Source organism: Equus caballus, chromosome 5 (assembly GCF_041296265.1).
Source record: "Equus caballus isolate H_3958 breed thoroughbred chromosome 5, TB-T2T, whole genome shotgun sequence".
Taxonomy (NCBI): domain Eukaryota; kingdom Metazoa; phylum Chordata; class Mammalia; order Perissodactyla; family Equidae; genus Equus; species Equus caballus.
Window position 1 is genome coordinate 35,333,213 of NC_091688.1, and position 142,699 is coordinate 35,475,911.

The 142,699-nt window shown below is 44.0% G+C and overlaps 3 protein-coding genes and 2 long non-coding RNA genes across 18 annotated transcripts; 1 reads left to right on the top strand and 4 right to left on the bottom strand.

The window, feature by feature from the left end:
- Positions 1–11: 11 nt before the first annotated feature.
- Positions 12–6,562, bottom strand: LOC138924266 (uncharacterized). 5 transcript variants are annotated; one of them, XR_011439095.1, is made up of 7 exons: positions 6,422–6,562; positions 4,498–4,845; positions 4,271–4,419; positions 3,200–3,390; positions 3,053–3,111; positions 1,309–2,296; positions 12–193 (listed from the first exon to the last, which is right to left on the bottom strand). It is a non-coding gene; the product is annotated as an uncharacterized lncRNA (long non-coding RNA). The 5 variants fall into 5 exon arrangements; XR_011439094.1 differs by having other exon boundaries at positions 1,141–2,296; XR_011439097.1 differs by having other exon boundaries at positions 3,200–3,246; positions 6,422–6,558.
- Positions 6,563–25,756: 19,194 nt separating this feature from the next.
- CD244 (CD244 molecule) lies at positions 25,757–58,828 on the top strand. 4 transcript variants are annotated; one of them, XR_011439100.1, is made up of 10 exons: positions 25,988–26,248; positions 47,900–48,238; positions 48,328–48,609; positions 50,331–50,438; positions 50,894–50,961; positions 51,112–53,288; positions 54,768–54,860; positions 55,018–55,083; positions 56,510–56,563; positions 57,644–58,828. XR_011439100.1 is itself a non-coding variant. In XM_005609949.4 (9 exons), the coding sequence occupies exons 1-9, from the start codon at positions 26,188–26,190 to the stop codon at positions 57,722–57,724; spliced, it is 1,125 nt and encodes a 374-aa protein (XP_005610006.1). In that variant the 5' UTR covers positions 25,757–26,187; the 3' UTR covers positions 57,725–58,828. The 4 variants fall into 4 exon arrangements, 1 of the variants encoding a protein (XP_005610006.1); XM_005609949.4 differs by lacking the exon at positions 54,768–54,860 and having other exon boundaries at positions 25,757–26,248; positions 53,223–53,288; XR_011439099.1 differs by lacking the exon at positions 54,768–54,860 and having other exon boundaries at positions 25,971–26,248.
- Positions 58,829–59,549: 721 nt separating this feature from the next.
- Positions 59,550–86,686, bottom strand: LY9 (lymphocyte antigen 9). 5 transcript variants are annotated; one of them, XM_001491654.6, is made up of 10 exons: positions 86,464–86,686; positions 82,628–82,951; positions 74,488–74,769; positions 73,655–73,972; positions 72,194–72,463; positions 70,403–70,507; positions 69,346–69,399; positions 65,636–65,970; positions 65,176–65,247; positions 59,550–62,898 (listed from the first exon to the last, which is right to left on the bottom strand). In XM_001491654.6, exons 1-10 carry the CDS (start codon positions 86,582–86,584, stop codon positions 62,830–62,832), a joined length of 1,950 nt encoding a protein of 649 aa, XP_001491704.2. In that variant the 5' UTR covers positions 86,585–86,686; the 3' UTR covers positions 59,550–62,829. The 5 variants fall into 5 exon arrangements, with proteins under 5 accessions (XP_001491704.2, XP_005610010.3, XP_023496629.1 ...); XM_005609953.4 differs by having other exon boundaries at positions 82,628–82,819; positions 86,464–86,632; XM_023640861.2 differs by lacking the exon at positions 86,464–86,686 and adding an exon at positions 83,584–84,487.
- A 9,393-nt stretch (positions 86,687–96,079) lies between these two features.
- LOC138924267 (uncharacterized) lies at positions 96,080–113,285 on the bottom strand. The gene is made up of 3 exons (XR_011439102.1): positions 113,128–113,285; positions 106,099–106,381; positions 96,080–96,527 (listed from the first exon to the last, which is right to left on the bottom strand). It is a non-coding gene; the product is annotated as an uncharacterized lncRNA (long non-coding RNA).
- Positions 113,286–114,230: 945 nt separating this feature from the next.
- SLAMF7 (SLAM family member 7) lies at positions 114,231–131,683 on the bottom strand. 3 transcript variants are annotated; one of them, XM_070267970.1, is made up of 8 exons: positions 131,472–131,557; positions 130,394–130,547; positions 123,548–123,880; positions 121,989–122,261; positions 121,651–121,767; positions 120,606–120,715; positions 118,734–118,796; positions 114,231–117,891 (listed from the first exon to the last, which is right to left on the bottom strand). In XM_070267970.1, exons 3-8 carry the CDS (start codon positions 123,654–123,656, stop codon positions 117,820–117,822), a joined length of 744 nt encoding a protein of 247 aa, XP_070124071.1. In that variant the 5' UTR covers positions 123,657–123,880; positions 130,394–130,547; positions 131,472–131,557; the 3' UTR covers positions 114,231–117,819. The 3 variants fall into 3 exon arrangements, with proteins under 3 accessions (XP_070124071.1, XP_005610012.1, XP_023496648.1); XM_005609955.4 differs by lacking the exon at positions 130,394–130,547 and having other exon boundaries at positions 131,472–131,683; XM_023640880.2 differs by lacking the exons at positions 123,548–123,880; positions 130,394–130,547 and having other exon boundaries at positions 131,472–131,567.
- Positions 131,684–142,699: the final 11,016 nt, after the last annotated feature.

Genomic DNA, 142,699 nt, shown 5'->3' on the forward strand with positions numbered 1-142,699 from the left:
AAAAAGACAGATTAAATTGCCTCTTTATTTCTCCAGCTGGCCAGGACACAGTCACTAGCTGTGACATCAGCAGTTTCCTCTGGAGACTTTGGCAGTGTTGAGGGCTTGGAGCCAACATGGAGTCCAGGCATTGGTTCTGAGAAGCTGCAATCTGGCTGAGGTTCAGGGTCGTGGGTCAGGACAGGTCATCCAGCTGTCAGAAAAAGCAGAAGGGGTTCCAGGAAAACCACTGAGGTCAGCTCTGGGTAGCACTGGCCACTTCCTCCAAGGAATCCACCACCACTACACTTCTCAAGACTTCCTGGTACTAGACCGAGAGCTCCGGGAAGTTGGGATAATTTTGATTCATCTCTGCGTTCATGACCCCTAGCACCGACTCAAGCACTCGAGGAGGCTCTCAGCAACATTTGTGCAACGGATTGAACAAAAGCGGCTGCAAATCATCAATCATCTCAACAACACTCCTGTCCCCGATGTCCTGTCAGGGATGCTCTGCTTTCTCCCAAGATGGAGCAAATCACCTTGCTTAGGATGGGGTCTGCCCTACACTCTCCATGTCTGAGGACACTCACCTGTGGTGAGCTCTGATGAAGAACGGATTGTCCTGAGGGATTCCTGACAATGGTTCACTCTGTCATTAGGAAGAGATGGCCTTGGCCTACCCTCCCATCATCTGGGCTGCCGCAACTCCCCAGTTGAGGAGACCTAGCATTTTGTTGAAACCATCTGTTCGTGTTCTTCCTCTCACTGCTTTGATTTCCTTAGGGAAATATTACCAATAGGCGAACTCCCAGTCCTTATCACAGCATAAGGAAAATGAGGCACTCAACAAATATTTAAGAGATATTGTGGCTAAAGCTTTATTCAACCATAAATGAAAACAATATTACTACCACTGCTTCAGATGCAAGGGTCCCATTACCCTGGCCCCTCCTGACTTGAGGGCACAACTGCTTAAGGTAAGAATGGACATCTCCAACCCTTCTCCAAACACCATTTATCCCTCTAGGCCCACATTTGCTTGGAGGGCGTCCACTGTGAGGGCAGCTCTGAAGTGCAGGCTGGGGGTCTGGCGAAGAGCCTCGGGGGTCCCACCCTCCTCCTCTTGGAATTGGTGCTCCCCAGCAGGAGAAACCAAACCTGATCCATCCTTGGGTCTCCCTGGCTGTTGCACAGGTTCCCTGTGGAGTAAGTTACTCTCCCAGTCCTCACTGCTCAGCTTAGGTTGCTCCTTGAGGAGTGGAGGATGCTGTACTCATTCTTCAGTGTCCCTTGATTTCTCTGAACTCAACTTGTCCTTATTCTCACCTCCTTTGCCAACCACCTTCTCCACCAGCACCTTAATCTTCTTTGGGTTATCATCATCCTCCAAGCCTGCTGACTTTCTTTCTTCCACCTGCTCCCTCAATTCTGTGTTTTCAAGATGTGGTCTCAGCTCAGGCTCCTACAGGAGACACACAGAGAAGGGACAAAGGCCAGGTCTCACCCGCAGTTCCCAGGGCACATTCCACACACATCTCAGTCTCCCACGCACTCAGAGAAAACTGAACAGGAAGGGACATTGGAGAATTTGACTAACAACCTTATCTTACCGATGGGGAAAGTGAGGCCCGGAGGGAAGAGGGGATTTTCCCACACTCCCTCAACGCTTGACAACAGCAGAGCCCCCACATAAGCCTTGGTCACAAGCTTCCCGTCCAGAGTGCCTGCCACACCCTCCAGGAACCCACGGCTGAATTTCAGGAGCCAATGGATCAAACATGAGGATTTCCACTATTCAAACAAAAACGGCTGAAGAACCTTTCCGGGGACAAATCTTTTACCACAGTTCTTTAGTCCTATTATTAATATTCAGTCAGTTTTCACACCTGGCTGACACCATGGGACCAAGGAACACAGAAATATTAAATAAAATTTATCACAGCCAAAATTAAAATCTATTTATATGATTATCTGTAAAATGTCTGGCTCTCGTGCCGGAAGCTCATCTTCCAGAGAGCGGGCACTCTGTCTACCCATTCGCCCCATCTCCCCCGTGCCTCCACAAGGGCCTGACAGAGAAGCCATTCAGTAAATATTTATCAAATGGGTAAATAACAGTTTCCAAGAATAAGTAACCCTCCCTGATGCCTTCTACTCCAATCACATTTCCACTCAAATCCTATTCCAGGTGTGAGCGGAAGCAATAAAGACACAGCCTGAGGAAAGGCAGTGGAAGATTCAAACACCAGCTCCACCGTGGACCACACATGCTTCAGTGGATGATTTCATTGCCTGCTTTGAGCACGTCTATCCCCTGTACAAGAGAGAAGAATGTATAATGTAAAGTCCAGAAGCTGCATTGACCACTACAGTTTTGGATGATTGAACGTGATATCAAGCAGCAGACAGGGCTCTAACCCCTGGGCACCAGCTGCAGAGCTAAAGAACCCCTACGTCAGAGTCAACGCGGTGCTTGTTCAAAACTTATGGGGACAAGGCCCAAGAAACTACATTTCAGACAAAAATTCCAAGGAGATTCTCATACAAGGAAAAAGCCTCATCATTTAAAAATTTTAAAAAGCCTAGGATGGAGACTCTGAGACTCCCATTGGTAAGAAGAATGACTCAGCTTTGAGCACAGCACGTCCCTTGTCCAAGGTCACCTTTCAATGGGAAACGTCCCCGTGTCCAGGAAGAGTTCCTAAGTGATGTGGGACGCAAAGAGGACTCTGCTTCCCAGTCTGGACTTTTAGCGTCTCCCTTGTCCTTTGATTTTCTCCTCTGCTCTGATCACTGGGGGATGTCAGCCCTCATAGGGGTCATTCTTGATGAAGACCTCTGTTATTTTAGCCTCCTCTTGGAGAAACATATGGCAGAGGTCAGTTCTGGGGCTCCACAGAGCTAGGCTTTCTCCTAAGCCACCTTGGTGAGCTGAAAGATGCCGTGACTGCCAGAAATCATATTAATAAAGAGGGACAGGGATAAACAGGGGATCATGAGGGCAGCCTCTCAGGTGACATAGAACCACAACATGATCAATATCAGACCTACTCAGGTGGGGAGGACATACCGACCAATTCTGTCAGCAGAGAGCGCAGCCACATCATTCTAGAATTCTGATCCACAGAACTGTGAGACAACAAATGTGTGATGTTTCACACCACTCTTTCTGTAATCTGTTAATATGCATCAATAAGGAACTAATTCAGATACTTACCTCTACTCTCCTGACTTTTCAATTTTCAGAAACATGTATGCTAATCCCTACAAAGCAAAAAAATCAAAGACCACAGTAGAAATGGTGTGCTCACTTCAGGTGACTATTCCCAAGCCCTTGTAATGGGAACACACTATGAAGGGGATTTCAGGTACTGGACGAACGTCTCTTTCACATTAGCAAGCAGACCTCTAAAAGAATAAAGAGGGTACAACACTTAACTCCACATAACATTGTCTACAAATCCATCAGCTGTCTCTGTTTCCTACTGCAGATTATGTTTAGCTCCTTGTTCTCCTGAACTCACCAGACAAGGTGTTATAGCAAGTGCCAGTTACCAGCATGGGCGGACCAATTCAAGGAGAGCAAGAGAGCCGCCGCTAGAGTAAGTTCCCCAGACAAAGTCCTTTGAATGCAGTCTCCCCACTTATTTGGACTGGGAATACAGAAAAGATCTATTTTTTAAAGTCTCATTCTAATGAAAATTCAAATGTCTCTGTTTACCAATTTGTATTTTTCTCAAGCCCCATCGTGGAAACCTCACTTTTCAGAATGACTGAGTTCCCAATTGCTCGAGCCTGGCCTGTCTGTCAAGGGAAGTTAGGTAAGCCCAACCTCAAACCTCTCCTGTGAACCACCCCTCACCCTCAAAATCCAGAACAGCGTGTGAACCCACAGGCAGTAGCATCCAACAAGTAAGAGGGATATGTTTTCACTGCTCTTGGCCCAGATCATCTGAGAGAATACAGCAGTCAGAAAACAGAAGAGCATAGAGAAAAATCATATTGATTTCAGCTTTTCCAGGATGTCAGATAAGTTATGCCAATGAGTGTACTTACTGGGTAAATCTCTCAATAAGGGGTTAATTGTTGGCAAAAATAAGTGATAGGTGTTGGCAAAAATAAATGCTATCCAGTGTTGGCAAGAGGGTGGAGACAAGAATATTCTCCTAAATAATTCGGAATATGAATTGGTAAAGCTTCGCTGCAAGGCCACAGGGGAGGAATAAACAAACATATTTCTAAACTGAGCAATTCTCTTTCCAGGAGTATATACTAGAGAAACACTTACACAGGCGGTGATGGAGATGTATAAATACAGATATACACACGTCCACTGCAGCACTGTTTGTAAAAATAAACACTGGAACCAATTTCATGTTCCTCAGTTGGAGAACCTTGACTCGTCATGCTCCATCTGCACCCTGAAAGGGCCCGCAGCTGTTCAAAAGAACAAGGCAGATCAAAGAAATGCTGATAGGGATGGAAGGCAAGAGCTACTATGTGCTGAGTACTCACTATGTGCCAGGCTCTGGGCTCCATGCTTCACCTGCACGTCTCATGTAAACCTGGGACAAACCATGCAGGAAGAACTCCTATCCGACACATGTTAAAAGGAGAAATCGAGCCACAGACAAGTCAAGAAACTTCGTCAAAGTCACACTGTTACCCAGCCAGGTTTGCCCCTACAGCTTGTGAGACTGGAGTGTTCTGCCTTCTTCTCTATTTTAGGGATTTCCAGTGAGATAGAAGATAGCTTCTGCTGCCCAGCTGCACTGCTCTGACACACAGCCTGACTGTTTAGTTCTCCTGTCGGAAATCACCTCAGACGTAGAACATCAGCCTCACACAAGATTACTCCGAAATCTAGATAAAAACGAGACAAAACAATGCTACCTTATAATTCTGTCCAGGCACAGACAAAGGCAAGGTCACTGTGCAATCTACAAAATCCCAAATATCCTCCTCTTTCCATAGGAAATGACTGTTACCTCTTTACTCCAATCATAGAACTGCCCGTGCGGACCACACTATTCACTAGGGGGCACACTCTGCTTCCTCCCATCCTCCCCAAATCACCCAACCGAAGCCCAAGTCCTTTCATAGGTTAGACCACGAGGTGTGTTTTTTCTGGCTGCAAGGAATAAAAAATGCAACTTGTTCAATAAGACGTGTCTTCCTGATGGTTTAACTTAAGGGTATTGACATCAGGTTTCCAGAAACGAGCAACTGTAAAAACCCAGCCTCAGGAAGAAAGATTATTCACACAGTCTGTAAGAAACGTAGGCTCTGGAACTCCAAAACTTGCTGTTACCCCTAAAACAAAATTCTTTCTACCAAGCCCCTTCAGTAACTAACATGAACCTTGCAAGTTCAAGCAGGATTTTTCCACGTCTGATTTAAAGTACGGAGATTGAGGATAAGGTTAAGAGACAAGCTAGTTAAGAGACAATGTGCAGCCCAAGCAGATCTGAAAAGAACCTGGAATCGGTCAAAACCCAGTATGACCAACTGGGCTTGAACCACCAACTCTTCAGTTAACAGATGAAGGAGCTCATGGATTACCCAGCTGAAGGCAGGCACTGATCCTCTAGACAACGTCTCTCTAGCCCCAAGCTTCCTCAGCCAGGGCTCTTCTGCCTTGGCACACTTGGCCAGCTCCAGAGAAAGAGCCCAAGAATCCTGTGGACATATCTATAGCTACTGTAATGTGATATCATAAGAATTGGAATTTTTTGTTGGTGACAAAGTTACAGTACTCTCATGTACCCACATTCAAAAGGAAGTGATTTCACTCATATGTGGAAGATACAACTAACAAACTCATGGATACAGAGAACAGACTGTTGGTTACCAGAGGGGAAGAGGATGGAGAGAGGGCGAAAAGGGTAAAGGGGCACGTGTGTATGGTAACAGATGGCGACTAGACTTTCGGTGGTGAACACGATGTAGTCTATACAGAAGTCAAAATATGATGATGTATACCTGGAATTTACATGATGTTATAAACTAATGTTACCACAATAAAACAATTAATTGAATTAAGTGTTAATTTCTTAAAGAGATTAATCAAAATAAAGATGTCATTATCCCACTCAATTTAAATAGTGTTCTAGAATGTTTTTCTCTGGATCCTGTAGCAAAGGCCTTTACCTGGTTTTGGTGCCCAGCAGCCGAGGCCAAAGGCATGGAGGACTTGGCATGCTCTGTGGGGTCTCCTGCCACAAAGGTGTGTGGCCCTTCCCTCCCTGCCTCTTCCCACTAAACCGTGGGATGCTGCTCCCAATTCCTTCTCCGTGGTGAGCTTGTGACTGTGGTAACAGCTCTTTGTTCCTGGAAATCCTGTTCCTCAAACCTGGACTTACCAGACCCGCCTTTTGCGAGTAGCTTTCTTCCCCTTTTAGTCCCTTAAAATTTTTGCTCTGATCTCTAGCATACGTACTCGGCATGATCCTGCAAATCTTTGTTGTTGTTGTTCTTACGCTCCTATTGTGCTTTTCATTTTCAAGAGCTCTTTTTCAAAGTTTATCTCTGGATGAAGAGAAAACAACAGACAGGAGGCCTTACCTTCCACAGGAAGCCTAAACCTGGAGGGTGAGGACGTCACTTCCTGTTATGTCTGCTGACCGCCATTGGCTGGGAAGGTGGAGTGGGCGGGGAAGTTGTGGGCAGGGGGCGGGGCATGGGCCGGAAGGAAAGTAATGCCAGCGCTGTCCTGCGTGGGGCGTGTCTCATGCGGATGACGCGGCTCCGGGGGCAGCTGTTTAGACATCCGTTACTCCTGCTCTAGGAGACTTCCTGAGCCACTGGGACCGAGTCAAGGACTGTTGCATGAATTTGAGTGCAAGTTCTGTGTAGAGGAGCTCTGGGGGGCTACAGGGGGCAGGGCGGTGGGGGTGGTTCTAGAGAAGGTGAGTGGACGGCGTAAGGAATGTAAGGGTATGCCAGGGCAGTGGAAAGCAATTTTTCAAATTCCCCAGATATCCCCCAAATGGCTGTGCTTCCTCAGGGTAAGGTGGTTCGATTATCCCTCATATTTTCTTCTCTCTGCCATTTTCCTGACTCTACCAAATTGGCTTTGTAATATGTGGTGGGGAGTTAAGGTGTATGGGTTTTATTCTATTTGGGAGTCCAGGAGAGCTGCCTTGATCCCGAGCTTCTAGCTCCGTTTTCTACTTTTTGGGTCTTCCCCATCTGTTCTTCCTTCCTTTCAAATTTACCACTCTAGCTCTTCCGCTGACTCCCTGCTGTGGACAGTGAGGTTCTCTCCCATATATTGCGTAAAGCCTGCCACAGACTCTAAAGAACAGCCTTGGCCAGGTCCATTGTCTCCACTGTCTGCTGCTTTGCTACTGTTGGCATCAGCTATTGTTTTTTCCTTTGTTGTTGCTCTGAGAGCGAGTGTGTGTGTGTTTCTCCCATGTGCTTCCACGGAGGGTGAGCTTTTGGGGACACCTGAGAAAGTGGCTGCTGGGAACCTCAGGCCATGTTCTGTAGGTTCTGCCTCTTCTCTGGCTGTATGTTCTTTCCGAGGTTGTTGACTTCTGTTGGAGACCACCATCCCCTCACCTCTGCATTTGGGCATTGCTTGTCTAATGGCTCTGAGATATTTGGAATGCTCTGGCAATCCTGTCCTTGAGGAGCTCTGCCCAACGGGCCCTCATAATACCTGGGGGTAACTGGGAAGTTCCCTTCTCTGCCATGGTTATCACACACACTTCCTGCTTTGAAAGGCTCCTCGAGGTAGGAAAATTCTCTATTCCTACCTCTACCCCAAAAAGCTTGACACTTCATTCCATGGCTCTAGAATGGACTGGGTTCCAAGCTCCTCAGAGATACCATTGTTGGTCCAGGGACGATAGGTCAGGGCTGTGGTTGCCAGCATTGTCTCTGTCAGACATGGCCTCCTCCAGTCCTGGTGCCACCACTGGTCTGGTTGGGACAAGGGGCTACATCCTATGATTTCCTCGTGGGTCACATGGCTGTAATGGTGTCCCACACCTCACAGTGTTGTGCAGATGAAGATAACCCAACTGCTCACTTAGCATAGTTTGCGCTTCCTGGCATGATGTACAGTGACAGAATGATAGTTTTTCTTTAATTGTGTAACACAATATACAGAAGGCTGCATAAAACGTAAATGTATGGCTATAAATTAACATAACCCCCACCTAGATCAATACCTAGAACATACGAGGCTTCCAGAAGCTTCCCACATGCCTCTTCCTGATAACATCTCCCTCCCTGGCCTTAGCAGTAACCTCAACCTTATTTTCATGATGGTTCATTCTTTGTTCACATATTTGATAATTTTGTTTATTACACACTCCTCACAGGTCTGGATTTTAATCTGTAATCATATAGCATATATTCTCTCCTGCCTGGCTTTGTTCACTAAGACTTATGGATTTAACAATCATCAGTGATTCTTCCATTGTGGTTGCTAATGAAATAGACCACAACTTAGTTATCCATTCTATTGATGGTGGACATTTTGGTTGTTTATAGTCTGTGGATCTTTCACACAACAAGGCTATGGTCCTTCTTGTGCAGGTGTCCTGGGCATGGTAGATTACACAACAAAAATTCTGGGGTCCTGTGTTATGCCTATCCAAGACTTCTGAGGAAAAAAAGAAAAAAGAAAAGAAAATGTATAAAGCAAAGCATGCAGATTATCCAATTCATATGAATGGAATAAAACAAAACTGAATGCAGGTGATGTATTGGATATACAGATGGAAGGTTACATGTTAAAGTACTCATCAGTGTGTTTTCTGTGTCCCTTCTCCCCGCTCATTCAATGTTGACGTCTTCACAAATCCAACTGGAAAGAGCCGGGATGGCTGGATTCAGTTCAGCAGGGGGACCCATGACTCCACGAGGAGACCTGGCCCACACTTCCTTTTCTCCTGGGAGGTGTTTATGCTTTGGACTCTGCAGAACCACAAGACAAAGATTGGCACGTAAAGGCCTGGAGAGCCAGTGGTTGGGAGGGGACAGTCCTGCTCTGGGTGAAGGACTTGGGCCTAAGCTTGGGGAGATTGAGTGGAAAAGGAAAGAATCCTCAGGATCAGGGCGTCGGAGGAGAAATGAGAGGCTGCTCCTGTGGGTAGAAGGGAGGCTGGAGGAGGAGAGACCAGAGTCGGGGGGGGGGGGGTGTGTGCAGAATCTGGTAAGGGGGAGTTCCAGAGAGACAGGGGCTGCCATTCTGGGGCCAGGGAATTGCATCTCCTTGGCATTGAGCTCTCCATGCTCTTCTGCTTCCTCTTCCTTTCGCCCCTCTTCCTCCTCCTCTGCCCCCCTACTCTTCCCACATCCTCCCTCTCCAACCACTCCCCTTCCTCCTCCATCTCATGATGGCACACAGGGGGCCATAGGGATCCACACCAGAGGCACAGGAAAATGTTTGAATTTATTTTAAAATCAGATGAAAAGCAGTGTTCTTTTAGGTCAAAGACAATGTTTTAACATATAATAGTAATAATACATTTTTTTATACCAGCAGTGGTAGAATATACTTTTTAATGGTTTATGCATGAAGGGACCCATGAAGACAAAATGCCCAGGGCCCTCAAAAGTTATAATGTGAATTATGTACTTGGTGTGCATGTATAGTGAATTTTACCTGAAAGTAAAGACCTATACAGCAAACCAAACAAGGGAGAAGGACTCAGCAGTTGTAGTGCAAGTCCTTTGTCCCTGGTGGCTTCTGGCAGGAAGCTTCACTCCTTCAGAGAAGGGATCCTACCGGGAGGGCCCAGAGTAGATTCCTCCATCTGAACCTTTAGCTCTTTCTGTCCAGCTCTGGTTTATTTCTTCTCATCTTACTGCTGGAGGTTCTCAGCACTCAGGGGAGGATTTTTGTTGTTGTTGTTGAGGAAGATTGGCCCTGAGGTTACCTCCATTGCCAATCTTGCTTAAGGAAGATTCACCCTGAGCTTAACATCTGTGCCAGTCTTCCTCTGTTTTGTCTGTGGGATGCTTCCATAGCATGGCCTGATGAGTGATGTGTATGTCTGCACCCAGGATCTGAACCTGTGAACCCCGGGCAGATGAAACGGAGCATGCGAACTTAACCACTACGCCACCAGGCTGGCCCCCAGAATATTTTCTTGGAAGAGCATAGTTACTGCCTCTTCTATGGAAAGAGATGAGGAAGAGATGCATGAGGCATCTTATCAATGACCCAGTTTTCTCCAAATCCATGTGGATGAGCTGAATGGAAAGAATGGTTTAAAGATGTCAGGTCGCTAAAGAGGCCCCATCTGAACATGGCCCCACAAAGGCAGCTCCCAAGAGAAGAGCCAGCCCTACTGCGTGGCGTCTGGATAACTGCTTCCTTAGTCATTTGGGCTCTGGAGATGACTGTGGGTGGGAGGCAAGGAGAGATACAGCCTTGAGGAGGAAGTGGAGGGTCCCAAAGTGGGTGAGAGGAGAAATAAATGAACAACAAACCGATCTATTGAAAACAAAGTTGTTCTTAATAACGCTGGAGGTGAGAGGCTGCGATTCTTCTCTTCTGGTGGAAACAAGGTCCCCTAAAATGAGGTCATCTGTAAGTCAGGAAGCTTTATCAGACCCCATATCACCATAGAGTTGCCGACCACAAAGCACAAGGCTCTCTATGCTGGAGCTCCAAGGCTGCCCTGATCCTCTGTGAAGGTCTCTAAGGAAGGACACCATCCTTCTCAGCGCCTTTCAGCTTTTGGCTTCCCTGTGCTGATCCTTCCAAACACTTTCTCAAATCTGAGAACTTCTCCTTGTTCAGGCTCGGAGGTGCAGAGAAAAACATTGAGGCAGCCACATTTCTCAGCATCTTTCTTTTACTGAGGCATCTATTGAGGTCATGCATCAATCTGTTTCAATTTGAATTGTCCTCGATGCTTTTCCTCAAAGAATTATGTAAAACTTTACTCGTTTTTCTTTTACTCTCTACCAATTTTTCATTCCCTTTGAAGAGTGTGGAGTCAATTTGAGAATATACTTTACTTAGCTTGTGATAAGTTAATTCAACCAAAGATATCTATCCCAACCACCTGTTAGTATTATTCTTAACATATCCCATTATAATGTTGACTCCATTTCCCCCCACAGCAACATTTTGGGTTTCATATAACTTGAAGTGAATTTTGGCATCTCCATCTACTTACTTCAACTTCCGTTGATATGTGTAGTTTGTTTTGATTTTTACTTTCTATAAAAATTGAACTCTGTGTATGTAACTTACGAGTTTAGTTACAATTCCATAGGATCTCTTCTACTTGTCAAAGGCATATAAAAATTTCACATATATCTGCTTGAATACATGTAGTAAATCAGATGATGTAATTGTATCTGCCTTTGGACAAGCAATATATTCAACAGGAGTGGATGGAAGGGCAGTTTCTATGCAACAGTGTTGCCGGATCTGCCTGTGTAGGTACACACCAGTGACCTATGTTTGTGTTTGTCTGAAGTATGTGGGAAAATACAGGCCCTGACCAGGCGCAGAAAGAATATATGCCACACATGTACAGTGGTGTTTAGTGGCACAGCAGCTGGGGTCAGCAAGAGAGGTGTGGCACGAGACAGAGTCATCTCCTAACCTACATCCTACCCACGGTTGGTGAGGCTGAAATGTGGGACGTCCTCCTGATGTGTGTGTCTGTGTAACTCTGCTGGGATTGTCTAGGCTGGTGGTTTCACAAGGGTGACGATGGCCACAACCTCCACGTGTTCCATTAAGCTTTCATGACTGAGTGAAGGAAGGACCGGGCAGATGACTTTTCAAAGTTGGGCTCCCACCTCCATCACACCCCCATACAAACTGCAGGATGATGTTGCTGTGTGAGGGAGCTCAAAAGCATATTCTGTCGCAGGAAAAAAAGTTATCCAGATGCTTCTTAAACTGAGGTCATTGAAACCTAATAAAAGTTAAGTGACTTGCCTAAAGTCATATTGCAATGATTTATTTCAAGTGCTATTAAAAATATCCTTAATACCAATGTCATACATTGAGTAATTATGTATCAAGCTTATTAAACATCTCTGAGGTCCTAGCCAGAACTTCCTCAGTGGCGAAAAGCTAGTTTGCAGACTGATGATTTATTTTTGAGTTGCTTGTACAATGGGAACCATTTTCTCAATACAAATCAATTAAGATAGTCTATATTCTGTATAAAAACATTACAATGAATCGAGAAATCACATGTTCTCTAGAAAAAAAAAGGTAGAGAAAGAAATATAGTAAATACAATCTACTGTGCATGGTTAATATAGGCCAAAAGATATGGGTGAGTTTGGGATATAAATATGAAGAAGAGAAAGAATATTTTTATTAATTTATATTTGTATTCACCCAATGATTCATGATGATAATGATTTATAACACTGAATTTAAAAAATACATGAGTCCACAGTGATAGTCAAAACAAAATTTAATGCTATGGAAGGGGGTGGTAATGTTCTTTTTCAGGGTACAATGCCAGCAAATACATGTTTATGGGAAAGACTGAATTAGAAAATTTCCAATATACAAATACGAATATGATAATTGACACACAGGAGGGGTCATTAATGGATGGTAAAATTTTTAGAGAAAGATCTTTAGAAAAGAGGATATTCACACACTCTCAAAGTACCACTCACTAAATTACTTATTAATTGTAGAAAGGAAAAAATGTGCCCTTACGATGAACAGATCTCGTAGGCCCCTCCATGACAACGTGACCCATGCTAGTACGGCAGTCACAGAGGTGGACACACCGGACATTCTTGGTCTCCAGGTGGGCTCCACTAGGAAGCACCCAGCACTAACTACGTAGGGCTCTTGGCAAGAGGGTCGGCCTGAGCTTAGTCATGAGGAAGTGGTCAGACAAGTACACAATGTAGACTGTTTGTCTTTCTTCAAACAGTCAATGTCACCCAAATAAGATGACAAAAAGGGCAAGAGACTTTTTGGGTTCTAAACAACCAAAAAGCTTTCTTTAGTCCTTTTGAACCAAAAAACTTTTGCTATTTTAGGTGGCAGTGACATTACCTTGTTTGTAGAGGTGAGGCCAGTTGTCTTGTTCAGTGGTGTAAATTCTGCACTTGTCTCAGAACTACCTCATGACTGAATTCAGGCTGAACATTGTCAGCAAGAGCACTGCATAGATAGTGCTGTCTGCTCTTTGCACAGCCCAGCTGGTGGCACAGAACGCCCGCTTTGTCATGTTGTCTTCTGCCAGTTGCTCCTGGTTCCTTAAGTACATGTTATTAAGTGACAGAAGCCAATCTGAAAAGGCTACAAACTGTGTAATTTCAACTATAGGACATTCTGGAAAAGGCAAAACTATGGAGACAGTAAAAGGGTCAGTGGTTGTCACAGTTTGAGGGGAGGGAGGGGTGAATAGGCAGCGTGCGGAGGATTCTTAGAACAGTGAAACTATTCTGTATGAAACTATAACGGTGGATCCATGTCATATATTTTTCAAAGCCCACAGACTATGCAACACCAAGAGTAGACCCTAATGTAAACTATGGCCTTTGGGTGATTAAAAAAACAAAAAAAAAAGTGTATTTTGTGGTTGTGATGTTGATTCTCAGCAAAGGATCCCTTCACGGTTCTGTTTGGGCTTGATTTGCTGTTTTAGATTTTTCATCAAGCAGAAAAGCTACTTTTTATGATGCAGGTTCTTTCAAATCAGCAATATCTTTTCTCAGTTCCACAAGTACTTGATATGTGACAGAGACAGAGGGAAAAAAATCCAATGTGAGTCTTTGTCAGGTCCTGCTGATAGCTGAGCCTGGAGGGATGGCTATGTGGTGACAGAGGCCAGCAGGACGCTGAGCTCCTGTTGAGGGGAGGAGCTGAAGGAGGAGCACAGGCCGCTGAAGGGGAAAGTGAGAGCCACAAGGTAGAAGAAACACCTCCCTGCACTTCCATCCAGGCTGTGGTGCAGCATCGAGGGACACCCTGTCCTCACCCCACCAGGAGCCTGGTGACATCCCAGCTCAGAGCAGCTGCAGAGCCTTAGCCAGACCCCTACCAGCCTTTCTTCAGCAGCCACTTCACTCCTGAAGCCCCTTAGTCTGCAGCAAAGTGATGGCTTTCCCACACCTCCCAGGGAGGGATGTGCTTAGCATCCATCCCCCACATTCAGAAACAGACTGCTGTCGGAATGAGAGGACCCTGGGCAGAGAAGCACACCCTCTTTAACTCCACGTCCCAGTGCTCTGAGGAGGAGGGGCAGGCATGGGAGAGTCCTAGAATGTGAGGGCCAACTGGGACCTCAGAATATATCCAAGTCCACATTTTACAGTTGAGGAGTTGTGCTGCCAAGGGGCTAAGGACTAAGGGAAGCCACTTGACCTGTTATTGACCACCCTGGCCCTGGAACCCAGGCCTCAGGCCCTTTCCATCCATTTGGGGAAGGTGAGAGGAAAGGTTCTGATCTGGAGGAGTCAACAGGAGTAGATGCTGTTGGGTCACCTTAGCTAGGAAGGAGTAAGCCTTTACAGAGAAATTATTCTCCAAAGGGACTGAGGAAAGAACCTCAAAAGGAGAAACTCAAAATGGAATTAGCAAGAAGAGAGCAAGGAGTGTAACTAGGGCCCCACTCATTTTCGTCCCAGGGACACCAGCATTCTTTGAAGGTGATTTCATGCCAGGATGCACCTGACACTATATCTAGGAATATTCTCAATAGATGACCCACAAAACTCTGAAGTGAAAGTGAAAAAGCATTAGTTTTAGTTATACTACAGTCTCCTCACTTTTTTTTCCAACTTCTCCTGAGAGAAGAGTCTCTCTTCACACTGTGTGCCAGGCTAAAGAAGAGCGTGAAAAAGGATCAGCGTAGGAGAATGAGACCTAAGATTCTTTACTGGGATTTTGCAAAAGGCCAAATTTGATAAAAAATAGTTCTTTCAATCTGCAGTCTGAACCAATTAGTCAGCTGTGAAATCAGTTTAGTGAGTACTGGACCGCAGGTTTCATTTTAAAAGTAGAAAAGAAAGCGCTCAATTCTGTTGCTTGTAATAGGGGAGGTATTCATTTTTGTGCACTGAGTTTCTATGTAATATTTCTTTCTTTCTGTATCTTCTAGTATAAAAACTGTGAGAAACTTTCTTCCCAACACAGAGAACATGTTTCTAACCCATCCGTCTATCTTTTTCTTCTTCTGTTTTCTCCAGGCTGCACAAAGAGTTCTGTTGAGAGAGGAGTGCTACTTTCATCCCTGGCCGATGCTCAGCTCTCCTATGAAGCAGTCACATGCATGGGACACTTCCATAGTGGCGAATGAGACCTTACGTAGTCCTTCCAATTCCTGGCTGCATCTTAGTGGAGCTTTTGAAAATACAGATACCCAATCCCCACACCGGAACATTTAAATCAGAATTTCAAGGTACTGGGTCAAGGCACTCATGTGAGTTCAGAGCTCACTCAGTGTTTGTTTTATGATAACATGATTTACAACTACTCACTAGACCTCCTATTTTATGCCTTTCTTTTTTCTTCTCCTCATCTCTTCCACCAGGAGCTTCTTTCCACCAGTCCCAAAGATTTTGGTCTTCCTTCTGCCCACCTCAGATGAATCAAATAACTCAATAGGTCCAGATGAATTAACACGAGAAAAGAGTATTCAGATGTCTAGGAGTAAGAACTAAAAAACAACACAACAATGGCAGGAATAGACCAGAACCAAGCCTAAAATCTGGGCCTGCCACCGGAATGTTGTGATTACAAAACACGCTTTCAGTATTCCAGTACACCATGATATTTTTCAAGATTGAAATTCCGGTGTATTTCCTGGGGTAAAACCATGATAGGCTTTTAAGCAAGGGATGGATATAGTGAAATATTTTTAAGGAATGCAGTTTTATTCAGTTTGAAATTTTGCAGAATGTACCTCTCTGGATATATATTAAGATGTACTGATTCAGATTTCATACTTTTCAAAAACACTAACATATGTTATTATACCCCAAATATTATTTTGGAACTTATGACAGTGCTGTATTTCAGAGCATCAGGACATGGCAAACCTGTGTTGCAATCACAACAACTCCCTGCCAGGCCCAGGTTTCAGGACTGCCAGAGGTCTGACCCAGCAGTTACACACCTTTTCGGTAGAAGTCACTGAGTGTACGTTTTGGCCATGTAGCCTCGATAGTATCGAATCAGTATTCGGCAGAGGATAAAGCCCTGTGTTAACCCCCAAGGAACGAACATCTGGAATATTATTAAATGTAAATATAATTTTAAAATTTACTGTTTTGTTCCCCTAAATTTTGCTAGTCAAATGTAAGAAGTTTGATATGTAGTGTAGGAACAATCTTTCTCAGCTCCCTCAGCTGCTAGGTTGTATCTGTGTCACTATGTCACTATGTTGCATGTCTGAGACACCAAATAGTAAATACTCGTTGTTGACTGACATGGATGGAGAGAAGGATTTGGGGAGTTGTATTTATACATATATACATATAGTGCTTATGTGAATATGTGTGTGTGTGTGGCCTGATCGAAGATGTTTTATCAAGGAAATTTTTCCATATCGTTTACCTGCTGAAGTCACAGAGTCAGTATTCCTTTCATTCCTGCCTGCAAAACAGATCATCTTTTTTCTCAAGGTCGTCTCTGTTGTAACATATTAGCAAAGGCAGCCAAGGCAGCTGGCTCACAGGGCTGACATTGTTTCGCTAATGTCTTCTCTTAGAGCTCAAGTGCAGTAGGTTTATAACATACTTCCTGAGACCACAGGCAACGGATTTCACATTTTTCACGCCACCATAACACAGAAGCGCCATATTTCTAACCTCTAATGTTAGTTTCTTCATCACCTATAAACATACCAACAAGCCAGTGCTGCCTATTTTAGATATTTCCTGAAGCTGGAAAAGGAGTACCTTGACTCCTGCCCTGCCTTGTCAAGATTTCAGCCTGAAAGTGACACTTCCTGCTTACGTTTCTTGGCTAGACCAAGTCACATGGCTCTGCTTAACTTCAGACAGAAGAAGCACAGTGTTCTATGTGCCTCCAAAAGGAGGACAATTGAATCACAGTGAACAATGCTAATGTTTACCTGAGAAGTTTCATGATGAAATGCTATGAGCGGTCATTTGTCTATGGTTGCAACAAACAGCAGGAATGCATAGAAGCGAGGTCAGTCATCTCTCACTTCCTTCTTTCCTGTCTCCCTCCCCCACCTCTTTCTCTCCTTCCTTTTGAAATGCAGTGGACACTTATAAACCACTATACAACCCTACAGCTAGGATGTTATTAATAACCTACACCTACCCATGAACTCCCTGACATCACTCCACCCTTGCTTTCTTCCTCAGAAGCAGCCATTGTCTGAATCTGTGTTTATCGTCTGTTGTTTGTTTAAATTACTTTTTAACAATCACACACACATGCTCGCACGTCACACTTATGCCTAAATGGTACATTAATTTCTCTGTTTTCAGACTATATAAAGATACTATCATATTAAATGTTGTCTTTTGGGACATGCTTTTTCCTATGATATTATGTAACTGCAATTCTTCTATGCTGTTGCACATCCATTCATCCATTTTCATTGCTATGGATATTCCATTATGTGACTACACCACCGTTTATGTTTCTTACTATCTCATTTGTTATTGAGCATTTGTTTTGTTTCCAGGATTTTTTTTTTTCCCAATTAAGGACCATGCTGCTAGGAATATTGTTATAAGTGTCTCCAGGTACGCATGTGCTGAAGTTTTCTTGAGTATATGACTAGAATTCAAACTGATGGATCATTAGAGTTTATGAATATTCAACTTTAAAAGATATCATTTTTTCCAAAAATAAATTGTACCAATTTACATCCCCAAAGCAATATATAACCATTCCAATCACTACATATCCACTTTAAAACTTAGTGTTATCAGACTTTATTTTTCCAAATTAAATGCTCTTAATTCGCATTTCTCCATTCTTAGTGAGACTGAATATCTCTTCATGTGTTTACTGGCTATATGTGGAGGGTTTTGTGTGAAATGCTTGATCATATATTTTGTGAAATTTTTTATTAGATGTTTATCTTTTTCTTCTTATCCATTGATTCATCAGTAAAATTTCTTTATATATTATCATCAATTAATATGTTCTCTCAGTGTGCATCTTTTATTTTTGCTGTATTGATGGTATCTTTTGAGGAACAAAAGTTCTCAATGTTAAAGAATTTTCAACCTTTTCTTTTAAGATTAGCATAGTCTCAGGAAATAAGAAAGGTGTTATAATGTGCATTAGGTACTGATATTTCCTGTGCTCAGGACCTTTTGCTGGAAATAGCTGAGCTTTACTCTGAAAAACTCTGATTTTTAGATCAGTCCAGTCCACATTCCTCAGGATTTTCATGACTCGGAGAGACAAAATTGGGTAAAACTGTTGGTAATGGACATGCCAAATACATGGAACAAAGCTTGAAATCTTCTTGGGACCATAAGAAAGTTGAGAAAAAAAGTGAAAGGATGACAATCTCTCTTGCTCACATTATCGTGAAATTTCAAGGAAGTGAATAACTGTGGGATCCTACAGCAAATTCCCTAAAGAATGGGAAAAATGACTCATCTACCAAGCCTATGCTTCCATGATCTCTTGCATGATTTCTCTGCACTGCTTCTTCTGGGAGGAACTGAGCAGGCTTCACTTTTCATGAGGCAAATACACAACTAAGGCTTGGAAAGCCACTAATGGTTGCAATAATAGAAAAACAGGAAACTCCACAGTCTTTCATTAAGCACCACATATTGCTCATATTATTTCTAAAAGTTCTAAAGTATCTAAAAGTTCAGCCTGATGGAATTCCAACTTTTTTTTTCTTCCCTCAAGTGGGGTGAAAGGTTTTATGGAATTAAGTGCTCAAGAGACTACTTTTGAAAGATACATGTACTTTGTGTCACTATATACATGTACACAAAAAAGTATGTAAGATATATGACAGGTGCTACCATGCTCAAAAGAAATGTGTTTGCAGAATTGGCAACTGGACTGCAGCCAGGAAAAAAAAGCAGATTTTTAAAGATGTGACAAACTAAGAGCAGAAAGAAGAACAAGGCAGGAAGAACCAACGCATTGAGAAAAGATAGGGGAGCTGGATGTGAAAGATAAAATGGTACCTTTGAGACTTGAGGAAGGGAATGGGAGTAAAATTTCCAGAAGCTAAGACCCAAAAGTTGGCTTTTGATGTAAGCTGAGAATTATTAATAGAATTAAAACACAAGGCAAGCAAAGTCTTTGCTAAGGACTTATAAATCTGAAATGATGCTTTGAAAGCATCAGTTAGAATGAGGCTGATGCACTTTTAGACATTTAACGGTGCATCTGACTGCTGTTGCCTGTGCTGGATTGTGCTGGCTGGGATGGAAGACAGGAAAGAAGTATAGGGCAGAGAGCGGAGCAAGCGGAGGTCAAAGCGTGAGATCCCCAAGGCTCTATGCTCACAAGAAGAGAGTACACAGATGTGCTAAGGAATCACCAGAGGCAACTAGAACAGGATCCACCAGAAAGACTCATAGAACGTTATATGGAAGTCGTGAAGGGAGGTGGGACAGGGCAAGAAAAAGGGGAACTCTTTGGGGCACGGGAAATCCAATCTAGGCTCTTCATCTCTTGTGGTCCAGTGAGAGGGTGTGTGGACGTGTGCAACCTGTGTGGTAGATGTTACCACACACAGAATCAGGGAAACTGTCAGCACTGATATGGATTACACATGACAGACACCCAACAATAGGAAATAGAAAAAAATCCTGCAGAATGAAGTTTTGCCTTGTCAAAACAATTTCCTTTGTGGTTAGTTGAGAATGTTCATGTCATTAAAATGACAAGTTGATTTTAAGTTTCTGATCACAATACTAAACTTTCATCGCTTGCACTTGTTCTTAGAAGTGCCAATGTAGCACAACTTAAAAAATTAAAGGGAACATTGGCTTGCACAAATTACCTTATCATTAAAGCCTAAAATTTGATCTTCTATATTTATAAGATCTATAAATTCTATATTTCTATATTTATAATTCACAAAATAGATGTAATTCACAAACTAGGTGGCAGGGCACCTAGAAGTCATTATGTTTCCTTTTTTCTTTTTCCCAAAGCACTTTGATATATTGTTAAATCAGATATAAAAATCTCAGTATATAATTTGACACTAAATCAGATTCTGACTTACACTATGTATAAGATACTGCTGTATAAGACAAATTTATATTTATTTCACTTGTATAAGGCAATTAATTGATGCATTTCTCCTGCAATTTGGAAAACTCCTTCATTGGTTTCTCACGCAGAAGCAGCTTGTTCCGGCACAGGGAAGCAGAGATTGATCCCTGTTTCCTACCCCACATCACTGGTGTCAGAGAGATGGCTCTGCTTCTCTGCACCGATGGAGCTGTTTCTCCACGCTGAGACTGGAGGAGCAGAATCCTTGTTACGCGGAAATTCTGAGAGGAGCCCTGATGTGGATTGTACTCTTTGGTTCCTGATTCTTGACTCAGATGTGGGTCCATGAGGTTATTTGGTGTCCCGTGTATTGTTTTAAGAGGCTCCAGCTTCCTTATGGGAATATCACATTCCTCCTATTTAACCTGAACCTGAAAGTCATCACAGCCAATAAATAAACAATAACTGGCTGATTCTCTTCTGGCAAGTGAAAGTTCAAGGGGGAGAAATATACATAGAAGGGGAAGCAGTTTTTTTGCCTTTCAGAGAAAGAGAGACAGGAAAAGACCTAGAATAATGGCTTTGCTTGTTAAAAGCCCAGTCACGGATTCATTCCAACAGGAACACAGGCCATATTCAGATGGGTGGGAAATAAAGGCAATGTATTCTCTTTGGTGTCTGCTGATTTCTTTTTCCCATACAGTTTCAAATGAGAATCTTTTCTTTTTTCCTGAAATCCCAAAGCAGAATTTCCCATCTCATTGGTTGCTTATCAGCCATCCTTGAAAACCCTTTCCAATCCCCCTTTTATAGCCAATCTCCTTGCCATTCTCCAGGATGAGCCTGCACCCAGGAAAGGATGCTCACAGATTGCTCAGACATTTGCTGATAAAAGATAGAAGTTTTGCATCACTCATTGGTTATGGAACTTCAGGAGATGATGCATATCCACCACCTCCTAGACCTGGAGTCCCTAAGTTTTCACTGGGAGTTACACTGCTGTGTCTCCTTGATGCCAATTGCATAGTTTCATTTTGCATCTTGGCCTGGCATCTCTTCTAATTTGTGGAGCTGGGTCCTCAGGAAGCAAGTCTGGAACTCCATCCAGCTTGGCTGTCATCACCGGCTCTGGGATTCACACTTGCATTTCATCAACAGGCCCCAAGGAGTTTTCTATACTTCTGGTGGACATTCTCAGCAAGGCTGAGAGACATGGCTTCTAGCAGTGGGCATCATTACTCCTGTTTATCAATACTGTAGGTCCATTGCATTTAGGAAGCCCTTCCAGAAGCCTGCAAGATGGCAAACTTCTCTAGGCTTCCCACTCCTATATTTTTCTTCCCTTCACCGGCCTCTCTCAGTAGGAATGTATAAAAGTCATTCTTATTTTCAAGTAGTTTTCTTGATGTGGTTACTTGTTTGCATTCTTAATAGTTCAGGCTTTGAACTCAGTCCAGGGTTCACATCCCAGCTCTACCTGAAACTTGGTTTTCTCATCTGAAAAATGGGGACACCAATGGTACTTATCTTTCAAGGTGGTTGTGAGCAATGAGATAATTCATGGGCGTGTCTGGTACATAATGAGGACTCAATTTTTTGTCACCCATTATTCTTACCCTTTCTTCTTGAGGTCCTTGTAAACACTGGATCTTTCTCTAAGCTTTAGAGGTCCCTTGTTCCATGGCCCCATATCCAGTACCAACTCAGGCTCCATACTCCCTAGAGTCGTGAACCTTTCTCCTGCCTCCTTTCCTTCCCCACCACCTTTTAGCGTGACTCGTTCTCCCTGGTTTCCCCTCCAGCAGGCTCTTGTTCTGCAACCCTCAAACTTTCATCCTCTTCCTCGGCCTCATTATCACCAACCACTCAGCCCCACAACTAGTGACTACAATGCTAACTTTGGAGATTGAGACCACACCATGACTTACATCCTTCAGAGTTCTAAGATTAACAGCTGTGAGGACAACCACGTGGGGAATGTGGGGCTCCAAAATCTGATAGGCTGAAGCAAAAATCAATGTTCTGAGCTGGATTTGCGTATTTCACTTTTTCTAAAGAAGCAGAAAGGGCAGACTGCTTAGTGAGATGATACTTGAACTCAGAACACTGGGCAATGCTGTGTCAAAGGATAAGGATTTTTTTAAATTTAATCGAATTTTAAAATTAAAACTTATTAAAAAAACAAAAATGGATTATTATTTCTAAAAACTGTTGCAGCAATTCACTTGAATAACATATTTGGATTACAAAGTTTTGTTTTCTTAAAACCAGTCCATAAATAGATTAATCACAATGATTGTTTGGTCATTGAGTGTGATGGTTAATTTTATATGTCAACTTGACTGGGCTGCAGGACACCTGGATATTTGGTTCAACATTATTCTGAGTGTTTCTGTGAGAGTATTTTTGGATGAGATTAACATTTAAGTCAGTAGACTGAGTAAAGCAGATTGTCCTTCCCAAGGTGGAAGGGGCTTATCCAACCAGTTCAAGGCCTGAACAGAATAAAAAGGTTTACCCTCCCTGGAGTAATAGAGAATTCTCCTGCCTGATGGCTGAGACATTGACTCTGCAGATTTTGGATTTGCCAGCCTCCATAATTTCTTGAGCCAATTGTTTATAATAAGTTTCTTTATCTCTATCTCCGTCTTCATCTGTCTTTCTATGTTTATGTATCTCTTATTGATTTTGTTTCTCTGGAAAGCTCTGACTGATGGATTGATCTTAAGTTACGTAGTTGAAAACCCGGGAACTTCAAGATCTGATATTTTAAATCATCACACACATAATACAGTCATTGTAAAAAGTTCTGAATAGAAGTGTATGTGGAATAAAAAGTAAAAGTCACTCTCTCACTCACCCCTCCTCAAAATTCCTTATCTAAAGGTTACCATCGTGAACAATTTTTTCCCAGGCATGTTTCTCTGCATTTATAACCATTCCGAGAACATAAATACACACACACTTAGCTCTGTCCACCTAAATACAACTATATTATGTACATTGTTTTGTAAATGTCTTAGAACTATTTTCATATAATATGTATACATTTATCTTACTGTTTTTAAAGACGTCTTGATACACTGTAATGTAAAAAGAATACACCATATTTTTAAAATTGTCTTCTACTGATTAACATTTAGGTTATTTCTGATTTTTTACTTGACCGTGCTGTAAGGAAGAAACTTGCTTCTCTTTGGGCATTTTTGAAAGTATTTTTGGTGCATTAGTGAGAGTATTTCTGTTGGATTATTTCAAAGAGGAGGTATTAGTAGGTCAAAGGGCATATGTATTTAACATGTTAATGATTACTGTTAAAAAGCCTTCCAGTGAATTATCAAAGCTAAAGGTAGTCTTAGGAACCCCAAACTTACAATAAATCTCAAAAGTGGGTGGTTTGGGGGATTTGTGAACTTTGCAGCTGAGATAACTAGAATGACCTTGACTCAGTGAAACATGGTGAAAATATGATTTGGGGAAAGGAAGGATGAGAGAGTGGGGGTTGATGAATCTTTAATTCCTAGATGGCCACTGATCTTTAAGAGTACCAGACTTAGAAAGCCCTGGGGAATGTGCATTGGGAAATAGGGCCACAGGAGTCTCTGAGTTTATGTGGACTTTGTAGGGTCTTGGGTCTTTATGTTAAAGTGGCTGAATTGCACGAAGGGCTTTTTGTACAAGGATCCTGCAGGACAAGATATAAACTCTAGGAAGGCAGGGACCATGGTGACTTAGCTTATGAGTATATCTCAGGGAGAATGGAAATGCTTTCTCTCAGGAATTCATTGATTCCTTCAGAGCTCAATAATCTATAACTAACTACGAAGAACCAGGCACTGGGCCAGACTCTGGAAACACTAAGCTAAGGAGATCACAGATCTCATGTTGAAGAGCTCAAGGTCAGCAAGGCAGGGTGTAGAACAAACAGCAGTTATTCTGCAGTAGATTATGTTAAGGACCACAAGACACAAAGTGGTATCTTGGCTCCCAGTTCAGTTTCTAGGGGATGGTGGGTCATCCATATGACTAGCAGGAAGAAGATAGAGCTGGTTTTGGGGTCAAGATCAGATTCCTAATTCATATGGTTCATTAGTTGCTTTGAACGGTTGGACCTTGTCCTCCATCTTTCACAGAAGGAAATTTATGCTACCTTGTTGCATCACATCTTGAGTACCATTTCTCAAGGTCACGGGCATGGCCAGAGCAACTCTAAGGAAACTCCCCAGAATTGAGGGCTGCCTCTTGGGAGGAGACAAAGAAGAGAAGAGTTGATAACCATTAGGTCAACTGGAAGAAGCTATGTAGGGCTACGTTTGAAAAACCAAATAGAAACCTTTCCTATGTCTAGAGTCTTTTCCATGCATAATCTCAGGTACAGTTTTTAATTTGATCCTGAAAACTACCTTGTGAAGAAGGGGAGTATTGTTGACCCCACAGGCTTGGAAAGTAACTTGGCCAGGATCCCACAGGTCGTGAATCACTGAACTGGGACTCAAGTCTATATCTTTGACTCCTAATCCAGTGCTGTGTCTGGAACATCACTGCTGCTGATACCGAACCTGAAGTGAGTTCGCTCACCCATTGTGCAGCAAGCCAATCGCAGACACTGGGTGTGGTGGAAGAAAGTAGGAAGTTTATTTTTGCACAGCGCTGAGCAAGGAGAGAGGGCAGCTAACGCTGAAATCCCAAACTCCCCAAAAAGCTAAAAAGAAGGGTTTTTATTTGGGGTTTTAGATAGGGGAGGGGGGCATACGGCCTTGCTGGTCAGCAGCTTTCCCACCAGCCCGTATCTCTTTGCGGGGAGGAGACAATCCAGGTGCTTGTCCTTGACGGTGTCTGTCTCCATGGAGGATAGTGGATTCTGGAGCCAGGAAACCAGAGGGCAAGCAGGGAATGAGTGTCTTGGTTTTAACCCCATATATGCTGGGTTTAATGTGGGGAAACTGACATCAGGGTCGGTATCACTGCCTTCATTGGCTGCCGAGGCTCTCTGTCTGCCTCCCCTCAGCCCATCTTCAGACAAGGTGACTGGAAATGGATCAAAAGATGGATAAAGAGAAGAAGGGCTGACCTGAAGGGAACTGAAATTATTTGCTAAGGGGAAAGGAGAAGAAAGAAGAAGGCACAGAGCCCTGGGATATGGCCTCAAAGCAAGTGCATTCCGTAGAAGGCGGGATGCCACTGCCTCCACCCCTCCATGGGGGTGTGAGGAGAGTCTAAAGCCACCTGGCCTTTCTGGAGGGTGGAGCTGAAGTGTAGATGTGAGAAGACAGCAAAAATGGGTCTACATTCTGTCTAGGTGAGAGAAGGCAAGAAAAGGAATAGAGAACTACCAAGGGAAAGTAGAAAAACAGGAAGGGAGGGAATATAGAAGTACGATTAGGAAACTAGAGCAAAAACCAATTCTTAAGAAACAATCTTAATTTGCATGTGCTCAAACTTTAATACTGACTTGCAGAGAATCCCCAGGTCTGTTAGGCTTGTCTAGCGTCCCCCATCCTTGGGCCTCCTCCTATGTCTCCCAGCCACTCCTCTCCTTCAACATTTCACCCAGTTATCGAGGGTTCCACTTCTCACACCACACCCTTCTCACCCTCTCTCCCCTCCAGCTTCACACTGTCGGTTGGACTGAGACAATCTAAGATAATGGCTGTTTGGTCCTCACGTAGTTTTCTTCATATTCCCAGTAGGATGGAGAAAATAGGAACATTTCTTAGGCATCTGTCTTTTGAATGAAGCAACGGGCTGGGGCTGAGTGAAGGACAAGATTTTGAAGCTGGTTTTGTGAGTCACTGTGAACTCGGAGCACCCGCCCACTTGAGGCAAACCCTGCAAATTCAGTTTGTGGGAACTGTCAGACCAAGTCCAGGGACTGGGGCTTCCTCAGCAGCCTTGTTAGCTCTCAGCCGATGAGAACAGACTCAAGTTGAGGAAATTGTGGCCAGACAGACAGTTCTGCTCCCTGTCACCCTCCTGCTGACTGGCAACTGCTGAGCCTGTGCACGGCAGAGCATCTGGTGGGATACGAGCCAGCCTGGCCCCTCTGTCCTTTGGGGATGTTGGGACAAGCTCTTGCCCTCATACTTCTCCTGCTCCCCAAGAGGTACCAGGGCCAAGGTAAGGAGGCCCAGCCTGTCATGGGGTGGGGACTGGCATGGACTAGTGGCGGTGGCCCTCAGGGAGATCAGAGCCCAGATCCTCTAGATTGTACTGCTTATGTGGTCATCCGGGACTGGGACTCTGAGCAGCTCCTGACAGGCTAAGTCAGACAGGACAGGCTGGTGGTGGGTTGGGAGGTCCTTGAGCAGAGCACCGGGCCACAACCACCAGTAATCCAGGAAGCCTTGGGCAAGGAGATGCCTTTCCACTGGCTTCAGTTTAACTTTCTGTATAGTGGGCAGAAACTGTCTTCCCCTTGACTATGAGAAGGACAAAGGAAACACCCTCTAATTTGGTGCGATTACCAGCAGAGAGGAGAAGTGGCCTCTGGGCTTGTGTTTCACAAGGAAGTTGGGTGGTTCTGGAGCTCAGAGACGGACAGATTGCTCCCTGTCAGGGAGAAAAGTGGAGCACAGAGGAAGGGAGGGCAGGCCAACAATCAGGACAGAGGCTTTGCCTTCGTGGCCTGGTCCCTTGTCGCTCAGCTCCTCCAGCAGCCCAGAGGCCATGGGTACCTGAGAATTATTAGGGTAATATTGGCTAGGGGCAGGGCGTGGGGAAGCAGGGAGAAGGAGACAATATTAGGAAGCTCCACAGCAAACTGGAAGCTGTCAGCTGGGTGCCGAGCCATCTCATGTTTACTTGGGGGGAACTCAGTGGAGGGCTGCTCCCCCTCTTTCTCCAACCTTGGAGTCTAAGGTGCTTTGAGATTTAGAGCCTGCATTTTAGGTCAGCGGTTCTTCAAGGGGCATCGTGGGTGGGGGTTGAGTAAGAGGAGGGTGCACAGGTATGACGGGAGGAAACTGAGGCACAAGGTGTTTGTCCAGTGGCTGTGAGAAGCCCAATATGGAATAAACTCCCCTCCCTGGGTACTCAGTTCAATTCCTGAGCCCCCAAGCACTCTTGTGTCCTTGAAGAAGACAGTCTAGGCTAGGGGGTCTTGACATTTGCGATGAATACAGGCAGGGGAGGGAGGAGCATGACTGGGAACAGGGAGCAGACAGGTCTGGAGCCATGTGCGTGGGCTGGTGGGACCCAATGACCCAGGATCCTAGGCAAGAGAGCTAGGTCGGAACCTGATCTAAGTAGCCTCGAAAGCACATCAGAAAGCTGAGGTAGGACTGACAGGATTTTGTGCCTGGCTTTGGGGATGAGAGTGACAGAAGGTTGAGGCTAACTCTGAGTTTGTGAGCCTGTGTAACAGGGGGACGATGCTGCCTCTGTCCCCATGCCCCGGGCTTCAGCACTCTCTCTGGGCATGGCTATGCCAGACCACTGCAGGGCGAAGCGGCTGAGTGATCCTGTGGGCATAGGGAGGGTGGACTTCGCTCTTAGGGAGCTTTTCTGTCTTCTTGCTGTGTCCTGTGTCTGTGGGCCTGGCCTGGTGTAAGCTGATGGAAACAGCTCTGTTTATCAGTCTTAATGTTCAAGCTTTTTAGTTTGAAATAATTTCAGAGTTCCAGAGGAGTTGCAAGAATAATAAAAAGATCCTTATATTTCCTTCAACTAGATTTGCTAGTTGTTAACATTTCCTCACAGAGAATTTATTTCCCTTTCTCTCCATATACATGTGTGTGTATGTAAATATATAATAATGATTATTTTTGCTGAATGATTTGAGAGTAATTTGCAGACATCATGCCCTTTACTCTCAAATATTTTAGCACATATCTTCTAAGAAAGGAAATTCCCATATCATAACACATATCAGTGCAATTATCAAATTGAGTAAATTTAACATTGATACAATCAAATACACTGTCCGTACTCAGATATTACCAATTCTCCCAATAATACGCTTCATGGCACTTTTTTCTCGATCCAGAATCCAACCAGGATCGTGTACCTTCAGTCATTATGCCTGAGCTTCGCAAAAGTCTTCCAAATGCTTCTCCCTTCGTGCGGAGTAAAAGCCTCCATTTGACAGTGGCCCTCATGATCCAGCTGCCCTGGCCACCTCCTCTTCCTCTGGCTACTGCCTTTCAGCCACACTGACCGCTGGTCCTCGAGCACCTCCACTCCAGGGCTCGCACTCAGTTTTCTCCACCTGGAATGCTGCTCCTGCCCCACCCTCACCTCACCGCTCGCCGCAGAGCTTCTGCCCTCAACCCCTCCACATTCTGCTCGCGTACCACCTGCTCAGCGATGACTTCCCCACTAAGAATGTCAACCCCGCCGTCCTGCAACTCCACTCCTTTTTCTTTGCAGCGCTGGTGTCCGTGTCACATATTGTACTGTTGACTTGTTTTATGTTCTGTCTCCCAGGCTTCTCTTTACGTCACAAGAATGTAAGGTCCTGGAGGCCAGGGCTTGTGTCTGTTGTTTGTGCTGTATCTCCAGCATCTAGAACAGCATCTGGCACAAGTAGACCCTCAAAAAGTATTTATTGAATGAGTGAATACTTTAAATCATCCTGGAATAAAGTGAGAGTTTATCCGGCTACTAGAGAGTTTCACTGGGAACAGCTGTTCTAGATTTTAAACCAGGAACTACTTTGGGGGCCTTGAGGAAGTTAACTAACCTCTTGTTTCTCAGTTTTTCACCCATGAAATGAAGTCAACAGTGGTGCCTGCTTCATAGGGATGTGTGAGGATTAGATGAGATATAGGATATAAAGTGCCTAGAAAGATGTTGAGTGACAACAAGTATCCCAAAATGGACACTCATATTATTCAGCTCTTTGGAGCTGGGGCATATATTTCACTTAATTTTATAATCAGAGTCAAAAAGAGCCTATTTGGTAACATTATTGACTTTAATTAATCAAAGAGAATGCAAGTTAGAGAATCCTGAGATAAGGTGGTAAAGTTTTTTTGTTTTGTTTTGTTTATAAATTTGTGTTTTGGGGGTTTTTTTTGACTGGGAAAGTTTCGCTCTGAGCTAACATCTGTCACCGGTCTTCCTGTTTTTGTTGTTTTGTTTCGTTGTGTTGTCTCCCCAAAGCCCCAGTACATGGTTGGATATTCTCATTGTAAATCCTTCTAGTTCTTCTTTGAGAGCTGCGGCCACAGCATGGCACCTGACAGATGAGTAGTGTGGTTCCGCACCCTGGAACTGAGCCCAGGCCACCATAGCGGAGCATGCCAAACTTAACCACTGGGCCATCAGGCCTGCCCCAAGATGATAAAGTTTCAATGTGTGACCTTTTCTGAGGGTTTCTCATTGTCATAACCAGGATCTTAGGGAGACTTCAACATTTTTAACTTAAAGGAACATGTATTCAAGACATTTAATCATATTATTACCTCCTGTTGTAAAATATTCTAATTGTTTTCACAATAACATCTCCCTCTTTCTTCCCCTTCCTCCCTTGAACATGTTTTGAGCAGCTCTGTATGAGGCACCAGGCCAGGTATCGAGGATTCAGGAGTGAGTAGGTACACGGCCCCTTGGCTCATGGAGTCAAATCTGTCACATGAGTCAATATTAATTACAGCTGTGATTGGCACATGACGAAGTGCCCAACACATTAGGTGCTCAAAATATGATAGCTGAGTGAATAAATGGATTATTTTCAGGCATCTTAGAGGCAGATTAGAATGATTTTGGGGTCAGATGTGTTGGGGAGCAGGGACCTTCAAATCACTGTCCACAGGAGTGGGCCTGGGCCCGAAAGTTCATATTGGACCCTAAATTCAGGTTTTGGCTGTGCATTCTGAGGAAACTCCAAAGGACACATTGGAGGCTGTGAACGCCCAGGGGCTGCAGGGCCCGGGGTGAGATGTGCTAGGCAAAAGAAAGAACAGGAGCAGCATCTCACAGATTAGCCCTAAGCATCGCCACCGTTCATGTAGATTGGGCTGAAATTTTCACTTCTCAGGGAGGAGTCTCTGATTGCAGCTGCTCTGGCTGGGGTCCAGGCGAATTCTAAGAAGGCTCGAGTTATTTTTGCTCATTTCTTCCTCATTGCACCTCCCCTCAAAGTGTGACTGGTGAAGTAGCTGGGCACAGGAAGAGACTGGGACTCAGAGAACTCAGGGCTACTGCACCATCCAGGAGGGACCCAGTTCTATAAAAATCATTCTAGGGATAGCCGGCCCACAAACAAACCTTTTTTATTAAAGTGTGGGGTGTGTACAGAAAGGTGCACAAAATTAGAAATGTACATCTTGCTGTCCCAATGAGTTATTGTTAAATGAACACATCCTTGTATCTACCCCCATGTTCTCTCCCATCCATGACCTCGTCTCTTCTCTACAAATACAACCACTATTCTGATTTCTAATAGTTTTGCCTGTATATAAATTGAATCATACGGTATGTATTCTTGTGTTTTGCTCCTTTTGCTCAACATCTGATGAGATTTATCTATGTTATTACTTGTAGCTGATCATTTTCATGGCTGTATAGTATTTCATTGTATGACTTTATAATAGTTTATTCATCCAGTCTACTATTGATGAACCTTTGGGTCATTTCTAGGGTTTTTTTCCTTTCTGTTCTAATAATGCTTCTCTGAGCATTTTGTACATGCTTTTGTTCATATGTGACTCTTGCATACATCCCTAGGGGGAAGATCATCCCCATGCTGCCAAGCTTTTTTCCCAAGTGATTGAACCAACAGTGCATGAGCATTCCCTGTTGCTTCCAGGCCATGGCTTTTTGTTCTGAGGGCCTGCGAATGGGAGATGAAAGCATAGGAGTGTGGAGCCTGTAAGGTGAAGGTCAAAACCAAAGGAACCACAACGCTGTGGCTTTCCTGGTATTCCACACGAAAGTCCCACATCAGAGTCACTTCTGGAAGTTAACTGAGATGCATTCTGGAATTTAACTAATTAATTAATTAGCTAAGTAGCTTCATTAAGCCCTTACTATGCCCCCAAGAACTATACAAGATTTTGTGGGGAAACAAAGATGAAAGAGACCTTGATTCTATCCTTAAGACTCTTTCAGATAGTTCGAGGAAAATAGGCACGTACAATGACAATAACTACAAGGGAAGACAGAAAATGCCAAGCACCGCTGATAGGCAGGCTACACTTAGGGTACAAAGGGCACTGAGAAGATGGAGGTGCCTTTTAGGTGGGGAAACTGGGGAAGCGGCCTTGAAGGATAAATAAAAGTGCAAGAGATAGGGATAAAGTTGAGGAGAATCTAAGCAGAGGAATAGCCTAAACAGAAGTAGAGAAAACACAGGGTTTGAAGGGACTCATAAAAGGCAAATGCACTTGCTGTCTTGGAGGAAGACAGTATTATGATGAGATGATTCAGGTCAGTGGTACAAGGGGTGGGACAGGGGCCAAGTATGTCTGATGGAGGTGAGGGGGTTGCATAAGGTCAATAGGAAGTCGCCAAGGATGAGGCTAGGTTGAGAGGACGAGAGAAGGTGAGGCGCGACGTGAGCCCTGGAGGCCACTTTGTCTACTTTAGGATTCCGCCTTGACTCGGGCTGGCCTTGCTCCAGCACTTGAGAGATCTCACCAACCAGGCTCTATTCACTCAGGCACCAGGAGGAACCACTTCTGTTACCTTCCCCCCAAGCCTGATGGCATAACCCTGAGCTGAGAAAACCTCAACATCCTTTTGTTGGCTGGTGGGAGTTATACCGCTCTGAGACTCTCCCCTGCCCCCTCCCCCAGCTCAGGCCTCACCCCTCCTCCCAGCAGCAGGTTCAGGTCAGAGGAGGCTGAGTTCATCACCTGTCCTCTGCTCTCCCTCTGCAGAGCTACTGTTTCACCTCTTTGTTCTTAACCACCGGAAGAGGGGCCCTGAAGCTGCTAAGCAGTAGCAACAGCCCTGGGCCCACCTCTGACCACCGGAATCTGCTGTGGGCTCTCCCCTCTGAATAATCCAGCACTCATTGTTGGGGCCTCCTCTATCTCTCACTAAGTATGTGAGAACTTGTGTTGAAGTTAGCTGTTCATACTGGCATTTCTTGTCTCTCCATTGGGCATGTACCCCGCTCTGGACAGGGACTGCAGTCTTTTTGTATCAGTTACAATACCCAGTCCATAGTAACTTGAGCCCTTGCCTTTCCACCATATCCACCTCACAACCTCACCCCAGCCCCCAGCCCCATCCAGCCCTGCCTCACTCTGACAATCTTCCTCATTCCACACTGGGCTGTCGAAGGTGCAGAAAAAGATTCAACAACAAAGAGCAATGACAGGTTCAGAGCCTGCAGTCTCAGCTGGGCCTCAGTGTCTTGGGAATCCTTGTTTCTGATCCACAGCTTCCCCCATTCCCAAAGAGGTGATTCCAAAACTTCATCATCTCTTCAAGGGTCTGTTCCACTGTCACAGCCTCTCTCAGCCTACACCGTCCTTCTCCAAGAAAAGGGAGACACCAGTTAGGGATTCTGCCAGTCCCACTAACAATTCCCCGATGCTGGAGACACCAGTGAGGGATTCCCTAACGTCAACCTGCTCCACTTACTCCCAGGGGCAACACGTTCCCCTCTGCTTTGTGCTAAGATGCTCTCCTCCTTTACTTAGCCAGTCCTTCCCCGTGTGCTCTGGACATTACTGCTTCATCCAGGAGGTCATCCAGGACCCACTCGGTCCATGTTAACGTCTCTGATCTTTCTTCAACTGCTCCTTTTCTGCTGGCTTTCTGCTCTTAGTTCAATTTCCTCCTGTGTAAAAGACTTTAGTGGAAAACCATCTGGTTTTTCCCTCCTGTCTTTCTTTCCTGCATGTCTCCTTTGTTAGTCATACAGAGCACTTCACTTCTGTCATCTCTGGTCCCCCATTGTGAGGGTTTTTCTCACATCAAGCAATTCTCTGCAACACCAGCTGGGTGTCCTACAATTCAACTCAATTCTGATACTATCTACCTGGAGAGAGCATCAGATCCCACAGGTTAAGTGTTCAGTCCCACAAGACTGCTCCCTTTTCCACGTTAGATGCGAGTTGCAAGTCCAGGTTATCACCTGTGCCTCCAACTGACTGGCTATAGATCAGAGGTTCCAATGACCTTCTCCTCAGGTTTGATTAGTTTGCTAGAGCAGCTCACAGAACTCAGGGGAACACTTACTGATGTTTATCAGTTTATTAAAGGATATGATAAAGGATACAGAAGCACAGCAAGATGAAGAGATACATAGGGTGAGGTTTGGGAGGGTCCTGAGTGCAGGCGCTTCTGATCCTGTGGAGTTGGGGTGTGTCACTCTCCTGCTTTGGATGTGTTCATCCACCTGGAAGCTCCCCGAAACCTGTGCTATTGGGATTTTTATCAAGCTTTCTCAAAGAGGCATGATCAATTATTAACTCCATTTCCAGCCCTGTCTCCCCTTTCTGGAGAGTGGGACGCGGTGCTGAAAATTCTAAGCTTCTAGCCATCGCTTAGTTTTTCTGGTGACCAACCCCCAATCCAGGAGCCATCCAGCAACCCGCTCAGAGTCGCCTCATTAGAACAAAAGATGCTCCTAGTGCTCTTAACACTTAGGAATTTACAAGGGTTTTAGGAGCCTTGTGTCAGGGACGGAGTCAAAGACCAAATAATTGAACAAGAGGTACTCTTATCACTTAGGAAATTCGAAGTGTTTTAGAAGCTCTGCTCCAGGAACCAGGGGCAGAGACCAATATACGTATTTTCTATTATCTCACAAAAACCAAAACAACAAACCAAAGTAACACCTGGTGTTCTTCTTGTAGCTTCTTTCCTAGCTCCTTTTTTTTTAGAGACTAACCTTTCTTAAGTGTATAAACTAATACAATATTACATAAAAATAAAAGAAAATATAATGGTATAATTTTGAAAATGACCAAAAAGGCAGTATAGCCTCAGGACTATACTTGATTCCTTAAGTATTTAACAGTCTAGTCAATAACTTAATCATTTTCCTGTATAATTCATATTCAACTTTGTGATAGCAAAGGGGAACGAGAAAGAGTTCTGTGTTTTGATCTGGTGGTGGTTATATAGGAATTTACTTTATAATCATTCATTAATCTATAATGCATTTATATTTTGGGCACCTTTTAATATTTGTGCTACTTCTCACAATTTTATAAAAGATAAAAATAAAATAAAACTACCAAAAACTCCTAAAAATTAAATTTATGTTCTATCATCTCGCTCTCCAAACCTGCTGGAGAGAGCTTTATTACCATCCTTACCTGACTCTAAGCCAGAAATGTGGCTATCCTTACCTGGGCTGCCGCTCTGCCTGTAATGCCCTCCTTGATACTCCTTTCTCCATCCACCAGGCAGGCCAGGGGACCACCTGGCAGCTCCTAGGTCACTTCCTCTGGGAAAAACTCCGAGTGCCCCAGGGCAGAGTGGGGCACGCTTTCCTGGTGCTTACATCACACCTTGGGCATACCACCATAGCACGTTTCACATTGCATCTGAGTTAGCTGTTTTTGGTCCATCTTTCTCTAAGCACAGTAAGACAGGGATTGTAACTTTTCTTTTATGTCTTTGTCCAGTTCCCTTAAAAACCTCGTTCTTTAAAATAAGAGTGAGGTTGATGCGGGGTGGGTGAGCCGAGGAGTCGAAAGAAAGATTTCTTGGACTCTCGAGGTCTGGCAATAGTGCTCTTTTATTTAGAGAATAGTGTGGAATAGCATGGAGACGGGACCCATGGGCAGTCAGAGCTGCTGCGTGGGGACAGGACCCACGGGCAGGAGGAGCTGCTGCTGTCGCCACTGCTGCTGCTGCTGCTGCTGGCATGGGGACAGGACCCATGGGCAGTCACAGCTACTGCTGCCACCGCTGCTGCTGCAAACATAGGTGGAGAGTAAGGCTAAATTTAAGGCATAGGTATGTGAGTTACCTCTTTACAAGACAAAGGAAAGAATATATAAAAAGAGTTGTTAAAATGGTACCAGTGCCTGTAGGGTCTGGTTATTGGGTGGCCTTATAACTTTTAGATAAGAATCAAACCAGAATAAGTACATGGCAGAAGCCACCGCTTAAATATTATCTTCAGCTAAAGACAAAGGAAGATGTTGGGGGGGGGGGGTCAGTTACAGGAGGTTGCCAGACAGTAAACAACTTAAGTCCTTGTCTTCCCCATTAAGAGTTTCCAGAGATAAGGCCATCCTGCCTTCCTCCTGGTACAGAGAGGGAGACACCCCACACAGATGGAGACTTCCTTCACAAATGCAAATATCTCTCATCAAAGGGCAAGCACATTCCACTCCTCACAGCCCCCTTCTCATCTGCAGTTTTAAAAGTAACCAGCCTAAAATCCTCATCAGGGACAGCATGAGCAACAACCACTCCTAACAGAGGCCCACTTTGAGAAACCAGGACAGCTTTCTGGTGTGTACTGGCAGAACTTCAGCCCCGCCTTTGAGCCAGTAAGGTGCACCCATGTGTGCACCAACTATCTTGGCTCTTCACAGCTCCCAACTATTATCCTCACATGCTTCTATTTTGGTCTTGTTCTTCTCTTGTTATGATTTGGCTTCCAAATTTTATTTTAAATCTGCCCTGCCCTATACACTTTGGTTTTGTGGCAAGCATCTCTTACTGGATCCCTTAGACTTGGCTTGTCTTATTGCTCTTGGTGTTGTCTCCTGTGAAATCCTCAAGATTCACCTGTAGTCTCGGCCCACTGGTGCCTTAGGGGTGGAGATTTGGATTCTCATCACTTGGCCTAGTGCCTGGCTAGTAAAACATACATGCTTTGATGCAGCTCTCTATCGGGCCTCAGCCTTGACCCTTCACATGACTGACCCTGCTATTGCCCGTTAACCAATCCAGGAGTTCCATATCTTCACCCGTTAGCACTTGCTTGTTATGTATGAGGGGCACTTCCATCTTTCTGTGTACCATTCTATTCAAAACTCTCCCCCACTGCACTTGCCTGGGCTAATCTCTTTAAAGTAATCTAGTTGCTGTATCTTCTCCCTTTTCCATAGTCTATGGAGGTGATGTCCTGTTTCTAGGAAATGAAGACTTATGACTTGTATCTATTTCTTTGCAAATGCTACCATGAAAACCATCCTTCTTAGTCCTTCCATCTCTAATATTCTGCATAAGCATGCACCTTCTGCTTGATTCCCTGTCCCCAGAGGGCCTTTGAAATTGCTGTTCCCTCTACCTGGAATGTTTTGTCTGTAGCTCTTCCCCTGGCTGGACCCTTTATATTTTTCATTTCTCAGCTCAAGCGTCGTCTCCTCCAAGAGATCTTCCCTGGCCGTGAATCTGTAGAAGTCCCCACACTCCATCACATCACCTTCTTAAATGTTTTTCATGGCACTTATGCCTGCCTGAAAGAATTTTGTTTAATTTTTCACTTATTTATGATGTGTACCCCAGCTGGAATGCAAGTTTCATGAGAGTAGGGACCCTGTCTTTCTTCCTCACCCCCATATCCCAAAGTCTAGAGCAGTGGTTCTCAACTGGGGGCAATTTTGCACCCCACGCTTCCATCCCTAGGCCCATTTGGCAGTGTCTGAAAATGACTTTGCTTGTCATGAGTGGGGACAAGGGTGCTGGCATCTAATGGATAGAGGCCAGGAATGCTGCTAAACATCCTTACCATGCGCAGGACAGCTCCCACTTTCCCCTCAACAAGGAATTAATAGGCTCCAAATTTCAAGTGTCAAGGTTAAGAAATTCTGCCTTAATGCAATGAGTATTCATTAAACACAGAGAATATTCAGTAAATATTTGTTGAATAAGGAGTCAATGGTCTTCTCATTGCCTCAGAGGGTCTCATTCATTCTTAAAGATGTACCTGGAATCTAGGTTTAGGATATTTTCTTTCTCAGTCTGTAAATTTGCCTAATCTACTTTCTAGTCTATTTTACCTTTCTAAGTTTTCAGATCCAATGATTTCTGGTTGTCATTTGAGCAATTTAGAATCAGGAAGACTTTTCTGATATTTAGCCAAGAGATGGGGTGATATTGTGATTTATTTTAAGAAACATATATTTAGTTTTCAACCCTGCTTCTGGCACAGAACTTCTAAAACCCCGGGCATTTCCTAAGTGGTGAGAGCAATAAAGGGGTCTTTTGTTATGTTAACGAGGCGACAGAAGGAAACCACCTAGGTAACCTAAGGCTGGGGATTGGTTGCCAGGGACTCAATCTGGTGATTAAAGAGTTAGAATTTCAGTCTCACCCCACCCCATACTCTCCTGTCCCCCACTTCCGGGGAGAAGAGAGGGGCTGGATGTTGAATCAGTCACCGATGGCCAATGATTTAATCATTCATGCCTATGTAATGAAGCCTCCATAAAAACCCAAAAGACTGGATTGGGAGAGCTTCCAGGTTGGTGAACACGTGGAGATTTGGGGAGAGTGGAGAGCTTGGAGAGGACATGGAAGCTCCATGCTCTTTCCTCATACCTTGCCCCATGCATCTCTTCCGTCTTGTCGCACCTGAGTTATATTCTTTTATAATAAATCAGTAATCTAGTAAGTAGAACGTTTCTCTAAATTCTGTGAGCTGCTCCAGCTAATTAATTGAACCCAAGGAGGGGATCATTGGAACCTCTAATCTATAGCCAGTGGGTCAGAAGTCCAGGTTATCACCTGGAGTCTGTAGTGGGGGGCAGAGGGCACTCTTGTAGGACTGAGTCCTTAACCTGTGGGATCTGATGCTATCTCCAGGTAGATAGTGTCAGAATTGAGTTGAATTATAGGACACCCAGCTGGTCTTGGAGAATTGCTTCGTGGGGTGGGACATCCCTTCCCAAGTGTTAGATTTGGGTGACAGAACCATTTTAGTTGCGTTTAGCTAAGAGATAAGTGAGGAAATCTATATGTCCACTCTGGCTGTGGTAACGCTTCCGCGGTGACAACATTACATTTTGCTCTTATCAAAGTACATCTTACTTAGTTCAGTGGTCAGAAGAACTCTATGAAGTAATTATTTCTCCTCTTTTATTTTTGATACTTTTTATTATGTGCCCAAAATTTAAGTAAAAAGCTTGTTGAACTTTTATATATGTAGGTACATGTAACCACCACCCACATCGAGATGTAAAACATTTCTAGACCCCAATAGGCTCCTCTGTGCCCCCTCCAAGTTGATAATCCCCTCAAAGGTAGCCAATATTCTAACCTTTCTCACCATAGATTAGTTTTCCTTGATTTGGAAATTCATGTTAATAGAATGATTCACTGTATGCTTTTTTATGTCTGGCTTCTTTGCTAATCACCTTGCTGGTGAGGTTCATCCACATTTTTGCCTGTAGAAGTAGTTTATTATTTTTCATTGCTGTGTAATTCTCCATTATATGAATATAAAATAATTTATGTCTTTATCTAATGATGATAGATATTTGGGATGTTTTCCATTTTGAATTATTATGAATAAAAGAATGATAAACATTCTTGTATGTTTTTGTGGACATAAGCACTGGATTTTCTTGAGTATGTACAAATTCCCTTGGGTCATAGGGCATATGTAAGTTTAGTTTTAAAAGATATTGTCAAATAATTTTCCAAAGTGGTTGTGCCAGTTTACCCTCCCACTAGCAATGAATGAGGGTCTTAGTTGCTTCCCATCCCTGCCAACACTGAAATTTTTCAATCCTTTAAATGTTAGCTATTTTGATGGGGATATAGTGGAATCTCTTTGTTTCCTGATAACTAATGACATTGGGCACTTGTTGCATGCTCATTGGCTGTTTGGGTATTCTTTTTTGTAAACTGTCTGCTCAAGTCTGTTGTCATTTTGTCATGCTATTGTTATTGGGTTGCCAGTCTATTTCTTATTGATTTGTAGGAATTCTTTATATATTCTGGATATGAGTCCTTTGTCAAATATATATATTGTAAACATTTTCTCCCAGTCTGTGGCTGCTTTTTCATTCTCTTAATGTTATCTTTGCCAAACAGAAGTTCTAAGTTTTAATGAAGTCCAATTTATCAGTCTTCTTTTGTGGTTAGTGATTTTTTTTGTCATGTTAAAGAAATGTTTATCTACCTCAAGATGTAGAAGATAATCTCCTATGCTTTATAGTTTTAGATTTTGTATTTAAACTTATGATCTATTTTGAATTAATTTTTATATATGATATGAGAGAGATGTTAAGGTTTATTTTTTTCTTATGAATATCCAATTGACCCAACACCATTTGTTGAAAAGACTATATAAATGTGGGTATATTTCTAGACTCTTATATCCTGTTGACTATTTTTTCTATCCTTGAGATAATAGCATACTATCTTAATTTCTCAAGTTTTATAATAAGTCTTCATGGTGGATAGTGAAAATCTTTTAGCTTTGTTCTTCTTCAAGATTGCCTTGGCTGGGGCCAGCCCTGTGGCCCAGTGGTTAAGTTTGGGCACTCCACTTCAGTGGCCCATGGTTCACCAGTTCAGATCCTGGATGCAGACCTAGCACTGCTCATCAGGCTGTGCTGTGGTGGCATCCCACATAGAAGAATTAGAATGACCTGCAACTAGCATATACGACTATGTACTGGGACTTTGGGGTGAAAAACAAAGAGGAAGATTGGCAATAGATGTTTTCTCAGGGCCAATCTTCCTCACCAAGATTGCCTTGGCTATTGTAGGTCCTTTATATTTCCATATAAATTTTAGAATGTTTTTATAGAAAATCAATTTCTGTAAAAATAACCTGGTAGGATTTTTATTGGAATTCTATTGAGTCTATAGGCTAACTTAAGAAGAATTGAGGGGCCTGCCCTGTGGCCGAGTGGTTAAGTTCACGCACTCTGCTGTGGCTGCCCAGGGTTTCACCTGTTGGGATCCTGGGCATGGACATGGCACTGCTTGTCAGGGCACGTTGAGGTGGAGTCCCACATGCCACAACTAGAAGGACCTGTGACTAGGATATACAACTATGTACGGGGAGGATTTGGGGAGATAAAGCAGGAAAAAAAAAGATTGGCAAATGTTGTTAGCTCAGGTGCCAATCTAGAAAAAAAAAACAGCTAATCATTTAAAAAACAAAAAAAGAATTGACATCTTAACAATATTAGCTTCCAATAAAAAACGTGGTATACTCCTTCATTTATTTAGCTCTTTAAATATTTCTCAGAAATATTTAGTCCATTAAGTGTATAGGTCTTAAACATTTCTTGTTGAGTTTACTTCTAGACATTAGACTTTGTTGTGCTGCTGTAGATAGTATTGTTTTCAAAATTTCATTTTCTATTTGTTTGTACTAAGATGTAGAAATAGAAATGATTTTTGTGTATTGACCTTATATTCAGCAACCATGCCAAACCGACTTATATATTTAAATAGTTTTTTACATTTTCCTCTGGGTTTCCTACACACACAATTATATCATCTGTTAATAGTGAGAGTTTTACTTATTCATTTCCAATATTTATTCCTTTCATTATTTTTCTTGCTTTGTTAAACCAGTCATGATGTCCAGTACAATGTTGACTAAAAGAGGTGATTATGAGTCCTTGTCTTGTTCCTGAACTCAGAGGGAAAGTTTTCTATATTTTGTCACTGAACATTTTAGCTGTAGGTTTTTGGTAGAAATATTTATCATATTAAGAAAACTCCCTTCTTTTCTTAGTTGGCTGAAAGTTTTTTTAAAAATCATGAATGTGTGTTGAATTTTAACAACTCTCTTCTGCACCTATTAAGACGTTTATTTTTCTCTTTTGTTCTGTTTGGTGAATTACACTCTATTTTTTAAATGTTAATAAACTGAATACCTAGAATAAATCTCAATTGTTCAGATAAATCTCATATTATTCTTTTCGTATAGTGCTAGGTTCAATTTGCTAATATTCAATTTGCATTTATGTTCATGAGAGACATTGGCCTATAATTTTCCTTTCTTATGAAGTTCTTGTTGGGTTTTGCTATCAGGGTTTTACTGGCCTCAAAAATGAGTTTCTGTTCTATGAAAGAGTTCAGTACTAATCCTTCAATGCTTGGAAAATTCACTAGTGAAGTCATCTGAGCCTGAGGTTTTGTAGGAAGATTTGTATGGATTCAATTTGTTTAATACATATAGGACTCTAGAATTTCTATTTCTTCTTGTGTTGGGATTGGTATCTGCATTTTGGAAAAAAGTTTTAGCTATTTAGTCAGAATTTTCAAATTTATTGGCATAAAGTTGTTCATAATACTTTCTTACTATCTTTTTTAATGTCTGTAGGATCTCTAGTGATGTCTTTTTTTCATGTCTGATATTGTCCTTTTACTTTAACTCTTTTTCTTATTGATTTTGCTAGAGATACATAAAGTTTTACATTTTTTATTTGAAGAACTTACTTTTGGATTTGCTGATTTTCTACACTATATATTTGCTTTCTATTCCATGGTTGTCTACTTTTGCCTTTATTTCCTTCCTTTTTTACTTTCTTTGGGTTATTATTATCATCTTCATAATTATAATTACTATTCCCTTTTTTATTTTCTTGAGAAAGCTTGGATTACTGACTTACAAACTTTCTTCTTTGCTAATATATGAATTTAAAACTGTAAATTTCCCTTTAAGCACTACTGTAGTTGTACACTACATTTTGATATTCATTATCACTTAGTTCTAAATATTTACCAAATTCTATTGTGATTTGTTCTTTGACTCATGAGTTTTTAGAAATATGTTGCTTATGTTCCAAACATTTGTGGATTTTCTGGTTATTTTCCTGTTATTGAGTTCTAGTTTAATTCCACTGTGATTGGAGGACATAATCTGTATGAGTTCAATACTTTGAACTTTGTTGAGGTGTCCTTTAATGCACAACACGTGATCTATTTTAGTAAATGCTCCATGTGCACTTGAAATTAATGTATATTCTGCTGTTGTTGTGACTAGTGTTCTATATATGTTAATTAGATCAAATTAGTTAATCATGTTCTGGAGTTTACTTTGTGAGAAGGTTTTTCAGTATAGATTGAATTTACTTAATAGTAGAAATTTTCTATTTCATCTAAATTTTAAAATTTATTGACAGAAAACAGTTCATAACTTAATTTTATTAATGTCTGTAGGATCTGTAATGATATCTTTTTTAAATTTTTGGTATTTCTTATTTGTACCTTTTCACATTTCATTTGATCAGCCTATCCATTTACCATATTTGATCTTTTTATAAAATAAAAAATGGTTTGTTGATCCTCTCTATTGTGTAATTGTTTTTCCATTTCTTCTTTCTCTGAGTCCTTTCTCTTTTTATGAGCTTAATTTGTTGTTCTTTTTGTGGATTCTTGAGATTGATGCTTAGATAATTGATTTTCAGCCTTGTTATTTTGTAACATATGTAATTATGAGAGTAATTGCCCCTCTAATCATGGCTTTAGCTGCATCCCATGTGTATTGATATATAGAATGTTCATTGCTAATTAGTTTAAAATATTTTCTAATTTCCATTGTGATTTCTTATTTTACCCTTGGGTTCACTCAAACAAATAGAGATTTTTTAGGAAAGGTATCTTTCCTTATATTGATTTGTAGCCCAGCATATGTTGAAATTTTATAAATGTTCATGTATTTTTGAAAAGAATGTGAATTTTGACATTACTGGTGCAGTATCCTAAACAGGTTATTTAGGTCATTTGTTTATCAGTTGTGTTTTTCAAATCTTCTATATTCTTATTGATTTTTTTTGCCTGCTTTTTTTTTTATCTGTTACTAGGGGTATGTATTAAAAGTTCCTACTGTGACCATGGATTTTTAAAATATTTCTCCTTTTACTTCTGTAAATTTTTTATTTATATTTTTAAGGCTGAAGCAAATTTTGAATTGTCCAGACAAATTTATTATATATCTTCCTAGTGAATTGGACCTTGTATTTTTATGAAGTATCTCTCTTTATATTTAGTAATGCATTTTACCTTAAAGTTCTAACTAGACTTTAAGTGTCAGAATGTCAGAGTAGACTGGTACTAATATTAATATAGCTACGCCAGCTTTCTCATGGTTAGTATTTTTATGGAATATATTTTCCATTAAAAAAACGTTTAAATGGTGTTTGTAGGTAGTATACAGTTAGGTTATTTTTAAAATCTTGCCTGATAAACTTTGCCTTTTATTTGAGTACTAAGTCTGTTTATATTTAATGTAATTGTGTGTTTTAACTCTATCATATTACTATTTACTCTCTCTGGTCCCACCTATTCTATGTTTCTTTTTATGTCCTTTATTTCCTTTTTTTTGGATTGAGTATATTCATTCCTTCTTCACACTATGTATTAGCTTTTCCATTATGTATTATTTTAGTGTTCATTTAGCAATTAATCTAGGGATCAGAGCATACTGTTTTGGGTTTTTTTTAAAGATTTTATTTTTTCCTTTTTCTCCCTAAAGCCCCCCAGTACATAGTTGTATATTCTTCGTTGTGGGTCCTTCCAGTTGTAGCATGTGGGAAGCTGCCCCAGCGTGGTTCGATGAGCAGTGCCATGTCTGCGCCCAGGATTTGAACCAACGAAACACTGGGCTGCCTGCACAGACCTAACCACTCGGCCACGGGGCCAGCCCCTCAGAGCATACGTTCTTGGCTTATCAAAAGCTTATATAAGGATAGTACTTTTTGTCAATTTCTGGACAAGGCACTTTAACTTCTTTTGTCCCGTTCCTGAATTAAATGCTAATATTGTTTGTATTTTAATTCTGTCACATTTTAACTCTGAAAAACATTATTATTATGTCTTTACACAGTGAACATTCATTTAGATTTAACTACATATTTACTGTTTCTTTTGCTCTTCATTTTTTCTTATCTTAGAGTTTCCATCTTGGATCGTTTTCCTTCTGTCTGAAGAGTATCCTTTGATATTTCCTTTAGTGCAAGTCTATCTGTGACAAATTCTTTCAGCCTTGATTTTCTTAAAATGCCTTTATTTCATCTTCATTTTTGAAGTTTTTTTTTTTTTTTTTTTTGGTGAGGAAGATTGGCTCTGAGCTGACATCTGTGCCAATCTTCCTCTATTTTGTATGTGGGATGCCTCCACAGCATCACTTGATGAGCAGTGTGTAGGTCTGCACCAGAGATCTGAACCAGTGAACCCTGGGCCACTGAAGCAGAGTGTGCAAACTTAATCACTATGCCAGCAGGGCAGCCCCTGAAGTATCTTTTTACTAGTATAAAGCTTCAGCTGGGAAGTTATTTTCTTTCAGCATTTTGAAGATATCATTTCATTGTCTTCTGGTTTTTAGCATCTATATTGGAATGTCAGCTGTTAATTGTTTCCTTTGTGAAGGGAATTTTTCGCCCTTTGGTTATTTTAGGATTTTTCTCCTTGTCTTTTGGTCTCCATAATTTTTTTGATGTGCCTAAGGTTTTCTGTTCTGTTTTGTTTTGTTTTAATCTTGCTTGGGGTGTGTAGTACCTTTTACAAATCTGTCTTCTTGATTATTGTCAGCTTTGGAAAATTCCCATCCATCATCTCTTCTGCACCATCTCTGTCTCCTGTCCTGGGTCTCCAACTACATTTTAGTTAGACTTTTTTTTCACCATATCTCAGATATCTCTTTCACTCTTTCTTATGCATTTCCATCCCTTTGTCTTTCTGTACTCCAATCTGGATATTTTATTCTGCCTTATCTTCTAGTTTTCTAATTCCCTTTTCAGTGGCATCTAAATGGCTTTTATACCTCTCAATTGAGTTTGTTTTCTGTTATTTTGTATTTCATTTCTACAATTTTCATTTGGTTCTTTTAAAGAATCCAGTTTATCAGATAACTGTTGCTGCATAATAAACCACCCCAGAACTTAGTAGTTTAAAACAACAAGCAACTATCTAGTCGATGAATCTGCTGGTTGGCAATTTGAACTGGGCTCAGCTGGGCCATCTTTTGGTTTCAGCCTGTATCACTCGTGCATGTATGGTCAGCCTCCAGGTTGGCTGGGGATGGCTGATCTAGGTTGGCCTCAGCTGGGTTGATTCACCTTTGCTCCATGTGATCTTTCAGTCTCCAGGAGGCTGTCTCAGGCTTGTTTACATGTCAGATAGATACGATTCCAAGAGAACAAGTATAAGTGTGCAATGCCTCTTCAGACCTAGGCTTAGAACTGGCACAACATCATTTTTGCTGCATTCTATTCAGAAGACCAGCCCAGTTACAAGAGATGGGGAAGTGAACCCTATCTATTTGTGATAGGAGGAACTGCAAAGTCACATTGCAAGGGTCATGGCCGTTTTTGCCTTCTATCACTCTAGTGCTCTGCTGAAATTCTCCAACTTATATTTTATTTCCTTGAACATACTAAACATAATTACTTTCAAGTTTATGCCTGATAACTCTGTTATCTAGATGCCCCTTGAGTCTATTTCTATTGCCTGGTTTTTCTTTTGGTTTTCAGACATGTTTCCTCTTCTTATGCATATTCATTTTTTATTTCATTTTGGACATTATGTATGAAAAATTTTAGAAATAATTTAATGCTCTGGTTGATGTTTTATTTTCCTCCAGGAATAATTTATACTTGCCTCTAGTAGGCTGCCAGCTTAGAAATACTAGAAATTCTAGATCACTTTAATCCAATTCAGGGTTGAGATGATTCAAAACTAGGCTTCAGTGCCTGTGAGAGCCGGTCTATTTCTTCTTCAGTCTTATTCTTAGTGTGTAGTGTTTTTATGGTACCAGGCTTAAATCTGATGGATTTTAGGTATAGCCACTTCTTAAGAGGAGCTCTCTGAACTCCATGCTCTCTTAGTTCCTTGAGTTTATTGTAAGCTCTGCTGGGCTTCTCAGCTTTTCTCCTGCTTTTTATGGAATTAGAAAATTCCCTCCAGGGAATATCAGTCAAAAATGCTGGTCTCACCTCTCTAAGTTTCCTTCTTCCAGATCTTGGCCCCATAATATTTCACTGTTTTATTAGCTCACTGATGTGTTTACAACATGGTTTTATATTTTGCCCATTTTTTTTTTCTAGTTATTTTCAGTGGAGGGTTGGTTAGCATGTCTTAATCCGGTCTTCCATTATCAGAATTAGAATTTCTTAGATGATTATTTATCTCAACCATTAAGTGTATGCTGCAGAATAAAGGTATATTCTGTTCCCAGATCATAAATTATCTGGAGTCTTATACACAAAGAGGTCCTGACTCTTTAGGGCCCCAGTTATAGTGGGGTCTCAGTAAAGACTGAGTAATTGATGATGACAGTGTATGTCCTTTTTGTAGGTTTAGTAATTACTTTTCTATTCATCTTTATTCTCAGGATCTTTGGGCAATGCTAGGGAGGTTGGCCTGTTCTCAAATATGCTGCTAGGACTACGGGAGACAAAGACACAGAGATGCACAGCACAGTCTCTGCTTTTGGTTTGGTAACAGGCAGAGCCAGTACAAGTAATAGGAATAAGAATAGGAACATCATATGTTTTACGCTTAGTAGATCAAGATCAAAGAAACATTCTATCAACTTAGTAGTAATTACAAGTCCTCCAATTATTTACTCAGTCTCTTGAGGTAATGCCAGGGTGAAGATGTGGTTAGGAATGAGTGCATTTATAATGCGTATGGACATCTAAAAATCCCTCTCTCTCCATTGTTCTCTTCTCAATGTCCTCCATTTTAACAGATCTGTTTGTATAACTATCTCCATCTATATTCTCCTTCCAAATCCTCCCTGACCCTCCGCATCCCACCCAGACAGACTTTTTTGTTTCCTGCATCTACTGGGCCATGCCGCATAGCTTCTCTGCCACAAATGACCACAGAAACTGCCACTTTTCTTTATTTATGCACTGGGTCGTTCTAAGGTGGGCAATGACGAGTAGCTCTATGTCCCACTCCTGTGTTCATTAGCTCCCATCTTGATCCCTAGAGAGGGAAGTACTGAGATATGTCTGGGCAGTGTAGTTTTAGTTTTCTCTTTTTAGTTGTTTTCTATGGAGCAATCCTGTGGAGACTTTCCTAAAGATTTTATTTTTCCTTTTTCTCCCCAAACCCCCTGGTACATAGTTGCATATTTTTAGTTGTGGGTCCTTCTAGATGTGGCATGTGGGATGCCACCTCAGCATGGCTTGATGAGCGGTGCCGTGTCTGTGCCCAGGATCCGAACTGGCGAAACCCCGAGACGCTGAACAGAGTGCACGAGCTTAACCACTCTGCCATGGGGCCAGCCCACTGTGGAGACTTTCTAGTGACAAAAAACATGGCAAACATTAATGAGTAATGACCACAGTAGGATGTGCCAAGTGCTACAAGAGAGGATTATGAATCTAGCTCTATGGGAGGATAGAGGAGGGAGCCATGAATTCAGCTCAGAGGGCTAGTGTTACTGGGTCTGGCCATTCGGAATTTCCAGCAGTTGCTGCTGGCCACTAGTGGTTGCCTCAGTGCTGCACGGGGGAGTCACATCAGATATGGTGTTTATAACATTGTGGTTAAGCATTTATCTTGTAAAACCAAGTTGACTGGATTTCAAGCTCATCTTTCTTACTGTGTGACTTGGGCTAGTTACTTTTAAGTTCTTTCTAACTCAGTTTGCTCTCCTGTACAATGGGGATAAACCTCTTGCAGGGTCATTGTGAAGTGAAATAGTTAAGACACGTAAAGTGTTTAAAGCTCGCCTGTCCCATAGCAAGTACTCAGGAGATTTTAGTTATTTTTACTGGTCTGTCAGATCCCTCAGAGTAGAGACCCAGAGCTTGATGAGAAGGGGAGGCAGACAAGGGAAGTCCACTTTCAGGTTCTCTTAGGCTCTGGGCTCCTCATACACACCCCTATCCTATGGGCTTAAGGGAAGTCACATTCAACTGCCCACAGCGTTCAGGTCTAACCCTTCCTGCCACCTCCAACCTGGGTTCTTTTTCCTAGAATTCCTAGATTCTGCTGTCCATGTGGTTGGACTCTCAGGAAACTCACTCCAGTTACTGCCCCTGAGAATGCAGACAGAGGCAAATTCTGTTGAATGGAAGGTGCAGCTGCCGTCAAAGCCAGGATTTTATCGGATACTGTCTTGGAAAAATGGTTCTACGAAAATCTACTATGAAAATTGGATTTTGAAAGATTTCAAGAATAGATTCACTTTTACGATTGAGAACTTGACTCTTCTCATCAAGGCAGCTCAGCAGCAGAACAGCGGCCTCTACATCCTGGAGGTCACCGATAGCTCTGGGAAAGTTTGGATAAAGCAGTTTCAAGTTTCTGTATTTGGTGAGTCCCCAGGACAGCTCGCCCTGCCCCTCTGACTCCTGCAGGGCTTGCATTTCCTGCACCTTTCTGATCAGAATCTCTGCTTCCAGATCACGTTGAGAAGCCCCGCCTGCAGCATAAGGTGAAGGCTGTAGACAGAGGGATGTGCCAGGCAGTTCTGAACTGCTCGGTCTCCGGGGGTGGCAACGTGACCTATGCTTGGTATAGAGGGAGTGAGCTGATCTGCTCGTCGACGAACCTCACCTACCTGGAGCAGCAGATTGATGTCAATGGCTCGCACACATTTACCTGCAATGTCAGCAATCCTGTCAGCTGGGCATCCGACACCCTCACCCTCACCCTCACTCAGGACTGTCAGAGTGCCTATCAGAGTAAGTGGAGCACTTTGGGCTATAACAGGGGCTGAAGGTGTTGGACCCCACAGCCAGGCTTAGGTGCAAGACAGGCTTGGGTATGAGATCTCCTGGCTCCTCCCCCAGTGCCTCGCAGCCCTTCCCCAGGGGGTCCTGGCTTCTAGCACACAGTCCCTTTACAGCCAGGCCTCTCTTAGTCTGGGAAGAATTTTATCCCCATCAAGAATCTCCTAGGAGATGCGAGTTTTTCCTTCACCTTGGGAATGCTGAGTTCAGTGAGTCACAGCCCTGCCATGGCTGCTGATCATTATTTCCTTCCCTTCAGAGACGGATGGAGATCTGCTTCCTCTTCCCAAGAGAAAACGTCCCCAAACTACATAGTTGCCCAAGAGGTGACCACGCTGTACAGCAGTACCCTGGGTCACGCATCAGGGTGATCACAGGGGTGCCTAGAAGAGTTCTTGGTTTGCTGCTTACGCCCATCCTGAGGGTTACCCTGAGTTAAGTCTGCACCACTTTGTATTAGATAAACGAAGTCTCAGTGTGTCATCAGCATGGGCATTACAGGGAAAAGACAACTTGGCAGTTCTTGTCCTGAAGGAACTTATAGCCAAGTAGGGTCAAAAAACTGAGTGCTCATGGGCAAAAAGGAAATGAACAAGCCGAAGCAATGTATAGTGACAAGGACACTAGCTTTTGGATCATGTCAGCCCATGGCTTCATCATTCACTAGTTGGGTGATCTCAGGCCCATTCATTCACCTCTCTGAGCCTCAATTTTTCTCTTGGGTAAAATGGGGATGCTAATAATAAGTCCTTCAGACGATTGCTGTTAAGATTAAATGAGATAATGTTTGTAAAGAGCCTAGTCAGCTGGCACCTGGAGCACTTTATTCCTTTCCCTTCTCCCCTCGTCATATATCAGGCTATATGTGCGACATGGACATTCAATGTAGAAGTTCAGATGAGGAGGAGCAGCGAAGGCAGGGTTAGCAGGAAGGTGAAATGGAAGGCTTGCCGGGCACATACGAGGCGTACAATAAATGTTTGTTGAGTTAAACCAAAAGAATGGATTGATGTGGCATTTGCTGTGCCAGACGCTTTACATATATTAGATCATGTCATTAACCCCCATGTAAATAACATTATTTCCTTTTTTTTTTAAGATTGTCACCTCAGCTAACATCTGTTGCCAATCTTCTTCTTCTTTTTTCTTCTTTTTCTCCACAAAGCCCCCCCAGTATATAGTTGTATATTCTAGTTGTAGGCCCTTGTGGTTGTGCTATGTGGGATGCCACCTCAATGTGGCTTGATGAGCACTGCTAGGTCTGTGCCCAGGGTCCAAACCAGCGAAACCCTGGGCCGCCAAAGTGCAGCGTGCAAACTTAATCATTTGGCCATGGGGCAACCCCCATTATTTCCTTTTTATAAGTGAGAAAAACAGGCTCAGAGAGGCTAAGGAAGTTGCGCAAGGGCACAAAGCTTATAGAATTAGAGTTTGAGGTAGGCCTGTCAGATATAAATAGCCATGCTCTTAGCATCCCTCCTTAATTGGGAGAGGCCACCCAATTAAGCAGAGGGACAATCTTGATGGCAAATTCACAGGTGAATTAAGGTGGGGAGACCAGCCACGCCAGAGAGGAGTATGGGTTTTGAGATAGCCCCTGCAGCAGACAGGTGGGGGGCGGGGGAAGAGCCAGCTCAGTGAGCACTCAGGCCTCGTGCCTTCCTATCCCTCAGAATCCATCCCTCTGCTCTATTTGGTGATCACCATGATTCTGCTACTCGCTCTGTTCCTCGGCACCCTCAGCTGCTTCTGTGTGTGGAGGAGGAAGAGGAAACAGTCACGTAAGTGGAGGGTCCTTAGGAGGTGCTGTCGGCCGACTTGACCTCCCCAGCAGCCTGTGCCTGGGAGCACAGCACGTGCTTTTCCTCAGGGAGCATTGGATAGCTGTGTACATGGTTGGGGGAGGGGAAGCAGAGGCTACCGGGCCCTTTCTCCAGTTCCTGCCTTCTGGGGTGGCAGCCCAATATTTACAGTCTGATCCCCGCTGTGCAGATTTATTGCAAGTGGCTGGTTTGGTGGGGATCTGCCTGACCTGATAGAGTAGTGATGACAGGGGTGGCTGCTAGCCTGAGCTCTTTGTGTATCCTGGAAAGAGCGCTAACTTGCCTCCTTTCCAGAACCTTTCTCGAGGTCTTGGCCATCTAGGATGGAGGTGGGACTCCCAGAATCAGAAGCCTGGACAGGATGCCCTCTGGAGGTCTCTGAAACTCTGCTCTTTGCTTCCTTCCTCTCACAGAGGCCAGCCCAGCGGAATTCTTGACAATTTATGAAGATGTCAACAACCTGCAAATCAAGAGAAATCAGGTACAGGAACCCAGGGGTTGTGCTTTCTCTCAACTGGTCTGGATGACGCTCTTGGGAGAATGGCCGTTTGGAGCAGGGGGACAAAGAGAACTGGACACTTGTCCTCTCAAAGTGATCCTCTGCCCTCTCCATCTATCTTTTCTCCATCAGCCTCCTAGCTCTGGCCTTGGAGGAAAAGAGGACAACAAGGGAGCAGAGAAGATGAAAGGAGGCAGAAGGGGCATCTTGGTGCAGATTCGCACCTGCTGAGAAGGGATGGAGCACAAGAGAAATCCATAGCAGAGGGCAGAACGCTGCTTCTGCTTCCCTGCATGGAGCCCTGGTGTCCTCATTTCTTCCCAGTCTCACCGCTGGGCTGGGCCCCAGGAAGAGTCCAACCTTCTGATGTATTGTGTCTGACCACAAATTCTCCCATCCCTGCAAGTCCCAGTTTATTTTTGTGGGTCCCTTGATGGTTGCCCAGGCTGGGGTGGATGCCGGCCTGATGAGCCAAAGTATAAGTTTTGTAGCCGGTTCGGTGGCCTGCATTCACAACATTTTGGGGAAAAAAGGCCTGAGTCTGGCTGAGGTGCTGGAGAGAGTAACCAGCTTAGCACAAAGATGATGGATGATTCATAGCGGGTTCCTCTGGGAATCACTCCAGTCTCTGTGGGCAGTGGCCAGCTCTGCCTGTCACCCAAGGGTGCAGAAGAGGAGGAAACTGCAGATGGGCTACAGGGTGCACCACGCTGCTCTGCCCCTGAGCAGGACCGGATGTGGTGACAGGGCTGGGGAAAGGCAGTGAGCAACTGAATTGCCCCGTGGGAAGGTGGTGAGGGTGCAGGGGGAAGGCCCTCTTCCCGCCCCTATTCCTGGCACTTGGCCTCCGGAGGCAAGGAGGAAGTCACTGGGGTGGGATTCTTCCACTCTATCACATGTGTGAGGCCCTGTGAGGCCGCCTCCAACAGTGAAGTAGCTTCCTCAGGTTTGGGCTCAGTGACATTAGGAATCAGGACAGCTCCCCCAGCCCGTTTCATTTCCTTGCCGCAGCAGTGGAATACTAGGTTATGAAAATTAAAGAGAGACTCTGTTTCTCCCATCACTGCCAGACTCTGGTACAAATTCCCAAGAGCAAGGGCATCTATCTACAATCACTGATGACCAAATGCTGGCTAAAAATAGCCGTGTCTCCCTACAAAATGAAGATTACTTTAGATTAGATAAATGAAGGAGAATATAGGGGTATATAACTATTCAGAGTAAAAAAAAAATCCACTGGGGAATTCAGGCCTGTTACTCTGCTTCTGACTCAGGGGTTCCTCCCTCCCGTGGCCTCCTCCCTCTGTGCCCTCCTCCCTCCGTGGCCTCTCCCTGCTGTCTCCAGGGTTCTGCTTGAAGGCCTAAATCTCCAGCTTCATGTGGTCTCACTTTGAGGCCAGCTCCGACCTTTCTGGAGACACCTCACTCGGGTCTGGGCAGAAGGCAAAAGCAACAAACTCCCGTTTCTCTCCAAATGTGCACAGCTCTCCATCCTCCAAGGATGGCTGATATTTCTCTGCTCCACTTAGCTTCTTCCTACTTCTGGGGAGCTCAGCTTCAACCTTATTGAATGAACTCTGCTGGTGTCTACTGGCTCCTCACCAGAGTCCAGCCTGGCACTTAAGCACTCAGGGGCAAGAAGCATGAAACACCTCCAACCCCAATCTCCTGTGGGGCAGGACAAGAGGAGGGAAGCAGGAAAAGCCGGTGATCCTTGCCTTCGGCCTTGGGTCCAGGGTTCCACCCAGCACTGCTGCTGCCCAGGAGGCTGGCTTGAAGCCAAAGGAAGTTGGCCACCAAGGCTACATCTAGAGAGGGGGCTCTAATGTGCTCAGTCTTTAAAAGGTTTAAAGCCTCTGAATTTCAGTGCTCTGAGTTAAGGCTCAGATCACAGCTCAACTCAGAGCACAGCCCGTTATCAGTGGTGATGTGATAAATTTAGTCAAAACGTCAGCAAAAGTAAGTTCCTAAATTGCCAAAGTAAAGCAAGTGACAGGAGCCCCCTTGGGCAGGGTCACTGGATGCCATCCCTCTAACCTGGGTGGTTGCTCACTCCTGACACTAATGTTGCACTGTGAGCCACTCTTTCTACTGCCTCCCTCCATCCCTGGAGGGCCAATGACCACCTCCCTGCCCCACTTCCAAGAGCCCCTTTTCTTTCTGCTCTTCTCATTCCATCCAAATCTGGGCAGACGCAGCTGTGCGCTCACATTACCACACGTCTTTTCCTGTTTCCTGAGCAGGAACAGCAGCAGAATTCCTCCAGAGAAGGGAACACCATCTACTCCATGATCCAGTCCCGGTCTCAGGTACGATTCTTGTTTCTCTGATCCATTCCATACCTGTCTACAGGGCTTCCTAATGCCCCCAAGACACTCATACCCTTGAACAGCAGAATAAGTCCCTGGTCCTCTGGAGTCTAGAAGGTGGCTTGGTCTCAGCTGTGTTAAGATGTTTGAGAAGATCAGTGTGGTGCTAGAGTATCTTGGCAGAGCTGGACAGAGCTGGAAAGTCTAATGCAGGCATTCTTTTTTCTCCCATGCCTGGTGGCAGGAGTGGCCCAGATAAAGTCAGTAGGAGATGGATATCTTTCAGGCAACCCAACTTCTGTCTTCCCTCCCTGCTGCTTCGAATAATTGGGGCCCTTGTACTTTTTATCCCCACTCCTTATTGTACCTGTTCTCAGGAAAGAATGGATCTGTGTTGTTCTTTTTTGTTTTATTACAACTTAATGATAACATTCATTAAGTGCTTACTATGTCCATTTTCTTAATGAATCTCACGTTGCCTCATGACCACACATACTAGATCTCATGAAGTAGGTCTCATACCAACCCCATTTCACAGATGAGGAAACAGACTCAGAGATTAACTAATGTGCTCAAGGCCACATAGCTGGGTAGTGGCAAGGCTGAGCCACACGGTTTCTGAATCTCCACTCCACTTCCCCCACAACCCCATCTCTAACATTCTAGGATTATAGAAATTCACCCATGAACGGGAGAAGTTTCCTCTAATACTGACAGCTAAGATGACATTATTGATAACCCAGACTGGGGCATCTCTCTCAATGGAAACACTGCCTCCTGGTGGCCTGTGATTAGAATCTCCTGATAGAAATGACTTTTTAGAGAATTAAGACCTGAAGGAGCAACATCTTCAGTCTGGTTGCTAAGAAGTAGAGCAAAGAAAATCCTCAGGGAATGCTGATAGGCTTCAGAGAAAGATTAGAAAAAGGAGGAAGAGGAGACAGGGAAGGGGAGGAGGTGCAGGGAAGGCAATGAAGGGGAGAGGAAGAGAACTGGAGGAAAAGCGAGGACAGGAGGAAGGAGGCATCCACCACTCAGCCACTGTGCCATTCTCAAGGTGGGTGTTGCCTCCTCCTGCTTTCCTTAAGGTAGTGTGATTCACTGATAGTGGATCAAGTCAAAGAGCCTGAAAGAGATGTGTAACAGAGATTGATATCTGCCAGTTGTCTGACTTGAGCCACATTGAATTCCAACAAGAGGAATTTGAATAAATGGAATAAAGAGCTCTTCCCAGACTGAGATGTTGACTGAGAATGAGATTCCTCCTCTGGAGCATCTTACAAAGATGATGGTTACCTGCCTTTGAGGACATCTGGCTCAGGTCTAGACAAGGAAGGCATTGAGGTGTTTAAGAAAAGAATCCTCGAGAGTCTTGGGTTTAAATCCTGCTTCCCTTGTGAACACCCTGCCTTGGGCTATGTACCCTTTTGGAGCCTCATCGGTAGAATGGGGCAAATTGTGATCATTTCTATCTTACAGGAATGTTAGGAGTGTTAGGGGAGAACACAGGTGCAGAATAAGTGTTCAACAGATAGCAGCTGTCTTCAGTGACAGAGCGGGACTAACATTCAGGTTGGCCGACCTCTTGACTACTCCAGGGTTCTTTTCACTAACACTTAAATCTTCTGTCTGGGCAGGGTAGAGGGGGAGGGATGGAAGAGATGACCTCTCTTCCTACGGTTGTGCTGCATCTATGCTTCTGAAATGATTTTATTTGTCTTCTCTTTAGCCTTCTGCTTCCACATCACAAGAGACTGCAAATACATTATATTCACTAGTACAGCCTTCCCGGAAGGTGAGTCTCCCCCTGCAGGGGTGCCATTGATACAGATGTGTATTTTGCACGTGCATATGCAGGTGTGTGTTGGTGGAGAGTGTGTGTGTGTGTGCACTTCCAAGGGAGTTGTCTTCCACTATGTGTATCTGAGTACCTTGTGTTAAATGACCAAATTTAAATGTTAATGAGCCAACTAGAAATCTCTGGTTCTGTTTGGAGAAAAAGAACAGCTCTGAGACTAAGAGAACAGTGGATTAAAGGAGTCTCTAGGAGTTTGTGTGGGAGGCAGAGACAGAAAGGGGGTGCTTTGTGCAGAGGGACTGTGGAGTCCTTAGTAGGCCAGCTGAGGCTATGGCGAGAGATACTGGAGAAGTTTCCAAGGCAGGGACATATAGCCTGGAGCTGGAGGAGTAGACTGGACCTAGAGAGATACAATGTTGACCTTCAGGGAACCAGACAAAGGTTCTGGCCAGTCACTGGCTGGTGGATGCCCCAGACTAAGGCAATCCCTCAGGGTCCCCTCGAATCCTGCTCCAAGCTGAGCTCGTAGCACTTATGGGTACCAGGAACCACAGAAGCTGGGTATCTTGGTGCTGTGTTCATCTTTTCACCTTTGGTGGGAGGCGTGGGAAGAATGGTATTCCTGGGGCTGGAGTCACCGTATGAAGCCATAACCTTAACGTGGTAGTTTGGGAAGTTGGGAATCTGCCAAACTATGGAAGTGTTGAGTACATGCCCATCAGGAACCATGTGTTCATATCAAATTGGGAGAGGTTAGGACAGATTTTCAGAGTTTTCATTCACCCTCCTTCCAATTAGTCATTCAATCAACTTGAATTCCACGTGAGAGATATTTATATTTAAATTATATGCTACAACAACGAACATATATAGGGTCACAGACACCATGGTCACATGCTTTGGTATTATGTTATGAAGACTCTGCATACTACTCAAAGTGCTTCTGAATTCTAGTGTTTCCGGTGTTTCACCATGTTCAGGGTATGTGCTAGGGGCAGTACTTCTGTGTGTGCCAGCATTGTGTACACTAGGGGTGAGTGTGTACGCTATGTGCTGAAGAGATACATGTTTTGAGGCAATATTTGTATTAGGTTTGTCTGAAGGATATGTGTGTATGTGTATGTGTGTGTGTGTGTGTGCTGGGAATGTGTGTATGTGTGGGTTTGGGAGCATGTGGGTACAGGATACTAAACTCTGACTTTAGTTTAGAAATGTCGTATCATAGGCAAGGATGTATTTTGCCTTCTCTGGAAACCACAAACACCATGGTTTACTCCTGGGGTAGTAGATTCTATTCATTTCTGGCTGGGGATACTACAAGGACTTTCTGGGCCCTGAGTCTCTTTTGGTACTTCTCACATCAGTTACGGGTTGGACATTTCTTAACCTGAAGTTAAGCACTCTTTACCCTCTGAATTTCTAGTCTGGATCCAAGAAGAACCACAACCCTCCCTTGAGTTGCACTATCTATGAAGAGGTAAGATTCTGGAACTCCCTCTGAATGGGTTTAGTGTCCAAGGTGTTGCCTGAAGTCACACCCTTGTGAAAAAGTCATCCACAGATTCTCAGAGCTGTAGGGATCTTAGGCACTTCTGATCCAAGTCTTCATTTTAGAGATGAAGAAACTGAGGTTCAGGGAGCGTGAGGGTCTAACCCAAGGTCATATCAAGTTTGACTCTTTCTGGGGAGCTTGAGTTTTACATTAGGGCACTCCCCAGGCTAGTCCCCCAGCTGTAGGCCACATTGGTGGCCCTTTCCGGGGGGGTGGGGGGGCGTGGACAAGAGGGAAAGATAAGTGAATCTAAATGACTTCCTAAAGTTAGAAAGTAATTGGAAATCATTCCAGGACATAAGTGATCTTAAGCTGCTGCTGGCATGAACACTGTACAAAGGTGACCACTGAGCCTGGTGGCCGAATTGCTTCCTATCAAGCCATTTAGGGAATGGAAAGTAAGGACTCAGCATTTATTGGGGGTTTGTTATATATACAGTGGCCTGCCAGTGGTCTCACATGAATTATCTCAATTAATCCTTATAGAATGCTATGAAGTAGGTATAATTATACTTTCCATTTATACCAAGAGAAATTAAAGCATGGAGAGTACCTCTGCCCGTTAGTCTCGTACTACACTCGAGCTTCCACCTGTGGTCCAACAAAGACGTTGCCGTTGGTCACAAGGGAGAGGGTGAATGGGTGTCTGCTGGGATTCCTGGCACTTCAGCTGTAGCCCCACATGAAAGCCAACTGGACAGTTCAGGACAGTCCAGTACATACCCTTGTGTTGTGCAGGGGTGTAGAGGATACTGTGTTGGCCAAGGCAATCCAGAGGGGTTATGAAAAAGCATGATGTGGTTAAAAAAACACTAGAATTGGAGCCAGAAGAACTGGATTCAAGCCCCTCCTTTACTTCATACTAGCTGTTGACCCTGAGTTAATTTGTTTCACCACTCTGAGCTTCACTTTCTTAATCTGTAAAATGGGGAAAATTCATACCCCAAAGGGTTGTAACGAGGATCTCCTAGTGAGAGAGTCTGAAATTCTCCTTTTCTTCTGCAGGTTGGAAAGAGCCAACGCAAAGCCCAGAACCCTGCTCGACTGAGCCGCAAGGAGCTGGAGAACTTTTGTGCATATTCCTAGCTGCCACAGCTGCTCTCACCTCTCTTACATCCCAGCATGCACTGGGAATCAGTGCAGTGAATGATGCCACAGGAATCTCTACAGAACAGTTTCTAGTTTGGAGAGGATATGGGAGTTCATTCATGATCTCTATATATTTTTCTGAAAATGATTTCTTAACAGCCATTATAAGGGCAAGGCTGATAAACAATATCTCTCAACGTACAGACTGGACAAGAATGGGTGGAGAGGTTGGGTAGTTCACAAAAGACCACACAGCAAGTTCAAGTCTGGGTAGTCTTTCAAGTGCTATGTAAACATAAGGTGGCGTTATTATTAGCATCAAGATTGCCTTCTGGTTTTCTAGTTTGTTACTCATTTCACCTCCTCCCTAATCCGGGATGACCACATTCCTAGACCTTCCCCTTGCCCAGGCCCGTCTTACAAAGAGGAGGGAAAGATAATGGTGACGCAGAAGAAGAGGAATAGCCCCCTCTGTGAACGTGGACTAACTAGCCGTAAGCCGCTGGCAGGTTCTCCCAGGGGGCTGGTCCTGGGTTTTGCTCATATACAGAGGAAAAACTCCCCCGCCAGATATTATACGTCTCCCTTTAGCCAGTTGGTCACAAGGAGGAGTGGACAGGAGCGAGAACAGGTGGTGCAGAGGAATCCCATCTTTGAGCGGAAAAATCTCTTGAGCCCATGCTGTCCTGACAGTTAGGCAGGGAGACCTGCTTAGCCTACTGTGTGACATTTGATTTACAAAACCCCATTGTTAGAAACCTATTTTGACTTCTTCATAAATTCTTCACAATTAGAAACCATATCTTATTAAGTTCTGTGTCCTGCTGAGTGCTCCCTATGGCACATGCTGGAGGGAGGGCTCAGACAACTGAGCAGTTGGGAACTAGACACTATGCTGGGCTTTCCTGAGTCTTGAGGCCTTTCCACCAGGCTGTGGGGACCAGGCCGAGACTCTGGCAGAGCCCAGGAAAGGGACAAGGGTGAACTGACAGAGGCCCTACTCGGAGACTCCAACAGGTGATACTGCATGGAAACTCGTTCTTCAACTGCCCCAGTCTGTATTTAACAAATGAATTTAATAAAAAACTGTGGTGTTAGTAAGAGGCCGTCTAAATTTCTTTCCTGAATTAAATTTATATGTCTCCTCCATATTCTGTGTTTTCCAAAGGACACTGTGCACCACCAAAAAATGTATGTCTGTCTAATTGCTGCTGGAGAAGGGTCTGGCCTCCTGGTGAGCTGTCCATGTGTCAGCCTTGTTCACTCTGGAACAGTAGATTCTGAGACCCCCAGATCCCAGGAGCCATTCAGTCTCATGGAGGATGGCCATAGTATGCACTTGCTCAGGCCCCATCTGATCCCTGTCCCCTGCGGGCTGTGTGGCTGGCCAGGCTGGCTTCATTCTGGAGACAGTTGAGAACAGGCCATATCCTGGAGAAAGCATCAAATGTAAGAACCAGGAAAATATAAGCAAAAGGAGTCTGGGGGATCTGAGGCACATTTTGGGAGCTGAGTTGCAGAGTCAAGTACTGTGGTAAACAGAAAGAGCAGGAAATGATGGGGGTTGGAGCCATCCAGATGAACACTAGAGACACTGACCATTGACTGCTGCTGGCCTTTCTTGTATCCTGAGTTGTGCAGATCTTGAACCAGCCCAGGGCTTTTGGGGATGCCCTAGTCTGTAGTGTAACAAAGTACAGCATCATCATATTATATGTCTTTGTTGAACTTATGTGATAATGCTGTGTGGGAGGAAGACATTTCCGCTACCCACTCTAGGTCCTTCTGGCCAGGCTATGAATTAAATTGACATGAGACAGAATAACAGGAGAAAATCAAACAAAGCTTTATAACGTGTATACATGGGAGACACTCAGGAAAACTGAGTAATTCGCCAAACGGTGGAGGCTTTCTTCTTAAATACCATCTTCAGTTAAAGACAAAGGAGGATGTTGGAGGGTGGGGGGGTGTCAGTAATGGGAGATTACCAGGAAAGCACAGTAAATAAGAGTAAGGTTATTATGCAGATTTAAGTCCTTGCCTTCTGCATTGATAAGGGTTTTTAGAGATAAGGTCATCTCCCCTTCTTCCTGATACAGAGAGAGAGACACCTTTACAGATGGAGATTTCCCTTACAAATGTAAATGTCTTTTACAAAGGGTAAGTAAATTCTATTTTTCAGAGTTCCTCTCATGTCTGCAGTTTTTAAAAGCAATCAGCCCAAAATAATGCTCATGTCAAAGAGACACATTTTCAGGTAGCCAGCTCCAATCCCCCACAATGCCCTACAGAGATAATTACCCATGCAACCACCAGCCAATGAACAAGCAGTAATAAAGCTCTTGGTGCGTATGAAGCACTGCCCAGCCCCCTGGGAGTACTCATTGCAGGCCACAGAAGACATACTGACTCCACAGACCATGTGCAGGAGAGCATGACGACAGAAACACAACATTAAACGACATAAATGGGCTGCAAGCGGATGCAACCCAAATGTACACTAGAGCATCATGAAAATAAGCGAAGGGAAGTGCAACTTTCAGGCAAGGGGACAGGGCTGAGGCCACAATTTTGGGGAGAGAAGAGATTCTGTGGCCGTTCTGCTCGCAGACCTGACAATAAGGAGGGAAGTTCTTCTGGGTAAATATGGAAAGCTTATATGGAAGAGGCATTTTAAGCGCTTAAAAAAATATGACAATGAAGTAATACACACAAATGGTTAAGAAAAATTCAGCAGTACAAAAAAGTATGTGAAAAAAAACCCAAAACAAGGGGCCAGCCCAGTGGCTCAGAGGTAAGTGCACACGATCCAGTTTGGTGGCCCAGGGTTCACCGGTTTGGATTTTGGGTGTGGACATGGCACTGCTTGGCAAGCCATGCTGTGGAAGACCTCTCACATATAAAGTAGAGGAAGATGGGCACGGATGTTAGCTCAGGGCCAGTCTTCCTCAGCATAAAGAGGAAAATTGGCAGCAGATGATAGCTCAGGGCTGATCTTCCTCAAAAAAAAAAAAAAGCAACCAAGCCAGTTCCCTCCCCGGAGGCAGCCACTGATAAGTTTTGTGTATTTCTGAGACAGAATAGGGACCGGACTCTGCCCCTCACCCTTAGCCACCAAATCCAGCACCTCCCAGATCAGCTGTTTTTTTTTTTTTTAAAGATTTTATTTTTTCCTTTTTCTCCCCAAAGCCCCCCGGTACATAGTTGTGTATTCTTCGTTGTGGGTTCTTCTAGTTGTGGCATGTGGGACGCTGCCTCAGCGTGGTCTGATGAGCAGTGCCATGTCCGTGCCCAGGATTCGAACTGACGAAACACTGGGCCGCCTGCAGCGGAGCATGCGAACTTAACCACTCGGCCACAGGGCCAGCCCCCCAGCCCAGCTGTTTTTGAAGTCAAGATAAGCAACCTTCTGAAGCAAAACTGCCCACAAGCAGTAGACCTACTCTCTCGTATGTGCACCAAGCTCCCAGATGACCATTTTATGACCTTCCTGGGGTGGCGGTAGTGAGCAACACTGCCATATTGGACAGACTGGGCAGGAGCAGGGACCACAACCCCCACAAGGCAAGGGAAGACACCACCAGGAAGAGGGAAGTAGAATGCCTCTGGAGGCAGAGAATCATGGCACCAGTCCACTCCCCTCAGCCCATAAAAGACTCAGGACGGCTCCCTTTGGAAAGCCAGAGAGCCACTTCTCCTGTGCTATCTCCCTTGTGCTGGAGCTTAAGACCCAATAAAACGTTGGCTGAGAGCTTGGTTGGGCCTCTTGTCAATTTCTATTACACAGAGAGCCTAAGAACCTAGGATCGGTATCATTTCCTTTCAGAACTTTTCTATGCCTATATAAGCTTCTAGATATACATTTCCCTTTTATCGAACTGGTAGCACATAATGCATATTGTCCTGAACTTTGTTTTTTCCACTCAACAATGTATCTTAGAGCTCATTTCCTATAAGCACATTAGTCTTTACATCCTTTCTTTGCAAAAGTGGCATGGTTTGTCATTGCATGGGTACACTATCATATATTTAACCAGATTCCTACTAAATGGGCATTTAGGTTATTTCCAATCTCTTATTTTAAAAAATCCTACAGCGGACATGATTTTACCTAGATCTCTAACCACAGGACCAGGAACAGAATTTGCCACCCTAAAACATGACTCTTTGGCATAAGAATTATTTTAGGTTGGTTATTTTTAAGAAACAGCAGATGCAGGGGAAAGCTCTGAAAACCTAGTAGAAGTTACCCATTTATAAGAGAAATCTCCATTTGTGAGGGTGATTTCCTCTCTGTGCCAGGAAGAAGAGGATGACTAAATCTCTAGAAAATCTTATCCATAGAGAAGCAATGACTTAAATCTACATAACAACTTTACCCTTGTTCACTGTATTGATCTCATCCTAAGAATGGAATGTTAAAGCTACTTTTCAGTGCAGCCAGCCAGCCAGGAGTACGTGCAGTAGAGAAAATTTTGATCTGCCAACCAAAACTCATCCTGCCAGGGCTTCCACATGCCAGCCTTCCCTCCCTGATCCCTTAAACTTTACCCCATTCCCTGGATCGGGCAGACAGATTTGACAGCCCGTCCTCCTGTCTCCTCGCCAATTGATTGCATAATAAGCTTTCTTCCCTCAAAGACCAGTGTACACAGTATCAGCTTCTGTGCACACAGGTGGAGAGAGCCCTTGCTCGGTAACAGATCTTTGTGTCCATGAGTTAGAAGATCTGTTGGATCCATTTTAACAGCTGTTTACAAGATGATGTGAAGGTCCAGATCCCCTTCAACCACATTTGACCAGCCTTGGCAGAGTTTTGAGGTGGTGCCTCTGAGCTGAGGGGTGGAAACAGTACAAGCATGCGAGGAGACAAATGGAGCAAGGACAACTTGAAGCCCAGAGGCTCCAAGAAGGAGACTATGTCTGATCTATTAATGGGCTTGGGAAGTCACATGGGGTGAGAGGAAGGGGAGGGTCAAATCCAAACATCTTTGAGACTCTGAAGGAAATTCTCAAGTGCTTCTGTCTGCAGGAGCCCCAGGTCCCATGAGGTCCAGCTGCTTATCCAACCCCAGGAAGAGAGGCAACACCTGCTTTTCTTTTCAGGTCAAATTTTCATAGGTGGAGATTTCAGGAGAGTCAAAATTGTTCTGTTGTGTTGGTGGCACCACCTGTGAGCCAAAAGACACATAAAAATATGGTTAATAAAGCTTGGAGGTCTCTGGTTTCCTTGGCCCTTTGCTGGTGAGAGAGAGGAAGGTAAAGCCAGGCTACGATTGGCCCATCCTATAGACGGGGGCTCATATGGGCTGGCCTAGGGATAGAGCAATCAACAAAGCCAATGACAAGCATTTATGGAGAATCTCTAATGGTAAGGGCCACAGGCTAGGCTCTCTGTAAGGGAGATATATAAGATCATTTAGTGCAGCAAATTGTGGGGATTAAAAAATGACAATAAGAGGCTTTGCTCTCAAGAAGCTACTATCTAATGATCCTAATCTCTGCCCTAGCTGGAGAAACAAGACAGACATTTACGTAAAGATAATTCATGTGGTAGAGGTTACGTTCCAAAGTAATGGTCCAGACCATTAGAATTTCATGTTCTGAGGGTTTTGGGGATCCTTTGTCTGAGAGTGTTCAGGGAAGGCTCTAAAGAGCAGATGAAACCTGAGCTGATGCAAAGAGGAGGGGAGGTTAGGTACTGGCAATAGCTTGAGGAATACCATAAACCTTTTAGATATCATGTAGAGATGTGTGTCAGAAAATAATAACCCAAGTAGGTTTGAGAAATTCCTGATTGAGTGGTCAATAATGGCCTTAGGACACCTAGAACCAGGATTCCTGGTCCTGAAAATTCTGAAGACAAGGGATAAATTCTGTCAAGAGCATGGCCGAGGAAATGCATTGATTTCCACTTACACTGTGGATGAGGGTGGTTTTAGAGGTGTGAAGTCCCTGGGGTGATGTGGGAGTCATGCAGGACCGACCAGACAAGTGGTGACCCATGGCCATTCTGAAACTCAGAGCAGGGACTGATGTCCATGACTTTAAGATTGACCAGTATTGACCCAAACACAAAGGGCCAGGTCAGATTGGAAAGTGGCTTTGGGAATGCAGTGAAGGGTACAGATTTGTTCTCAAGGCCAAAGGTGAAGTCCCTAGCTGACTAAGCACTAGGCCATGCCCTAGAGATCAGGACATGAGGCAGATGATGGTTGAACTGAACTGCACATTTGCACAAGTGTCTGCTGAACAAACTCTATCCATCTCTTATGGTCCAACCCAAACTATTTTTTCATGGTGCCTTTCTCGTCTACCTCAGTGAAGAGATATCTCCCACTTCCAAAGTCTGAAAAACCCATAGGAACACAACAAGTAGTCACGTGGTGTATTTCCCCTCCCCTTCCAGGTGACTGAATCAGCTCCACCCCTACTGCACCAAAAGATACATAACAAGCCTTCAAGGTCAAGGATGGCGTCTTAAATATGTCTGAATCCCCACAGCGCTCAGCCCAGTTCTGGGCAAACAAAAAGTGTTCAATAAATATCTACTGATTAATTCATCAATCACAGAGAAGTAGTATAATTGAAAAACTCGGAGAACTTTTTTCTTTTTTTAAAACTTATTTGAACATATTACAGGGAAAGAATTCTGGAGGAGATTTGAAAGCAGACGTGTGAATGGATCTAATGTTTTCAGGAGAGTGAAAGTAGAGTGGACAGCCAGATTCAGATCCAGGTTAATTGCTTAAGATTTTTCAGGATTATTTTAAAACTCCTTCTGATTTTTAATACTGAAACTTCAACTACTATCTATGTGAACTTAGGGAAAATTAGCTTCCTGCATCTTGGCTTCTTTGGCTATAAAATGTGGATGACAGCACATTTGTAGAGGTGTTATAAGGATCAGATGAGAATATGTCTGTCAATGTTTTGTACACTGTAAAACATTATATGGAAGTTATTGTTATTGTTATTTAATGGGAAATTCTACCCTTAAGGGATCTTTTAACACTATTAAAAACCCAATATATTGTTAATTAACAGCACATTTTCAAAAAAATCTTGACACTAGACTGTTGGTTAATTTCCAATTGTTTTGGGAAATTGACATTTTGGTGGGTTAAGATCAGGGTTAGAGATAGATTTAGAAATATACATAGACCATACAGTGTTTGGGTTTACAGCCTTCCATTCTGGTCAGTGTTAATATTAATCAACATAAGATATTATTAAATCAATTAGAAATGTTCAACCTTTGACCACATGGATGTAAATCAAAAATATTTGTTTAAGCATCTCTGTTGACCATGGAGTGTGTCAGGAGGTTGCATAGTGGATAGAACTTAAGCTCCTCTGCCACGGGAATTTAGGACTTTCAGTTAAAATGGTCTGGGGAGTCGTACCTCATTTTATGGGCCTTAGGATACAGAGAAAATTGTTCTCACCGTCTGAGATTTCTGTATCTGGCTGTAGATTGTGTCTGAGCTGTCCTTCTTCAAAGGAACTGGGGTCTCTCCCTGTAACAGACCAACATCATACTATCCATAGTCACCAAATAAGAGCTTTCCAGACTTTCACCCTCAACCTTTGAAGAGACAGGACATCCCAATAGGTTCTGGTATCACATAGAGGGTGGAAGCTGCCTCAGTGCAATGGGGACAGTGCCTCTGGTTCCCCAACACCTCCCTTATTTATAGGCCAAGAATGGGAACTAAGGGATGAGTTCCTTCATTCTAAGGGAGCACAAGGTTTGGTAAACACGAACAGAGTCAGGATTCTGCCCATGTGCTGCTGGTCCTGTCCCCCAGCCTCTGGCTCCCAGTTTGGCAGGACTAGTCATCCAGGATATTGGATGGCCCTAGAAGTGGAAGGGGAAGGGAAGGTGTACTGATTAAAAAAGCTCACCTGCGAGTTGAGGAACACTTCCATATACACCGTGTTCCCGTCAACCACAGGCTCAGGTTGCACATCATCTGGAGTGACAAGATCATACTCTGCTTGCCCCTCAGAGGCTGAGTCATGTTCAGTGTCCTCCTGAGTGACCGAGTCATACACCTGATCTCTTTTATTGACAGGCCGGTACATTTCATTCTTCTCCTCATCCTCATCAGTTGTCCCATTGCTGTCAGAGCTGCTCTCAGAAGTGGGCCTACCCTGTTGCCTGGAAGTCTTAGGGAGAGTGTCCATCATCTCATATCCTGGGGAAAGCATGGAATATATTGTGCGGCCAGCAGTGGATCCTGGAACACAAGGTGCAGGGTTAGTAAAAAGTGTGTCAGCCTTCACCTCTCTCTTGCATTGTACAAGAATCTAAGCTGCTCTGACTCCTACCTCAGATGGGGCCTAGAGAACTGGAAGGGAGGCTGTTTTCCTGTTTTCCCTCAGAGGGCTCTATCCCACTCTCCCTTCCTCCTTCCTTTCAAGCATTCATTTATTCATTCATTTGATAAACATTCATCGAGTATGACAAGAAAGAGACTCAGTGCAGAACTAGCCCCATTGGATAAACCACCCTAAGTACCATGATGGGTACTCTGAGGAAACACAGAGTAAATTAGGCCTGGTCTTGAAGGAGTGCACTGTCCATCTGGGGGTCAGATCCGTATGTAAATCAGTTAATGTAAGGTCAGCTCCAACAACTGACATATGAAAAGTACAAAGAAAGGGTAGAGGTGAAAGGAGATGGTCTCTGGGTAGCGAAGCAGAGAAGAACACGTGAAGGTGATAGAATTGACGTGGGTCTTCATGTAGGGGCAGGATTTTGATTAGTGATCGGGTATTCTTGGTGGAGGAAGCAGCATGACTAAAGTCACGTGTGAAACCTTGGGTGCCCTCTCCTTTGGGAAAGGATGATATTCAAAATATTTAACTGCAATGGCCTGGGCATAGGACAATCAGAATGGTGTATGCTGTGAACAGCTAGTGTGGCACACTGGGTGGACGACTACCTGCCTTTGGGGCACGTCAAGCAGCCTATTTGATCTAAGTGCAGATAATAATGGCTCCCATTTACTAAGTGCCTACTATGTGTCAGGCACTGTTCTAAAAGCTTTTCATGAATAAACTTATTTAATTTGCATTAAACCTCATGAAGTATAGACAATAACTAACTTTACTTTCTGCAGATGAGGAAACTGGAGCATGTAAAGGTTAAATATTCACCCAAGTAAGTGGTAAGGGCAGGATTTGAATGCAGGCAGTCTGGTCTGTGATGTTCTTACTGATTACTCAATATTGCCCCCAATGCGCTTTGTGTAGGAATAAAGTAGAGGAAGAGTGGTCTGGCCCAGTACTGCATGCTGATAGTAGTTACCGCCTATTGAGGGCACACTGTGGGCATCGCCCCACTCAGTCCTCATAGCACTCGAAGAGGTTGGTGCTCTCATTTTGCAAGGTAAGGAGACTGAGGCTCAGAGGCTGAATTGCCCAAGATCGCTAATAAGGAGGAGAGCTGGGATTCACACAGGATTGTCTGACCTCAGAACGCATACACCTGACCACTAGGTTATAGCGCCTTTTGAGTAACAGACAAAGGTCATGAGGAGCCACTGATGGTTTTAGAGCAGTCAGAGTTGAGCTCTGTAAAGTGGTGAGCAGAAGGGATAGAAAGGGAAAACTCTGCAGAGGGAATGGCTAGTTAGGAAACTATTATCATATTTTAGGGTATTAGTAACAAGAATGGGAATATTTGCTAAGAAAGACTGATTAAGTAAATTAAGATGTATCTGTAGGACGGAATAAATGGGAGTCAGTCAATCTATGTATGCCAATATTGCTAGGATATACTGTTAAGTTAAAAAAGCAAGGGTCATGGGGCTGGCCCCGTGGCCGAGTGGTTAAGTTCACGCGCTCCGGTGCAGGCGGCCCAGTGTTTTGTTGGTTCGAATCCTGGGCGCGGACATGGCACTGCTCATCAAACCATGCTGAGGCAGCATCCCACATGCCACAACTAGAAGGACCCACAATGAAGAATATACAACTATGTACTGGGAGGCTTTGGGGAGAAAAAGGAAAAAAATAAAATCAAAAAAAAAAAAAAAAAAAAGCAAGGGTCAGAAAAATGTTATAGGTTTTTCCCGTCAGTTTAATTAAAGGAAGAACACATACACACACGCACACACAAATACACACACACACAAATATATACTATGTCTGTAAACACATTAAAAGGCTTTGAAAGAATTTAGACATACATACATCTTAACAATGGACATGCCACAACTAGAAGGACCTGCAACTAAGATATACAACTATGTACCGGGGGGATTTGGGGAGATAAAGCAGAAAAACAAACAAACAAAAAAAACAATGGAGGTCTCTGGTGAGAGAGACCTGGAGATCGCGATTTGGAAAGAGATTTCCTTTCAATGGTATACCATGTGATTATAAGACTTTTCAATTTAAAAAAATCTATTCAATAAAACAAAAAAATGGTGACAGCATGAACTCAGTCAGTGGCAAAAGATCTAGAGAAGAGGAAACTTACGAGCAAGGATGGAGAGCCTGAAGAAGCAGGCCTTGAGAGCTGAGGAGGGGTGCTGAGGGAGGGAGGAAGGATAGGGATGAGAGTGGTGTCCCCAACACTTCTTTACTCCCCCTCCTGTGCCCAGGGTGCCAAGGAAGGAGGGCATAGGCTGGGGGAGACAAGAGTCTGTCCTGCCAGCCATGAGGAGGGAGTTGGTGGGAAGTTCCATATCCAGTCTCATTCCCATTTCTTGACTCCTTTCTCGGGGTTATACTTTCATCAGAAAAGCCTGCACTGTTGGATGACTTGAGCCCCCGTCCCCTCCCAGCCTCTCTTCCTGTTCTCTCACCTTGAGGAATCCCCTCCATGAGAGGTAACATAGGGTTTTCTAAAGCAGGGTTGGTCTGAGTGGGCAGAGTTTAGGTCCTTAGAACTCCAGAGCTCCAAGGTTCCAGGAGGTGATTTAGGACACTGAGGGATGGGAGCAGGAGAGTAAGATGTGGGCATCTCAGCTCTCCACCCCAACATCCATTTTTACGACAGTCCCATTTTTACATGCTTTGTGCTATTGGGGTGTTGCATAATATTTTGTTTGAAGAAACTATTCCTTAGCTTTTTCAAAAATTGGAAGACTACTGCCTCAGTGATGCTCTTGGTGTCCAGACAATCTCATGGGTTTCAATTTTAATTAAGTTTTAGTTTTGCTCCTGCCTCAGATTTGCCCATCCATCTAGCCTTTTGTTTCTCCATTCTCAGAGTGGAGAAGATAACTCCATCCTCATCATAGGCCACATTCAAGTGATGAGGGTCAATGCTTGAGGAACCCTAGAGACGCTCGAGGATGAGCTGCGTCTCCTAGCTCTGGTTCCCATCTTTCTGGACTCCGTCCTAGTTGTGAATTTGTTCCCTAAACCACCTTCCTCTAGCACATTGTTTCTCAAACATTAACGGGCATGTGATTCACCTGTGGATCATGTTAAAATGCAGATTCAGATTCAGCATTCTGGGGGAGTGCCCAAGATTTTCATTTCTAACAAGCTCCTGGGCAATGATGCTCATGCTGCTGGTTGGCAGACCACACTGAGTAGCCAGGCTTTGCAGCTTCCATCTGGCCCAGGGACCCCACAATCTATGTCATTGGTGATAGTACCTGATGTGTCAGCTGAGGCCTCAACTTGGCTGGAACTGAAGGCTGGGGCTGAACCTGAGAAACCAAGATAGAGAAGGTTTATCAGTAGGGCTGTGAAGAGGGAGAGGTCTCTGATTCTGTGAGAATCAAAGGACAAGAGGAGAGATTTTGAGGACATAGACAGGGAAAAGGCTTTAGGGAGTAGTGTGAACTCTGATGTGAGGGTTCTCAAGCCCATGAGAAGCATGACAGAGTCTAGGGTCATCTTCAGCTAAGGAGAAGGCTCTGGAGCTGCCTGCCTTCCCTCTGGAGGGTAGAGATCTCTAACCCCTCTGTGGTAGCCACTAATCAGAGTGGTTTGCCAACTCATAGTAATTCTTCTGGGGGCCACGTGTTCTAAGCAATCTGTTCTTTCTGGGAAATACTCCATTCCCACTCCAATACTCATCTCCAGAGGGAGATGTCAACCATAATAGCTCATTTCCTTGGCCACAGTGATTGGGCCAAGCAATGGTGACATGACCCAAAGTTGGACCAATCAAAGATATTTCTGAGATTTTTCAAGCTGGAGTTAGAGGGAAACATCTTTTTTCCCTTCCTGGTGTCAGAGCTACAAGTATGTGTGAGTCCGGAGCTACCAGTTGCTCTGCTGTGGTACACACCCCACCTCCCACATTTGCTCCTCTGCTGGCTACAGTAGGAGAGAGTTAAGCTGGCTTGAATGAAGAAGTAGGAAGGAGAGATGGAGAGCTCTGGTGACTTCTGAGTCTCTGGTGACATTTGTCCTTAGGGCCAGCTCTTCCTCTGCTTTCCTCACAGATTATTATGTGAGTTCCGAAATAATAAACCACACCCCCTGCACCACCACCACCCCTCCACTTTGTCTAAGCTACTTGGAGCTGAGTTTCAATTATTTGTGACCAGAGTCCCAACTAACAGCCCTCCCCCCATCACTCTGAGAAGAAATGAGGTCTTGGGAGAGAAGGGGTAGGGGGGATTATGAGAGGACAGAGAAGCCTCCAAAGGTCCCAGGGAAATGGCCTAGTGCGGGTAGATTCCATTGATCTCAGAAACCCACACCGTCTTCCTTGCTTCCGAATGCAATAGCCAGAGATCCCAAAGCACAAAATGATGGAAACCGTCAAGGAGAGCCCAACCCAAAGCCTGCTGCTTCTCTCAGGCCCTGTGAAGAAGAAATGAGTAATTTAGTATAAATAATGATAAAAGATTGGAGCAAACAATGGACAAACTGTAATGGCCATCCTATCTGCCTCTTAAAATCTCATGCCATTGCAGAAAATATTTCTTTCCATTCATTCATTCTACCATTATTTATTGAGTAGGCATTCTCCTAGGCAAGAAGTGACAGCAGTTCATAAGGCAGACACTGTCCCTGGGTAGAGAGATTTATGGCTTGCCCAAGGTCACAGAGTTTTAAGCACCTGAGCTGGGATTTGAATGCAGGCTGTCTGATCCTAAAATACCCTTATCCATCACACTACACTCCTTCTCTCTGTAAATAGGATAAGAGGAATTCTAGGCTAGAGACAGAAAAAGTCCAGACTCCTACTTAACAGGCCTCTAAATCCATCTACCAGATGCAGCCTGACTCAGCATGGTCGCCTGGATAGAAGTTCCTTTTTTTCTACTTCCCTCTAGGGACGAGCGAAGTACAGAAGTCAGGGTTCCAACCCTGCTTTTGCTATGTGACCTTGGGCAAGTTTCCTATCCTTTGTGAGTCTCAGTTTCTCTATATAATGGGAAACGATAAGAATATCTGCTGTGTAGGATTACTGTGAAGATTGATCATGCTAAAACGCACAAGGACCTAGAATAGTGCCTGGAATCTAGTAAGAGCCACTAGGGTTTCCTTTCTAGCTCCCACTCACACAGCCTGTGTCCCTTAGTGGTCCGCATCCCTTCCCATATCAACTTCCCATCAACTCATCTCCACAGACTTCTAACACGGCACTGTCCAATATGGTAGCCGCAAGTCATGGATGGTATGAGCCCTTGAAATGCGGCCAGTATGACTGAGGGACTGAATTGTTTATTTCATTTAATTTTTAAAAATTTAAACGTAAATTTAAGAACGGTGACTCAGGGGCTGGCCCTGTGGCCGAGTGGTTAAGTTTGCATGCTCTGCTGCGGTGGCCCCGGGTTTCGTCGGTTCAGATCCTGGGCGTGGACATGGCACCGCTCCTCAGGCCACGTTGAGGCGGTGTCCCACATGCCACAACTAGAAGGACCTGCAGCTAAGATATATAACTATGTATGGGGGATTTGGGGAGATAAACCATTAACAAAAAAAAAAGGAAGATTGGCAACAGTTGTTAGCTCAGGTGCCAATCTTTAAAAAAAAAAGAACAGTGACTCAATTCCTTATTGAAAAACTGATAAGTATGTTTGGAACAACTTGGATATATAAATCTATTTTTTCATCTGTAAGTTTTATGAATTCTGCATACAGATCAAGTACTTCCTATGAAAATTTAGCATCTGAATTGAGATGTGTTGTTAGTGTAAACTACATACTGAATTTCAAAGACTTAGTGTAAATGAAATGTAAATTATCTCATGAATAATTGTTTGTATTGAATACTTGTTGAAATGATATTTGGATATATTTGGTTAAATAAAATATATGATTAAAATTAATTTTACCTATTTCTTTTGGCTTTTTCTGCGTGACTATTAGAAAATTTAAATGACATATGTGGCTCTCCTTCTGTTTCTATCGGAATGGCTGAGTAAAGGGCTCTTGCCCACACTCTTTCACAGCACTTCATAAAGAACCACTCAGAATGCAAACTCTTGGATCTAAGGATCCAAGGCCCTGAGGTCCGGCCGAGTGGAGATAGAGGGCAACCTGGACAGATGTCCCCAGGAAGAAACTGCCCGGAGCTGTTGCTGACGGGGTTGCTGGCTGTGCACGTGAAGTTGGGATGATTTTCACCCCTTCTCCAGGAGACACTGAGGTGAGATCCCCCTTGGGATACAACAGCTCCTTTCTGCAGGGGGGTCCATCTATAGGTCACGTTGTGTCCATTGTCCTCCACCGAGCACGTCAGGCTGACCCTGCAGATGCCGTCCTCCGTGGGCCCAAGGCTCCAGGTGACTTTGGGCTTCTTCAGCCTTCCTGCATAAGAAGAAAGGCAGACCCAATGTGGAGTTAGGCCTGCCCACTGGGCAGTCACCACATCTTCACTCATTCAAAATATATTCATGAAGTTGTGTACTGACACTGCGCTGGGTGTCTACCTCGCCTTTCCCTGGGGAGTTATGAAATCTCAGACATTTCACTTCATTTCTTTAGGCCTTTGATGCTCAGATGTGCAATAAAGGAGTTCATGAAAATGAAAAAAGAAAGATACCACATCATTCTATATAGCAGACTGTGAAGAGCAAGCAAACCAAACGACACAAATAAGCACAGCCTTTCCACAGGCTCTGAAGGCCCTTCAAGGCTTACGTTTTGAGGTTTCATCACCTAGTTTGCTTATTTACAGGAGAAAAGGGATGTAGAGAGGTGAGCACAGCACCGACGCAGAATAAGTTCTCAATAAACGTTAGCAATTCTACAAGAAATATAAGACTGGCACCATTTGCTCCCAATTTATTATTATTTTTACTTAAATCTCCTTGCCGGTTCTTCTGTATTTGAGTGACAGTGTGTAATAGATCTAGACTAGCTGACTCACTGCATAGTTTAAGGGGATCGCAGACGGCGACCTTTTTCACGGCTACTTAGACACCAACAAGCCCAGGCAGGGGATGTGCAGACCATGTCTGAATGGTACTGGTAAAGGAGCTGGCAAATGGAAACCATGCAAACCGCCCTGCCAAGCTCCCATGAGGCCCAGGGCTGAGGAAGAAGAATGCAAGTTCTGCCCCCCACACTCAGGGGAGCCGAGCAGCCAACCCTCTTGGAGGTCACAGCGTCTTTGGACACGAAAGGCTTTCTCCTCAGTCTCCTCTGGCTCCACACCAGCCAGCTCTGCCCTTATTCAAAAGGATACTGTTTTGTAAAAAGGCAGGTTGGAGAGTTCCTGGTCTGTCCCACCTGATAATAATGCAGGAGGACGGGGAAAGTACCGACACTTGGGTGGCTGAGGCCTAACTGGAAGCCTAGAGGAAGGGGGACCTTGCCGGGTAGATTTTTGCCCAGCCACTGATTGTAATTTTTCCTCCTGTGAATTGACTGGTGTGAACTCAGTCCTAGTCTGAGGCATTTCCGTAGGAGAGGCCTGAGGGAGGAGGGGAAGGCAGCAAAGAGGAGAAAGCTTTCAGGGAAGGAATCTAATAACAGGCGATCTGCTCAGAAACTCACGGTAGATGAGCAGGGTGACATGCTTCATGCTGATCACTCCAGAAGCCTTTGAACATATGTAGGCGTGGTAGGGGCCAGCGTCCTCCATCCGCAGCTGGCCAATCTTCAGGGAGTAGTCCTGGCTGACCCATGCTGTGTTCTTCTCGGGATCTGCTTTTGCTGCTTCTCCCCACTCTTTGCTGATAACAGACGTGTTAAACATCCAGACAACGTTCTCTATGTCCTGACTGGCCGGGAGAGCCAGGGGTAGGGTGACTGACTCCCCCAGGATCCCCACCACCGTCTCCCCTACTGATCCTCCTCTGGAGGCTCCTGGATCTGCAGTCAGAGATGAGACATTGCGGCTTCAGTCACTGGCCCCACTCCCTTGACCCTCAGCCTGCCTGAAGGGCAGGGGAGCCCCAGAGGCCCTCCTGCCTGGGTCCATTCCCCCTTCCTCTGACAGGGCATCTCTACTGCTTTCCCAGGACCACCTGTCCTGCACAGGTATACACTAGCTCTGTCTGTTGCATACCCAGGCCCCTCTTGCTCTCTCTGCCCTTCTCAGGAGACACCAGGGACACTCCCACCCAAGCAAAGAGCAATTTGGATCTCTTCATCTATCCTCTCTTCCCCTCCCTTGCTCTCCCCTCAGTTTCACAGTGCCCTGGGAGTTCCCACATTCCCTGCCAGTCTCTCTCAGGCCCCTGAGGGTAGAAAACAAGGGGTCTCCAGGCCTTATCTCTTGCCTCCCCACCCCCCATCCATGTCCTGCCAGAACCTTGGAGTTTGGATTCTACAGCTGCTCAGACTGTTTCTGGAATCTTCTGGAGGGCCTAAGTGGAGCCAGTTACCTATACAGATCTGCCAGGTTCTTAAGTCGACAGGGCGGGAGCTGCTCTGACTGACTGGGTTCTTGGCTGTGCACGTGTACTGCAGGTCTGGGTCACAAGGTGTCCAGGAGATGGTGAGAGTGGAGCCCCAAGAGGATTCAGAAGCATGGGGGTCCCTTGGGGTCCAGCTGTACTGAACAGCTTTCTCTGCCCCCTCCACAGAGCATGTCAGGGTGATGTTACAGGAGGCGTTCTCAGACACGTTCATGGTCTGCACGGTGACTCGGGGCTCCTGTAGCCGCTCTGCAGAGACAGTGGCAATAGAGAGACTCCTTAAACTCCTGGCAGGAAAGGGCTGAGAGAATAAGGTGGTGTGGTAGAGGAGGTGGTAGCAGGGGGAGAGGCCAGCATTGCCTGTTCCAGAGGAGTTTTTTCTTCCTTTCCTACTGCAGGCTAGGGTGAGTGCCTCTCCTCGGTGCTTCCATGTTACGCTCTACAGGTGGTATCACCATGAGTCGACATGACAGTAGTCTATTACTTCTCTTTCTCCCCCACCAGTACATGAACTCCTCCAGGACAGGACTGATGCCTGACTCTGCACACCTAACACCTGCCCAACCCATGAAATGCACTCATGAACGCTTGGTGAAAAAATGGATGAATGAGCCAGCCCCACATACTGGGGAGTAGGGAGCTCTGCCTCTGGAATTTGAATTGCCCTTGCCTATTGGCCTGAATTTAGGACCCACTGTGCTTCCAGACCTTCCTGGTCCTCTTCTTCCCTCTCGTTCCATCTCCTCTGTTCACAGTGTGTGTGTCTGAGTGTTTAAGTCTGCTTTTTCTGGGGGGTTAAGTAATATATACATAAAATTGAAACTGAAAAGATACTGAAGCGTAGACAATGAAAAAACAAGCTTGCTTGCCCCCAGCCACTTATTTCTTCTCCCCAGGAATTACTGTTCCTGGAGGCAATTACTGTCATAAATTTCTTGTTGATCTTTCCAGAGATGTTCTAGGTTAAGACACATAAATGATAGCATACTACACATACTGTCCCACATATTTTTAAAAATTTAACAATATATCTTGGAAATTGTTGTATGTCAGTACATACTGAGTTTTTTCATTCTGTTTCTATTAGCTACATAGAATTCCATTTCCTGAATATAGACAGGGCTGGCCCCATGGCCTAGTGGTTAAGTTTTTTGCACTCCGCTTCAGTGGCCTGAGTTTAGGGGTTCAGATCCTGGGTGCAGACCTGCACACCTCACTAGCCATGCTGTGGCAGTGTCCCACATACAAAATAGAGGAAGACTGGCACAGATGTTAGCTCAGGATAAATCTTCCTCAGCAAAAAAGAAAGAAAGAAAGAAAGAAATTTCAATAACTCCTTAATATACACAGAGCACCCTATGAATCAATAAAAAAAAGGTTGGAGCTGGCCCGGTAGTTAAGTTCGCGCACTCTGCTTCAGCAGCCTAGGGTTCATGGGTTCAGATCCCAGGTGCAAACCTATACACTGCTCATCAAGCCATGCTGTGGTGGCATCCCACATACAAAAAGTAGAGGAAGATTGGCATGGATGTTAGCTCAGGGACATCTTCTCTCAAGCACAAAGAGGAAGATTGGTGACAGATGTTAGCTCAGGGCCAAGGGGCCAATCTTCCTCACCAAAAGAAAAAAAGGTCAAACTACCTGGAAAGATAGTGTTAGTGGCTGAACTATGTCCCTGCAGAGCTCATATGTTTCATATGTTGAAGCCCTGCCCCTCAGTACCTAACATTCCCCAATAATCAGAATGTGATTGTATTTGGATATAGGACTATATTTGGAGATAGAGGTAACTAAGTTAAAATATGATCTTTAAGATAGTCCCTAATCCAATACGACTGGTGTCCTTATAAGAAAAGGAGATGAGGGTACAGACAACACAGACAGAGGGATAACCAAGTAAAGACATAGAGAAAGAAGGTTACCACCTGCAAGCCAAGGAGAAGGCCTCAGAATAAATCAAACCTGCCGGCACTTTGCCTGGCCTCGAGCGTTGTGAGAAAATAAATCTCTGTTGTTTAAGTGACTCAGTTTGTGGTATTTTGTTATGGCAGCCCTAGTAAACCAATACAGATTTTGGTACCAGAAGTGGAATGCTATTGTAACAAGTATCCCAAAATGTGGAAGTGGCTTTGGAACTGGCTAATGGATAGAGGCTGGAAGAGTTTTAGTTTTCCATTGTGTTATGGGTGTGGATAATTTGTCTGGCTTCACAGGTTCACAGCTGGAGAGCTGTGCATATTAGAAAAAGCCTAGATTGTCTTCAACAGATTGTTCATAGAAATATAGATGCTAAAGGGGATTCTGAAAAGGGCTTAGAAAGAAAAGAGCTGTAGAGAAAGCTTCTATGATCTGAGAGATAGACATATATTATCATGAACAGAATGTTGGTAGAAATATAAACATTAAAGGTGTTTCTGTCGAGAGCTGGTTCTTTGAAAAGATAAACAAAATTGACAAACCTTTAGCCAGACTCACCAAGAGAAAAAGCTCAAATGAATAAAATTAGAAGTGAAAGAGGAGAAATTACAACAGACACCTCAGAAATACAAAAGATTCTAAGAGAATACCATGAAATGCTGTACACAGATAATTGGATACTCTAGAAGAAAAGGATAAATTCTTAGAATCATACAACCTTCCAAAACTGAATCAAGAAGAAATAGAGAATTTGAATAGACCAATCACCAGTAAGGAGATGGACACAGTAATCAAAAAATAAAAGTTCAGGACTAGATGGCTTCTCTGATCAATTCTATCAAACAGTCAAAGAAGACTTAATACCTATCCTTCTCAAACTCTTCCAAAAATATGAAGAGGAGGAGAAGCTTCCTAACTTATTCTATGAGGCCAACATTACCCTGATACCAAAACCAGATAAGGACAACACAAAAAAAGAAAATTACAGGCCAATATCACTGATGAACATCAATGCAAAAATCCTCATCAAAATAGTAGCAAATTGAATACAACAATACATTAAAAAGATCATACATCATGATCAAGTGAGATCTATTCTAGGAATGCAGGGATGGTTCAACACCTGAAAATCAATCAATGTGATACACCACATTAACAAAATGAAGAATAAAAAGCACGCAATCATCTCAATAGATGCAGAGAAAGCATTTGACAAGATACAGCATCCATTTATGATAAAAACTCTGAATAAAATGGGTATAGAAGGAAAGTATCTCAACATAATAAAGGCCATATATGACAAACCCACAGCTAATACCATTCTCAATGGAGAAAAACTGAAATCTATCCTTTTAAGAACATGAACCAGACAAGAGTCCCCACTTTCACCACTCTTATTTAACATAGTATTGGAAATCTTAGCCAGTGCAATCAGGCAAGAAAAAGAAATAAAAGGATCCAAACTGGAAAGGAAGAAGTGAAACTGTCAGTATTTGCAGATGACATGATTATATACACAGGAAACCCTAAAGAATCCACCAAAAAACTTTTAGAAATAATAAATGAATACAATAAAGTTGCAAGATATGAAATCAACATACAAAAATCAGTTGTATTTCTACACACTAATAACAAAGTAGTAGAAAGAGAAATTAAGAGTACAATCCCATTTACCATTACAACAACAAAAAAAATAAAATACCTAGGAATGAACCTAACCAAAGAGGTGAAAGATCTGTACACCAAAAACTATAAAACATTGTTGAAAGAAATTGAAGAAGACACCAAGAAACAGAAAGATATTCCGTGCTCTTGGATTAGAAGAAGTAAGATAGTTAAAATGTCCATACTTCCTAAAGCAATCTAAAGATTCAATGCATTGTCTATCAAAGTTCCAACAACATTTTTCACAGAAATAGAACAAAGAATCTTAAAATGTATATGGAAGAATAAAAGACGCTGAGTAACCAAAGGAACCCTGAGAAAAAAGAACAAAGCTGGAGGTATCACACTCCCTGATTTCAAAATATACTACAAAGCTATAGTAACCCAAACAGCATGGTACTGGCACAAAAACAAACATACAGATCAATGGAACAGAATCAAGAGCCCGGAAATAAACCCACACATCTATGGAAAGCTAATCTTTGACAAGGGGCCAAGAACATATAATGGAGTAAGGAAAGTCTCTTCAATAAATTGTGTTGGGAAAACCAGACAGCCATATGCAAAAGAATGAAAGTAGACCATTGTCTTACACCATACACAAACATTAAGTCAAAATGGCTTAAAGACTTGAATGTAAGACCTGAAACCATGAAACTTCTAGAAAGAAACATAGGCAGTATGCTCTTCAACATAGGTCTTAGCAGCATATTTTCAAGTACCATGTCTGACAAGGCAAGGAAAACAATAGAAAAAAATAAACACATGGGACTACATCAAACTAAAAAGCTTCTACACAGCAAAGGAAACCATGAACAAAATGAAGACAAGCTAACAATTGGGAGAAGATATTTGCAAGCCACATATCTGATAAGGGGTTAATATCAAAAATATGTAAAGAACTCATACATCTCAACAACAAAAAAACTAACAATCCAATTAAAAAATAGGCAAAAGAGGGGCTGGCCCGGTGGCACAGTAGTTGTTTGCACATTCTGCTTCAGCAGCCTGGGGTTCACTGGTTCAGATTCTGGGTGCGGACCTACACACCACTCATCAAACCATGCTGTGGCAGGTGTCCCACATATAAAGTAGAGGAAGATGGGCATGGATGTTAGTCAGTCTTCCTCAGCAAAAACAAGAGGATTGGTGGCAGATGTAGGCTCAGGGCTAATCTTCCTGAAAAAGAAAATGGGCAAAAGATTTGAACAGACATTTCTCCGAAGAAGATATATAGATGGCCAACAGGCACACGAAAAGATGTTCAACATCATTAACTATCAGAGAAATGCAAATCAAAACTACAATGAGATATCTCCTCACTCCCATCAGAATGGCTATAATTAACAAGACAGGAAACAACAAAGGTTGGAGAGGATGTAGAGAGCAGGGAACCCTCATACACTGCTGGTGGGATTGCAAACTGGTGCAGGTGCTGTGAAAAACAGTACGGAGATTCCTCAAAAAATTAAGAACAGAATTACCATAGGATCCAGCTATTCCATTTCTTGGTATTCACCCAAAGAACATAAAAACACAAACGCATACAGATACATGCACCTTTATGTTCACTCCAGCATTATTCACAATAGCCAAGACTTGCAAGCAACCTAGGCACCCATCAAGGGACGAATGGATAAAGAAGATATGGTATTTATACACACAATGGAATACTACTCAGCCATAAGAAATGATGAACTCCAGCCATTTGTGACAACATGGATGGAACTTGAGGGTATTATGCTGAGTGAAATTAGTCAGAGGGAGAAAGTCAAATACCATATGATCTCACTCATAAGTAGAAGATAAAAACAACAGCAAACAATCACACAGAGACAGAGATTGGGTTGATGGTTACCAGAGGGGAAGGGGGGAGGTGGGAGGGTGAAAGGGATGATTAGGCACATGTGTGTGGTGATGGATTGTAATTAGTCTTTGGGTGGTGAACATGGTGTAATCTACACAGAAATCAAAATATAATGATGTACACCCGAAATTTATATGTTATAAACCAATGTTACCACAGCAAAAAGTAAATAAATAAAAATTTTTTTAAGTTATTTCTGGTGACGTATCAGATGGGAATGTAAAAGATCTTATTGGAAACTGGAGGAAAGGTGATACTTATTATAAAGTGGGAAAGAACTTAGACAAAGTGGGTTTTAGTGTTTTGTAGAAAGTAGAACATTAAGTGATAAACTTGAATATTTAGCGAAGGAGATTTCTAAGCAAAGAGTTGAGGGCACTGGGTGGCGACCTCTTTCTGCTTACAGTAAAATGTGAGAGGTGAGAGATAAATTGAAGAAGGAATTTTTTTTTTTTTAAAGATTGGCACCTGAGCTAGTGACTTGCCAATCCTCTTTTTTTTTTTTTTTTAAGATTTTTATTTTTCCTTTTTCTTCCCAAAGCCCCCCGGTACATAGTTGTGTATTTTTACTTGTGGGTCCTTCTAGTTGTGGCATGTGGGATGCCGTCTCAGTGTGGCTTGATGAGCGGTGCCATGTCTGCGCCCAGGAGCCCAACAGGTGAAACCCTGGGCTGCCAAAGCTGAGTGTGTGAACTTAACCACTTGGCCACTGGGCCGGCCCCCAATCTTTTTTTTTTTCTTCTTCTTCTCCCCAAAGCCCCACAGTACATAGCTGTATATTCTAGTTGTGAGTGCCTCTGGGTGTGCTATGTGGGACGCTTCCTCAGCATGGCCTGATGAGCTGGATCTGAACCAGCAAAATTCTGGGCCGCAGAAAAGGAGCGTGCAAACAACCACTTAGCCACAGGACCGGCTCCTGAAGAAGGAAGTGTTAAGCAAGAAGGAGCCAGAACTTGAAGATTTAGAAAATTCTCAGCTTGCCCACGTTGCAAAAAATGAGAATGCGTGTCTGGAAAGAACACTAAGGGTATGGCCAGATAATGTCTGCTAAAGAGCTTACAGTGTGACCCAGGGATCCAGTCAACCATCTCAGCAGAGATGCTGCCAGCTTGGAGTGAGGGGACAGAGATGGGACAAGATTAAGGAAGGCTATCAGACTTCTGGGAATTCTACAGGATGGGCCAATGGAGCTATCAGCTGAGGCCATGACTTATCCTTCAAGAAAAGGGAAGAATGACCCTGAGAGCAGTTCAGAGGTCAACAGGGCTGTCACTGCCACCATGGCCCTAGAGGGCACAGACCCAGCGGCAGTTGGTGGGGTGGTTTCCTCCTTGGTTCCAGGGGGCAGGGCTGCCACTCTGGGCCAAGGGGGTGGGGCTGCCTCCCCAATAGGCCCAGAGGACAGAGTATAGAGCTAAAGAGGATTATTCTTTTTTTTTCTTTTGGAGGAAGATTAGCCCTGAGCTAACATCTGCTGCCAATCCTCCTCTTTTTGCTGAGGAAGACTGGCCCTGAGCTAAGATCCATGCCCATCTTCCTCTTCTTTATATGTGGGATGCCTGCCACAGCATGGCTTGCCAAGCGATGCCATGTCTGCACCCGGGATCCGAACTGGCGAACCCCAGGCCGCCGAAGTGGAACGTACGAACTTAACTACTGCACCACTGGGCCGGCATGAGGACTATTCTTTAACCTTAAAATCTAATGAAATTTGTCGTCCTAGGTTTCAGACTTGCTTGGGACCCATGACCCCTTTCTTCTTTCCAATTTCTCCCTTTCGGAATGTGAGTGTCTATTTTATGCCTATCCCACCATTGTATTAGGAAAGCAGACGACTTGCCCAGTTTCACAGGTTCATGGCTGGAGAGGAATTTTGCCTCAAGATGAATTATACCTCAAGTCTCACCCATATATGAATTAGATGATATTTGGATAAGATTGTGGACTTAGAGTTGATGGTGGGAATGGGTTAAGACTTTTGGGGCTGTTAATATGTACTTTGCACGTGAGAAGGACATGAGATTTGGGGGGTCCAGAGGGCAGAGTGTTATGAACTGAATCACGTCCCTCCAAAATTTATATGTTGAAGTCCTGATCCCAAGTCCCCTCAGAATGTGGCTGTATTTGGACATAGAGCCTTTAAAGAAACAGTTACGTTAAAATGGGGTTATTAGAGTGGCCCTGATGCCATATGACTGGTGTTCTTATAAAAAGAGGAGATTAAGACACGGACAACAGAAACAGAAGGGTGACCACGTGAGGACACTGCATGAAGGCTGCCATCTGCAAGCCAAGGAGCGAGGCCTCAGGAGAAATCAAACCTGCTGTTGTCTTGATCTCGGACTTCTAGATCTAGAACGGTGAGTAAATAAATTTCTGTCATTTAAGCCCCCCAGTCTGTGGTATTTTGTTCTGGCAGCCCTCGCTGACTGATACAGATGAGTAAAAGATATTAACAGAGTTGCAGAAAAGAATACAAATGGCTCTTAAACACATTTTGCGTATGTTTTTCACTCTTGGCATCCACATTTATGGAATTGGGTGAAAATGATCAATGTGGAGTCCTATTTGTCCTAGACAGATAAATTCCTAGAGAGAAAAAAAAATCTGCTTTTAAAAATAAAAGATCAAAACCCACAGAAGCTCTGTGGGACTCACCATAGATTTGCAGGGTGAATTCCTCATCCATGGTGACTCCAGAATTCCTTCGGTTTATCTGGGCGTGGTAGGGTCCAGCATCTTTCAGCATCAGATTACTGATAGATAAGTAGTTCCAGCTGATGTTTAATCGGTCCTGGTAGCTTTTGTCCATAATGATAACGGCTCCATTTGGGTAGGCTAAAGCAAGAGCTTTTTGGGAAGCAATCCAAGTGACATGCTCAATGTCTGTATCTACTGAAATGTTCAGGGAGAGAGTCACCACACCCCCTAGAATCCCGGCTGCCACTGTTGGGGCTGAGTCCTTTCCAGAGGCTCCTAGTCCTGCAGAGACGGAAGAGGGACTTGGAGGGGAAGCTGGACTCCCCAAGCCAGGCTTCATTCATTCATTCATTTATTCATTCAATAAACACATATTAGGAATAAATGTCAGATGCTGAGAAATGAAATGAGGCTCCTGTCCCCCTCTCTCTAGGTCCATTGCCTAGCAAAGTCATTCATTCACTCATTCACTTATCAAGCACTCTCTCCCACAAGTGTGGCTATATAATCAGTAAAACAGACCTTCTAGGTTTCTGTTCCAACAGGGAAAATTAGCCTTGTGACTTTGGGTGAATTTCTCCAAGAATCAGTTTACTGGTCTATAAGATGGAAATATTCACACCTGTACCATCTTCATCAGGCAATATGGTAAAGATTAAATAAAAACAGCTTGCAGTAAATCATAAAGAACTAATGAAGTAAAAAAGGAGCATCTTTTAAAAAGTAAGATGGGTTGATGGATGGCTACAGGGGTGGATAGATAGATAGATGTGTGATGAAGCAAGTAAAGCAAAACATAAATGGTAGAACCCAGGTGGGAGGTGTATGAGCGTTCACTGCAAAATTCTACCAAGTTTTCTGTAAGCTTGAGAATTTTCATACAAAATCATGGGAACAAAAGGAACATCTCTTACCTCTATCACACCCTACATTTTCCTCACCGTCCAGGGGATCTCAGACTGATGTTGGCTTGGCCTGGGAAATCCTTAGGAACGAGGTTTGGTTTGGGAATAGTAGGTGGCGTTGATTCAGCTCCTGATTTCCTCATCTCAGGAAGGACCCAGATCCCTGATAAACACTGTTACAAAGGCTTCCAGAGGCCCAGCATTCAGCCAAGGCAATTAATTTCCTTGTAGGGGCCCTGTGAGTGTCCGCTGGGTGACCCCAGCCTGGAGTTCCAGATTCTAGGGCTTCTGAGGCTCTAGAGTCCTCTGGAAATTCTAGACCAAATAAGCTATGTTCAGGACTCAGACTACTCCAGGCAGTCCAGGTGTAAAAGTAAGTAGAAAATGTTAGAGAGGGGAGAGGCCAAATATACCCGAGAGGGCTGGACAAAGGCTGAGATGTGCTCTGAAAGCCCAGATATTACAGCGTATGCAGACGCAGAGAGGAGACTCCCAGACTGGTGCAGGCCAGGGGTTCCCTGCCCCCACCCACGGCAGCCCGGCACTTGGACTTTGCGGAGGAGCCGCGAGGGAGGATGCAGGGCTGGGGACTCTGGATGTGAGCCGATCAGTTCAGGTGGACTCTGGGGACAGATTCAGAAGACAGAAGCTGAGTTGGTGCAATGTTGGTTTGAGGTTGCCTAAAACAGAGCTCTTCACATCTGGAAGACAGCCCTTATAATTGCTATGCGTGTGTCAGGCGCTTTGTAGAAATCACCTCATTCAATTCTTAAAATTGTCTGATAATTAACCCCATTTTACAGATCAGGAGCAGAAATTTAGAGAGTTCTGGCCACTTGCCTGGATTACAGCATTGGTCAGTTGAGGAGTCTAGATTCCACATACAAGATGACTGGAGTATGAGGCCAGGAGTGCTCACCACTCCCATCCTGGAAGCCCAGAAGGTGCTGAGTCTTGGCTGGGTGCATATGACCATGTTTTGACCTCAGCTCTCCTCACATCAAACATAAACAAAGGGCCCCGTGGCTGAGTGGTTAAGTTCACGTGCTCTGCTTTGGCAGCCCACGGTTTCGTTGGTTTGGATCCTGGGCATGGACCTAGCTGCACTCATCAACCCACACTGAGGTGGCATCCCACATAGAAGAACTAGAAGAACCTACAATTAGAATATGCAACTATGTACTGGGGGGCTTTGGGGAGAAGAGGAAAAAAAACAGATTGACAACAGATGTTAGCTCAGGTGCCAATCTTTATAAAGAAAAAAAAAAAAAGATAAAGCCTCAGAGACAGCCAGTGGGAGGAGCAGGATGTGGTCCCTACAGGTCAAATCCTGTTGCAGCAAACAGTGCTACATATCCTAGTATGGTGACAGGAGTTCCAGGAATCAGTCTTGTTGTTTTGAACAATGCCAGTCGACAAATATTAAAAAGGAGTTCAAAGATTGTAATAAGTAAATTTGACTTGCCTATCCTTTAATAGTTTCCAAATAATGTACTTAACAGTGATTATTATAATAACAATCATAGCTTCCACCAACCGTGTGCCAAGCACATATACCATCTGTAATCTATGACGGAATCTCGCACAGCACAACTTGCTCACTGCATTCTGCTCTTCAGAAATAGAGGCTCACACAGCTGGTAAGTGATGGAGCAGGATTTAATTTCATATGTTCCTGCTACTAAAGCAAAGGGCCTTTCCACCCTACTGCCTCCTAAGTTCCTTAAACAACTCCTTGGAGACACAAAAGCATCAAGGAAACCCTTCTAGACCAAAACAGTGAAGTTTGAGGTCACCCCAATCGATGGAGCCAGATAACGGGAGATGCCCCCTTGCCCTGAACTGTTTGAAATTCACCCTGTTGATCCTCTGCTGCTTGAATAACATTGGATGTGGCTAATTTCAGGCTTATCCAATGCAGTCAAAAGGCACCCTAAGAGTTGAGTGTGAATATAAATAGCCCTGTTGCTTCCTGTGTTTTTGTGGTGAGCAAAGACGAAATTGCAAGTAAAGAGAGTTCAGACTGGAACTCAATCTCAAGCACAAGACTCCCCCTACCCCTATATATGCATCTAGGAGTCTTTCTAGCGCTCTCCTCACTGCCCACCTGCCACCCCCATCCCTACTGCTCTCAGGTCCCTAGTGCCACCTGCACCATCCCTCCCATGGGGAGATAGAACGTTGGGGAGAAAAGAATATCCCTCCCCAAGGAGGCCCTGGGGAAAGCAGGATCCCAGAGGGACAGTATCTGTTACAGTCCCAGGTCGCTGAGGTCCTCCCTGGGGTACTGTGTCAGGTGTGCCTGCTGGACAGAGGGCCCCAGGCCAGGCTGCTCAGAGATATTTCCCAGAAACTAGCAGAACTTGGGCCTTGATGGGTAGGTAGGATGTTGGGGAGAAAAGGATATTCAGGCAGAAGCCACCTAGCCTAGGGCCACCAGGCCATCTGCAGACCCCCAGTGAAGCCTCCTGCTTCATAAACAAGAGAGGATGTAGAAAGAAGCTCCAGAAGTCCTATTGCTCCCTAGGAAATTACTAGGTGGTTTGTCATCAGGGGAATTTTCCTGTATCTCTCCGTGGATTATGTCCATATTGTACAAGAAACAAACTCACCCCATGGTGTTTCTTAGGAGGAAAATGTGAGGGTGAGAGAAATATAGTCTGAGCCTAGAGTTATTTGAGACTGGGGCTAGAATGTCACTTGCTTATGGTGTGTGACCACGCACACGTTCACACACACGTACAGAGCTCAGAATAAGGTGAAATTTGCAGAATATTTACCATGAGCAGAGGAATTTACTGACTTTTCCAACAAGAATCCCCAGCAGGAAACGTGGCCAGCCTCAGGGGAACTCCACTACAAGCGGTTGTGGCCACAATGTGGACTTACCCGTGAGCAGGAAGAGATGGGTCCATAGAAAGGGAGAGAATATGTGTGGCTGACTCTTCCACAGCTCACCAGAGAAAGGCCGCAGAGCCCAGTCATCTGTACGTCTCCTTGGACCTGCCATGATGATATACTTTCAGATCTCAGGCTGAAGGAGGAAGTACTTACCACAGCTTCCTCCCAGTGTGTGTGTGCGTGTGCATGTCCCAGGGAGGGTTGTTTATACGTGGCACCACAGACTTCTTCTACATGCTCAGGCTGGGGTAGAGGTCCCACGTCTTTTCAGGACCTTTGTGGGATTTGCAAACTGATACTGGGCATCACTTGCTTCAGCATCAGGAGACTTAGGCTCTAAACTCAGCCTTAAAGATGGCCCCTAACGAGTTCTGCCTCCTGGTATTCATGGCCCTTGTATAACCAACTCTTCTTGAGTGTGGGATGGATTTAGTGACTTGTTTCTAGTGAGTAGAATGTGGCAGAGGTGATGGGATGTCACTTCTGAGATTAGGTTACAAAAAGGCTGTGGCTTCTATCTTGGGTTCTTTCTGCCCCTCCACCCATAACTCACCCACCCCAATTTCATATGTCAAAGTCTAATCCCAAAGACGATGGTATTAAGAGGTGGAGCCTTTGGGAGATGATTATGTCATGAGCCCTCAAGAATGGGAGCCCTCCTGAATGGGATTAGTATCCTTATAGGAGAGGCCCCAGAGGACTCTCTCACCCTGTCTGCCATGAGAGGTCACAGTGAGAAGTCAGAGTCTGTGAATCAGGAAGGGGGCCCTCAACAGACACGGAATCTGCTGATGTTTTGACCCTTGACTTCCCAGCCTCCAGAATTGTGAGAAATAAATTTCTGTCATTTATAAGCTTCTCAGTCTGTGCTATTTTTGTTATAGCAACCCGAACAGACTAAGACATCAGACTAAAGGCAACGAGGATCCAGCAGGTGTTTTTAAGCAGAGGCGCAGCGTGATTCAAGGACTCTTTTGGAAAGCTTACTCTAGCAGCAGACTGGAGGGTGGAGGAAGGAATAAGACTGAGATGAGAAGATAGGTATCAATTAAATAATCCATAATCGATCTATAAATCAAAATCAGGGTGAGTTTATTATGAGCCGGATTTGAGGGCTATAGCCCAGGGCTTTCCTTCCCCAAGGAAGGAAGGGCACCAAAGAAGTGGCGTATACTGAGTGGTTATACACCATCTTGGAACAAAGAGGAAGCATCACATATGACAGGAATATCTCTCCTACTACTGTCACAAGATGCTTAGCTGGCCTAGCAGGCGGGTGGTCAGCAGGTCAGTGGTCACAAGGTGAGCACAGCAGGTCAGTAATTAATCCTTAGTTTCCGGGAAGAGATGCTTGTCCTTAAAGAATATGGGGGGAATATTACATGCCTATCTTTAAGGGCATCACTCTTGTCTTTGAGACATAGTCAATGTTTAAACCAGATGTACAACGCATGCTCAACAGGCTACATCAGGTTTTTGGAAAAACAAGATCAGGCTGAATTAGTTTTAAACCAAATGGCTTCCTCATATACTATTGTTTTTCATTTATTTATGACAGGTAAGGGGGCTGTTAAGGAGCCCAGGTAAGGGCATGAGAGCAGGGACACTCTGGGTGAGAGGAGAGGACAAAGAGGGGAGAGGGTTCAGAGATACTGATAATAGTCAAAATAAGCACTGACATGTGGTGAGTGATCACCATGAGTGAGGCTTGTGCTTGGAGCTCTACATATGTTTTCTCTTTCAATCCTTAAATCAACCCTGTTCAGGTGGTACATCTATTATCCCCATTTTAGAGATGAGGAAACTGAGGCTTGGCAACAGAAATGTCACTGGAATGACCTTCTTTGAAGTTGTGAACATAGGTGAACACACTCTTGTGATGACAGAATCCAACTGAAGAATTATCATTTAAGTACAGTACAAGTACTGTAAAAACCTAAAATAATATGAATTTTGATCGAATGCAACTGGCAAATGGATACTACACTTTACCCAATCCCTGTCCTCACATGGAAATAAGTGGTAACGGAGAAGTCTTATGGACTGAGAGTTAGTTTTCTAAGGCCACACGGCTAGCAAGCAGCAGAGACAGGATTCAAATCAGAAAGCGCCACACCCACCCCACTGCACCCGATCCTGAGGCTAAGCCATCTCAAATTATTTTCTTTTTCTATTGACATGAATTTTTCCCCACTAGCCAGTGAGCAACATGCTTTCAAAGACTTCCTTTCACCTTTGAATCCCTGGTAGCCGGCACAATGCCTCTGTGGCACCCAGCAGAAGCTCGTATGTGTGTTGAATGAATGAGTGAGGAGAACCCAGTGAGAATCCAAGAGAAGAGAGTATTTCAAGCATGGAGGGCCCCAGTGTCAAATTCCACCAGGCAGTCATACAAGATAAGGACCAAACGGTCTATAGTATGTGACCAATGGGAGGTCATTGGTGACCTTCTTAAAAGCAATGCGAATTCTCCTCAAGTCTTGTTGGGGCATATGGCCTCTACACACTAAAGGCCAGGGAGATACTTGTTAAAATCTGTAAGCAGTCCAAAGCTGACAGGGGGCCGGCAGGAGATGCCAGTCACAATTATCTCCTCGTGGAGATGTTAGCAGAGTCTGCATAGCCCAGCAAAGCCATCATGACTATTTGGTGTGGAGAGGTGGAGAAGAGAGCTCCGTACTTGCCCCAGCTCACCCCTCTCCCTCCATCCTCCTGCGGATCAGGACCTTTTCAGGCGACTCCCCTTGACTGTACCACAAAAAGGGCAAGATAGAAAAATAATGTCTGATCTAGTCTCTCACGGTTGGAGGGAGAGGTGGTCTCAAAGGTCTTGTCCCCGGGATCCTCCCAGCCTTGTTTCTGTGCTAGACACTAGAACCAGCAGCCTGTGCCTTCCACCTTTTTGCCCTTGGGCCCGTCTGGGCTTGCTCTGCTCTGCCTTCTGATTCAGTGTCCACCAATGCATTCACCAAGCATATAGGAACTAAGCCCCTACTATGTGCTGACCCTGAGCTAGTCATTGGGAATTGAAAGATGGAAAAGGAAGGCCCTGCTCTCAAGGGGCTGAGAGTGTACTGGGGAGAGAGTGCAAGTAAGCAGGTATTTATGATGCAGTGGATGGGTCTTAGGATAGAGGTAAGCACAGGGGAACTGAAAACCCACAAGAGTGCACCTATCCTATCCTGGGGCTTCAGGAAGTCGTTCCCAAGGAGGTGATGACTTTGGGGGGGATGGGAGTATGTTGGAGTGAGGTCGGTGAGGTATGCGGCAGGAACTAGGGCCATCCACAAGCCGAACTGCAGGAGCCAATTTACGACAGTGAAAAATCATAGAGGGGTGTGGGGGGAGATTCCAGGAGCAGTCTGCAGGCATTAGAGTCCAAGATGTGAGACTTGGTGACTGAACACAAGCCCGAGAGGCAGGAAGCAGGCAGATCATGAAGGGCCTCGTCCACCAGGACTGTGACCCTGAACTTCTCCTCATGGCAGTTCACAGCAGATGGGGGAGCTTGGAAAGGTTTTAGGCAAGGCTGTGACATGATCAGCTCTGGTTTTTCTTTCTTTCTTTCTTTCTTTTTTGAGGAAGATTAGCCCTGAGCTAACATCTGCTACCAATCCTCCTCTTTTTGCTGAGGAAGACTGGCCCTGAGCTAACATCCGTGCCCATCTTCCTCCACTTCATATGTAGGATGCCTGCCACAGCATGGCTTGCCAAGCGGTGCCATGTCCATACCCGGGATCCGAACCAGCAAATCCCGGGCTACTGAAGCGAAACGTGCGAACTTAACTGCTGCGCCACCGGGCGGGCCCCAGGTCTGGCTTTTCAATAGCGCACTCTGGTGCCTTTCAGTCTTCTTTCTTTCCTGTCCTCTCATCTTCACATCTGACTCAAAAGCTACATGTGATTGGAGGCTGACCCAGTGGTGTAGTGGTTAAGTTTGCACAATCCTCTCCAGCAGCCTGAGTGTGCAGGTTCAGATCCCAGGTGCAGACCTGGCACAGCTCATGCAGCCACACTGTGGCAGCATCCCACATAAAATAGAGGAAAATTGGCACAGACGTTACCTCAGCGACAATCTTCCTCAAGCAAAATGAGGAAGGTTGTCAGCAGATGTAAGCTCAGGGCCAATCTTCCTCTCCCAAAAGAAAAACAAAACCTATATGTGATTAAAGTGGTGACCTCTGAAAACAGGAACTGTGTGTGGGTGACACATGCATGCTTTATCAGCTTTATCAGCTGCTTTATCAGCTGCTGGGAGGCAGGCCTGTCTGCTGATAAACATTACAGGCCTTTCTCTACCGTGATCTTTGCTTCTCCTTGGCCTTTTCATGGGTAAGACTACCCCTGCCACTACCTCCCAGGCACCTCTACCTGCCTGTGCATTGAGTTTCTCTAGGAATAGGTAATTTTCCCTGAAGACACTGCCTTCCTGGGAGCCAGGCTCTGTGTGTATACGTGTGTGGGTGTGACATCGACCCTGATATCAGTTTCCCCACATTAAACCCAGCATATATGGGGTTAAAACCAAAACACTCATTCCCTGCTTACTCTCTGGCTTCCTGGCTCCAGAATCCACTATCCTCCATGGAGACAGACACCGTCAAGGACAAGCACCTGGACTATCTCCTCCCGCAAAGAGATACGGGCTGGTGGGAAAGCTGCTGACCAGCAAGGTCATGAGCTCCCTCCTGTCTGCAAGTAGTCTCAAGGCCAAAGACAGGCTGGTGGGAAAGCTCTGACCAGCAAGGCCGTATGCTCCCCCTCCCCTACCTAAAGCCCCAAATAAAAACCCTTCCTTTTAGCTTTTCGGGGAGTTTGGGATTTCAGTGTTAGCTGCCCTCTCTCCTTGCTCAGTGCTGTGCAAAAATAAACTTCCTACTTTCTTCCACCACACCCGGTGTCAGAGATTGGCTTGCTGCACAACGGGTGAGCGAACTCACTTCAGGTTCGGTAACAACTGTGGATGGGTGCGTGGGTGGGTGCACCGTGCTATCATCTCAGACAACACAGCCCCAGACTGTGCCCTTGCTACCCTCACATTTCTTGTGCTAATGAATCACAAGGAGGCTGGGCATCCCGAGACGGGCTGACCCAGGGTCACGAGATGGAGGAGTTGCCACAGCCAGTCCCAGGACTCACCTCTTCTGCCTCTTGCCACTTCAAGCATGATGTTCTTATGTCTCTTTCCCCTTCCTTCCTCTTCTGTTGGCCCCTGGGTGTCACGCTTCATCATGAATTGGGCTTTCCGTGTCCCACAAATGACTTCAGGAGGGGATCTCAAATCTGGCACCTAGTGACAGCTCCTGTCCCTCCGGATTCTTACTGCTCACACCCACCCCCAAGGACTGAGCAGAGGTGAGAGATAAGCTCGGGAACTGGACGCCAGGAGAATTTTTGAGGAAGATTAGCCCTGAGCTAACTACTGCCAGTCCTCCCTTTTTCTGGTGAGGAAGCCTGGCCCTGAGCTAACATGCGTGCCCATCTTCCTCTACTTTATATGTGGGACACCTGCCACAGCATGGCGTGCCAAGCAGTGCCATGTCGGCACCCGGGATCCGAACCGGCGAACCCCGGGCCAACGAGAAGCAGAACATGTGCACTTAACCGCTGCGCCACCTGGCCGCACGGAATACAGTTCTTAAGAAACCCACAGTGAGCTGTCAGGGTCCGCTTTTAGTCTCCAGAATTTCAAGCTTTCACTTCCATCTTCCTTCGGAGAGGAAAACCTGCGTGAACTGGTTGTCAGAGTCACCTGCCTTCGGGTTGTCCCTATCCCAGCCTTTAGGGCATCCCCTAAGTATGCTGATGAACCCCTTAGACGTGTTTAAAACTTGGCAGCTTATGAAGAATTTTCACTTCACTTTAAAAAAAAACTGATCCCCATAAGAATCTTGTGATATAGATAAGACAGACAGTATTTTCCCCACTTTACAGATATTGGACTGAGGCTCAGAGAGATTAGGTGACATCTTCTAGCACATGGCTGGTCATCTGTGAAAAATAGAAGCCTACACAACTCAGCTATGGGAATGTAGAAGCCACAAGGAAGTTCTCAGAGACCCACCGTCTCCCCGACCCAAGTTGCAGAATTGACACTGAGAGGCTGGATTCCTATAACGTGCCCCTTTCCCCACTTTCTTATCCTCCCGCAGAACAAGCACATCTGTGACCTTTTCTTCCTCCACGGTGTCCGGGCCGGGCTCTTGGTGGTCACTGCCCACTGGGGCACCTCTTGGGCGTATGGTGAAAGAACAGGTAAGATTGGTCTTGCCTTAAAAAATATTCACAGCTCTTTGGTTCAGTTCTAGAAACATCTATTGAGGCCTCTTGTGTACCAGGCCTAATGCTGTGTGAGTGGCGGGGGTAGATGTCTGTGGACACGGGGAGGAATTGTGTGTGTGAAGTCCTGCTGCTGGTAGCCTGGTGTAGTCAACAGAGCATCAGCTTTGGGGTCAGATGAACTTGGGTTTTCATCTGGACTGCTGCTTCCTGCATGGCCACTTTGGATGAGTTTCTTAACTCTTTGAGACTCATGGTCTCCATCTGTAAAGTGGGGACAAGAACACCTGCCTTACAAGTTTGTGGGGAAGGTTAAACAAAACAGTGTGCTCAACATACTTGGCACAGTATCTGGCATGTGGGATGCGTGTCCCGATCTGATCCCTTTGTGTCTCTGTGCCCTCACTTGAATCCAGGAAGCTCTGCACACATCCCACTACACCTAACCACGAGGCTAAGCCATGAGCCTTGCTGTACTGGTTTCTCAGATATTAGTTCCCCTTCCACCTTCTCCTGTCCTCGGGGAACTCACGAACTGCGGGAAAAGACACACGGCATGGCTATTTGTACAGGGCAAAATGAAAGAAATGCTTAAAACAAAACAAGCCAGTAGCACAGGCTGAAGGAAACCAGGCGGAAGGCGTGGCTGGACCAGAAGTCTGGAGCTCAGCGAAGGCTCCAGTGAGGGAACAGCACTTGAACCGGGCCTGAGGAGTTACTGCTCTTGAGGGCAAGGGGCGAGAGGAGCTGCTTTGTCCAGGTGGAATGACTCCAGGCTCGACTCCAGTTCCTGGGCCCAGTTTGGAGCGCAAGGTCCGTCTGGTGCCAGCACGTGCTGCCTTGGTATGCTTCCTGCTGGCTTGCACGATGCTCCAGGTGGAGCCAGAATAGTTCCATGGAAGCAATGAACACCAGGCCATGGAGTGGACTCTGTGGTGGGGCGCTTCCCCCAGCCGGGACGGCCCACTCCCACCGGACAGCAGCCGTTCTTCCACTCTTTGTCACCACAGCTATTGTCACACGACTTCTTGGTTCAACTTTTGGCAAGGAGCTTCACCACCTGGCCTAGGAAACGGTTATTTAGCCAGTGCTGCTGGATCCCAGTTTGAACCAGGACCCAGATCCCTCCGTGAGCCATCTGGCCTTTTCTCTTTAAACAACCATGCAGCAGACCCAAGTCACTCAGTTCCACACTTTCTGCCTCCTGGGACTGCGCATCCATGAGCAAAAATACTCTAACAGAGATGACTCATGCTATGGAGGAGTGCTTATTTCACATTTCTCACAAGGGTGCTGACAAATTTTAGTGAGGACGCAAATTAGATGCAGTCACCAGCTTATTCCAGTGACATTAAATATCTTTAATAATACCAATAGTGAGGCATTTACCTGCGTTATCTCACTTAAGCCTCACAAAATCTTGGAAGATGGCACTCCCTGTTTCACAGGTGAGAAAACAAGGACTCAGAGAGGTCAAGTAACCTGCCTGAGATCACACAGCTAATACCTGGTAGAGCAAGAGTTCGAACTTGGGCACTCTGACTAGTGGCCTGGCACTTACACTCTTCTCTTGAGTGCACTGTAGGCTGATATCCAAATGACTGTCCCACTGACCATGCTTAAACTGCCTTGGCCAGCACAGCACTAGCCATCTTGCTCTAGAAAGATATGTTCCCAGATTCCTGGCTGGGCCTCAGAGGAGTGGCTTCTGTTTCAGACGTGGCCCAGCAAGCAATGGTCGGGATGCTGCAAGGCCACTCCTGCTGTGGATGGGGCCGGGCCAAGTGAGTTCTGGTCCTGTTCCCTGGATCAGCAAGCCAGGGACTCAAAGAATCGCCCCCACAGGTGCCTCCCAAGAATTTTCCTTCCTCTCTGTTCCACTTAGTACCTGCAACCCTTAGGACAGCATTCATGTAATTATTTCATTATATGTTAATTAATTCACGTAAATACTAAAGAGGACCACCTAATGCGAAGGAAGGGCACTGACTGTGTTCTAGTTCTGTCACTGACTAGCTATGTAGTCTTGAGCCAGTCACCTAAATTCTTTGGGTCTCTGTTTTTTCATCTATAAAATAGGAATAGTAATCCTTTACCGGACTCTCTCTCAGGCCTGTTGTGAGCCTCCGACTTAGTCAGGCTGCCCCTGAAGCTTCTGTTCTTGTCTGAGGGCCAAGGGCTTCCAGAGAGAACCCAGCCCCCATGATGGTAACTGGGACCCTAGGGGGTCTGTCGCTTTGCCCCTGCAACTACAGGATGGGCAGCAGATGGAGAGCATCTCCTGGCTGCCCCATTTGGTCCCTATGGCAATAGCCATGGTAACTTTGGTAGAAGCTGGAGGACCAGATATCTTTTACCAGGCAGAAAGCCGGTACCAGGACTGCCTCAGTGTGGTGGGCCCAGGCTGCTCCCTGCAGATCAGCAACCTGAGCTGGGAGGACACAGGGCCACACTGACCCCACCTTGACATGAGGAGTTCCCGCATCACCCACACCTGGGAGTACAGTCTGCAAGTCAAAGGTGAGTGTCCTGGGAACGGTGACAGGTGGGTGTGGGTGGTGCCCACTTTCAGTCATTTTGGTGGCCTTTCTCATTCCCCTCTTAGCAACATGTACAATTTTCTTTCTAATTACAAAACTAACATGTGGGCCAGCCCCGTGGCCGAGTGGTTAAGGTTCCGCCACTCAGCTTCTGCAGCCTGAGTTTGTGGGTTCAGATCCCAGATGCAGACCTACTCCACTCATCAGCCATGCTGTGGAGGCATCCCACATACAAAGCAGAGGAAGATTAGCATAGATGTTAGCTCAGGGCTAATCTTCCTCAAGTAAAAAGAAAAAAAAATGGAAGAAGATTGGCAACAGATGTTAGCTTAGGGCAAATCTTCCTCAGACACACACGCAAAAACTAACATGTGCCTCCTGTAAACACCTACGAAGTAGAGCTGCCTGAGAGAATCTCCTGAAAAGTGTCGAGGCCCAGGACCCAGCCCGGTCCAGTCGTGGCAGAACCCCTGGGTCTGTGGCAGGCGGAGAATGGGATTTCGGGCCTGAGAAGTGTTTGGCCACAGCTCACTCATGTGGCCTCGACCTTCCTCCTTGCCAAAATAGGAACCCTGCCTTCTGGTAAGAATAAAATTCATATGAAAGAGCTTTGTAACACTCTACACAGACGTACAGGAATGCTATTCACATATTCCTTAAAGAAATTTTTAAAATTGTTTTAGCAGGGGGAACGACAAAGGAGACAAGAGGGGTGGGCGTCAGGGGCTCACATGGGCAAGAAAGGCCAACGGCTGAGTGATTCAGCCAGTGAAGATCCAGTGAGGCACTGTTAGACTCAGACATCTTATTTCTTATAAAGATAGTGAAAGGAAGAGGGCCAAAGGCCCCAGGTCCCTGGGTCACTGTCCCACACACCAGAAAGGATGACGCTGAAACAAAAGGGGCTGGATGACCACAACTCGAGTTGTGGAAAGCCCCATTGCTGAGGAGCCAATTGCAGGCTGCAGTGAAGGGCCTTTATCGTCTGTAGCTCTGTGCTGGGGGGGATGGTGAAGGAAGCCCTATCCTCATGAGAAACTGTCTCGTGACAGCCTCCCAAGGGAGACAGGGAGGCGAGTGGGAGACGACTTCGAGGTAGTGCCTCACAGGCCATCCTCTTGTGTTCTGGGAGGATCACAGGGCATTTTGCCAAGGCTCAGGTTAGCCATGGTTCCAGCCTTTGCCTGAGGGACACGGGCAAGGTCACCAGGGTGCCACAGCAGAGCCATTCTCCTATAGTGGGAAGCAAAAAAGGTACAAATGAGGATCAACATGGGGGAGCTAAAGGTGGAGGGAAGGCAGAGAACCTTCTCAGACATTTTCCTTAGGTTGTGTGATAGGAAATATTCCTATTAGATGAAGGCATTTTTTTAGCGGGGGTGATGAAATTGCTCCCTGGGAGGGGACACAATGGGGCAGATGGTGATTGGCAAGAAAGAAAGCTGGATGTCATTTAAAGCCCTCCTCCTTCCACCACTGCCTGCCAGCACCCACACCTTCCCTTTACTCCTGCCTGGACCCCCGCCATGGTCTCCTAACTCTCCTCCTAATCATCCTCCTGATTGCATAGCCAGGGGGTTCATTCTAAATGGAAGAAATGCTTGTGTTACTTTTCTGATCAAAACCCTGTGATGTCTGCCAACTCTCTAAGGTATAAATATTTCAGCACAATTCATTCATTTAAGCAACATGTGTCTACAGAGCATTTTTAGTGTACCCTGTGTTCCAGTCATTGAAGATACAGTGAAGAAGAGGTCTGGATAAATCCCCACCGTCCAGGGAACTCACAGTTACAGTTGTCACAATCTGCACCTCACCGGCTTTTCCACCGTTTTGTCTTCCAGTTAACCAAAGTGAATGACTTTAGGAGAGTGCTGAGCACGTTGTATTGCGGCTTTTGTTTCTGTGTCTGTCTTTTTCTATTGAACATGAGCAGAGCCCGTTCTCAACTTTGTCTGCATCTCCAATACACAGCATGTAACAGGTGTTTAAAATGTAGACTTGACAAGTATTTAAGGAGCATCCTGAGCTGGGTGTAATGGGACACAAGGAAACATTGCCCTTCCCCTTCCCTCTCTGTGTGACCTGGAGCACATTTCATCTCCATCCCCAGCTTCTGCTTCCCAAGGGGCCTCCAGCCCAACCACACTGCTGACTTTTCTTCCTTGAAAACCCTTTCCCCTGTTATCCTGTCTTGCCGTTTCTTCTCTTCTCTTCCTTTTACCCCAATTCCTAACCTGTGGTCATTCAGCCTTCTTCCTATCCTGCTCCCTGAGGAAAGAATTTCTTCTCTTTTTGATCCTGGGAGCTTTGGGGATTGAGTAGATTTGCCCTTGACACATGGACAAGCCAAGAGGAGGAATGTGAGAAGGGGTCACCCTATGAGACACAGACATGGAGAAGTCTGTACACGGAGCACGACCCGATGCCAGCTTCTCCTGGTGTGAGTGAGAGAGGGACACTGATAATGATTAAGGCATAAAACTATCTCATTTGCAAACTGAGTTCAGGATGACCAAGAAACTTCTGCGTATCTTCTATTTAAAACAATGTGTTTATGTTTTGTTTAATTATGTTTTCAGAATGTTTAATTTTGTTTAATTAATGCTATGTTTAAATATGTGTTCAGAAAGAAGAAAGGGCTTATTCACTTAAGAAAAATTGAATTGGAGATATATGATGGTTAATAAAATTGTTGTGTTGTGTGTGTACTTAACAATTTTTTGTTAACATTTAAGTAAATGGGTTCACAGGGACCAGATTCAACTTAAATTTCATCTCCTTGGCAGTCTTTTGACAAGATGTTTAAGCAGATCGTCCCTCTTACTCATAATCCTGATACCCAGTTCATTTTTGTCAAATTATCACAGTTTGTAAATATATATTTATTTGTTGGTTTACTTGTTTATTGTTTGTCTCCCCCACAAGACATTCAGCTCCATGAGGCCAAGAACTATTTCTCTTTCGCTCACAACTGTAAACCCAGAGGGTAATATGGTACTTGGCTTATGGTAGATATTTCGATATTTTTTTATGAATGAATAACTAGATAGATGAGCGTTGAGAACATTTTTTCTTAAGAAGTAAAGGCTATCAGGAGGTTTCATAAAAAGCTGGGACCTATATCATTGTGTGGGTGTTTTTTCTTTTCTTGCTTTGTTAGAGGAAGAAGGCAATGAAATCTTTATCCCCGAATTTCCTTGATTGGTCAACAGTTAGCAACAGAAAGAGCTTAAAATAAGAAGAAAGTGGCTGGCTCCGTGGCCGAGTGGGTAAGTTTGCGCGCTCCGCTGCGGCGGCCCAGGGTTCAGATCCTGGGTGGGGACATGGCACCGCTCGTCAGGCCACGTTGAGGCAGCGTCCCACATCCCACAACTAGAATGACCTGCAACTAAGATATACAACTATGTACGGGGCCAGGGGGCAGGGAATAAAGCAGAAAAAAAAAAAAAAGATTGGCAAGAGTTGTTAGCCCAGGTGCCAATCCTTAAAAAAAAAAGGAAGATTGGCAACAGTTGTTAGCCCAGGTGCCAATCTTTAAAAAAAAAAGAAGAAGAAAGTCTTTTATAAGAAGTTTTGACAGTAAGCTGCTCTGAAGTTCTGAATAGGTTGATGTAAAGTTTGAACCATAGGCAAACATCTGTACCAAAAGCAAAATTTAGGAGAGAGGGGAACTTTGAAACTTTCCTCCTCTCTCTTCACTCTTAGATCATTACCTTGTTTCCTATTTCACTTATAACGGGAGGATTGACACACTCCACCTGTTAGTCACAAAGCTTCCAGTCAACTAGTTAGCGATTTATTCTGAATTATAAACGGACAGCTAGGATCATGAAGTATTTGAGGAAAGCCTCTAACATGAAAGATAGTCTCCAAACAAACAGAATCATTCAAAAAAAAAAGGAAACTTGGAGGAAGAAAGATAATCCGGGCAACAAGAGAAAATTAAATAAAATCCTCAAAATTTATACTTAATATTCTTAGAGACATATGAGAACATATTGCATTTAACAACAGGAATAAGAAAAACTGAAAAATCAGGGAATAAAAAAGAGCCTGAGAAAATAAAAAATATGATAACAGAAATTTTAAAAAAAGTAATCAATGGAAGTTTTGGAAGATTAAGTTGAGGAACTCAGACAGCAGAGCAAAAGGCAAAGAGATGAAAATAAAAGAGAAAAGATAAGACAGTTAAACAATCAGCCCAGCAATCCAATTACAAAATAGGCAGAGGATCTGAACAGACGTTTTTCCAAAGAAGACACACAGATAACCAATAGGTACATGCAAAGGTGCTCAACATCACTAATAATCAGGGAAATACAAATCAAAGCTCCAATAAGGGTGCTGGCCCTGTGGCCGAGTGGTTAAGTTCGAGAGCTCTGCTGTGGCGGCCCAGGGTTTTGCCAGTTCGGATCCAGGGTGCAGACACAGCGCCGCTCATCAGGCCACATCGAGGCAGCGTCCCATATGCCACAACTAGAAGGACCTGCAACTAAGATATACCACTATGTACTGGGGGGATTTGGGGAGATAAAGCAGAAAAATAAAAAAGATTGGCAACAGTTGTTAGCTCAGGTGCCAATCTTTAAAAAAAAACTACAATGAGCTATCACCTCACACCTGTTAGAATGGCTATCATCGAAAAGACAAGAAATAATGAGTGTCGGCAAGGATGTGGAGAAAAGGGAACCCTTGTGCACTGTTGGTGGGGATATAAATTAGTGCAAACAGTATGGAGGTTGCTCAAAATGTCAAAAATAGAATTCCAGCAATTCCACTTCTGGGTATTTACCTGAAGGAAATGAAAACACTGACTCAAAAAGATACATGTACCCCCATGTTCATTGTAGCATTATTTACAATAAACAAGACATGGAAACAACCTAAATGTCCATAGATGGATGAAGGATTAAAAAAACGTGGTATACATATATACAATGGAATATTATTCACTCGGAAAAATGAAAGAAATCTTGCCATTTGCAACATCAGGGACGGACCTTGAAGACATTACACTAAGCGAAATAAGTCAGACAGAGAAAGACGGATAGTGTATGATACCATTTGAAGGGGAGCAGTATTTGCCATTCCAGAATATCCCTCTTTGGTATAAGGATTATCTTGAGCTAGTTATTTTAAAAAACTGCTGACACAGGAAAAACTCTGAAACCCCGTAAAAGGTTACCTTTTTGTAAGAGACATTTACATTTATAAGGGAAATTTCCATTTGTAAAGGTGTCACCCTCTCTGGTAGGAAGAGGAGAATGACTAAATATCTAGAATTCTTATCAATGGAGAAGGCATGGACTTAAATCTGCATAACAGCCATACCCTCAGTTACTGTGCTTTGCCTGATGACCTCCCATAGCTGGCTCCCGATACCCCCAACATCGTCTTTTATCTTTGGCTGGAGATGGTATATAAGGTGATGGCTTGGGCGATTTCGGGGAGTCACTCAGTTTTCCTGCGTCTCTCCCATATATACAGAAGGTATACATGATATTAAACTTCTGTTTGTTTTTCTCCTGTTAATCTGTCTTTTATTAGAGGGTGGGGTCTCAGCCAAGAACATGGAAGGGTAAAGGGAAAATCATTTTTACTCCCCACACACTTTCATGTGGGATCTTAAAAATCAAAAACCAAAAACAAGTTCATAGAATCAGAGAACTGATTGGTGATTGCCAAAGGTTGGGGAGTGAGTGAAATGAGTAAAGGGGTCAAAAAGTATGAACTTCCAGTTATAAAACAGATAAGTCCTGGGGAGGTACTGCACAGCATGGTAACTATAGTTGATAATACTGTATTGTATATGTGAAAGTTGCTAAGAGAGTAGATCTTGAAAGTTCTCATCACAAGAAAAAAATTATAACTATGTATGGTGATGGATGTTAATAAGACTTACTGTGGTGATCATTTCACAACATACACAAATATCAAATCACTATGTTGCACACCTGAAATTAATATAATGTTATATGTCAGTTATATCTCAATAAAAAAAATTTTAATAAAAGAAAAGAATGAGTCTAGGAATGCCAATAGCTGAATAATATAAGTTCCAGAAAGAGAGAATAGAGAATACACAGGGGAAAAATTTAAGAGAGAAATAATAACAATTTTTTTTTCTTAGAACCACATAACAGGGCTGGCCTGGTGGTGTAGTGGTTAAGTTCGTGCACTCTGCTTCAGTGGCCTGGGGTTCACTAGTTCCGATCCCGGGAGTGGACTTACACACCACTTATGAAGCCATGCTGTGGCAGGCATCCCACATTTAAAGTAGAGAAAGATGGGCATGGATGTTAGCTCAGGGCTACTCTTTGTCAAAAAAATGAAAAAGGGAAAAGAGCTGCAGAACATGTTTCTAAATTGAAAGGGTCCACCTGATTCCCAGAATGACAAATGAAAAACTACTCATACCTAGTCAAAAGACCATGAATAGAAAAAGACCAGGAGGGGCCAGCTCCATTGCCAGGTGGTTAAGTTCACAAGCTCCGCTTCAGTGGCTTGGGGTTCCCCAGTTCAGACCTTGGATGCTGACCAATGCACCACTCATCAAGCCATGCTGTGGTGGTGTCCCACATAGAAGAACTAGAATGACCTACAACTAGGATATACAACTATGTACTGGGGCTTTGGGGGAAAAAGAAAAATATATATATGTATATATAACAAGAACAAAAAGAAAAAGACCAGGAATAGAATAAAATTTCTCAAAACTTTTAGAGAGGGAAAAATAGGTCACTGTGGTATGATAGATAGTAAGTCTTTGTCCTTGGTTTCTGTCACAAACCTCCTACAACATATGAAATTGCCTGAGTGTTAGGAGTGTCCTTTGTCACTCATAAAAAGCCCCTTTTGAGTGCCCTGGAGTTTATGCTAATGAAGTCACTTAGGGTGGGGCCTCAGGATAGCCTCAGGATGGGGCTAGTCGCCAGAGAGACCAAGTGATTTGAGAGTTGGAACTTTCAGCCACACTCACTGTACTCTGGGGAGGGTAAGGGTGTGTGTAGAGGGGTTGCAGGTTAAACTACAAAAATTCTTGGGGCCGGCTGGTGGTGTAGCAGTAAAGTTCACACATTCTACTTCGGCAACCTGGGGTTTGCCCTTGCGGATCCCGGGTGAGGACATGGCACTGCTTGGCGAGCCATGCTGTGGCAGGTGTCGCACATATAAAGTAGAGGAAGATGGGCATAGATGTTAGCTCAGGGACAGTCTTCCTCAGCAAAAAGAGGAGGATTGGCAGCAGATGTTAGCTCAGGGCTAATCTTCCTCAAAAAACATTTTAAAATTTTTTTTAAAATTTAAAAAAAGGAAAGAAAAGAGACATGCCACAATTAGAAGGACCCACAACTAAAAGATACAACTATGTACTGGGGGGATTTGGGGAGAAAAAATCAGGGGAAAAAAAGAAAAGAAAGGGGATCCAGGAAACAAGGTAAAGAGGAAGGGACTTCTCAGATGGGTGTATTGGAGAAATAGAGTGATCGCTGTGTGGCAGGACCAGAGATCATCTGGTTAAAACAGGGGAGAATTCAGAGTTCTGGAGGCACAGGAAAAGTGGAATTGCCAGATTGCTTGATTACCTGAAGTATCTGACCATATTGAGATAAGTTTTACAGTGAAAAAAAAAGACGTTATCAAGTACAGGAAAAACAAAGAGTTGTTAGAAAGAAAATGGAATCATCATACTCTTCGTGGCTCAAATGTAAATACATATTATCATAAATATTGAATATTAATTTAAGAAAAAGCTATATCATAACTATGCTGGTAGGGTTGGTGGAAAGGCCTATGTGTTGTTGAGTGATTACAGAGGGAACATGGAGTGGGGTGGGCAAGGTGGGAGACCAGGTATAAGAGAGCCAAATATCCATCTCCATAGCAGAAGTCAATAAATAATGAGTAAAATTAAGAAAAAGCAAAACAAATATATTATTCCTGACTATCAAGGAAATATCACAAGAAACAGACCAAAGGATAATAAAATGTACTATCTGGAGAAGTCATTCTGGGGCTGTTGGGGATTTTGTCCAGTGTTCCACACACCCGTCAATCAAGCACCCCACATAGCGTGATCCCTGAGAGGAAATATGTCGCTCTTGAAGGCATGCTCCTGCAAATGCAAACCTACGCCAGAGAGCACTGTTCGCCCTTTGCATCTGAGGAGAACCAGCACTTCTTCATTCACTGGCTGAATGTGAAGGAGGAGGAAGAATTAATTTAGTGTCTGTTTTAGAGATCTTGGAGAAGTCACCAGTGTTTCGTGGGAGTGAAATATGTCATCACCCAGCCCCCAACCTTAGCTGGGTAGCAAAATGGGAGGCTAATTCCTGTTGGAAAAGGTCCTGAGGTTTATTGAAAGCCCTGAAATGCCCAGAGCAGAAAAGCTCAATCTTTGGTCGTTACCCAAAAAAATCCAGGGCCGTGAGTGTTTATTGGATGTTGTCTTGGGTGTGAGTGTGAATGGTGTGTGTTGGCGTGCCTCCCATCTGCTTGCCTAGGTGCAGACGGAGGCAGTGTCTGTGTGGCAGGAAGAAGGGAGGATAAGGAGAAAGAGGGAATGACTGACCCTCAAAAGTAAATTGACGATAGTCCTATGAAAGAGCAAGTTGACAGTTCAGACTATGTCGAAACAAACTGTTAGGAAAGCCCCCTTAGCTTTTCTTAGTTGCAGAATAAACAGATTTTCACAATCTGGCTCTCCGCAGTGTTCTCCACCCTCCTTCCTCTCTGTACCCCAACGTCTAGCCAGTAAAGCCCTGTGGTTGCTATACGTGCCTCCGTGCTTCTCTCTTCTGCCTGACTTCCCTCCTCCCTGTTCCCGTACTGCTTTATACAAACTCAAACTGTGTCTAGCTGCTTCTTGACCTGTTTCTTTTTCCCATCAGATGAGAGCTCTCTGCAATTAGGAATCATACCTTATTTATCTCTGCTTCTTGGCCATAGCGCATAATAGGTGATGGCTAAATGTTCGTTGAGTGAATGAATCAATGAAAAAGAGAATGAATGAGTGAATTAAAATCTCTGCGAGTGAAGGAACCCATCCATTTCTGTTTGCCTACACCACAGTGGGTAGGGTCTGGCCGGAGAGCATTCACACCTCTGCTGACGTTTACTTTAAATTTTGAAGCAATAAGGAAATTCAGAAATAGACATAAAATTCAGGAGGATCTATATCCTCTCTCCCCTTATTTATGGATCTCCTATAGCAATTATATTTTGCTTTCTTTTGCCTATGTTCTTTTTGGACTCCCTTCCAGATTATGTTACCTCAATATTCTTCCCTCAAAAGACATTAAGAAGTAGGTACAATTTGGCATTTTTGCTCCATGGAAATACTGAGCGTTTTGCCCAGTGTTCATGAAACTTCATGTGCAGATATTTCCATAAGGTTTTAGATTTCATTGAAAAGCAAGAACGAAAACACAACTGAATGAGTAAATAGGCTGAACTTGTATGTGGTTTGGGGCAAGCCAGGTGGGGGAAGCAGTGAGCTAACCCAGGGCCTGCTGTGTGACTTGGAAAATCCTGACACTCAGTACCACTAGCGTAGATTCTAATTTTGCTTTCATCATTTTTTTCTCTCTCTGTTTCTGTTTCTCATTGTGAAATGATGAGGTTGGACTAGATGATCCTTACGGTCCCTTCCACCTCCCAAATTCTGCGTGTAAGTTTTGAATAGGAGAAGTTTGGCGCTGATCCAGGCACTGGGAATGGAGTCATGAACCAAACAGACAAGAATTTCCTACTTCTATGAGGCTTACATTCCTGGGGGGGGGGGGGGGGGGGGGGGGCGGGGTCTAGAGCCCTATGGCTGCCACAGTGATGGGGAGACTGGGGAATGGAGGGTTGGGCCTCGGTAGGATGTCAGGCCAGGGCTGGACCAGTAGGCACTAGGCAGGTTCAGGGGAACAGGTGACACAGGAAACTGGATAGAGTTTGCTGGAGCCAAGTGAGGTGGGATCAGGGAACTGGCTAGCTTCAGGGCCAGAGAATCAAAGATTGGCAGTGGGCACCTGACTGACCAGGAGGAGACATAGCTGAGTTGTACCCACAGGGCATCTGTGCCTACAATACCTCCAGAAGCAGAAAGCCTTTTTAACATCCCTTAGCAGGGTGGCACTGGTCAGCTCCCTCTTATCACATGCCTCCGTATTTTAATTATCTGATTAGCAGCTATTCCCAGCTCTTCAACTGCTCTTTGTACTTAAAAGTCTAGAGGCTCAGTTCTGAATGGAACGTATGTGATTGGGCAGTGACCTCCTTAATACTAGGAAACTTTTGTTAAATGATTATTATGTAATAAATGTTCTGCTAAGCCCTTTACATGTATGATTATCTTTAACCTTTCATTTCACTATACTCCTATGAGGTAGAAACTGTTATTTCACTTTCTAGATAAGGAAACTGAGGTTCAGGGAAGCTAGCCTCCTTGCTCATGGTTATAGGATCAAGAGGAGACATATGATGCCCAGAGCTGTCTCTCTTTCTCTCTCTCTCATCCCAGTTTTCAGGGTGGCAAAAGTAATGTAGATTAGCGATAAACCATTTTGGGGAGCACGGACTTTTCCTTCCCCTTCTCATTTTTCATTAAGAATCCTTCTATTTTTATTCCCTGGCACTCTTAGCCTTTCACCCTGGGCTTTCATTCTGCCTCATTTGGGATGGAGGTGGCGTGGGAGAGCAAGAGCAACAAGTGTGGGTGGCCCTAGCCTGGGAGCCCTGGTCCCCACCGCTGCGTCCTCTCAGCTCCCTGCTCTCTGGTCTCCCTCCACCTCCCCAACATGCACCTTGACCTCACCTTCATCTCTTCCTGGCCTTTTGTTGTTTGAATTCTTCCCAGACTGGCTCAGCTCCATACCATTCCTTTTGGAAGCTACTCCGGTGGCGCTGCGCTAGGCTCACAGGGAGAATCTATCCTGGCAAAGGGGAAACAATCCTTGGCCCTCAGTGCATCCTGTACTCACCTTTCATTTCTTACCTACCATCTCACCTCTTCGTGTCCGTTTGTACCTCTGTCTCCCACTTGATTGTTAATAATTCGAAGTATGGTGAGCGCATTGTAGGTGTCTAATAGACGTTAGCTGAAAGAATAAATGACTCTTCTAATTAGAAAAGACAACTGATACCAGCATTTATTTTAAAAGAAGAAATATCTTTTAAGAAGACAGTATTATGGGGCCGGCCCCAAGCCAGGTGGTTAAGTTCGCGCGCTCCTGTTCAGCGGCCCAGGGTTTTGCCGCTTTGGATCCTGGGCGCGGATGTGGCACCGCTTGTCAGGCCATTTGAGACGGCATCTCACATGCCACAACTAGAAGGACCCACAACTAAAATACACAACTATGTACCGGGGGGATTGGGGGAGAAAAAGTAGGAAAAAAAAAAAAAGACAGTATTATTTGTGAGCCAAAAATCAAAACAAAACAAAATGAAACTAATAAGACAAAAAGACAATCTTTTCTCATTACTTCACCTGTAAAATGGTTATATCTATTACGAGAATTAAATAAAGTTATATATATGTACATATGCATATATATTTGCACCTGTACATGTATGTATATGTACGTATATACATATACTTTAAGTGTTTGGAAAGACTCTTGGCATATAGTCAATACTCAATAAATATCAATATGGTTTTTTTTAAGAATATTAGCCCTGAGCTAACATCTGCTGCCAATCCTCCTCTTTTTGCTGAAGAAGACCGGCCCTGAGCTAACAACCATGCCCATCTTCCTCTGCTTTATATGTAGGACGCCTGCCACAGCATGGCTTAACAAGTAGTGCGTAGGTCGGTACCCAGATATGAACCAGCAAACCCTGGGCCTTTCCAAAGCAGAACGTGGGAACTTAATTGCTGTGCCACCAGGCTGGCCCGATATCAAATATTATAGACTATCATTTTATGGTTGGTGAACTCTTCTCTCTTGCTGGCCAACTTCTTGACAGATTGCAATAAAGGGCACGCTTAGGATTATAGCCAGATAGAACCCAAGCATCTTTAAAATTTGTCAACAAAAACATGAATGGAGATGGCTTGCAGTTGTTTTCTCCCTCTCCTAGGGGTGAAATAAGAGGGAAAGAGGCCATAGTCTGGCCTATAGTCTGTGACAGGCTGTCCCTACCAGGTGGCTCTCCCTCATCATATCTTGCCTCTTCAGATGCCTGGTTATCTTTGATTGCGTGATGAACATTGTTTATGAAAAATTATTTCTAGGAAAAATTTGAGGCCTAAAAATATTATTTTCTTCTAGAAATGATCTTCGTTTTCTTCTACTAGGTACTTGTGGGCACTAACAATCTTAAGGGAGAGAGAAGGAATATTCCTCTACCCTCTAGCTTCTTCTGGCTGGTCTAAGATTTAACTTGACAGGAGACACATAACAGGAGAAAATCAAACAAAGTTTAATAGCCTGTATACATGAGAAAAGCCCAGGAAAACTGACTAACTCGCCAAAATGGCCAAAGCCACCATCTTCTATATCATCTTAAACTAAAGAAAAAAGAAGATGTTGAGGGTAGTGGTTTGGGACTTCAAAGAGGAGGAGGGCAATTCACATGGAGATGGAAAAGCAAATGTTTGATAAACAAAATGTTTGCCATGCCTTGCAGAGACCATGGGACAGGGACAAGACTTCCATCAAATGGACCTTACTAGGTTCCCCCCGTCTGCCACACCTAGTTCATATTATACTATAGTTATTTATCATATTAGTTCCTTCTGAAATAGGCCTTCTACCTTAAATTCTTTTAGGCAGTCAGAGGGAAGGCCAAAGTTTCTTTCAGAGTCTTTTGTTCTTAAAAATAATCAAGCCTCAAAGACACATTTTGGTGTGGTAAATTCTGATCCCCCACGGCACCTTAATCCGGTTTCAGGGTTTGAGATTTTCTTGACTACAAAATGACACAAAGCTGGAGATGGCCAGTGTGCTTGTTGTTTGCCCTTTCTCCCAGGGTGAGCCTTTGGGGCCCAGGTCAAAGGGGCAAGTGATTTACACATTCTCTAATTTGGTGACCTTGGATGCCAAGTTTTGTCCGTCCAGTCCCGAGAAGCTGTCAAAGCAATGGTCAGCTTTCCAGTCTCCTCTTTAAATCAACAGACACCCCCAAGACAGTACTAGAAGCAGAAGTCCTCTTATCTTTTACATGTCTCTTGAAACCATCTTCATCTTACCATCCAGAGTCCAACTTACAATCACCGCTCTCCTGGACCACTGGAATAGCCTTCTAAGTAGTTTGTCTATATCCAGACTTGACCCCTCACAAGTGGTTTCTCCTACTGCAACCAGTGATATTTTAGAACTCTTTCTGGCCCAACCACACTGAGTGTCTTCCTTTTCCTCTCCCCTTGTATGGGGTGTTTGCACAGGCTCTGCCCTCTGATTAGCAGGGGGCTTTCACCCTCCCCTCTTCTTGTAAGTAGCTCCTACACATCTTTAAATCTCAGCTCAGTCTTCTTGCTTTGGAGAAGACTTCTTTGATTCTAGCAAAAGCCCGCCATTACAGGTTATCATAGCACCGGTCATTTTTTCAGAGTAGTCATCACTGCTGCGATGTTATTTGAAGAATAACTTGATGTCGGCCTCTAAAAAGGAAACTCTCTTTTCTCTATTACATCAACTAAAGGAAAACTCCTGTTTCCTTTCTACTCACAACCAATATTCTGACACCAAATAAGTGGGTTTTTTTCCCATACCAACCAATTCTCCAACACCAGCTGGGTGTCTTTCAGAATTGAATTCAATTCAATTCTGACGCTATTTACCTAGAGTTCATGCCAGATTCCACAAGTTAAGTGCTCAGTCCCACGAGACTGTTCCCACTTTAGAGGCCAATTGCAAGTCTGGGCCTCCTGTACTTCTGACCAACCCACCAGAAACGGAGGGTTCCCACGATCCCCTCTTTGGGTTCGGTAGTTTGCTAAAATGGCTCACAGAACTGAGGAAAACAGTTTACTTACTAGATTAATGGTTTTTTATAAAAAGATACATCTCAGAAACAGACAAACAGAAGAGATGGATAGGGCGAAGTATGTAGGAAGGGATATGGAGCTTCCATATCCTTTCCAGGCACATCATCCTCCATCTGTTCACCAATCTGGAAGCTCCCTGAACCCCTTCAGTGGGGTTTTTCATGGAGGCTTCCTTGTGTGGACACAACCGATTAAATCATCAGACAGCGACAGAACTCCACCTCCACCTCCAACCCTTCACTCATCCCTGGAGGTTGAGGGTGGGGGACAGGGAGCTGGGGAGACGGGACTGAAATTCCAAACTTATAATCACATGGTTGGTTCCCCCTGGCAACCCAGTATCCTCGTGTGTTTGATGTACCGTCTTTGTTCTAAAAAGGTATAAAACTGTACTGACAACCTCTCCAGAAGCATTTCTTCCTTTGTGAAGATTGCCTTCCCGGATTATAACCCTCAGCCTGGCTCAAGTAAAATTCACCTCATCTCTCTTATCTATAGAGTGGTTATTGGTTATTTGCGTCCACAGAATGTAAGCATCCTGAGGGCAGAGACTTCTGCTTTGGCTTATTGCTGTATTCTCTGTGTTCAGCACAGCACCTGGCACTTAGTGGTGCTCATTAGGTGCTCCTGAGTGAGTAAATAATGAATGCATGCATGAGTGAGTGAACACATGCCTGAAATGGTATAGACATGTTCTTTTCTCTCGCACCAGGGTTTTTATTGTTAAAATCAAAACCAAATGGAGACCACCCTTGAAAGTCCCCTGAGCAGACAGAACCAGTTTAGTCATGCAAACTAGCTTAATTTAGCTTATTTTGCAGAAGTAACTTGACCTGGATCGTTTCTTGCTTGTGCCTCTGGAAAAGATAAATAAAACTAGAACTGTTTCCCAAGGTTGATATGAAGTAACTACTAAAAATTCTACTATTATAAGCAACCGCTGTGAAGAATAAACAGTCACTCCTTTCTCGTCATATAAGCTACTTTATAACAACATACCCCTGAGCCTCATTCTGCATTTTGGTTTGAGTGCCTCCGGTTTGCAAACTTTTTGGTGCGTGCACAGTAAACTTTTGCTAATCACTTCAGTGATTCATTGTTTTTCTTCACCTTTCTAATCTCTTGACACCATATTTGAGAACTTGGTATTTACAGCTCACGTGCCAAACCACACGGCTCTGTAGAGGGGCTTGTCAAGAATAGTGACTTCTCTGGGCCAGCGGCATGGTTGAGTGGTTAAAGTTCTACGGGCTCCACTTCAGCAGCCTGGGTTTGCAGATTCAGATCCTGGATGTGGACCTACTCCCCTCATGGGCCATGCTGTGGGTTCCCACATAGGAAGTGGAGGAGGATTGGCATGGATATTAGCTCAGGGCTAATCTTCCTCAAGCAAAAAAGGAAAAAAGAGGAGGATTGGCAACGGGTTTTAGCTCAGGGTGAATCTTCCTCAGAAAAAAAAAAAAAAAGGTAACTTCTCGCCTTAACCAGCTGGTGGTTTCCTGTATGTGCTGATGGAGCTCAGGAGGTGAAGTCTCTTTTTGCATCTACCTTTGAGAAAAAGCTTATTAGGTGTCTAGACTTCAGATCTATTGGTATCCCTGGGTTCCATTTTGTTGCTGGTAAAAAAAAAAGGGGGGGGTTACTAATGCTAATTATTTTGCCATCTGAACTGGCTCAGAGGAGAGAGGCAGGGAACAAACGCATTCCAAAGCTGGGCAGTGGCTGCTCTCTCACCTCCCAGTCTTCACCCACTCTGAAGCTCCCCCAACCTCAAGCCACCCTCTCTGAGGGAAAGTAAGCTTTTCCTCTGAGCATCACACTAAGGGGCTCCTGTCCCTCCCCACCCTGTTCTTACTTATCCTCCCCCACTGCACTCCAACATTCGGGTGTCAGACTTTCCCCTCAGCCCCTCATAGTGGGCAACACCACAACGCCTCTTTTTCTTCCAGTGAAGCTTTATTTAACACTTCTTCCACTCAATTATGTAATACATGTTTTCTCATCAAAGAACATTTGGAAAATAAAGATAAGTAGAAGGAAACCGAGCCACCTAAGATTTCATCCTCCCCCCAAAACCAGTGTTAATATTTGGATGTGTTTTCTTCTAAATTTTTCCACGCATGGGTGTTTTAAAAACATAGTCGTAATCATACAGCACATTAAACTTTGCCTTCTACTTTTTTCACTTGTGATAGTGTAGAGGAGGAAAAATAATCTTTTTTCTACTTTTCTAGGTTCTGTGGCTGAGACCTCCCTGTAATAAAAGATTAGCAAGAGAAAAACAAACAGAAGTTTGATAACATGTATACCTCCTGTATACATGGGAGAGACCCAGGAAAACTGTGTTACTCCCTGAAATGGCCTAAGCCACCACCTTAAATACTATCTTCAGCTAAAGACAAAAGAAAGATGTGGTGGGTTGGGGGAGCCAGTTATGGAAGGAGACCAGGAAAAGCACAGTAAAGGGTACGGTTATTATATAGATTTAAGTCAGTGCCTTTGATAACAGTTTATCTTTTGTTAAGAATTTCTTGTGACTTCGAGTTATTCTTCTCTTCCTAGTACAAAGAGGGAGGCACCCTTACGAGTGGAGATTATCAATATAAATATTCCTTACTAAAGGGTAACTTTTGCTGAGTTTTCAGAGTGCCTGCTGTTTCTTAAAAATAATCAGCTCAAAAAAGTCCTTATGCCTAAGAGGTACATTTTGGGGTGGCACATTCAACTACACTTCAACATCATAACATGTTCTAGTTTTATAATCCATAATTCCTAGTGTCTGCATTCCCTTAACCTCTCCCTGTGGCCAGACTCTTTGGTAGTTTCCAGAATTTCATTATCACAAATAGCAAAATAATGTATGTTTTTGTATAAAAATTTCACGGTGCCTTTTTTTTTTTTTTGAAGATTGGCCCTGAGCTAACATCTGTTGCCAATCTTCCTCTTTTTTTTCCCCCTTCTCCCTGAAGCCCCCCAGTACATAGTTGTATATCCTAGTTGTGGGTCCTTCTAGCTCTGCTATGTGGGATGCTGCCTCAGCATGGCTTGATGAAAGGTGCTAGGTCCATACCCAGGATCCAAACGCGTGAAACCCTGGACCACTGAAACGGAGCACACAAACTAACCACTCGGCCCCTGGGCTGGCCCCCACAGTGCCTTTTTGAGGCAAGATGATTCTTAATCCCATTATTGCCCAGGGAAGCAATGTGTTGAAGTTCTTTCATTATTTGGAGGGAAAGTGAATTCCCATTTCCCCCCTCTTTCTCTGCTTCTCTTTGCTGTAAGCCAGTGTTGAAATAAATTTCTAGGTCCAAGGTGTCTGGGGTGCCACATTAGCAAACCAAAACTTAGATAACTTTTGTGTCTCCATAAATGCTCCACTTGACCGGTCAATCCCCAAATGCCAAGCCAACTCTGGGCCTCCTCACCTCAAACAAGGTTCACTATCTGGCCCAGCCAATCAGATCTTTTCTCTTTTTCTCTTCCTTGCTCTTTATTCTTTATCCTATGAAAGCTTCCTGCCTCTGGCCTATTCTGCAGTTCTCTGAATGGAGACTGTCCACCTCATGAAGTATTAAATAAAGTTTGTTCATATCACCTAAATTGTTTTCTTTAATCATTTTCTAACACCCGACACCCCTCTTCTAAGGGCTGATTCTCCATTTTAATGCTTCCGTATCTTATTCTAAGTTGACTTTGGGGAAGTTCACCATTTTTTATGTACTATCCCTTTCCCTAAGCATCATGTACCATATATGAATCTACTACTATGTGCCAAGCACTTACACTTGTTTCGTATAATCCCCACATTGCAAGCCCCATAGGAGTTTTAGAGATAAGAAAATAGAGACTCACCGAACCCAAGCCTTTGGCAAGGGACATCCTTCTAGTAAGGGCTTTCAAGCCCAGGCCCGTCTGTGTCCAAAGCTATGCCCTTTCTTCCGTGTTCTACTTGGGAAGAGAGGGCTCCATCCCTCTCAAGCTTTGAGCTCCATCTTCCTCATCCTCTGCAGGCTGTGGCAGGGGAGCAGGCACTGCTTTTGTTATACCCTTGGTTTCATACTGAAAGTGGAACTTCAGGCAAGTCTCCTAGTTTCTCTTGGCCTCAGTTTCACACCCATAAACTGGACATAAGTATTCCAGAACAGTTTGTCTCAGAGGAGTCATATGAGGGCCTATGGAACAGAAGTTTTCTTTACGTGAAAGCAACTGGCTCCCAGCAGGGGATTACAGGGTAGGGCTGGGGTGGGGAAATTGGAGGGTCTTAGAAGACTCACCTCTTGTTGGGAGTTCAGGCAGGTGCAAAATGCCAGGAGAATCTCAACGATACTTCTTCTCCAGTGGAGTCAGGCAGACACCTGAGGCCCCACCCAGAGAGGCTGTGATCTTAGTTTAGCGAGTACCATAAATTAGGGGGATTTTCCCCAGTTAGAATAATGGGGGACTCATAGTCTTGCCTGAGGACCCATCTGGCTTAGGGCTAAAGGAAAAACAACTGTGCAGCTCAGAGAATGAAATACCAAAATTCTGACTCAACACACAATCAGGATTACTAATTTTTCCTTTTTCCTCAGTCTCTAATCTAACTTGACATGGCACTTCTTTATTGAAAATTTTGATATTTTGTCCATCACGGATTTTTTGCATTAGTTTTGATTTTTTAAAATATTACACAAAAACATTATTTACCTTGATGGCGGAGTGTCTGGGTGCCCCCTTAAATTTTGTGCCTCACTTGCTTCACCCTAGGCCCTGATCACGTGGTATGGTGTCACAGCTGAGGTGGCATCACTGTGGGTCACACAACTACTCAGTTGGCACTGGACAAATTTCAGATCCTAGTGTCCACTTCTGGCTCCAATGTAAATCTTTCTCCCCTTCAAATGCTACTACAGCCACGCCCCAACCTCCACCACCTCTGTGAGAATTAGAAAAAATGCCTCTTCTTCAAGACATACTGATTTTATTTAGAAAGGACGCTTTATTTTTTCCCTCAGGAAAATTGTAGTAATAAATACAGGCATTTACAATATTTATCATGTGAATGGTGCTCTGTGGCATGCAGTGCCCCAGGCAGGCCACACCTGTGAAGGGGAACCGGATGTGCCATCCCAGATTATGCCTCTTTGGCATAAGAATTATTTTGAATTGATTATTTTCTTAAGGTGATTTTTTTTTTTAAAGATCGGCACCTGAGCTAACATCTGTTTCTAATCTTCTTTTTTGTTTAAAGAGTGACATCTGAGCTAACTGTTGCCAATATTCTTTTTTTTTCCTTCTCCCCAAAGCTCCCCAGGACATAGTTGTATATTCTAGTTGTGAATGCCTCTGGTTGTGCTATGTGGGATGCCACCTCAGCATGGTCTGATGAGTGGTGCCATTCTGCACCCAGAATCCGAACTGGCAAAACCCTGGGCCAAAGTGGAGCACACAAACTTAACTATGGCCATGGGGCCAGCCCCTCAACTGATTATTTATAAGAAACAGCAGACACAGGAGAAGTTCTAAAAACAAGTAGAAGTTACATTTTTGTAAGAGATACTTGCATTTATAAGGAAAATTTCCTTTCGTAAGGGTGTTTCCCTCTCTGTACCAGAAGGGGAAGAATGACTAAATCTCTAGAAACTTCTTATCAATGGAGAAGGCATGAACTTAAATCTGCATAACAGCCATACCCTCAGTTACTGGGCTTTGCCTGATGACTTCCCATAACTGCCGTCCTCCCCCAATCTCTTCTTTTGTCTTTAGCTGGTATAGAAGTGGTACACAAGGTGGTGGCAAGGGTCTTTTCGGGGAGTTACTCAGTTTTCCTGGGTCTCTCCCATGTATACAGGAGGTATACATGTTATTAATCTCCTATTTGTTTTCCTCCTGTTAATCTCTCTTTTATTACAGGGGAATCTCAGCCAAGAACGCAGAAGGGTAGAGGAAAAATTATTTTTCCTCCTCTGCACCTGCAGAGCTCCACGTGGAGGCCAGCACAGCCCTCCTTCCAGGGTCCTCAGAGTTCCAGGATTGCCTCCTACTTCCAACCTTCATTTCCTCTCAAATCAGCCTCAAACTGTTCTCTTGGTCCCCTCCTCCTTAGTTTTTTTCTTGAAGGCTTATTATCTCTTACTTTGATCATCTTATGTTTGAAGGGGTTTTTTTCAGATATTTTCTCCTTTCACAAATTTTTTTTTTTTTAAGATTTTTTTATTTTTTCCTTTTTCTCCCCAAAGCCCCCCCGGTACATAGTTATATATTCTTCGTTGTGGGTCCTTCTAGTTGTGGTATGTGGGATGCCGCCTCAGCGTGGTTTGATGAGCAGCGTCATGTCCGCGCCCAGGATTCGAACCAACGAAACACTGGGCCGCCTGCAGCGGAGCGCGCGAACTTAACCACTCGGCCACGGGGCCAGCCCCTCCTTTCACAAATTTTAACACACATTTCTTCACCTTACCTCTGATAAAGTTAATTCGTATATTGGGATCCACAAAATGGAGGCCACCCCCATGGCCCAGCCCAGGTCGTAAATCAATCTTAAGTCAGCCTGCACTTATGGGAATCACCTGTCAAAGAAATCTAACATGCACCAAACCCAGTCCTCCAACTCAGCTTAGCTAGGTTATGCTTACCCTAGAAAAAAGGACCCACCAGCCTTATAGGGAAATCCCTGACCTCCTAGCTAATCATGCATTGCCTCCCATAATGCTCTATAAAAATTCCTCTTGGGCCAGCACCATTGCCTAAGGGTTAAGTTCTGCATGCTCTGCTTCAGTGGCCCAGGTTCAGTTCCTGGGCACAGATCTACACCACTCATTGGAAGCCATGCTGAGGCATCAACCCACATGCAAAATCGAGGAAGATTGGCACAGACGGTAGCTCAGGTCAAATCTTTCTCAGCACACACACACACACAAAACTCACTCTTGCCCCAAATCCCTTAGGAACTGTGCTCCACTGCTTGTGAGGCACTGTACTCCCCCAGTTCATGGATTGTTTTCCTTGAATAAAGGACAAATTTGTTACTAAATTGTTTTAGTTTTGTCATTTGACACTTAACACTTCCAGACCTGGGACATCAGATCCCTTCCCGGCATTTCCACTCAAGATGTGTGTCCAGGAACACATCAAAAGCAGCCCTCTCCCTCTTCATGTTTTTCATTTCATTAAAAAGAAAGTGAAGTCTACGGGAGCAGGGATCATGTCTGTCTTATTTGCCAGGCCGACCTAGCAGAGGTTCTCAATAAATATTTGTTGAATGAATTAAGGGGCTTTAAAGGTTTGCAAGTGACCACCCCCTGACTCCAAGTCTCCAATAATGGGTTTGAAATGTGTCTTCAGGCTCAATTTCTCCAATGGGATGGGCTCCTGTACAGGCCTTGGCTTCTCACTTGCAGCACAACAGTGTAAATGAAGCTGGGGCAGTGGCCCTTGTCTTTGGGTCAGGCACACTTCTGAGTTTCTGAAGCAGGGTACTTACCGTGGATATTCAATAAGAACATGATTGCCTTTAAGAGAAGTTATTCTTGTCAATTTGCTGTTTTCCTATTTAACTTGAGGGGTGACTCGGGGGTCATGAGGATTTGTAAGCTTGCTTTGCAGAAGAAAGAGAATGCCTTTAGGGAGGTCGCAATCACCTGGATGGTGGGCTCCCAACTGCTATTAACACCCAGAAGTCAGATTGCCCAGGGGCCAGGAGTGACCTCTTGTTTCTCTGAAGCTCCTCCTGTGAAGCCCCTTAGCTCTATAAAACACCCTGCTTTCTGCTCCTGTTAAGGTGGATTTGAGAGAATCCACGCTCCCGCCTTCTCATTTTAGCCAATTTGAATAAACCTTTCTCCGTCTCCAAGCACCAATGTCTCAGTGATTGGTTTACTGCACATCGGGCACATGAACTTGAAATTGAGATGTTCAGTATCACTTCCATCCAGCCAAACTCAGTCTTCTACCTGTCTTCTCTGTCCTTGTGCGCTTTGCCCCCAAGTCCACATCTCATCCTCTAGGTGTCGGGAATCTGTGGTCAGGTCTGCTGCAATTGCCCATGGAAGTAGCTCGTGAGGGGTCAGTTTCATGAGAGCAGAGAGTGTGTCTGACCGCAATCACTGTAAGCTCAGCACAGTGCCAGGAACACAGTCGATGAGTTGGCTAATAAATCCATCTCTGGCTTCTATGCCTGCTTCTGCTGGGAATGTCTGCCTTTCTGAAGTTCTTGCCCTCTTGGCAACCAGATCGTTGGTATATTCTGACCTCCAAGCCCTGGGATGGGAGTGGCCATTCATACGTGTGACACAGCATTTACATCTCAACAGAGACACTTCAAAGCCCCTTGCTTGGAGTTGGCTAATAAATTCACAATCACATTTCCAGGATGGGACAGTTACACATTCTGGGTTTGAGGAGATTTCTCAGCAGTGGGTAGAACCAGAAACTCTTAAATCTGAAGGAGCATAAGGGATAGTTTATTCTGAAAGGAAGTCAGTGTTCTTCATTATTCCTTGATCGAATCAGTAAATTCTTTCAACAGTTTTCTCTGGGGCAAGACAGGAGGGAGTACAGTGCTGTTTAGGTGACATTCTCATAGGTATACAGCTTCGGTGTGTCTGGTGACGTGGGCAGAGAGTCATGTTTCTCCATCTGTAAGGCAGACATAAAGATGCAGAGCACTGGAAGTGGGCAGGGCTCTGGATACCCCACAGGAGACCCCACCATCCAGACACTCTTCATTGCTAGGGTTACCCAACCCAAACCTCCTGCTGTGCTTGCTCTCACTGTTTAATCATTCTGATTTTAGAGAAACTATTTCTTAAGGGTTAATCTGCATTTATCTTGTTGAGTGTTTAATGAACTGAACTTTCCTTCCAATCACCCATCAGAACTAACCTTTCCTATTACTAAGCAAACTGCTTTGTCCATTCTCAACTTTTCTGATCTGGTTGGGAAAGGAGACAGGGAGGTATCACTGCTTCTGCCAAGTATGATCTATGAAGCAATGAGCTTGAAAGCTTACTACATTAGTAGTTTGTCTGGGGCCAGGGTACATGCAAATAAGATGTAACATAGAAAGACCATGGAAATGAAAAGGAAATTTCTCCTGCCTCCAGTTTACTGGTCACTCAGAAGCAAGCTGGAGTTGCTTCTCCAGCTCTCCCTCCCCTCCCAGGCACAGCCTAAGCCATGGACTGTTCCTCCATCCATGCCATCAGTCAGGATCTTGATGATGTTCCCTGTCGCTCCTACCTGGAACCTCTCTCCTACTCTATTTGTTCCACATTGCCCCCATTCAACTCCTAAAACACAATTCTCTCCTATTCCCCATATTCTTTTGTACCCCTAAGCAAAGGGAATGGAGACACACTGGGGTAAATTTTAATACTAAGGAACACGAGATCCCTGGGGCCCAAGAAATTGTAAGCTAAGCTTGAACCAGGAAAAAGGATGGAACAACTAAGATGAAGCTCAGCTTTAAAGGATCTTACCTTTGGGGGTATTTGCACAGTGGCATAAAATGTATTCACTAGATTTTCCTCTGGAACAGTTTTCTGTTAAAAAAACAAACAAAAGAAATCATCACCCACCTCCTGGGTCACATAGACAAGGCCAAAGAGATACCCAGAATCCAGAGAAGGGAAAGCAGAGATAGGAGGAGATGGTGAGAGGGAAGAGAGTGCTCTGAAACAGGAATGGGTAGTGGGAAGCGCTCTTGTTCGTGACCGCTATTATAATTGCTAATAAGTTTCTTTTAAGAAGGAAGCACATTACTTTTCAACTGTGTTGTGTTTAAATGAATTAAAAAATATATAAGAGATATAAGTCCCATGAGCTGTTACCCTCCTAAGGTGACTAAAGGGTAATTTGAAACAATATTGCTAATGTTGCAAATAAACTTTTTCATCAGTCTGAAGGGCTTCTGGAGCAAATCAGTAAGGGTGACTGATGCGCCAACACAAAACACCAATGACAGCAACAACAAAATTTCCTTCCAGGCTGGAGAAAATTTCCTGGGTAGATGAAATTTATTCCTGAGCACCCAGGACAGTCGTGTGGTCTCCTGGAAACTTGGCTTGAGCCGGGGTAGAGGAAGGATGGTGATAAAGTGACCAACTGTGACAGAAGCCAGGCTGAGTGGAGCACAAAGCAGTCTCCCCCATGAGGAAGGAAGGAGCTCTCAGGAGACCACAATTTCAAATAGGAAACATGACGTCTCCTCTTGGAAAAGTTATAGGCAAGTGTGGGAAGATGCAACCTGATCAGGAGATGCCAAAGGCTGGAGTAAAACTGAGATTTTGAGGCTTCAAAGTGTTTCTACTTCTTTATTAAGTGGACCTATGTGGAAGAATGCTGTAGGACCTCTAAGGAGCTAGCCCAGCCTGGCCTATGACAATTGTTCCTGGGGAGCCTGTTGAAGTTGTCAACCTAGTCCATGTCTCCAAATTGTCTCTTGTTGTTTGAGTTTCTTTAAACTTTAGTCCTATGATTTCCTTTTCAAAGAGTTTCCTTTGAATAATCCAAGTGCCCATCAACTGATGATGGGACAAAGAAGATGTGGGATATATATATACACAATGGAATACTACTCAGCCATAAAAAAAGACAAAATCATCCTACTTGCAACAACATGGATGGACCTGGAGGGAATCATGCTAAACGAAATAAGCCAGACTGAGAAAGACAAACACCAGATGATTTCACTCATATGTGGCATATAAACAAACACATGGACAAAGAAAACAGTTCAGTGATTACCAGGGGAAGGGGAGCACTTATGTGGTGACAGACAAGAAATAATGTACAACTGAAATTTCACAATGATGTAAACTATTATGAACTGAAAAAAAAGAAAAGAGTTTCCTTTGAATTAACTTTGTGTTCATTCACTTCAGCTTAGTGACCTACACTTGGGAAGCATTAAGCATGGGCTGAGAGCCACCACGGGCCCTCTGAGCCCTCTCCTGATGGTTCCTTGAGATTCCTCAGAGGAAAGGGCATCTCTAGATCCAGTCTTGTGACACCGTAATTCAATCGTGTCAAAGTCACACTTCCTTACTTGCTGTTCTATGCAAAAGGAATCAGGCCCATTGAGCTGCTATTGTGAACTATGGAGGGAAAGGAACAATTCCATAGGTCACAGTGTGAGCATTACTGGTTAGGTCAGAACCAGGTGCTCCAGGCCACAAACTTCTGCAGAAGAGAGAAGCCATAAAGACTAGGGGAGACACAGATGCATTGGATTTTAAGGGCTATACATCCTCTTCTTCCATGTTGCCCAAATTCATGGAAAAATCTCAAGTAAAACCAGAAGGGCCTCAGAGAGGAGGATCAGGCCCCAGGAAAGATGGGAAAGGACTCACATTAAGGTGAGAGACTGTGTCATACTCTGCAGTCTCTCCAGAAGGGGGGTTATAGTTAAGAGTTTCTTGTTGATTGTCTGTTCTCTTCTTCTCTTCAATGAACTCTGAAACTAAGTTGAGAGAGAATTAGAACTGGCCCCTCCTTCTACTCACCACCCCCACTGGCCCACCACCCTGTGTGGACTACCCACTTAGGATGACCAACTATCCCGGTTTCCCTGTAACTGAAGGGTTTTCCGGCACAGCGGGCTTTCAGTGCTAAATCGAGGAAAATCCCAGGAGGAACTGGTTACCCTTGTCACTTCACTGTCCAGTCTCTGGATCAAGGCAGCCAAAAGGGGAGCAGAGAAGGTCAGAAATGGTTTCAGAGTGCTTCCAAGAGGGAAAGAAAATCTTTAAGTTTGCAGTTCATACCCAACCGATGCTCAGGTCCCTCCCCAACACCCTACATGGACAGTATCAGTAGGAACCCAAGAAGACAAATCAGCCGAGTTTAGGGACGCAAAGTATAGGTTGTGGCATGGAAAGAGATAGAGACAGGTTTCTCTAGGTGGAGTGTGACTAGACTGAGGTAGGAAATAAAGAGAAGTCTCTGGCATTGATCCAATGGAGAGGACTAGGGCTGGTTGGGGGGCTCTGACAGGATGAGGATTGGAAGGGCTGACTGGAGGGTGCTGCTCTGTGGGACCTCAGAATTGGAGGCCATCACCTCCCAGATCAGGAGGGCAGAATCAGCATTGTGAGACCTGTGTCAACAGGAGGGCCACACCAGTAAGTTCCTTTGGGGAAAGCAAAGGGGTGGGCACTGGAGAGGGAACTGGGAGGATGTTGGCCTTAGGAGAGAAGTTAAGGACGCAAGCACTCTCCAGAACTAAGGAGCACCGGCTGATGGTGTTCTCCTTGAGGACAGAGACCACGGCCTCTTCATTTCTGTACCCTAAGTGTCTAGTACAAAGCCTGGCACATAGTTTAACATCTGCTTATTGAATAAATGAGGGAGAAAATGCATGAATGAGGGTGAAGACAAAAATAGTACATGTTCTACCTTTTCCTCTTTCTTTCCGCATAATCAAAATAATTGCCACCAGTGCAAAGGCACTGAGAAGGAAGAGCACCACCAGGAGCTTCAGGACCATGGACGAAGTTGGGTCCCTAGGGGCACCTTTGAAGAGAGAATGGGTGGAGAATGAATGGGTGGAGGGAAAGGAGAAGAGTCAGCTAGGGAACATGACCCTACTTTTGAGCAACTCCCACCTTCCCCCCAGTCTTGAGACTTCCCAGGGGCACCCATTTTTCACACAGGGCCTGTTCCCGTGAGGACCTGGGGCTAAAGAAGGTATAAGTCCTGAGACCAGAAGCTCTTGGAGAAAGAGAGACAGTCACCTTCACAGAGCTTCTGGGCAAAGATGGGGTTTGAAGAGTTGCTGCTGATGGGGTTCCTGGCCTCGCAGATGAAAGTTATGTCCCTTTTCCCCAGCCTCCAGGACACGGGGAGGATGGAGCCATAATGGGACTCATTGGTTGCCTGTCCCAGGGACTTCCAGGTGTAAGTCACATCCTCTCCTCCTTGTTCCATGGAGCATGTCAGATTGGTCACACAGGTGTCGTTCTCAATGTTCTGCAGACCCATGGTGACTTTGGGCTTTGATAGGTACTCTATAAAAGAGAAATGGACAACCAAGGGTGGAAACTATGCCTATAGCCCTCTTTTTCCTGAATTATTCTTATAAACCTTGGATGTGAATCTCTAGGGTGCTACATAGTAGAGAGGAAGCAGCAATTCAGAGCAGAGTTTTCATTCTTATCTGGGAAAGAGAACTATCTAGGTCTGCTTGCCTACGGCTATATAACAACAACAGTAGTAATAGAAATAATAACAATGCAACAATAATGCAGGTGCCCTTTACTAAGCACAGCCATATGGCAAGCGCTATGTGAAATGCATTTTAGATGCTGGCTAATTTTATCCTTTTTAGAGGCTTCCTATTCCCCTGTCCTCAGGTTCCTTGAAGAGACTTTCACTTCACTCTCCGAGAGAGAATAGTATCAGAATAAAACTTCAGGTCTCCCATTCTACTTTGTGCTCACTACTCTCCCTCAGAGGATGAGCAATTGGTTCATTGCTGAGATAAGAGTGTGACATCCATCATATACATTTCTCTACTCCTGGGTTTGAGCTGTTAAAATTGCTGTTTAAATATGATTTGCCCATTTTTTCCTCCCCCAGCTAGTTTGTTCGTAGAATGTATGCCTTCTGTTCCCTTCAACTATGTCTATATGGAGGACACACCTGGATCAAGGTGCTTGGTCCACCTCCTACAAGCAAATCTGGATGCCCATCTCCTGGTGTCCCTGATATTACAGCTCAGTGAGTGGGGCAGCTATTCTTGCAGCTCGTTGTGTAATTGTTTTGTAAGATTGTCTTCTTTGAATGGGCTTCTAGGTCTTAACTTGGGGAAAAGTATTTCTCCTAGTTAGCTTTACTAGAAAAGCTAAAGCTGATATTTTTATCTTCTCTCTAATTCTTGTGTTGATTTCTCAGTTGTTTGGAATCTGTAGGGGAAGAGGTGTGATTGATGTTTATAACCAATAATCTTTCTAAGACGCGCATCACTTTCCTCCCCATCACAAATATGGAAACTAAGTTCCAAAGAGATTAAGCAACTTGGCTGAGGCCATGCACCCAGTAAGTAGAGATGCCAGCATTTGACCTGTGTGACGGCCGCTTCCCGTATTGCCTATCCTCTGCCGCACATCGCCTCTTACAGAATCTGAGTAGAAAGGGACCTCGGGGGTCAGCTACATCTACTTCATCCATGTAGGAGTTCCCTCTTGCACGTTCTTGCCGAGTATTTATCCAACCTTTGCTTAAACATTTCCAGTATCATGGAGTTCACCACTTTATGAAGGCAGTCATCTACTTTGGAACTGGTTCCGCTCACCATAGACTTGCAGCCCATACTCTTGGGTGAAGGGATGCTGGAGAGATGAGCTGTGTATCTCAACACGGTAGACTCCTGAGTCTTTCTTCTTCAGTTTGCTGAGTATCATGGAGTAGCTTCCTTGCAGAAAGTCCACCCTTTCCTTATTACGATTTTGGGTCACTATGATGTTGGCTTGTCCATCTGGCGTATTTGGCTGTATGGTGACAAGAGGGGTTGTGTTGAAGATCCAGATAATGCTGTCAATCTCATTTACCGAGTGGTTCAGAGGGAAAGTTACAGCCCCACCAAGGGCACCAACCAGCTCCTTCCGGGTTCGAGAGGCCGCTGGCCCTGCAAACAAAGAGAACCATAAAATAAACCTGAGTCCCTGCCCTTTTCACCAATACTCACCCTCTTTGGGTCCAGGGAAGTTCCCAAGAAACCTTCTCAGGCAACCAGCCCCTGAGTGAGTGAGGAAACCCCTTGGAATCTCTCTCACACAAAGGCATTGAGGTCAGAACTCTCTGCCTAAAAAGAGTGACTGCAGGTGAACTCGTCCCGTTCCCAGAGACCTCTGGCTGAAAAAAACAAGTTCTGAGGTAAACCATAAGGCCCAGCTCCATGACTGACAAGTTCCTGTCGGGGCACAAGTTGGGGTGTTACTGTTGACTCCCCCTTTAGGACTCCCAGACTCTCCTGGGAGAGCTGATTTTGATGCAGATGAAGAAAGAACAGCCTGCCTGACCTGGAGGCAGTAGTTCTGAAGCACAGATCAGGATAATGGGAGGTGAGCTGTAAATTCCTAATGATAGCGATAGCTTAGAAGTTTGAGGATGATTTATCTTTCTATTTTATGATAGATTAGAATGGATTCAAGGTCATCTCCAAAGGAGGTTCTCATTCACTTGAATTCCAACATCCTTCTCTGAGTGGAAAGGAAAAGCCTGAGTGACTGGGCGCTCTGCAAGATGCTCAGGCTAACTTGGGATGCTCACCCCGAACTATCAGGACTTGTGGTGGGGCTTTATTTCCCCCAAGAAATTTTTGTTTCACCACAATCTTAAGTCCCCTCAAAAAAAGCATGACTTGCAAACAACCATCAGTGGTTATGTGGCTCCAGGTGAAAAACAATTAAGAATTACTGCTAAAAAAAAAACTCCCCAAAGCGGTCAACTGAGCATTTCCTATGAACGGGTGTGGGGAGCAAGTCCTCTTCTACCTAATATCTGAGGGACAAACTCAGGATAGCACAGAGCAGAAAGGGAATTTAGAGAGGGACTAGCAGCTTAAAAGCAACTACTGTGATCTCATTTAACTCTTAAAACAATGCTTCCAGGAAGGATTGTTTTACAGTTGGAGGTACAGCAGTTAAGTCCGCACGTTCTGCTTCAGCGGCCCGGGGTTCACTCATTCAGATCCTGGGTGCGGACCTATGCACTGCTTACCAAGCCATGTTGTGGCAGGCGTCCCACATACAAAGTAGAGGAAGATGGGCATGGGTGTTAGCTCAGGGTCAGTCTTCCTCAGCAAAAAAGAGGAGGATTGGCAGCAGATGTTAGCTCAGGGCTATCTTCCTCCAAACAAAAGGTGTTCTCCTTGAAACTACCAAACCCAAAGTTATTTTCCCTTCTACCTCTTAACAGAATACATCAAGGCAAAATTTCTAAAATAAATTTTTATTACTTCCATCATGGAAAGCACAAAAAGGAAGAAACAGGTTCCTGCTCTGTAAAATGAGGATACAAAACAGTCTCTGTTAGAACTCAGCTTCCCTGGCTAGAGTTCCCAAATAATTATAGTTGCTATCTATTAAGGGTTTATTCTGTGCTAAACATTTATTGTTAAGATTATGACTAATACTTATAAATACTTCATACTTATCCTGCATATTAGAAATTTTGATCCTCTTACACAAGGATCAGCAACCGATGGTCCATAAACCAAAAGTGTCCTGCTGTCTGTTTTTGTAAGTAAAGTTTTCTCGAACACAGCCATGTTCTTTCCTTTACATATTGTCTATTGCTACTGTTCCACTACAACTTAGCTGAGTTGAGTAGTTGTTACAGAGACCATATTGCCTGCAAACCCTAAAATATTTACTGTCTGGCCCTTTATAACAGAAGTTTAACTCCTGATTTGATGAGAAAATTGAGATTCACAAGAGCCTAAGTAACTTGTCCAAAGGCATAAAACTGGTAGATGGTGATTTGAGGAGTTAACCCAATGTCATTCCAGCTCTTGAGCCTAGACTCTTTCTACATCTCAATTTGAAGGCCCCCTGACATGGGTATCAGCTCCAGCCTCTCCCTCATTCCCCTTCTCCAGCTCCTTCTAGAGAGTAGGTGCCAACTCTGAAAGCTTTGGGCCTCATGAAATCCTGATTTCCCTTTCCTGTCCTTTGGTGACCTTCCCTCAAGCACAAGCTGCTCCACCTGTGCCCCAAAGTAAGAGAATCTGATGCTACCCAATGTTGACCTAGTCCCTTGACTACAGGTCTAGGGTCTTTAGGAGCTGATTCCTGTTTTCAAACATTTTCCCCCTATAATTTATCACTCAGTGCATATATACTTTGAATCCCTCAAGACTTTATCAAATCATCCTGTTAAATAAGTAATCTGATTTTTCAAGAAGCTGCTTTCCCTGGTTCCCTATTACTAAGGCAGGATAGGTTTTCAGTTGCTCTCTCTTTGATCGTCTCAAAGGATGCCAAAATAGTCTCAATAAATGTTACAGACAAGATCAATTTCATTTTGCATTTTTGATTGATCAATTAATGCATTCTTTCTTTTTCTTCAACAACAGAGATGGCAGGGCTGAATAATTTGCAGTCAAATAAAGATTAGGTATCACTTGCCCCCAAGGTGCAATGACTGGATTTAGGCTATTATGAGTAGTTTCATTCTCACACGAGGTTTGGCGGAGATATTTAAGTCGAGGAGGTGAGAAAACTGCAAAGAGGGCTTTAGCGCTTCACCAGGTATACGTGCATTTAAGCCACAAGCAATTGTTCTTTTCACTTCTTCGCACGTGTAGTGCTATATTCTCAGGATAAATGTCGAGGTGTGAGTTGTGTGGGGATGTAGGAAAATGTCTCCAAATTCGTTGTTCTTGTTAGAACAATGAAATTGGAGGGTGGCACAGTGCAAATTGCCAACATGAACCTAGATGGAATACTTTTGTTCTACCTTGGTTGTATTTTCAGGGCGGGAAGAGGGGTCATGAGAGAAGAAAGTAGCTCCATGCCATTCCCCAAGCATAAGTTCAGAGGATGGGGACAGGGTTGGTGGTGAGTCCTAACAAGTTTTGTTTCCTCTTCCCGGTTGACTGAGAAGGGATCCAGAAACTAGAGACTTCTCTTCTCAGCTGTCCAAGGCTGAAGTGAAACTCCCCTTTCTGTGATGGTGTCTCTATCTGCAGTGATCCTACAGAGTTTTACCATGTCTAGGTAGGTCATGCTCTTCTCCTTCAGTCATTCCTTCCTTTTACAAGAATTTATTTAGTTCCATATTTGTGCCAGGAGCTGTTTAGGAGCTGATGATATAGCCGGGGAGCAAGATAGTCATGCTCCTTACACTCATGGAGTTGGGAGCTAGTCATTAAATAAATAACTACCTGTGTTATGAAAGGGGAAGTAATAGGTACAATGGGGTGACTTAACATGATCTGTGAGATCAGAAGACTGTAGAGAATAAGTAGTTACTAACACCCGTCTGCAAGGCCTGGGAAGATGGGGCCCCAGGAGACTCACCTACCCTCCCACCTAGATCAGTACAGTGAATGTTGTAACTTGCCTCCTCTGCATCCATTTCACCCCTTCCTCATTTTGTAGAGTGGTTTGGGTAAGATGGACAGGCATCCAGCTCAAGTGGTTACTTCCTCTGGAATAGTAATTAGTTCAAGCGTATTACATAACCTGGGTTGATTGTATCTGAGAGAAGCCCAGGTCTTTTGCTCCAAGGCCAAGATGACCATATGATGCTGTGGGAAGATGTGAAGCGTGGGACTGCCACCCACTCACTACCACCAGAACATCAGCCAGGGCTCCTCCCTCGCCTGATCCCCAGTTTACTTTCTACCTCACACTTTTATTTGTGCTTTATCCTTCTCTCTGCTCATCTAAAGCTTATTCAGGACTCATAAAGCTTAATTGAAAGTTTCCCTGAGGAAATCTCCAACCCTTTCTCGCACCCACCCCTCTGAAAATCCCCCACTAATGTCACTTCATTTTCCACTTTAAATTCTCCAAAAAGAGATATTCCCTTGAGTGGTGAATAGACATACCATTTTGCTGTGAATTAGCCTTTGACTGGTCTACAGGCATTAGGTTCTAGATCACCTGATGATGGGGTCTGAGATCCCACACAGGGAGATGGCCTCTCCTCCCAGGTAGCAGGGAGCAGTGTAAAAGAGTCAGAGTTGGCCTAACTGGGAGTCAGGAGACTGGGATTCCATTCTGGTTCCTCTGTAATAATAACTCCAGCAACAAACACTTGGTATCACTCTGTGGTTCATAAACTAGTTTAACGGGAGTTATCTTCCTTGATCCTCAAAGCAACTCCATGAGATAGAGGTTAAGCTCCACTTTATAGATGAGGACACTGGGGCTGCAAGATGCTAGTGACTTTCCCAAGGCCCCAAACTGAGAAGTGGCAGAAGTGGAATGAGAAGTTAGTTAGTTGCTCCATCTCAGAGGCCTGAATTTTTTCCGCTACTGCCTCGCCACTTACCACTTCGAGTTTCGGTGTTCTCAACTTTCAGAGGAGAAAAACAACAACCTCTTTTTTGCCAGGATTTGGGGGAGGATGAAGAGTGAATACGGATTTGAAAGCATTTTGAGAAGTCCAGAACAGTCTGCAACACAGGGGTAGGCGGGAGGCAAGAGCAGGGAGTAGTGTTATAAGGGACAGGCCTTGAGAAAGCTTCCCACTTTTTTGGTCTCATTTCTGCAAAGATGGCTAAAAGTGAGGAAAGGATTTCTTAAAACGTCTTTGGATGGCTTCTCAGCAAGGTGAGCTTTTCAGAAGGTGATCTGGAATTGAATGCCTATAGATCAGTCACTGGCTAATTCACAGCAAAATAGTATGTCCAATCACCACACAGGGGGATGTTTCCTGAGCAAACAGCCCCTGCCAGCCTGCCTCTGGAGGTGGAGGGGGCTGGGGCAGGAGACCCTTTGCCTTCTGCCCTGGTGAAGACTCAGGTATCTTCGGCATCAGAAGAGTCAGCCCTAAGATGCCCTCTATCACAGAAAGGGACAACAGCTCCTCCCCTTTGCCACCTCCCTTTCCTCTGGGTTATTTCCTCCTCCCCTTAATCTGCTTCCCAAAGGCTCAGGAGTTGAGTGGAGGGAGGGAGCCAAATCAGGAAAAAAGAACATCATCAGTACAGCCGGAATCAAGGAATGGAGACCCAGAAGGAAGACTTCAGGGGAAGGGAGGTTGTAAAGCCCACCTCCTGCTTGCCAGCCCAGTGCCGGAGCAAATCTCCCCAGACTGGTGCCTCCATCAGAATGCACCAGGATGTCATGCCACCCTCTTCATGGAAGCCAAGGACCAGAGCGGCTCAGAGCTGGGAGGAATCTTAGGGACTACTTAGTCCAGTCCCATCTTACAGATGAGGATACTGATGCTCCAAGGGTTATAGTGACGTGTCCCAGGTCAGTGGAAGGCCAGGGTTAGGAACCAGAGCTCCCAAGGAAGAGTTTCCCAAGCTGTACCCCTTGCTACCCTTCAGGTCTGTAGTAGTGCCTCAGTGTATTTCTAGGAAGCCTAGAAGAAGGTGTACGTTGTGGGAGGGTGGGGAAGGTGGTGATGGGGCAGAGGCTATGGAACACCCCCTCCATCAGGGAGGCTTCAACTCTATGCATTAGAGTTATTTAAGAACTTGTTCATTTCTGTGTAAGATTTCACTTCATGAAAGGAAACCACTGATAAAAAAAGAAAAAAATGATTTTGGAAACTACTGCCGTTTACCTAACTTCCCATTACCTAATGTCCCCTGGAAAGATCGCTTTAAAACAGAGGTGTGCCAACCTCCCAATTCACCATGCATCTTTGCCAACACTCCATCCCTAACGCACAACTTTCGCTTTCAAGCTCCCTACCGCTCTGCCCCTTACTCATCTCCCACCCCCTCCTTCTTGTCTCTTCTGGTCGTTTTGAACACCACCCCAGCCCCCAATATCCCCTCACCCACTTTGTCTGTTTTCTTTTTAGTCGTTGTCTCCTCAACACTATGGTATCATTGAATCATCATAAAATCTGTGAGGGGGACAGATTAATCTTATTGTGCCCATTTTCCAGATGAGAATCCTGGAGCTGCTGCTTGGCCCCTCTGAACTTGGCCAAGGTGGTTCCTTGTTGGTGCATCTACATCCTAGAAACAGAGTTACCTGGGTTTCTTGGCATTCCCAGTTTCTGCCTTGGCCTCAAGTAACTGGAGAGGGAAGGAATCCCAACTAGCTCTCCTGGGGGAGATTCGGCTCAAATACACATTTTTTGAGCATTTCTCCAGTGTCAGGTACAGCATTAGGCAGTTTGGTGTGATGAAAAGAGCACTAGCTTTGGAAACCCAATCTCTGCCCTACTCTTAGTAGCTGTATAATCTTACCCAAGACTCTTGACCTCTCTGAGCCTAAGTTTGCTCCTCTGTAAAATGGGGATAATAATATCTATTTTATATACTCGTGAGGAGCTTGTATAAAAAAACACCCTGGACGTAGCAGGAATTTAATAAATGGTGATTATTATTATAATTGTCTTGCATTTGATATCTCATTTAAAATATCACAATAATCCTGCAAGTTTGGTTTCATCTTCTGTTATATACTTGTGAAGACCAAGGTTCAGAGGCTAAGTAACTTACCCTTAATAAAAGAGCAACGAAGGTGTCAAACCCAGGAGTCCTTGTCCAGGGCCAGCACTGCTTTCACTGCCTTGCCCACGGATGCTCTAGGACAATCTTGGTCTCCTTTCAGCCATGGGAGGTGTCCCACACAGGCTTCCCACAGTTCAGGTCACTGGTGGGGACCCAAGGTTTTGAAAAGCTCTGCCATATGCTCCCCCACTTTGTCTGCTCCAAGTTCCACTTCTGCTTACCGTTGCTGTTCTAGAGTGGTTTTTAAAGTGAGAGCCTATTCTGGGACTACTGCTTAGAACCAGCTGCTTCCTAAACGTGAAAATTTCTAATCAACTCAAGGAGGGTGAGAGTCTGCTGATGCCGAACACTTAGCAATGCCAGGTGGTGAGGAGGAAAGGTTTGGTGGTGCTGACTGACTATATGGCCTTGGGCCGGTCACTTCAGGCAGGCCTGTGGCACACAAAAACAAACCAACTATGCCAAGCGCTCAGAGGAAGAGCTCATGGTGGTACCCCATGAGTTTGATGACCAGAGAGATACTCCTAACTTATGGGGCTCCTGGTCCCTTCTGAGAACCCTGAGGACAGCAAAATCTTCAAAGACTAGAATATCTGTAACAGGCACAGAAAAGTCCTCTATCTTTCATGGCATTAAACATAAAGTGCCTACAATATGAGCTGTTTTCTAAGTAGAGACTGATTGGATTCCTTGGGTTAAGAGAAAAAAATGAAATGTTTGCTTCCACCAATATCACTGTCAGGCATAATCATTTAAAAAATATTTTTCCTTCACGGCAGAATCTGAATTAGAACACAGGTCTTCCTGATACCCAACACCACTTCTTTCAGCCCTTCCTTCCCTGGGATAGTCAGAAGGGAGTCAGTCCCTAGTCGTTCCTTCTCTCCTCCCTCCAGCCTCTTGCTGCCCTCTGTGATTCAGAGACCACAGGATGTAAAGCAATATCAGATGAAGGAGAAGAGCCTCCTCAGTTGAGTCAGAAGCGCAAAGTGGACTCTGGAGCCTGGAACTACAACTCAGGATGGGAAAGGCAGTCAGGAGATCAGGGGGATCTGGCTGGACTCACCCGTGAGCTGGCAGAGGAGAAAGATGAAGATGAAGCATCCTGGGGAACCAAGCATATTGTTCTCTGGATGTCAGTCACTAAAGTGAACCTATGTTGTACTCACATCGCTTCCCCAGATGGGGCTTAAAGTGGGAGGAGTTACAAGGCTCTAACACTTGAGTGACTCATCTCTAGCCTCTTCCTTGTTTATTTCAGCAGCTCCTATGTGACACCTGTTCAACAAAGAAGGGGGAAAATGAATTGAATTCGAAAGGTGATGGTAACCCCATTTTACAGGTAGGAAATCACAGGCTCAGAGTCTAGGAATTGATCAAGGCCACATAGGCAGGCTTTTCTGCTACGCTGTATGACATTTCAGAGATTCAGAACAGAGTAAATGGAAGGAAATAGAAGGTTAGATGAGGGACAAAAAGGTAGCACTGGGAATAATAATACTATTTATTGAGTTTGCTAAGTGCCAGGAGTACATGATTCTTTTATTTATTCCTCATAACAACCCTGTGAGTGAGATACTACCATAATCCCTATCTTACAGGGAGAAAATGAAAGCTGAGTATTTTACAGCAAAATTAAAAAGTTTTTTTAATCAAAATAAACATTATGAGAGTAAAAAGACAAGCCATATGGTGGGAGAAGATATCTGTAATATACTTATTCCACCAGATTCTTATAGCCATCATATACAAAGAAGTCCTACATATCAGTAAGAACTAGGCACATAACCCAATGGACAAGAGTCTCAAATAGGCACTTCATTAAAAAGGATACCCAAATGGCAAATAAAGAGAAACCACTAAGAAAATAATAGAATTAGGAAGAGTTAAAAGGTCAAGAGAGGCACCAAAATGGAATTCTAAAAAAAATTGTATTGATAATTCTAAAAAAGAAAGGAAAAGAGAAATTGTGAAACCAAAAGCAGAGTGAGCAAGCAGAAAACACAATAAAATGGTAGACCTAAATCCAGATATATCAGTAATTACACTAATAAATAGACTAAACACTCCAATTAAAAAGCAAAGATTTTTTAAATGGATAAAAACAAAACTATATGCTGTCTACAAGAGTTGCACTTTAAGTAAAAAGATACAGCTAGGCTTAAAGTAAATGAATGGATAAAGATATTTCATTTTAGCCACTAGGTGTCAGAAAACAAAATTAACTTGACTAATATCAGATAAAGCAGACTTTAGGACAAAGAGATAAAGAGGGACATTTCATAATGATAAAGGGATCAATTTATTAGGGAAGAATAACAATCATAAATGTGCATCTCTGGTAATAACAGATCTTCAAAATACGAAAAGCAAAACATTTCTCTGGGATAAATGTCCAGGAGTATGATTGCTGGGTCATATGGTAAATGTATGTGTAGTTTTTAAAGAAAATGCCAAACTATTTTCTAGTGGCTGTAGCATTTTACATTCCCACTAGCAATTTATGAAAGATTCAATTCCTCTCCAGCCCTGAACAGAATTTTTAATGACTGTTCTAAGCATTACATTATGCATACAAAACTTGTGGTTTACTGGTGACATTTTACCAGTTCAACCGAAATGCAGAAACCTTACCTTAACTAAATTCCTTTAGATCCCTCCTTAATAACTTGTCTTAAATACATCCTCTACATACATTGAGAACCATATCAGGTAATGCTATAATTTTTGCTTCAATTGTGGAACATAATTTAGAAAAATCAAGAGGAAAAGGATAATCTAGTATATTTAACCATATTTTTACTATTTCCATTGTTCTTTCTTCATTCTTGGTGTTCCAAGTTTCCTTCTTTTATTATTTCTTTCTGTTTCAAGATAGTCCTTTAGCCATTCCCTTGAGATAGGTCTGCTGGTGACAAATTCTATTAGTTTCCCTTTACCTGACAATGTATTGATTTCACTTTCATTTCCTAGGTATAGAATTCTAGGTTGGCAGTTCTTTTCTTTCAGCCTTTGAAAGAGGCTATGCCAGTCCTCTTCCCTCAATGGTTTCTGATGAGAAATCAGCATTCAAATTGTTTTCCCCTGTAGTTAATGTGTTGTTTCTCTCTAGCTGTTTTCCAGATTTTTTCTTTGTTGTTATCTTCAGCTGGCTAATTATGATGTGTCTTGCTACGTATTTCTTGAGTTTCTCCTGTGTGGGGTTCATTCAGTTTCTTGAATCTGTAGGTTTATGCCTTTTGCTAAGTTTGGGGAAATTTCAGTACTTTGAATACATTCTTTTTAGCCCCACATTCTTATTTTTCCTCCTCTCTTTCTGGGACTCTGATGTTATAGATGTTAGATCTTTCTTATTGCCCCATAAAGCTCTGAGTCTCTTTTATTTTTTTTCTGTCTATTTTCTCTTTATTGCTCAGATCAGATATTTTCTATTGTCTATCTTCAGGTACACTGATACTTTCCTTTATCATCTCCATTTTGCTATTAAGCCCAACAAGCAAGTTTTAAATTTTAGTTATTGTATTATTCAGTCCTAAAATTTTCCTTTGATTCTTCTTTATATCTCTGATTCTTTCACTAAGACTTTCCAGTGTTTTTGTTTTTCTTGTCTCCAGTGTGTTTATAATTACTTGTTGAAGCATTTTTATGATGGCAGCTTTAAAATCCTTGTCAGATAATTTCAACATACGTCACCTTGGTTTTGATGCCTATTGATTGCCTTTTTAAAATGTAAGTTAATATTTTCCTGGTTCTTGGTATGATGAGTGATTTTTGACAGTGGTTGTGGAGGGTGTGACCTTATTACCACTGGGTGGTTGTGAAAATCTAGACTCTCCGCTTGACCTTCCTCAATACCATCCCAAGCAAGAAGGAGGAGTATTGCGTCATTACTTTAGGGTGGGGGTGGAATTTCAGTCTTCCCACTCAAGCTCTTCTGCTATCACCCAAGTGGGGAGGGAGGGGGATTCCTCCTTATTGCCAAAGGAGCGTGGAAGTCTAGGCTTTCTACTTGGCCTTTGCTGATAGGGTGGGACCCCACATTTTTCCAGTGGTATTTGGCTAGAATAAGGTGGCTGTTGTCTAAAGGTTTCTGTTTTGCTATGCTGTCTTTTTTCCAGTCCTTTGCCAGGAGAGAACAGGCTTTCCTTGGGATTGGCATTTCTGGGTTACAGTCTTGTCTAACACACAGCCCAGGATATATAGGTAAAAAGCAAACAAACAGGGAACTAACCACTGTATCATTTCTCAGATCTAGAAGTCCATAGCCAGCCCTTCTTTTCTCCACCTTTTAGGATCTTCTTGTTTGTGTTTTTTATATAATATCCAGGGTTTTTATCTGTGCTTAGTGGGAAAAATAAACAAAAACGTGCCTATTTCATCTTCTCTGGAATGGGAAGTCTCATAGTGTATTTTTATATCCTTTCTTTCTTCTGAGTCCATTGAAATAATGGTGAAATCTTAAAAAAAGGACTTTCTGTTAATTAGTGAAATGAATCCAAACAGATACTTCCCTTATCTGACTTGAAAAACATAGTAATGACAGATGAAATATTTTCAAATGTATTAAAGTACATAGCCTTGTTCAAAATTAGGACAACAATTTCTGTGAATGAGAAATGATGCAGGAACCCACAATACATGAGGTGAAGGGAGCATATATGCATCTGAAAGGAATTTTGATACCAAAATCGTAAAAAACAGGAAAAGAAAATTATAAACCAGTATCTTATGATCATAGTTGCTGAGATACTAAATGAAACATTAACAAATCAAATTAATCAGTGTATTAAAAATACATCATGACCAGGGGCTGGCCCTGGGCCAGTCAAGTTCATGGTTAATTTTGTGGGCTCCACTTCAGCAGCTCAGGGTTTCACCAGTTCAGATCCTGGGTGCAAACAAGGCACCACTCATCAGGCCATGCTGGAGCAGCATCCCAGATAGCACAGCAAGAAGGACCTACAACTATAATATACAACTACATATTGAGGGGCTTGGGGAAGAAGAAAAAGGAAAAAAAAAAAAAAAGGAAGATTGACCACAGTTGTTGGCTCAGGTGCCAATCTTTAAAAAAAAAAAAAAGAAAAAGAAAAGGCAGTGATAGCTCTAGAAAAAAATAAATACATCATGGCCAAATGTCACTTATCCCAAGAATGTGAGAGTGACCCAACATTATAAAAATGTATCAGTGTAATCCATCACATTGACTAAAGGCAAAATAACATACGATCATCTCAGAAGATATAATAAAAACTTTGATAAAATTCAGTACTCACAATTTCAAAAATGTGTAGGAAACTACAGCAAACCTTATACCTAAATGCTGAAACTTTCAAAGCAACACTATCAAAGTCAGAAACAAGACAAGAATTTCTCCTGTCACTACTACTATTCATTAATTAACTAGTGACTTGGCCAGTTATGGCCAATGCTATGAGATAAGAAAAATAAGTAAGATGTATGTGGATTAGAAAAGGAGAGACAGATTATCATTATTTTCAGATCACATCATTGCTGACATACGAAATCTAAAAGAATCTATGGATAAATTGTGAAAACTAATAAGAGAGTGAGCGAGGACTCCACCAAACAACAATAATTGTACACAAGATATTTTTCTCACTTGGCTCACAGGTTGACACTCATTTATTAATCTTGACCCAGTTCAATTAAGAGCCAGAGAAGTATTTTCTCCAAGGTTACACAGCATTTTACTAGCAGAGCCAGGATAGGAACACGTATTGTGACTTCAGATCCAGTGATTTTTCCATTATGAAGTATCACCCATTTGTAAACCATACTAGTATAAATGTGACGATGGTAGAAACAGTAGTTTTGAAATGTTATGATTTTGATTACTCATATTCTTGGCAAACAAAGCAAAGTTGGAGAGGAGATGTTTTGTAGAAAATGACCCAGAGGTCGTTTTGGAGCAGATATTTCATTCCCATTCAGTTTCACTTTTGTGATTTGTGTCATGGCTTTCCTTGTCCTGGAAATTACCAAGCCAGTTTCTTGAAAGATAAGAGAGAAACTATCTTAAGATGAGAAGGGGCCTGGATTAGGGGGAATGAGATCAGAGAAAATTCCTGGGACACCCCATCACACACACTTGGAAAGAGAAACCAAAAAAAAAAAAAAAAAAAAAAAAAAAAGCCTATGCTGTAACAGAAAGTAATTGCCTTTGAAAAATCAGCAGCATTTGTAGTTAACCATTTCCCACTAGAGTCATTTTGGCCCATGGGACTCCATTCTCTTTTGGTTCTCTCCTACCCGAGGCTTCTCACTCTCCCTTGCTCAATGTTGCAAATGTCTCCCATCTATTAAATATTGAAAAGTCTCCAGGTTCAGTCCTAAGACATATTCATTTCTCTATCTATCCCCATTCCTTAGTTGATCTCATTCAGTCCCTTGGTTTGAAACATCCAATTTTATTTCCAACTCTGACCTCTTTCCTGAATTCCAGTCTTGTATATCCAGCCACCCACTCAGCATCTCCATTTGAATGTCTAACAGGCTTCTAAAACTTCACGTGTGCCAAATCAAACACTTGCAACTGTAGAGGTTCAGAATGAGTTACCCCAAGGTGTCCCACTTTGGCATGCAGGTTATTTCAAGCTGAAAACAGTCAAAGCCCAAAAGACTTAGGAAGAAACTCTGACCTCCCCCCTAACTGCCCAAAAGAATTTAGGTAGAGGTCCTGTTCCAGAAAGGGAGTTATCACCATAAAGAACTACAGGTATGGTAGATAGGGAGAAGCCCCGCAGTCTGTTTGTTGAAGTTCCTCTCTGTGTCCCATTGTTTCTCTATGGCCCAGCAAACATTTGTTTACCAAACATTTGCTCTTTTTATATTCCTGTGAATTGCCTTCCTTCCCTTTGAAGTCCCAGACTCATACCCCATTCTCCTTGGTCCAGAATGACATATATACCTCATTTTACCTGACTGTCTTTAGAATCTCTCATGTTTGTGTGTAATTAAATTTGTTTTTTTCCCTTATTAATCTACCTTATGCCATTTAAATTATTTGAGCAGCCAAAAGAATTTAGAAGCGTAGGGGGAAATTTCCCCCCTCCCTGATACTTTCCTACCCTCTGTCTCCTCCTCCACTTGTCTGCTTTATCTCAGTAAATTGCAGCACTAGTCATTAAGTTTTTCACACAAGAAAATTATAATTATCTTTGACTCCACTTTCTCATATCGTGTATCTATTCATCAGCAAATTCTATTGGCTCTACTTTGGAAAATGCCCAGAACCCGACAGCTTCTTATCACCTTTCCCAACCTTCCCCACTACCATCTCTTGCCTACACCATTGCATCGGTTACCGAACTAATCTCCTTGCTTCTGCTTTGGTCCTCTATAATCTATTTTTCACAGGCCACTAGAATAATACTTTTAACACATAAATCAGATCATGTCGTTCCTCTGCTTGCCAGTTGTTTACCATATCAATTAGGATGGAATGCAAAGTCCTTTCCAGGGCCTCCAAGACCCTACATGATGGCTCTTGGCTGCCTTTCTGATGTCATCTCCTAGCTCTTTCCCCCTAGCTTGTTCCACATCTGTCACACTAACTACCTCACTGTTCTTGAATACCCCAAGCACACTCCCACCTCAGTGCCTTTGCACTAGAGGAGAGCTCTTCCCCAGATATCCACATGGTTATCTCTTCCATAAGAAGATTTACTCAATGTTACCTATTAGAGAGGGCCTGCTTGTCCCCTCGATAAAACATCGCTATCGCTCCCTGATCTTTTACTCTCTAAACCCTACCCTGCGTTATTTTTTTTTCCCATAGGATCTACCACACTAAAGTCTAAGGACTATAAGAAGAGTGCTCTGTTTTGTTCACCACTCTAATCTCAGCAACTAGAATAGTGCCAGGTGCATAACAAATCCTTGCTATATGTGTTAAATGAATGAATGAGTGTCCTGAGCAATAAAAACTGAGTAATTATGAACAATACTCAGAATTTCCTTCTTTCTATTTGGAGAGGAAAATTGGGAGTGAAAAGGGGTGGGATTTCTCAGGACCTCAGAACTCCATCTCCTGTGAGGTTGGCACAGTGCAGAGAAGAATGTAAGGAAAGATTCAGAAACTCTAGGTAGGTGAGAGAAAGTTTATAAAACAGAACGCCTCTATATTTCTAGGAGGAAATCTGTGTCATCTCAAAGTGAGAAGTAGTTATTGCTTTAAACCATGACAGTATTGTTATAAAACATCTAATTTTAAAAACATCATTTTTATAGTTCTTTTTCAAAACGCCTATAATTAGAGTAGTTATGAAAAGTGGTGATGGAGCAAGATAGCAGAACAAGCAATGTGATTTTGCACTCAATTATCATGAAAACTTTTTTGTAAAATAACTCAGCATGACACCAAAATATAAAATAGATAACTTTAAATTTCAAGATGAAAAAAAATACAGGAACATTTTGGTACTTTTCAAATATATTTTAATCAGGATTTGACCAGATTTTTGGACATCTTTAATAGAATGCTTCTTTCAACTCACTCTGAAATATCTATATGAGTTCTGAAGTGTCCCTGGGAAGACACATAACTTTGGCAATTAATACTTCATAGAAACCAGGGACAGACCCCATGAAGCTGTTATTTTCTTTTATCGGCTGGTGGCTTCCCTGCAACACAGACACAGAGGCCACACTCCAGTTGGCAGAGCTGCACACGGAACCCTTCCAGTCCAGTGCCTAAAACTGCTCTTTCTTCTACAGTTTTCTGTAGAAAACTTTACTTTCTTCTGGTTCCCCTCCTACCCACTCATGCATGAATCTGGTCTCTGCTGACTCTCATATCACGTTCAGATCACCCAGCTATGAGTCTCTGGCTGGACTTTCCTGAAACTGTCCCCAGTTTTTACAAGTCACTTCTAATTTGGCTGAGGTAAGAGAATCATTATTAGACCTCATATCTCTATTGCTCCTTCCAGCTTTCATTCTCCGTCACTCACATTCTCTCTGTGGGTCTTGCCAATCACGTGGCATGTCCCTTGGGGAAGGGGGTTCTGGGAAGGAAGGTTACCCCTTTCCTGTGCCCAGGACAGTACCCAGTGTGACCAGACCCCTACAGGCAGACCCCAAATACCTAAAGATCTACCTCAAGTACTGTGGTGAAGGGCCCTGGATGAAAACGCTAGTGCTCCTCGTTTGTCACTAACATGACTTGTATCACCCACTGTATTATGTGTTGAAAATGTGGTTGAAAGACATTTGTCTGCTTTCAAATAAACCATGCTCTGTTAAGGGAAATATACACACAAGGCAACAATTACAATGCAGAGGGGAAGCACTGTGACGGGTAAAGTCTGAAGGGCCGTTGGATCATAGAGTAGTTGCAGTGGAGGGTCTGCCTCTGCAAGTTGTCTCACTTCCTGTGATTCATAGTTTCTTCACCTGTAAAATTAGAATAAAACTGCCTCCTCTCGCCTATGTCATGGGTTGCTGTGAGGGGAAAACTGTAGAAAGCAAGTGAAATCACTTTGCAACTGTAAAGGGCAATACGATAGGACTACTGGGCATATGGGGTGTCAGTAAGAGGGGACAGTCCTGTGATAGCTGTCCTGTGCCGGCTCCTGGAGGTTCCACTCGGTTTGGGACTTTACCCAGATGTCTAGAGCTCAAAGCTGGTCCTAGTTCAGTTTTACAACTCCCAAAATGTGAACAGCAGGATAGAGGAAAGGAGAGCAGAGGAGCCTTGGGGACCCCAGGTCTTGTGCCTGCAGCAACTCAATCCCAAAGGACTGGAAAGTGGAGTCCTTGCAGGCAGGGCCGACCTCAGGCCCTCTCTCTGCTGGCCTTCCCCAGCAGTATCTCAGAACACTATTCTTCTCTGGGTCTAACCTCCATTTCTCCTGCTTTAACTTATGATCATTTCCAGGCTTGGTTGGAGGAGAAAACAATTATAAGCCTTTACTTCGTTCAATCCCTTTGAGAAGATGGGACGTAGGGGAGGAGGTGATGTAGGAAATGTCCAGTGTGCTCATTGTCCATCCATTTACCCGCAGGTGGTCCGTATTCCACATTACTCAAAGCATCACCCTTCTGCTCCCTCCTCGCCTCTGCTTGACTCCTGCCTCTCCTTCTCTCACTCTGGTCGTAGTGCCCAATGAGTGGGCAAGCACAGATGCTCCAGCCACACTGCCTAGACTTGAGTCCTGGTTCTGCCCCTTCCTCCCAGTTTTGCCTTAGGCAAATTGGTTTCAATGCTCTGTGCCTCAGTTTTCTCATCGGGGAAGTGTGGATAACCATAGTTCTTAGTCCACAAGATTGTAAGTATTAAATTGGAGAATCCACATAAAAATAGCATAGAGTCTACCTCCTAGTAAGTCCCCAGGAAATTAGCTAATTCATTTTATTTTAATTAATTTCTTTTAAGTATCTTCTAATCACTTATAAAGAGCCAGGCCTTGGGCCTTAGACATAAACAGATGAAGTCCGAGCCCCAGTCTTCCTGTGAAGAACACTGGTGAGCCGCATGCTGGACTGTCCCTCCACTTGCCCTCTGCTCTCCATGGTGACATTCCAGCTCCTTCCCCACCGCAGAAAAGCCACCTGACCCCTTCAGGCAGCCACAGCACCCCTAAGACTTCTTCTCAGATTCCCTAGCTCTTTGCTGCCCTCTGCTGACACAGGTGTGTGTGCCAAGTGCCGGGCTCGGGTGAGGAGAGGTGGGGGAGGTCAGTGGGAAGCTGAAGGGTGTATGTGGGGTGACAACAGGGAGATGTCTGCTACATCTAGTCTCAGTCCTCACAAGGCTTATGCTTCCAACTGTAAACTCTGACCTTATATTTATACAATCACACGCTGCATAACATTTCAGTCAACAACGGACTACCTGTGCGATGGCAGTCCCATAAGATTAGCACCATATAGACTAGGTGTGTAGTAGGTTATGCCACCTAGGTTTGTCCAAGTACGCTCCATGATGTTCACACAACGGCGAAATCAACTGATGACATTGCTCAGAACGTAGTGCTGTTGTCAAGTGACGCATGATTGTACGATGCAAATCTTTCTCAAAAAAAAAGGAACTTGGAAGAAGCTCAACACTTGTCAGGTGTTAGCAGCTGTGCAAATTAGTAGAAATAGATTTACGAAACATTTTGGGGACCATTTTGTGGAAATTAAGGGTGATTTTTCTAAAAAACACTATATTTTGATGTAAAGGCAGGCAATGTTAGCAAATTACGATGAAAGTCACATCAAATTGATACTAAGAATGGAAAGCATGCTGGAGGAATCTACCGCCACATGCCCCTGACAAGCTGTGACCAGCTCTAATCTCATGTGAGCAGTCAATACTGACTGCACAGCTACACTGGGAGAATAAGCGCAGAGTTACTGTCAGTGAAAACTCACAAAAAGAACAGAGAGGTGTTGGGAGTTAGTGAGTGTATGGAAAAATTCAGTCTTAGAAGAAATAACAAGTGACATCAGCAAGATGGTGCTATAGGAATTTCTAGCACCCATCCCCTCCCAGAAACATCAATTTGAATAACTATCCATGCACAAAAATGCCTTCACGAGAGCTAAGGGTTCCAGGTAAGGGATTACACCATCTGGGTGAAGCACAGAAATAAGGAAAGACACATTGAAGAGGGTAGGAAAGACAGATTTACATTACCTCCATCACCCCTTCCTCAGGCCCAGGTGGCCCAGGGTGGAGAGAGACACCCTCCCTCACGGAGAAGGAGAGTGAAATGAGCACCTGATGTCACTGTGGGTCCCAGCACTGGCTTGTCCCAGCACCAGGCCAATTCCTATAACGCTAGGTGGCTCCCAGTGGGCTCCCTTGAATTCAAGCCCCTGGCCCACTCTGGAGACTGCTGGCCCCTGCAACCCTAGGTGGCTCCCATGACACCAGGCTCCTGACAGCCTCCTGAAAACCCAGGCTCCTGGCCCACCCCAGTGCCAGCCAGTTCCCATAGCCCTGAGTGGCTGCTGAGGCCCCAGGCTCCCAACCAGCCTCTGTGACCCTGGCTCCTGGTGGGCTACCATGAACCCATGCTCCTAGCTGGGCCCAGCACCATGCCAGCTGCGACAGACCCAGGCTTTTAACCACCCCAGTAACAGGTTAGCTCCTACAACCCTAAGCGGTTTCTAGGGCTCCAGGCTCCCAGTGGGCTCCTGGCAGGCTCCCAGGAGCCCAAGCTTTCAGCACCAGTCAGCTCCAGTGGCCCCAAGCAGCTTCTGTGACACTAGGCTCCTGACAGATTCCAGTGACCCCAGGCTCCTGGCCATCCCAGCGCAGGCCAGCTCCCTCGGCCCCAG

Coding starts and splice junctions, on each gene's coding strand:
- CD244 (XM_005609949.4), top strand. CDS start 26,188: ATGTTGGGACAAGCTCTTGCCCTCATACTTCTCCTGCTCCCCAAGAGG. Junction 48,610..50,330: donor CTGTCAGAGTGCCTATCAGA/GTAAGTGGAGCA, acceptor CCTATCCCTCAG/AATCCATCCCTCTGCTCTAT. Junction 50,439..50,893: donor GAGGAAGAGGAAACAGTCAC/GTAAGTGGAGGG, acceptor TTCCTCTCACAG/AGGCCAGCCCAGCGGAATTC.
- LY9 (XM_001491654.6), bottom strand. CDS start 86,584: ATGGCAGGTCCAAGGAGACGTACAGATGACTGGGCTCTGCGGCCTTTC. Junction 74,770..82,627: donor ATTCACCCTGCAAATCTATG/GTGAGTCCCACA, acceptor CTGTCTCTGCAG/AGCGGCTACAGGAGCCCCGA. Junction 69,400..70,402: donor TCGGAAGCAAGGAAGACGGT/GTGGGTTTCTGA, acceptor TTGGTTTCTCAG/GTTCAGCCCCAGCCTTCAGT.
- SLAMF7 (XM_005609955.4), bottom strand. CDS start 131,526: ATGCTTGGTTCCCCAGGATGCTTCATCTTCATCTTTCTCCTCTGCCAG. Junction 122,262..123,547: donor GTATGGGCTGCAAGTCTATG/GTGAGCGGAACC, acceptor TCTCTTTTATAG/AGTACCTATCAAAGCCCAAA. Junction 117,892..118,733: donor CTGTGCAAATACCCCCAAAG/GTAAGATCCTTT, acceptor TCTGCCTTACAG/ATGGAGAAACATGACTCTCT.